At 48.5% G+C, this 140,158-nt stretch overlaps 2 protein-coding genes across 6 annotated transcripts in view; both read left to right on the forward strand.

Moving 5' to 3' along the window:
* Positions 1-4,209: 4,209 nt before the first annotated feature.
* On the forward strand, positions 4,210-116,830 carry TCF20 (transcription factor 20). 5 transcript variants are annotated; one of them, XM_082780697.1, is made up of 7 exons: positions 4,210-4,385; positions 14,886-14,996; positions 75,687-81,347; positions 102,762-102,855; positions 109,030-109,079; positions 112,042-112,169; positions 115,525-116,830. In XM_082780697.1, the coding sequence occupies exons 3-6, from the start codon at positions 75,723-75,725 to the stop codon at positions 112,123-112,125; spliced, it is 5,853 nt and encodes a 1,950-aa protein (XP_082636823.1). In that variant the 5' UTR covers positions 4,210-4,385; positions 14,886-14,996; positions 75,687-75,722; the 3' UTR covers positions 112,126-112,169; positions 115,525-116,830. The 5 variants fall into 5 exon arrangements, with proteins under 5 accessions (XP_082636823.1, XP_082636822.1, XP_082636824.1 ...); XM_082780696.1 differs by lacking the exons at positions 4,210-4,385; positions 14,886-14,996 and adding an exon at positions 61,233-61,390; XM_082780698.1 differs by lacking the exons at positions 4,210-4,385; positions 14,886-14,996 and adding an exon at positions 61,233-61,390 and having other exon boundaries at positions 112,075-112,169.
* A 15,655-nt stretch (positions 116,831-132,485) lies between these two features.
* The window catches only part of CYP2D6 (cytochrome P450 family 2 subfamily D member 6), an 8,618-nt gene continuing 945 nt past the window's right edge, over positions 132,486-140,158 (forward strand). The window contains exons 1-9 of the mRNA XM_082780744.1: positions 132,486-132,853; positions 134,324-134,495; positions 134,755-134,907; positions 135,478-135,638; positions 135,767-135,940; positions 137,294-137,435; positions 138,108-138,295; positions 139,227-139,368; positions 139,757-140,158. The exon at positions 139,757-140,158 is cut by the window's right edge and continues 945 nt beyond it. Coding sequence (XP_082636870.1) covers positions 132,653-132,853; positions 134,324-134,495; positions 134,755-134,907; positions 135,478-135,638; positions 135,767-135,940; positions 137,294-137,435; positions 138,108-138,295; positions 139,227-139,368; positions 139,757-139,935 — 1,512 coding nt within the window. The 5' untranslated portion in view covers positions 132,486-132,652 and the 3' untranslated portion in view covers positions 139,936-140,158. The remainder of the gene's footprint in view (positions 132,854-134,323; positions 134,496-134,754; positions 134,908-135,477; positions 135,639-135,766; positions 135,941-137,293; positions 137,436-138,107; positions 138,296-139,226; positions 139,369-139,756) is intronic.

A 140,158-nucleotide genomic window follows, 5' to 3' on the forward strand; every position in this document is an offset into this window, starting at 1 on the left:
CTTCACGGGGATTGTGACATTTCTATGTATAGAAAAGCTGTTTAATGTCAACAGTTACGGAAGGCTATACCATTGTGTGCTTTGTGTACGGCTGGACTGATAATTACCACTGCACATACCTCCCTAAGGGTGTTGTTAAAAAATACAGGCCCAGCAAGGGAAAACATTCAAACCCATTACAGAATATTTATAAAATTGTCTGGGCTTTTATTTTTCTTATTTTTTTTTTTTCAGCAATGTGTGCGTGGTACATTCGGGATGGATGGCATTGCGGTGTGTCAGCCCTCCTTGGGAGCGACGGACTGTGCTGTCGGGTTCCTGTGATGCCACAATGTGATATAAAGGTGGCATGGGTGCAAGGTCAAGTTGGCTTTCCTACCGTGTTAGAAAAAGGACTTGCTTTGATCTCATTACTCTAATTAAGGAATAATAAAGCCTCTGATTTTTATTTTTATTTTCTCACTTCAATTAACTGCCGTCTCTGGGTGACACAGACTTTTTGGAAGAGGTGAGTGCTGCCCAGGACAACAACTTAAAGCTCTTCGTAATCCAAGAGAAGGTCATGATGACAATATTAAAACACAGGAGTGCTGGCACTGCTGTCCTTACCAGATGATGAGCCAGTGACATCTACAGAAAATCCCAGTGCTAAAAGGGAAAAACTCCAAAGGAAAAAACACCCCCTGGACTCCTGTGAATACAGCACTCCTTCCATGGTCACCTGCTGGAATTTAGCGTGGTTATTTTGGTCTTCAATTATCTCTGGCAATGGAGTAGAAAGGGAAAGTTTCCACGATGCTCAGGGCTGGGACCTATTGCTCTGCAGATGTCCCAGTCAGCGAGCAGCTAGACGGGCAGAGATGGGACATCCCAGGGGCATACTGTCCTCATCTAATCCCTCCCTGCAGTCTCTGTTTCTTGATTGTCTTCTGTGACTCAGGTGATGGGAGCTCCTCTGAGAGGCTGCCTTGCAGATTAATGCTTCGTTTCATTTACATTGATATAAGCAGCCTTCCTCGCTCCCTGGTGCTTCTGCACCCTTGAAGTTCTTGCACACAAATCCCATGATGCTCTTCACAGTTGTTATTTGGCCAACCTACACACACTGTAATCCCTTCCAGCTTTCTTATCATTTTATGTTCCTCTTTTTTTTTTTTTTTTATTTCCCTCCAAGTTGTTGACATCTAGCTAGCACTGAGCTGTCCAGAACTAAACATGTCTTCAAACTGCGGTCTCGCCACTATATTAAAAAATGGGACTATTGCCTATATCTCTGAGAAGAGGTCTCTGCCTTTACAACCCCAAATTAAATTAACTGCATGATTTTTGCTGCCGTATCACATTGCAAAAACATATTAAATCTGCTGTCTACCGTCTCCCTGAGGTCTTCTGGTATTTCTGCTTTCAGTGCTTGAGCACAGATGATTCCTCCCTTCACCTCAGCTTCTACCTTTCAGTAGCTCGAATGTTGTACCTACTGCCTTTCAGACACGTGGGATTGCTTAGGGTTCCTCGTTGAGGAGCGGCAGCGTGACTCCTTACACAGGAGTAAACGCTCTCTCTGTTTTAGCATGAAATAATTTATTTCCACCGCCTCCCTCCCAGCAGTCCTACGGCAGCGTGTTTCAGTGCGATTAAAGGGTATGTTACCCTTTGTGGTTTCCAGATATTCCTGTTCATAGCTGTGCAGCGTGCTGGCCTGTATGTTAATAATTCGCAGCAATCTGTCGGAACCTCACATACTGAGCATCACAGGTTGAAACTCTTTCTGGAGAAGGGGAAAAGCTGTTTTTTTTTTTTTTTTTTTTTTTTTTTCTTAGGAAGTTTCTGTCCCAAGTGTCAAGAATACAGATTAGCTTTTCTCTGGTTGGGAATGACATATTATAATGTTCCTTTGTGCAGGAGACATCTTTCTACGGGTGGCTCAACACTCTGAAATTAACTTCCCTGGGAAATAAGGTCTATCACAGAAATTGCCATCAGCCTCATTTTCTCTGGTACAAATGCAGAGCAACAAGAATAGAGGAGGGAAAGAAAAGGAAGTCACAAAACCAAAACACTGCTCTGTGCATCATTTTCTTCCTGGGGAGAGAGAATGAGACAAAGAAAAACAAACCCCACACGTGACAGTTGATTAGTTAATGTAGTCCTAGAAGGTACTTGAATATTATGGTTGTGAAAACAGCATAAGAATCGATACAGAATATGTTTTATCTTATTCTATTTTATAGATAAGAGAATCTGGAAGAATCAGAGCAGGCAAGACAGTAAAAGTGTTGTTGTTGTAGCTGTGACGGTCTGAAGATCCTAGGGAAGCAAGGTTTGTGGAGAAAGGTAATATCTTTTATTAGATCAACTGATATAACTGGAAAAAGCAAACAAGCTTTTGGGCTCAGGGTCTCTTTATCAGACCTGACAGAAAGCAGCAAAATTCAAGCTAACTACAGGCTAGATGCAATTGCTCTTAGTTTAATCTAATTATATTAATCAATTTGACCACTTGAGAAAAAAAAAGGAGCACCTATGGAGTGCAAAAGGGTGTGAGCAGCAGTGACTGACAAGCTGCTAGTTCTCTGCTGGACCACTAGCAAAGAAAGGGTTGTTTGTGTGGGTTACAATGGGAGAGGTCAGCAGGGAGGCTGCAGTGGGCTAGGAAAGCAACACCTCTGTTAAACCCATGAGTTTTAGTATCCAGGGGCTGACAAGTTTAAATTATGAGATTTATCTTCTGGGAGTATTTTGCAGGTCTCCTTTGGGATAAGGATTGAGGGGCGAGGGTTGTTATTTTCCGACACAACATTCTGCTAATGATGAGCTTGTGTTTCTGTCCTTTATTGGCTGCCTGTGTGCACTCATTCTAAGCTGGCAATTACTCGTTTTCACTCACATGGTTTCTGGGGGGGGGTATCTCATCTGCTGAAGGAAGTGATGAGCTGTAGAGATTTGGGACGGCTATGCGCAGGAACAAAGAATTTCGGTGGTTTTGCTGTGGGAAGGAGGGCATTGATTATGCCGTCTGTGGAGCGGCGCTGGCGTATTTCATGTTTGATGCTCTGGCGGGATCTGGTTCTATTTCATGTTTTCATCTGCAGATTTGCTTCCTGTAATGAGCTGGGAAAGGGAGAGGCTGAAGGTTAGGAGGAGAGGCAGTGGGGAAAAAATCTTTCAAATGGAGATCGCCATTTAAAAGATTAATTTATGTGTGGATTTTAACATGTAATACTATCGCTATCAGGGAAATGTGGTCGCGGGAGGGGGGAATGTTACAGTAGACTCTAAAATTAAGAGCAGAAAAGCAAATTGGCAGCGAGCTGATGTGGTCAGAGACTTTGCCAGACCTTTTTAACACTGGTCGCATTGGACAAACACCACATAAAATTTGATTCCCTGAAAAAAAGGACTTTCTAAAAGTGCTCTGGCTGCTGTTGCGCCTTTATCGCAGTAGGCACGTAGGCGTTGTGCCAAAGCGTGACCTTGCTGGCAGAGCAACCAGCGCTCCCCTCGGAGCAGGTGGAGGAGTCTTGGCAGGGCTGGCCAAGTCTCACAGCTCCTTGGTGTGCTTTGGGGGGCCGCTGAGCCCCTCAGCTTTACTGGGGTGGTTTTAGGGCCTGAGAGCTCTGGCGGAGGCTCTGGCTCGTGGGGTGCCGTGTTGTGGTGCCTAGAAAGCTGGCCTTGGTGTAACTGCAGCCACGGGGATGGAGCTGAGGGGAAGCTGCTCGTTGTGTCTGTGGCTGTACTCGATGAAGGGTTCCCATTTTTCTGAGCTATGTCTATCTGAACACACAGCGCGTGCTCCCCGTGTGCTTGGCAGCGTGCTGTGCTTTGGGCAAGCCGGCCTTTTGGGGCGCGGGGAGCCGCAGAGGAGCCCCAAATCCCAAACCCACCGACCCCCAACCCCCCTCTCCAAAATCACACACACACAAAAAAAAGGAGCCGACACAAGGGCGAGCAACTCCCCCGGGGCTCTGCCACCCGGCCCGGCCGGGGGAGCGCCGCCAGGCCCTGAGGCACGGGGCCGGGCCCGGCCCTGCCCCGCCGCCGGAGCCCGCCCCCGAGCCCCGCTCCGCTCCGCGGCCCCGCCGCGGGACCCTCCCCGCCCGCCGCTCCTCCTCCACCGCCGGCAGCCACCTCGAAGGGCGGGCGGGGAGGGAGGGAGGGAAGGAGGGGAGAAATAAATAATAAATAAATAAAGCTAAAAAAAAAAAAAAAAGGGAAAGAAAAAAAAAAAAAAAAGCCGACACCCCCGGCGGGTCACATGACGTGAGAGGATCCGTGCCCCGCTCCCCGCCGCGCAACAAAGAGCCGGGAGCCGGGAGCCGGGAGCCCCGCGGGCCGGGCCGGGCCGGGCCGTGCCGCCATGGCACGGTGAGGGGCGGCCCCGCCAGGTGAGCGGGGGGACGGGGACGGGGGCGGCGGGGACGGGTCTGGGGCCGGGGCCGGGGGCGGGGGCGGGTCCCCCCCTTCCCCCCGCGGGAGGTGACTTTTTATTCCCTTCCCTTCCACCCCCCCCTCCCTGGGTTTGTTGTGGGTTTGGGGAGGGCAGCCGCGAAACCATCCTCCCCCCCCCCCATATCCCCCATATCCCCCATATCTATGGGGGCCCCACGCGCGCTGTGGGGTGCCTCGGTCACGGGCTCCGTGGGTGTCCCAGCCCCCTTGCTCCGCTGCTTGCTTCCTTCCCCACCCGTGGATGCTTTATGGCGAGCGCCGTGCAGCCCCGTGCCTCGCTGCCCCCTCCCCGCATGCCCCCCAGCCCACCCTGACCTTTTGGGATGAGCGTTGGGGTGATCCCACGTCCTGCTAAGGCACCGTCCCGGCACCGGCTGCCTTTTCCCTGGGACGGACGTGCCCGCCGGGACCGTGACTGGAAGTTGTGGACAGTGCCCGTGGGTGACACGCGGGTGACGCCGTCCTCCGGCGACAAAGGCTCGGGGCCGGAGACCCCGCTGGGAGCGGAGACGGTGGCGCGGCCGGAGCTGGCGTCGGAGGCCGGCTGCTTGTTGGTGTTGGTGTTGGTGGTGTTGTCGTTCTCCTTTTTCCATTTCCTCCTCGGCCCGTGACCCTCGCTGCCGTGATACTGAAATAATCCACGCCTGAGCTCGGCCAGCATCTTCCTCGTGCGCGGGGCGGCCGCGTGCCCCGGCTCCGTCCAGCTGGGAGTGCCCCTGGGACGGTGGCTTCCTTCCAGCGCTTATCTTGGCTTGTGGGGACCGGGGAGAAACCGCGGCTCCCTTCCAGGGGAAGGCGCTGGGCTGGCCGTGCTGGTGCTAACTAACGCTCTTTAAATCAGAATTCAAAACAAGCGAAGCTAAGGGGCGAGGAGGAGCAAGCCACCGCTGTCCCCTGCGTGCCCAGTGCCTCCGAGGGCAGGACCAAGCCCTGCTGATGCTGCCCTGTTCAGGGCCAGGGCATCCAGCACTCGGGGACTGAGAGCTGGCCCCTTTGTGCTGCCCATGCTCTGGGACTTGCTTGGGGTGGCTCTGGGGTCCTCAGCAGCACTCTGCAGGGTGGCCCCGATGTGCAGGGTTATGCACTTCTTCGTGCAGGCTTGGGCCTCGAGTTTATTTGTAATGGAAGCTACAAATCTTACCCAGTGTGACTTCAGTTATAGCAGTAAATGCTCCAAACTTGGGGCAAAACAGTGAGCAGGGAATACTGATTGTGAAGGCTTGTTTTTTTCCCCCAGCCCTTCTTTATCTACAGTACCTATCCTGGCTCCCTTCCCTCTGCAGGCTGTTTCTTGGTCGGGGGGGAGGGATGGACCAGGGGAGAATCTGTCAATAGCCAGCTCAGCTTCTGCTGATTAGCACTGAAAATATGACTGTTTTTAATGTAAGCAGCTGTGCCACAAGGGCCTGGACTGGGATCCTGACAGTTTGCTTCGTGTGGGTCATTAGCTGCCGTGGAAGACTAATGGCTGTGGCTGCCAGCTTGCCTCCTTACAAAATAAGGAGGAAAGGTTGGTTTTTCCCCTAGACGGGGCGAGAGGTTTGAAGTGAAGATTAGTTTGTCTGTCCCTTCCCTTTAAAAAAAAAAAAAAAAAAAAAAAAAGCACAGTACATTTTTGAAACTGAGTCATCGGGTAGAATTTATTTCAAGTATTTTTAAGCTATTGTGAATTTGATGCACTTTGGCCATATGCTCGCTGGAAACTGCAAGACAGCCTCGCTCAGGTTTGCTCTGACTGGGCTCAGAAAGGTAATGAGGGAGCCTCTGGCTGTGCGCCTTTCATATCTGGGCAGGCCAGAAGGGGCTTGAAAGGGCAGGGACGATGGCCAGGAGACAGCCTGCCTGCAGAGGTGGTAAAGGAGCGGCGCAAACTCTCCAGCCCTCTCTTCAAGCCCTTGAAGGGTGAGCTGGCAGTGGGCAGGAGCAGGGGGGATGCTGTGCTCAGCCTTCCCATCCCTCCGAGCTCCACTTCTGCAGCGGGGCATCGCGGGGTCCGGTGCGTGGTGTGCGTGGCCCCCCCGGGTTCGCTCTCTGTCGCAGAAGTCATAGCGGAGACGTGCGGCTTCGGGAGCGGTTATTAGTGTCGGATGACCTGGCTGGGATTGTGTAATGACACCGAGGAAGAGATAAAAGGTTTTATATCCTACAAACTTGGTTCTCGCTTCAGGGTGAGCTGCAAGGCTTTTGAAAATGCGCGAGTTTGACGGCTCGCTGGTAGCTGCAAATAGGTGCAAACGTTAATCGCTTGAAACAAGTCCTTAAAAATAAGAACAAACACAGTTGTAGACTATAGGCAGGAAAGTGAAAAGAAGAGCTAATTACTTTTTTTTTTTTTTGTATATTTTTCTAAATGACGTCTAATCCTGCGTGTATGGTTCTACGAGTGACCCAGCAGCTCCAGCAGTTTATTCATTTATTTAAAACAGCTTTGTAGTTCACCTTGAAAACCACTTCCTGCCATATGGTTATATTATTTCCCTATGCCACATTTTTTGCTAATTATCAAGACCATTTGCTTTAAAATAGGTGTTTTTAATTTCACAGCCTTGTCTGCCTCTCCTGCTTGATCCTGCCCTGGAGTCAAGAGGCTGTGTCTGTTCATTCTCCATGGCAACGGGCTGTGATTTACTTATTTCAATTTAATTAAAAAGCAGCTATCAAATTCTAGGCATCTTATATGTTCCTTATATTAGAAAAATATCAGCGGCTCATTCTCTGCCGCAGATCTCCCGGGCTCAGAAATGAAATTCTCAACCTGAGCCCATCCTATCTTCTCCGGTCCATCCCCTTTGGAAGAGTTTGGGAGAAGGAAGGGTGCTGGGGCCTGGCTGGAGGTTGAGGGGATGGGATGGTGGTTGTCGAGGAGGTCCAGTTGTGGAGGTCTGGACATGGGGGTCTGGTCATGGAGGTTTGTACTCCAGCAGGCCATCTCTCCTGTTCTGCAGCTGCTGGGAGGTCTTGGGGCTTGCTGGGGTAGTGTGGGCACTCCAGGCCGTGTCTGGAAGGGGCGCACGGGCTGTGAGGTCTGCGTGTGGAGTCCTTGCTGGGGCAGGTGCCTCCTGCAGCGGCTGCATCTTTGCAGCCGCTTTCCACGGTAGTGCTGGGCTGCGATGGCGTTGTGGGACCGGGTGGAATAGGCACCAACTTCTGTACTTGCTGCAGTGAAAATGCAGGAAATGGCAGCCGTGATAGAAATGGATTGACATTTACCAGCTCTCCCTGTGTGAGAGATCTTACACTTCCAAATCTCTTGTGTCGGCTTTATTTCAGTTGGTTTTTGGGCCTTCTTGACACCTATCTGTTCTTTGATGCGTGCACGATACGGCTTCTGGTTTTAAGCTAGTCAAGTAGAGAAGCCCCCAGTGCCCCATTGGTTTAAGCATGCTTGGCATTCATATGCAGGCTAGAAACGAATTTAATCCTAAATCAGTTTTCCAAGGGCTGTGGTTGTACAAAAACCAGCCCGTGTCAGTCAGGGATATGGAAACTCGTAGCTGTTGGCTGAAGAGGGGAAGGTGTCAAGACAGGACCGCTGGGGTGGATGGAAGAGGGTGGATTAACTGACCCGGCGGTGTTAGGTTTGCTAGCAAACGTGATTAAGGAGTGCCAAAATTAACACTGCTTTTGCCTCTGGCCCTGCTCTGTCACAGCGCTGAGACCCCTGAGGCCTGTGCAGGTGACTGAGGCCGCCGCTGGCTTGTGCGTGGAGCCGTGGAGGGAGGCGAGCTGGCCGTGTGTGGTTATTACACCTGAAGGAGCAGTTAGCCTCACAAGAGTGCCTCTGCTTTTTATTTTTTTTTTCCTCTCTTTGGCGGTGCTACTCCCAGTGCTTTTTCCAAGTTGCGGGTGGCGATTTTAGCAGCAGGCCCAGGTCCTGCGGAAGCCCGTGAGGCCGTGACGAAGCGCTGGGCTCTCTCCTGGCTGGCGTATTTCCGCTGGCAAAGCAATACACACGGAGTTTTCTAGCTGCAAATCCTCTGCTCCTGGCCATCGTGCATGAACCTAGTAAAAACTGAATAAAACCAAAAGGCAGCACCCCAAAGCAGGCTTTTATTTGTTGCTGCATCTCAGCAGATAGGTTAAGGAATTGACATCCCACTGGTGACATCCCTAACCCTTCATTGCTGGTTTTACTGGCGTGCAGGCATGATCTGTGTTCTTTAAGGGTCTGTCTGCTCCTCTTCCTTACCCAGCTTTGAAGCAGACCTCGCTGATATTAATTTCTGTGTAGACTGTATCCTCCTCATCTATAAAATAAAGGGAATGCTTCATACAAGCAGCTGTGAAGTTGCATTTATTGTCTGTAAATTGCTTTTAGTAATTGAGCTGAGGAGGTGGAAGGGAAGAAAGACTGAAGTAATATGAGCTTGATTTTATTTTTTTTTAAATCGAAGAGAACTGCATTATTTTGTTGATCTGATGTAGAAGGAAAGAAAAATGCTTTAGCACAAGCACCCTGAAACTAATTGTTAAATTTGTAATGGAAACAGACATTTCTGAGCATAGTGATGAAGGCAGCCATCTTGTTTGATATTAGGAGCCCAATTTAAAAAGAGGCAGAACTATTATTGGAGATCCTGCAGTACCACCCATATTTTTATCTGGTTTGGGTCTGCTCAGTTTTAATGTCAGTCTTTTACCTTCATGGCTGCCTTCGCCATCCAGTTCAGGAACGCTACTGGTAGGTAGAGCCTAGTAACAGGTAAAACTTCATGTTTTAGGGTTATTAGCAAACATATCTATTGCAGGCTTTGTGACTTGACCGCTTCTGTTGTGCTGGCCGGTGTTGCCTGGTGGCACCACAGCTTCGTGCAGGGCAGGGTGGGTTTTGTTGCTGTGGCTGAACCAGGCTGGCTGCTGGCTCTGTCCAGGAGGGGTGGTCGTGCCTTGCCTTGTGCTGCTCTGGTGCTGCACGGGTTTAGTTTGTGCAGCTTTCAGAAACCTGACTTGGCTGAAAATATTTAGGAAAAAAAAAAAAAAAAAAAGAGCTGAACCTGCTCACCAGGTTCAGGCTAGTACCAGAGCTGCTGTGAGGGAGGGGCGAGATTTGTGTTGCCAGAAGTGAAAAGTAGGGAATGAAAGAAAGGTGGAAGTGGGGCCCCCCTCTTTTGGCAGCGGTGAACTGTTAGCCTGGTTCAGCTGTAACGTGAAACCTCGCCCTCAATCTTCCTTCTGCTCCCTCCCTTCCCCTCGCTCCTCTCATTCTTTCTCTGGGATCAACTCGTGTGTGCTTCCAGATGCTGATCCCATTTCCAAGCTGTGCTTTCCAAAGGGAACAGGAAAAGGTTGAGTTTCACCACCTCCCCGGGAGAAGAGCCCGCTGCTGTTAGGGTATTTGCTAACAGACAGAGCCTAAGGATATGAAAGAGCTTAGAGAACAGTAGCTGTAGCCCTCCCCTAGGAGAGGGCAGCCGTGGGCTGTGGAAGAGCATCGCCGTGTGTGGCGATGGTGCTGCTCAGGCAGAGCTGGTGGGACCAGGCAGTCCCTGAGGTCTGGGATGAATGGCAAGGGCAGGGTGATGTCTGGAGAGCTTTCTGCACGTCTGTAGTGAGCCAGGTCCGCAGATGGGTACCACGCTGCCAGAAAAACACCCCTCCATCTTTCAAACATCAACCATGGTTGCCCCAGAGGCTCTAATCATTTTCAGGCGCCAGAAGGTACTGGGAAAGCCTCACGCGATGCTGCTGAGGCAGCTCAGAACAGTGTCGTCATGCTCTGGGGATGAAACCAGGGGTGAGCAGAAGCTCAGACATCAGCCTGCTTGGGTGACCTCGGCGGGGTTCCTTCAGCACGGGGCTTTGGTAGCAGCAGGGGATGCAGCTGGGCTGCACGTGTATGTGTAGGGCAGTAGGCAGAGCTCCTTGGGAAGGGGCCAAGGAGAACTTTGCTTCCACTGAATGATGCGAACAGTATTTCTGCCTCAGCTTTGCTTTTGTTTTTGGTGTTTCTGCCTCATCCCTCACTGATGGCAGGGAAGAGGCACGTGTGGCCCATGTGTGTACTTAGCAGGGGCACGGCGCAGGTCAGGGCGCGCGTTGGGGAGGTGAGATGGAGGCGCCTCGTGGCCTTTGGTGATTGCTTTATGACTAAAGGAGCAGATACGTGTCCGTCTACTGAATTTTATAAAGCGTGGAGGTGAAGATGATGCCACTAAAGAGTTGTTTGCCAAAAGCAGCAGCGTGCAGGGTGCCCATGTGTGCATGGACCGACTGAAGGAGGGACAGGTTGCAACTGGTGTGTTGCACATGTTGGAGATGTTTGTGCGGCCATTTCCTAACAGAAATAGGGAGGGATGGGGGAATTCGCTCCAACTTGAGAGTTGTTAGAGACTTGTTTCCTGCTGCAGTTTTCTTTTTTCTTTTTTTTTTATTTTATTTATTTTTTTTTTTTAAGCATTTAAGCCTAAAATTCTTCTCATTGGAATTTGAAGACATTATGGGAAGAGAAGGATTATTGTGGGGTTGCGTTGCTTTACATGGGAAGATTATACACTGGGTGGCTGTTACAGTGGGTTTGTTCCAGGGATGGAATGAATAAAGGAAAGAAGCAGTGTATTGATATCAAATAATGGTGCCACTGGATATGCTGAGCACAGAGTGCCTTTGTTTTCAAGGATATATTTTTATAAATCTGACACGCTCATAAGCCAGCTGCACAATTAAGAACAAACAAAAAAACCCCACCCCACATTTAGAGGAGTGGGGCAGCAGAGAAAACGCTGTAAGTAACCTCATTGCGAGGTATGTTTTTCTTCCACCCCCTTGCGTGCAGACTCGGGGAAGATGCTGGTGAAGGAGCTGGATATTTGGGGTCTTAGGAGCTGCCATTGATCTGGCTGATGCAGTGGGTATCGGGTGGGGGTTGTGTGCAGGTGTGGAGGCTGCTTGTGCCTTCATCTCTGCAGTCTGTTTTTTGTGTTTTTTTTTGTTTTTTTTTTTATACCTTCTGGATAGAGATATGTATCCTGACACTTTTGCCTTCCACCTACATCTCTTTCTCATCTCATGTAAATACTTGCTGATTTTTGTTGCTGTTCTGGCAAATCTTTCCATTGTACTTGTCATGGGTGACTCTCTGGTGCTGCTCAGCCTGGCTCGTGATCACGGGTGTTTCTGCACGCCAGCCTTCTCCTGCATCTTTCTGCTGAGTTTTCATCATATCTGTCCAGTTTTGGGCCTCTGTGGTTGCGGTGGTTGCTCTGGTGCAGGTGAAGGCACCGCAGCTGACTCCAGCAATGCTCCAGTTGCCTTGCACATGGTGGCAAAATGCAGGAGAGGAGCAGCCGTGTTTGAAGCCGCCGTGTCCTCGCTTTGGAAATGCTGAGGGTGTCTTAGAGCTCACGTGCAAGACTGCAGTAATCAAATAGTGTTGGGGGAACAGAGGGAGGAGAGCACGCGGTGGCCACTTCGGGTAGATAGCAAAGAGAGGGTGTTACGGTGCCAGCAGAAGACATCGTTCTGTGGTGGTTCCCAGCCAGGAAATGCCTAAAAAAAGCTGTCCCTGAGGGTGAGAGGAAAGCCCGCTAGGTCTGTGCTGTAATTAATTGCCCAGATACCACTGGAGGAGCAGCTTGGAGGAGGGAGCTCATGCATGAGCCGGGTGTGGTGTAGAGAGGGAAATGGGAATTTCCTGACTCTTGTTTGCGAAGAAGCTTCAAGTGTAGAAGGAATTTCAGCCATAATAGGTGGAAAGAAGGGCTAAAATTAATAGGTAGTTCCATCTTCTTTTGCACTGCACGCTCCTGGCTAGTGTTAGTTGAGCATCACTTGAAGCAGCGCAGAGCCTGCTTGGGACCTGAAGACATTAAGCAGAGAGAAGGAGTGAATCTGATTAGCCCTGCTCTTCGTGCATTAAGCAGAAAGACCGAGCGAGATGTGATTGCAAACAGATAATAGCAGCGTGCTCGCGCGGCACCACCGTGACCCAGCGTATGGGGTGATGGATCTAACCACGCGATGGAGTCATTTCGTGTAACACAAGGCGCTTGTTTTTACCTTGCAGTTTCTCTTGGACTTTCTCACTGCCCTGCTCGTTGCTGACTGCCATTTTGAGCTCGGCCCCCTGCAAAGTGTCCTGTTGAGCGCCCTGGGTGCCAACTGTGGCTCTTGTAGCCAGAGGGCAGGAGGGAAGGGGAGACGAGGCTGGAAAGCCTGAGCCATTTCCCCTCATATTTCCAGGAATAATGGGAGTCACAGCTGCTGCTGGGAGGTATGAGGGCTTCTTGGTCTGTGAGCTCTCTGAAAGCACAAGTGTTAGGGTTTGCTGGAGGAAGGTGCTATGACCTTAAAGCCCAGGCGTCTCTCAGTGCTGCTTATAAATAATAAATAAAAGCTGGCTTTGCTCTGCTGCAGGCCTTCGTGCCCGCTAAGGGCTGCTACACCAGCTGCTTTCTCGGCGCGCTAGCAGCGATCCCAGAGGTTTCTCTCCAGAAGGAGCCAGGCCACGGCACACCTGCGCCCTGCTTTGAGTCAGCGGGTGCCTCAGCAGCCCGGGAGGCTGGGGACTGGGTGTAGCCTTGCCCCGCAGGCGGGTGTTTTTGCCTCGACATGAGCTTTTCCTTAGGCTCTGGGCTCTTCCCGTTCTTCCCCGTCATCCTGTTCCCTCACAAAGCCCTTCGGGTGCTATCGCCTCGCTGGCCTTGTGAAGGGGATTCCCGCTGGAGCTCCTCCGGGCGCACAGTGCCCTGCGGGCGGGTGAGCTGCTTCCAGCCCCAGGCTGCTCCTCCTCGGGGGAGAGCTGGTGGGGGCTGCAGTCAGGGGGCTGAAGCAAAATGTAAAAGACGTGGGCAGAGCAGAGCTCGCCGTGAAATGTCTGAACAGAGCAGCGTGTGTGGGGCGCTCACGTGCATCTGTTTGTGTTTTAGGGCCTGGCAGGGCGGGACGGGCCACGGTCCTGCGACCTTCTCTCAAACTGCCTCTCCCTGCCTGTGAGGGGACTTCCATGTCCTTCCCGGTGACCTCCCCGGGGCAGCTCCCAGCGCTGAGCCCAGGCTGAGGTCCCAGCGGTGCGACCGGCCTCCTTCATGCCCAAACACACAGGAGGTGCTGCCTTTGGCACCCTATAAATCCAGCCAGAGGCATCCTCGTGAAGGCCAGGCCTTGTTGGTGGCATGGACTGGTCCCTCGCTGCCCTAGCGGTGTCACCTCAGCACACAGCTTCTGGTGGTCCCCGGCTGTCCGGGGGGTGACTGCCCGCAGCACGGGGTGCCAGGAGGAGGAGGAGGTGTCGGCAGTCAGGAAAAACGTGTCGGGTACCGGAGAGGGTAATGAACATCTCCTCTCACCGCTCTCCCCACGCATCAAAGCACACTTTTAAAAAAAAAAAAAAAAAAAAAAAAAAAAAAAGGAGAGACAGAGAGAGAGCGCGTTCATCTTTGACCCCCATTAATGGCTGGCTCGGTCTGTGTACGAGTTTTACGAGCCTGCTGCTGCTCCCACAGAGTTTAATTATTTAGCGCGTGAGGCAGAGGCTCGTGCTCTCCCCGCTGAAGTCCCAGGGTTCAGGGCCTGCTGGCAGGCCGGCGGGGCTGCTCGCAGAGGCAGTCGGGCTGGGCATGGCGCCTCGTGCTCCACAGATCCTAATGGACGTGTGAGCTGCAGCCATACAGCCCCGGTGGGGCCGGCAGGCTGTCCTGCAGTGTTGGAACAGGAAAATCCCTCCTGGGGTAGTGCCACCTCGTACCTTGGCTGGTCCTGAGGGCTTGCGGTGCTCATCAGCACTGAGGTGAAGCTGGTGCTAGGCTGTTAGTGAGGGCTTGTTTCAGAGCAGGAGTGGTTGATGTTGCTGGGTCTAGGTTTGGCTGGTAGCAAAACGAATTCACGGGCAGGCTGGGAAGCCTCATTTAACGTGGCGGACTCCCGCTGCCTTTCCCTTAGCAAGCCCACTGCTGATGGAAGTGCCAATTGCAGCAGGCACCTGGCAGGAGGATCACCTGGCGTGCCGCTGCTCCTGAGGGCTGAGCTCCTCGTGCGTGCTGGGGCTCGCTCTGCGCTGCCTGCTGCCATTCCTTGCCCCCGAGCTCAGGGACCACTCGAACCTTCGCCTCTCACATCCTGTCTCCTGCCCCCTCCTGCCTCATCTCCCCTTTTCTGCCACCGCAGGGGTCAGCACACGCTCTTGCTTGCATGCCGATGGGCTCCTGTGCCATCCCTATTTGCCATGTTTTGTCTCTTCCCACCCCTTCCTCTCTTCCTATTTTGTTCCCCTTGGTACGGGACTGATGTTTCACGCCGTGGTGGGAGCCCGGGTTGGGCGGAGGGGAGGAAGGGGCTTACACTGGTAGATGGCAATTTCTGCCACCAACTAATTCTTTAATCTGTTGGTAATTACAGACCTAGCTACATCAGCTGGATCTGCTAGACAAATGCCAGGTGCTCTGTGTCCCGTCTCCATATTCTATTCTGTTGTTTTTTTTTTTTTCCCTGAAAATTAATAGGATTCTGCCCATTGATGATTAAAACATCGCCTGGAGTTTTGGAATGGATCGGATGTGTCAGTCAGATGCTACCACATTGCGCCCGAAGAGAGGAATGCCATCCAGCTGGGGGTAGGATCCGTTTCTTCTTTCCTCCCATCATTGTTTAGAGTTACTGAAAACCTTCTTGTTATTTTTTTTTTTTTGGGTTTTGTTTTTTAAAGCAGGGATTTTTACTGGAAAATGCTAGCTTTTAAAATGGATTACTTTATTGTTGGAAAAATTGCTGCTTTCTCTTTTTTCTTGGTATGGAGTAATGTCGTGCATCTAATTTTCAAACTGCGATCAGTAAGCTTGAATCTTCCTGGGGTTTTGGCAAAGAAAAAATTTCAAATATTGTTGGAGGGAATTTTTGTGCTTTAAATGAAAAGCAAATCTATTCTGGTTACTAAGAGATAAAAATAATTTAACTTTTTGGAAAAAAAAAAGTCAAAGTTCAGTTCATTTGTCCCAGTTCTAGAAATCAATGTAAAATGGACCAATACCCCTCCATAAGCCATTCTCCTTGCAACAGGGGAGAGGAAGGAGAAAGCCATCTGTAGGAAGCCACATCTTTTTATACGCTGCTTTACAGGTTGTTGGCTGCTGTGGCAGCAGGTAGAGCGTGGAACCTGGAAGGAGATAAAAGGTCTGGGAGAACGGGAAGCCGGAGCCTCGCGCGCTTACAGCATGGGGTCCCTCCAGCCCGAGCAGCAAACCAAAGTGGCTTTTTGGCTCCCTTCCACGTGGTAGCGTGCAGTGCCCATTATCCCCGACTGGCACGGCGCTCGGCTGTCTCAGCAGAGTGGCTGCAGAGACAAAACACTCCTCCAGCTCTCAGAAGCAGGGTGGGCTGCCCTGGTCAGGAAGGAGAAGCGTGTTAGGGTTTGTGTCTGGAAATAACGTCTCTCCCGTGGCACTCGCTTGAAATGCAGCGTTCCTGGTGTTCCGTGTTGCTTTCCCATTCTCGTTGAAATTCCTTTTGCCTCAGAAAGGAAGGGTCTTAAAACAGGGTTTCGATAGAGCTCACTGCAGAATGATTCTCTCCTCCTCGGTATGTAAGCTTCCTGAATGAATGATTTTGAAGTAATGTAATATTTCCCTGCAGGGCCTGCCTCTCTTAAGTCTTTAGACTGTCACGGCAACAGTGAGACTACGAATGCAATATTAATAATTTATGTGTGTCCCTCATTTTGGACTGTTGTCAGTCATTTCAGCCTCGGCAGGCTGGGGGAGATGAGAAAAGCGTGTCTCTGCTTTGCTGCAATTCTCTCTGCATATCTTCTCAGGGTAGGCAAAGGCTTTCAGTCTCCAGAGAGCGTCTATCTGGAACCTTTTAGCAGTGCTAAATTTACAGAAATAATACCAGAAAATAGCCTGGCGGTGTCTCGTTTCAGTGATCTCTGCGTCCAGTTGTACTGCTTACATTGGACTCTGCAGCAAGGGTGGTTCAGATGCTGGTGAGCTTTGCCTGCTTGCAGACGGTGAGGGAGAGGTGACGCCTTTATGGGTCCCTCCTGGGTGATGAATCCAGCCAGGGTTTTGCTGTGCATGTGTGTGCAATCAATCCCAAATGTTTCTATGCTGCACGCACATAGCTTCCTTCAAAACTGGGCTTCGTGTCCTTGATTCTCCCCCTCGCTCTTTTTTTAAAGGGAGGGAGATGGTCAGAGGGCTTGTGTGTTTCCTGAGCGGGTCTTGCTTGAGGCGAGGAGCAGAGGACTCTGAGCACAATGCAAACAGGTCTTCAGAAATGAGGCTGATGAGAGGATGTCACCAGAGGATTTGGTCGGTTCACATACAAACTGCTAGCACGTCTGTGCTTGTGCTGCATTCTGGAGTTCAGTGTTGCAGCCTTTTGCTTTGTGTTAGCTGTTGCCTGAACGCATTTCAGCTCGATGGTCTGCCGGGCACTTCTCCTTCACATCCCGTTGGAAGGGCTGCGCTGTATTTTGGGGGGTTTTGAAGGTGTAGTGTGCGTGCACTGGTTGATTGGTGTTCCAGCAAGTATTCCTGCAGGTGCTGAGCAGTTTGGGGCAGAGCAGTTTCCTTGGAGAGGTATGTAGCAAGCAGGTGAGTAGTTTGCAAGAAGTGGGAGAATCAGCTCTGATCTGATGGTGGTCCAAGATTGTTGATTCACTGCAAGGAATCGGTGACTTGGTTTCTGCGCTGCGGATGGACTGATGGATGGACGGGACTTTCTAGCAGAGGAGAATGTTCTGCAAAGAATTGGAGGCGTATCTTAAACCTGAAACAGTTTGGCTGAAGACACACAGATTTCTAGAATAATTGTTGGGGAAAAATGAATGTTTTTAGTTTTTTATTTTTTTTTTAACCAGATTGCATTGTTTAAAATTCCGTTTTTGAACATCTTGGCTTGGAGAGAAGTTTGGCTCAAAAATTGCTGTGTGTGTGCAGCAGGATCTGCGGAAAGATTAATGGATAAGAAGAAACTTGGTCTAATTGTTTTGTGTTGGGCTCATTAAAATACCTTTTCATTTGAGATTTGAATTTTTTGCCGTAGTTTGTACCTTTGTAGTTCAAAAATACCCTCCTCCCAGATTCTCTGTATTAAGTCTTCCTGAGAGCTTGTATGTTCAGTTTGAAGAAAACAAGACGTAACTAAGTTAAGATTTCTTGAACCTAAATTAGAATACTTAAATTGCAAATCCAATTGGCTTGGCTGCTGGTGAATGGTGATAGCTCAGAAAGAAACTAAGATGTTGTCTTGGACTTCAGATGGTTTCAGCAATGAGATTTTTTTTTTTTCTTTTTTTCCAGTTGATAAGGGGGTAGAGCCTCACTCCTGGCTCTGCACTTGTGTACTTCATCTAAAATACCTGTGCATTTGTAACAAAGGACTTTTTTGCAAAGCAGCACTGATTTCTTCTGCAAAACAGAAAATGGGGAAGCTGAATGGAAGAGTGTTTTTTTTTTTTTTTCTCTTTTTCTTCCTTTTTTCTCCCTCCTCTTTACGAGAAGTTACTTTAAATAGGGAGCTGTTCAGCAGGTTGCAACCAGAATTCTATAATAAGATCTCTGTTCGCTCTCCCTACTTTTTTCACATGCAAAGTTGTGGCTGTAATTATATGACAGCTGCCCTCTTGGCTGACATGCAGCAGATTGAACTGGGGATCTCCAGAGCTGAAAGTGTGAGCTGCTACTCCATGAGCTAAAGCTCTATAGCTGGAGGCTGTAATGATCTATATCCTTCATGACTGAGTGTAGAAGGGAGCTGCAAAAAGCACTTGCTGAGTTATGGTGAGTACATGGTACTCCCTGGGTATGCTGGAGCCTTTCTTTGAGTGGTTTGTGATAATTGTACAAACTGTTGTCAACTTAGGGGTGCTTTAAAATGGCACTCCATTTTGAAGCCGTTCTGTCTCAAATAAAATATCTTTGCTATATCATGCTAGTCAGGCACGGGCATTTGTTGCTGGATGCGTACATTGTGCTGAGTGGAAGGGATCCTGATATTGCTGAGGTCCTTTAACGCTAATGCAATGTAAGTAATTGTTAACAATACTAAACACAGTGTGAAAAATTCCACAGCGCTGGTGGTGTTCAAGCAAATTTACCTCTGTGCTTCGCCGTAACAATAGGTTTTTCATAGATGGCACAGTGGAAGCGTTGTCAAAACAAAGGAAGGAGAAGCTGGAGTTGTTGGAATCTCTCCGGTTTCCCAAGGACCAGGAAAACCTGAGCAGTGCCAGAGTGTGTCAGGCTGAGGCAAAATGAAGGGAAGCAGAACCATATGGAGCTTCGTGAGTAGTGTGAGCCCGTGGGTAGCTCCTGCAACCAGTGTTGTGGGAGAGGGGGAAGTGTGTTACAAGTTGAGACATTAATTTTGAACTTTGCGATGTTCTTAACACCTCCTTCCCTGCCCCTCCCCAAATTAAAAAAAAAAAAAAAGGGAAAAAAAAAAAGAGATAGTGTTCTGCTAGGTTTAAATGTGGGCATAGTATGGATTCCTGTGAAACTGTACAGTTCAAAACCCAAGCTGATCTTTCCCCTATTTAAAAAAAAAAATATGTTGGTAGGATGGTAGCATAAAACACCTCGGTGACCTGATGTAGGGTCAAAAGACCCATCCCGTCCACTGCGTGACGTGGCCCAGGCTAACATGATGCAGTTTGTGGGGCAGCCTTGCAGGAGGCAGCGCTGGCAGAGCCTGGGGTGGGTGGGAGGATGCTTTAGGGACACGGAGGGGATTTAGGTGGGTGTTGCTCCTGAGTGGGGCATCTGGTGGTGTCTGCCTGCCGCCTCCTCCTCCTCCCGCAGGCATTGCTGCCTGTGTCGGCGGCAGGCAGCGCTCCCTGGCTGCATCCCCGCCGTCCCGAGCACCGCTTCCACAGACAGTCACAGAAGCGTGGAGCTGGGATCCCACATCAAGGGCCTGGGTCACAACGCGAGGCATGCTAGCCTCCTGGAGCAGGATTTCAAGAACGCAGGCTGCTGGCAAGGCAGCGAGTACAAGCTGATGCAGCATTCATGTGTGTGTCTACCTTGGATGGAGCCAAGTCCAAGGAATCTGCTACAACACAGCTCTCCCCTGACCTAATTGCATTGCTGTCAAACTCCAGAGCCCGGCTGAGACTCCAGCGTATCCCTGCCATTATGTTAAAGCAGGGCTCTGCGTTTCTTTTACACCACGGTGTTTGCGCTGCCTGTGTTGAAGTGGGTCAGAGCGTCACCCAGCCAAGCCGTTCTGTGGCGAGGGGTGCCAACCGTGAGGCTCGGTGGTGAAGCTCGTTGGCTTTGGGACGAGTAGGAGAAGAGTCTGCCCTGCTCTCTGTGCCAGGGGTGGAACCACCAGGTTGTGGTGGCTGGCTGGGAGAGGATGGATGGGCTTCCTGGGGAGGGCCCGCAGCGCCACAACCATGCTCTGTAGTAATAGTCTGCTTGCACTAGATTTATTTATTTTTTACATACTTTTTCTCCCCCCTCTTTAGCACACAGATGTTGTTTTGCACCTGTGAACTTCACTTGCTGTCTTCCAAAACCTCTTTCTTTGTTGCCACTTCCTGAACTTCCTCACGTGCCCTTTCCAAGGCAGGATGAGTAGAACGGGTTTCGGTGCTGCAGAGGTGGATATATCTGATTGGTATCGCATCGCTCTCAAATCGGAGCTGTTTCTGGCCTGTTCCTAGTACGGTCAGACATTTTGCTTACCCTCCTGTGTGCCTCTGTGATATCGGGAGACCTCATTATGTGATGTGTCTGTCTGCGTACAGAATGGATGTAATTACTGCAGAGCTGGGGGGTGCATGGGCTGCGCAGACGATGACCTGTTAAACCATTCACAGCTGGATCGGTTATAAACTTCAGAGATCTGAAGTAGCTTCCTCACTGCTTCCCCTGGTGCCTTCCCCTGCCGCAGGCCGGTCTCTCTGCATCCCCATCCCGTCTCTGTGTCACCCGGTTCATCTCCTGGCTCCCTCCTGCCCCTCACCGCTCTGCTGGGAGTTATTTCTGTGGTGCCCACCTGCAGTCCCCGCTCCTCAGCTTGCCGTCCTCCTGCTTGCTGCTCAGGACGAGCGCCTTTCAGCTGTGCTTTACTTATGTGGCTCTTCTGCACAGCTCTGCTTTCCCTTGTTCTGCTGCTTCCTCCAGAGAGATCGTTTTTGCCTTCCCCGTTCCCAAGGGGGAAATAAACTTGTGTCTCAGCTGGAGGTGCATAAAACATGGCCACACTGTCACCAGACTTTATTTTTATATCCTGTTCAGCTCGGGTCACCTCTTTCCAGTTAGTCACTAGCGAAGCATCCCGCCTCCCTGCCCTCTGTTCCTGTGGGGTCTGTGCACCCTGCCTTGCTCTCCCGGGGCGAGGTGGCGAGCCTGGGGGCTCTGGGGGTGCACTTTTATGCACGTTTCTCCTGGCAGCCCCTGCTCCAGCTCCTGAGCCGCTCGTTCAGCGGTGCCCGTGCAGCCAGATGAATGCGCTGCCGCGCGCTGGCCCGGAGCAGGGGGTTGGTGTGGATTAAAGCAGTTGGGGCGGCGAGGAAAGCCGCTTAGCCCAGAGAGATACTTGAGAAACAACACTTTAAGGGTAAGGACGCTTTGCCTTGAAAGCCCTCCGACAAACACCCCTCTGGCTTAGAAATCCCTGGGTTTAATGCTGAGTCGCCGCCTCCCATCCTTCAAGCCCTCGTCCCAAAACAGCACCCGGCTGCGTTGCTGCCACGTTGCTGCTGTGTCGCTGTGTTAATCTGGGAAATGCAGCGTGGCCCTGGGTGCCAGCACGAAACCCCACACGTCCCTGCCCCGCTGCCACGAGGGGCTCCGTGTCCCTCCTCGCCGGCTCCTCCGCTCTGCCCTCACGCACCCGTCCCTGCCTTCCCCGCCCGTGTGCTCCCAGCTCCGTGCTGTCCTGGCTTTAATTTTTGTTTAAGATCTTCGTTCCTTTAATGACAGCGGGAGCCCAGGGCTGTTCTCTGTGGGGGCTGTGGTGCGCGGCTGTGCTCGAGGTAATGAGACTTGATGAAAACCTCTTGTTACTGTGGCAAGATTTCTTCCTTCTCCGCGTTTAAGGAAAGGGGAGTGGGGGGGGGGGGGAGAAAAGAAAAAGTGACAGCCCCTGCTGGGTATGTTAATATATTTTTAATGGCTTGCATGTGGCTAGCTGAAGACTTATTTGTCCAGCCCGCGAGGGAAGCGGAGCAGGGCCGTGTCCTCCTGCACCCTCGGCTGCGCTCGGCCCGGAGAGGCGGCGTGAGGGGGGCTGGAGGAAAATGTCACCAAAATCCTGATGGTACGGATGGGATCTGCTGGACAGAGAGGGGGGCTGGCCGCGGGAGGGAGGAGATTGGATCCTGGGTGCCTTCTTCCACCCCCTCCCCAAATCTTCCTCGCGTTCCGGAATGTTCCACCGCCTGCCAGCGTCAGGAGAGCGACCGTCTGAGGCGGTGGTACCTCCAGCGGGGGAGAGCTTTTCCCGCCATAATTGCTGCTTTTCTGAGGAGAAACAAAAGGGTTTACGCTGGGGGCAGGGGCTGGGGAGGGAGGGGGCCTGCTGGGCCGCGGGCACCTTCCCTCCAGGCCTCTTCTCCTTCACGTGCCCGTGGTGCTGGAAAACGTCCCGCTGTCGCTTAGCTGCCCCGTCCTGGTGGCCACATCTCCGGGTGTTCCTGAGGCAGGACCCCAGCAGCTGCATTTGTCTTTATATTTGGGGGGGGAAATTAAAAATTTGGCTGTCTGTCTAATTTTGGTGCCAGGGGATGGTGCTAGACTGGCAACTCGAGGGACGTCCTTTGTAGCCCGCCCCTGCCAACGTACCAGATTGCTGACTCCGAGCCAGAGCGTCCCCTCGGATTGTGAGTAGCACAAAAACAGTTTGTGGGAGATCTCTGAGGAGCCCGGCAGCTCCCGTGCGTCGCAGAAGGCTGGAAGCACATATGGCGAGCCACCAGCATCCGACGGAGAGGACGGCAGCTTGGTAGCCTGCGCTGACCGCAGTGCTTTGCCGCTCTGACCGTACCCGCACTTAGATTTTAATTAACTTTCAGCTGATTTCGGGAAAACCTAGTAGTTGTAGCAGGGATGCATTCGCATTCTGTGTGAATCTGTCCACTCAGGGTTTTAATGCCATCTGACCCACCTGCTTAAAGAACTTCAGCGTGACTTCCCTGCGGGTCCCCGTGCAGGCAAGCCCTAGTTTTCTGCGGGCGTCCACTGCTTTCTTAACCCAGTTTTCCAGCTGGGCTGAAGTTGCTGACGGCATCGTGACTTATCCGAGAGCATGAGTGAATGTGAATTGGCACAAAATCAAACCCAGAGACCCACCAGGCTCCCAGCCCTGTAAATTCTGGATTGTTGGAGCCCTACTTTCCTTGAGTAGCCAACAATAACAGGCAACTAATATGGTCACAGAGTATTATTTTTACTCAAGCCTCTTGGACTGATAATATGATTATAAAACAGTTGGGAGGTTTTTGTTTGTCTCCTTAAGTGTGCTTTCTAGTGCAGTGTCCAGATTAGTTTTAAAGATGACCCAAAAAGAGTTTGTTTCACGTGGGGCTTGTACCAATTTATTTCCCCCCAACCCGGCCATGATGGATTTAAAAAATGGTACTGTCATCAAGCCTGATGTATCTAAGTCTCCAATAAAGAGTAATGTGTGCTCTGTGTTTTGTTTTTTTCTTTTAGTTAGAGAAGTGCTGCTGAGGTATAACGGATGTTTCTGTGAGCTCTAATGCTTTAATTGTAGGTAAGAGAGTTTTCCGTCTACTGGCTGTCTTCAGATTAAAACAAGTGAATAAATAAAAGTCTTTATATAGGTACTAGTAAAAGTACGTGAAGACCAACCAGAATTTGTCAGGGGCTGAATAAAATCCCATTTTCTTTCAACATCATGGCTTTCAGTTTCTTGCCGTTAAGGACATCATCATTTCTTGGTCCTCTGATTGTGATAGCTGTTCAGCCTAGAAAAACCTCATATCTCTAGATGGGAAAGACAGGGCAGGTAAAGGAAATGGCCATCCTTTTGTTGTTGTTTTTGTAGTTCTTTATGTAGTGCTTTTAAAAATAAAATCCCCAAACCAACCAACCAAAAAACAAACCATAAAATCACAGGTAGTCTTCACCTGTTCTTAATTTTTAGGATTATTTTAAGGTCAGTTCTGGCAATCTCATGAGTTGCGTCCCCCAGCTCGTGGGGGCTGAGCAGCGGCTGGCTCCCCGCTCACGGAGCTGCTGCTGGAGTGACATTGTCAAAAGCAAGAGCAGATTTTAAGCAGGCCCTTCCTCGCGTTCCTGAATAATGTACCGGGCTATTAAACTAAATGAAATTTAAGCAATCACCTTGGTCTCCCGTTTGTAGCCAGAGGGGCTGGCCTCGAGCATCAGGTATGAATTACCTATGCGCCCTGCAACCACAACTTCGAATCCCGGCAGGCCTGACTTAGCCCCGTGTGCTGTGGTCGATAAATTGACTTCCATGCAGCTTATTATGTGGGGCTCTTTCAGATGTGACCTTATTAAAACCTCGAGTCCTCTCTGGACATTAACAATCCCATAGCTGTTTCCCTAAGTAGAGGGGAGGGCGTTGCTGCAGTGTCCTTGACAAAATCTCTTTCTTCCCCAAAATCTCTGTTGAGAAGGGCACGTGCTGGTTGTCTGCTGAGCCTCGGCTGTGGCTGCGGCACTGCTGAGCGAGCCGAGGGGCATCAGGAGCGTGTGTCAGCCTCGTGCTCATGTAAGGGCTAAGGCTGCCGGCCAGCGAGCTCTTTCCCGGACAGGTAGTTGTGTGCTATCCTCGATTGCATTGCACTGACACCTCTGTGCTCAGATGGGAGTTTAGGATGGCTGTGAGATCTTTAATGTGTTGAGGACAAAACTGACTTGCCACAGACGTGTGGGAGCGACCCGGCATCCCAGGATGAGGCTGAAGTTGGAGCCTGCTCTTTCCTCCCCTGCTTCTCAGCCTCCTGATAAAGCTGGAGGTTTCTGCCAGTGTCAGGTCTCTGCTCCTGTTTGCCTACCAGTCTTCTTTTTTTTTTTTTTCCCTGGTCCTTTTAATCCACACTCAGAGCATCCTGGGTGGCGTGCAAGTGGAGAAAAGGTCTTTGTACCTGAATTTGGCTCTTTTGTCAGGGGAGAAGAGCAGAGGAGTGCTCAGGGCAGCAGCCTGCTGGCTTTGCTGCTCCTGTTTGGATGCTTTGCCAGCTGTAAAACAGGGCTGTGGTGACCTGTGGGGCTGGAAGATGTGTTCCTAGGGGCTGCAAAGCGCTCTCCACCAGGAGAAGGAAAGGCTGGGGACTGCCGGCTGCGGAGCTGCCCCTGCCCTGTAGTAGCAAAGTGGAATTGGCACCTTGGGCTTTGCTGGGAAGCAGAGGGCGAGAGCTAATAAAAGCTCAGTTTCTAATCTGTTTTGGGGGAAACTCAGAGCAGCAGCAGAAGTGCTGGAGCTGCTGATCTACAGATTGCTGTGGCTTGGCTTGGTCTCGTTTCCCATTATAATGATTTTCTGTGAGCGTGCGTGTGTGTGTGCGTGTTAATGAAAGCTTTGGTTCGGTGCAAGCTGTTATTACTGGACCGTGATTCCTTGGTCTCTTTCACAAGCAAGTGGGTTTTCCCAGTGTCCTGCCTCTCCGTACGCACACGCATGCACATGTGTGCGCACTTTGGGATCCTTCAGGACGGAAAGTGCAGTGGAAATGTAAAATGCTGTAATTATGTGCAGCGAGCATTTCTATTTTCGCTCTGCAGTCAGCTTGGCAAGTGGAGCTCGGTGTCTGGGCAGTCTCTGATCTGATCTGATCTATTTGTCTGTGCTTTTTTGCATTGCGGTTTACAGCTCAGCAATTGAAACCTTCAAGATCGCTTAAAGACGGGACGGGAGCGTGCTCGCACCGAGCTTGGCCAAGGCCGTTTCTCCGCGTGCGAGATCACGGGCCCGGCGTGACTTGACAGTGCCCCCTTTTAAATCTGCCGCTGGGCTCCTGCGGGGCGGGGGCGAGGAGGTAATGTATGGGCCTGCCAGGAACAGAGGCAGCGCTGTGTGCTCCCCCGCGGCTCGGCGGCAGTAGCTCACTGCCTGACCCCGTTAGCAGAGCCGCTCTGTCATCGCCGGCGAGGCAGGTGCGCGGCCGGGCAGGGACCTGCACGAGGAGCGCCGAGCGGGGGGACGCGGCGGCTGCCACGCGGGGAAAGATCAGACGGCGCCGGGGAGGAAGAGGTGGTGGTAAAGTAATGATAACGGTAGTAAAAAATCCGAGTCTTCCCTTCCCTCTAGGTCCCCTGGAGGCGGCAGCTTCGGACTTGCGGGTCCGAGGGACTCCGCTCGGCGCTGCAGAGGGAGGTGCAGGCTCCCAGGTGCGTGCGTCTCTCCGGGTGACCCCGTGGCTGGTGGTGCTCTGGGAAGCCGCGCTGCCACCAGAGCCTCTCCCGGATGGGATGCAAAGCCGAGGCCTCGATCCATCGCTTGTTAAAGATCCCCCTGCACTTTTCACCAGATTAGGGGAAAATAACCTCAGCGTCCTGGCCCGATTCCAGTTCATTACTTTCTGCCCATCTAAAATTTCCCCTTCCCCTCCCCCTGCCGCTTATCCTGGAGAAGTTATCATTTGCTTCCTCTCCTAATGACTCACGGGTAATGCTGCTGGCACACAACCCATGCTTTATTTCATCCCAGCGACGAGGGAGTGATCCCTGCGATTCGGGGTCTTCGGGCTGAAAGGGGTGCTATGGAAACACGGAGGTGTTGGGAGCACACGCGCAGACACAAAGGCACGGTTGGTTACCGTTCCCTTCGGTCGCTGTTTCGGAACAGGTAAACAGGCTTCCCAGCCACATCTTCCAGCTCCATCCAGATCATAAATGCGCGTGTGTCTTCTCTGTGTGTGTGTGTGTGTGTGTGTGTGCACGCAAGCCGGTCTCTCCCCCCCTTCCGTCTTGGAACAAGAAGAATGTGTCAAGCCCTCTGGCTGCAATCCAGGACTCTCCGTGGAACTATAAATCGACCCGTCAGGGAGGGGGAAAGAGATTAACGTTGGCCGTCTTCATTAGTGAGTCCCCAGAGGAAACTGGGGCTGCCATGAGCCGTGAATGAGACCAGCTGAGAGAGAGAGGGGGAGCTTGCGGTTTTTATCACTGCCTCCAGAGACCCTGGAGGAGTGGAGGAAAGGAGCGTGATAGGGATGGGAGGATGTACAATGAGGGGAGCCGGAGCTTTCCAGCGCGGCGCTCGCTCCCTCATTGGAGGGCAGGGAGCTGCCTGCCGCTCCGCCGCGCCAATCCCTGACCCGCGAGCCCATGTGTGCGGCTGGAGCACTTGGCATGCTAATTGGGAGCAGAGAGGAGCGAGCCCGGTGGCGGTGCCGTGCCCTGCCATGCTAAACAAGTGCCAGTAATTGCAGGCGAGGTACTAATGTTATGTCACATTTCTCACGGAACCGGGGAAGTGCATTTCGCGCGAGCAGCGTTAATTCTTCCTGGGTGTGTGTGTGCTTAATTCCCTGCCCCCCTCTCCCTTCCAGAAAGTGATTCTTTCCTCTGCTCCAGCCTCACTTGCGCGATGATTTTTGGCAATTAGCTGCCGCTCTGAGCTTCAAACACCGGTCTTGCTTCCTCGCTCCGTTTATGGTACCTGTTTGCACTGCAGCCTCGTGCAAACACACACGCGCGTGCTAACTGCCGTGCTCCCGAGCCGAACGAGGGTACGGCGGCGGCGAGCGCAGCTCGTAACATTTCAGGTTCCCTTGTGAAGTCCCCGCGAGCCCGGATTGTGGTGGTGCTCCTACCAGCGAAATCTGGTTTAAGCTGGTAGCCGTCTTCCCCCCCCGCTCCTTGCAGTGAGTGACGCAGGCTCGACAGCTCCAGATAGCGATGCTCTTTATTTGCGGAGCCAGCACCGTGGCACCGCCAGCTCCCGCCGGGGCTCCTCGCCGTGACCTGAGGGGACCGGGGAAGGGGGAGGCCTCTCGGCTCCTCGTCACCTCCGCGGCACGGCAGCGAGACAGCCAATTAGTGTCAGCGGCAGCGGTGGCTCTTGCTGATGGGGACGCCGACCTGGCTAAGATGCGAGCTGAGATGTTGTCTGCCTTCTGCTCTGCCTCCCCGCGGCTCCCTGGGGTCGGGGAGCTGCACTCAGAGCAGGGTGGCCCCGGGGAATTGCGGCCCCGTGCACGGGTGCCCACAGCCGCTCCGGTTGCTGGAGGTGTGAGGGGCTTTCGGTGAAGGTCCCCTTTCACCGCTCTGCCCGTGCTGTCCTCCTCTCCCTCCTCTCCTCTCCACGGTGGTTTTGTTCTGCTGCTGCTTTTCCCCTCTGTTCCCCAGCTCGCTGCGAGCCAGGCTTCCCATGTCCCACCTACCTTGCCATCCGCAGTCCTTTGCAAGCCCCCGGGCAAGGCTTTGCCTTTGCCTTCCCGTGCCGCACCGGCGTGCAGGCGCCTCTGCTGTGCAATTTGGCAGCTTCTTGATATTGTTTCCTAACTGGCACTTGCAGCACAGTTGTGCCTCCTGGTTCTAGGCATTTAGCATTTACTCAGTTAATTGGTGCCCCTTGGTAGCAAGTAAAAGCAGCAATCCATTTTTCTGACATGATAGAAGATGTTTTTTTAACATTTTCTGTCGGAAAGACCATCCCGTAGCTGTTAGGTCCCTAGCATCAGGAGCTGACAGGCAGAAATGGGTGAACAATTAAATATACTTGGAGTGGAAACGTGGGCAGGAGGGAGAACGGAAGGCTGGGGGAAAGGAGGGCGTTACTGGTGCTGGAGAGTGGCATTTCGGGTAAGCCAGGGCCCTAAAGCAACGGGATCCCCAAAGGCAAGGGCTTCTGCTTCCTAGGACCCTTCTACACCTGTTAGTGCTGTAGCTGAGGAGCACGCACCGATGGTTCTCATCACCTCGGAAGGAGAAGAAATAAGTGACCATGAGGAGAAGTGTGAGTGCCTTACGGTGTCACAACACAACACCAGCTCTGGTGGCACTAATGACCGGGCTGATGGCTGAGATATTTCCTCCCCAGCCTGGAGGGAAGAGGCCACCTTCGCTGACACCCACCTCTGCGCCGAGGGCCGTGCTGGCACCTGCAAGAGGCTAAGCCACCCTTTTCCTCTGGCAGCTGGGAAGCCTCCAGTTGAATCCCCGTCCTGCTTGGCTTGTGATGTGGCTGAGGCTCACGAGGTGAGCTGCTGCTGGCCGGGGTGGAGGTCTCTGCGCCCGGGGGATCGCCGTCCCGCTGGAAGCACGAGGAGGGACGAGGGGAAGGCAGCCTGCTGCGGGGGAGAAGTGCTGCGGTAGATTAAAGCAGCTGCTGAGGGACTACTCCAGTGAAGCTTGAAATCAGATTGTTTGACAAACATCATGTTAGAAGCACCTGGCTGCTTCTGTTTGCCCCACAGCTCCCTACCTCAGAGAGAAAACAAGGATTTTCACGGCTCCAGACTCGCCTCGCTCTTCCTTCTTGCCTTCCCTCGCTATGCCCCGGAGGGCAGCGCGGGTGCCTGCTGGGGCCGGCGGGTGGCAGAAGGCACCGGGAGCCCCTGGCCCCAGTGTCCCCCCCCCCCCCGTCTGAGGGAGGCAGGGAGCTCGCGGAGAGGTGGGTTTGTTTGGTGTGATTTGATTTTTCCCCAGCTCTGATTTTTGTTCTGCCTCATTTGCATATTGTGTTTTTTTTTTTTTTCCCCCAAGCCTCTGCATCTCCTTTCTTCCTCCTCTTTTTTTTTTTTTTTTTTTTTTTAATTCTCTTCTCTCCGCTGAAGATTGCTCCTAACTCTCAAATGTCCCTCCCCCGCCTCACTCCCCCCCACTGCATTTTTCTTTCATCCTTTGTTCTTGATTGCTTGTGCCCGGGAGCAAAGAAAGGAGAAGGAAAGGATACCATCTCGCTGTGAAATACAGGAGAGAGAGAAATGCAGGCAGGCAAAGTTGTCAGAGCCTGGCAGAGCGAGGCTGAATCCATCTCGGGAGCGCGCGGCGCGTCTCCTTGAGCACAGGGGATTTGTGCCCGGCCGTGCCACACCGTGGGACGCGATGCGACGCCGGCCCTCGAGGGGACTGCCCTGCAGAATGTGGCTGGTGGCATCTGCTGCCCCCAGGGAGTGAAACGGGGCTCGGGGACGGACCGAAACCGCCCGCCGTGCCAGCCCTGCGTGCTCACTGAGCCCTGTGCACGCTCCCTTCCCCGTCCTGGTCCCGCTGTGGATCCGCCGTGTCTTGCTCGCCCGGGAGTGTAGGTAATCACCTGAAATGTGTGCGCACGCTGGCTGATGCATCGCATCGTCTCTTCCCTTCCATCTCCTCTTCCCCTGCATCAACAGCGCTGCCATAATCTCTCAAAATCAACAGGCCATTACAGCCTGATGTAACTCAATGAGTACTCTGAGACAGAAATCCTGCAGTGTGCTTAAAAACCCTAATGTAGAAACACAGCGCTGTCCTGCGCTCTCCCGCCACCTCATTTACTGGTTTCGAGTGAAAAATCAGCCTCGTTCCGGGTCTGTACGTACCGTTTCGAGCAGAGCAGGTTGCTAGCCTTAGCCTAGCCTTGTATCCTCGTTCAGCTCCCAGAATCTTAAATACAGACACTGATCTCTTCCCTCTGCCCCAGCCTTCTCCCTTTTTACCATCAGCTTTTGCGAGTGCTGGCTTTCAGCTCTTGCCTTGGGAGAGCAGAGGTCACAGACAGCTCGAAGAAGTCCCCGGTGTCACCTGCCTGTACCCACCCGGCCGGTCCCTTGCTGGTGGAGCACGTAATTTGTGGCTCAGACCCCGTGGGTGGGCAGTTCAGGTGGAGATGGGCCGTGCTGGTTGTTGCACAGCAGAAATGTCTTGGTCTCTGTCTCTTTGATGTAGCCTTACCTTTCAATCCTTCTTTGGAGTCCCCTCCCGCAGGTTTTTATGTTTCTGCCTGAAAGGACTGTGATCTTTAAGCCTGATTGGGAAGGAGCATCGGCTCCCCCGGTTCCTGCAGGTTATCCTTATTTCTTACAGGATTCGGCTGTGTCTGAGACCTGGGTTGCAGGCAGGTGCAGTGGGTTCGCCCAGCCGTCAGCGTCATATCCCACGGAACTGGCTTTTCCCTGATTATCTTGGTTGCTCAGGATAAACACGACTGATGGGCAAAATTGAGTGAGATGCTTGCTGTATGAGTCACGTCTGCTGTCAGCACTGCTCCCGAGCCTCTTACCCTGGCATCTTGCTGGCAGGACTGGGAACCACGGCTTGTGTGGTGGCTCTTTCAGCAGTGAGGTGCTGCTGCTTCTCCCGTCTGACCTGGCCTGAATAACTGGGTTGCCTGAGGTGGAGCTACAGAACTGGATGGCAGAAGATACCGTTCCTCTCCAGCCTGCCTGGGGTCTGAAGACAAGCACTGAACTGCTTATCAAAACCTAAAGCTATGTCCTGGGATGTGGGGACGATACTTGGAGCTGTCACTTAGGATCCCGTGCATGATGATGGAGACTTGGTGCCCCTCAAGAGCAGTCTCTCTTTTGTTGCTGTGGTCCACTGATGTTGACTGATTGCAGGCAGATGACCAATACAGAAGAGCTGGCAGAGACGCATGACTTTCATTAGCTGTCAAAAACAGAAGAGCAATTAGCAGAGTCTCCTACCTTTTCTGCCTCCAGGCCTAATCTAATGCTCTCCTCTAAGTTTAGAGTGAAAAAGGCAGGTTAGTGATGAACTCTCTTGTTCAAAGGATGTTAAAAAAATGATTGGGGTTCTGGCCAGTGGCAAAACATCTGTTTTAGCGGGGCAGTTCATCACCCAAAACTTCCCTATGCTGTGATCTTTGGTTATGGCCACGGACCCGAAGAAGCATGGCCTCTGCTTCACGCGGGAGGCAGCAGGAGGTGCCAGAGCAGCCCCGCCACGCTGCTCGGACCGCTGCTCCCATCAGTCTGCTGCGCTGTCTGACGCAGGGGCTGGCTGCGCTGCTGGAGCTGAGACCAAGCGTTCACTGGAAAGCGAAGAACAACTCCGCCGTGGATAGTCTGGAGCAGCAGACCTGAGAGAGAAGCTGCTGCGTTGTGTCTGTCAGCTGGCGTGCCTGTGCTCTGACACGTGAGGCTCTGTACGAGCCCAGAACTGATTTCCTGCCCGACACCACGGTGGGTGTTTTCATTGTCCTCAGAAAAGCCCGCTCGAATTAAGATACTGCCAGGTTTTTTTTGGTTTGTTTTCTGGACTGGGGAACTGCATCACTCCGTGCGCATCTGTCCTGAGGGCGCAGAGGCTGTGATTTTGCCAGGCCTCCTCTCGGGCGGTCTGATCAGTGCCTGCATTTAATAAACTGCCCGTGGCCTCCGCCGCCAAGTATCCAGGCAGCCTCCTGCCAGAACTGCAGGCACTGGAGATGAAAATGAGGGACCCCTCTGTTCACGCCTCTCCTTACATGCAGCCAACGTGTTTTATAGCTCACTGTCCACTGGCTCCAGTCACGGCATCACAGCTGCTCGAGCTGTTTGAGCTTCTCTTTCCCTTTGCTTCCCTTTCTCTTTATTCCCCTACCTTGCACTCCTTTGGAGCAGCTCTTCTCTTCTCTGGCTTGATGCAAAATTCGTCCTCAGCTACAAAAAGCTGCTGTACAGCTGTGGGTCCTGACCGGCTCCCTGTTTTCTTGGTTCTCTCTCATGTGTCTCATTTCATCTGAAAACACTCTCTTTTCCCTCTCTTGTTCCTCTTAGCATTTCTCTTCTCCTTCCATTGTAGATACGAGCACTTGAGCCAGTTGGGAATACTGATTAAATGTGTTTTTTTTTTTTCCTTTCCTTTGGAAAGTGTTAAACAGCACTAAGTGCCTGTCTGAAAGGCAGCATTCGCTGGGGTTTCACGGGGGAGGAATGCTGTGCTGTCCGGCTGCCCAGAGCCAACTTCAAGGCCCCCTCTGGTCTGCAAGCAAGGCTTTGAACCCGAGGTGGTGGCTGGAGGCTTTCTCTGGTGGCTGCCCTTACAGAAACCCATCCTGCTGGGGACAGGGCACGGGGAAGGTTTGAGCAGCAGCGGGGACCTGCTTTGTCACCAGCAGCCAGCTAATCCAGCGGTGCCTCAGGGCCCTTCTGCAGGGAGAAAGGGGGAGGAAGGACTTGTGCTGTTTTGTTTTGGCTTTTGTTTAAAGCTTTGAAAATACCTGTGATCTACCGCAGCATAATTAAGACATCCTTACATCTGCTGAACTCGGGAAGTCTGCACGCGTGAAGTTTTTCCTTGAAAATGCCCTCAGAAGGCACTGGGGGGTGGAAGGATGGGCTGAGTGGCACGCCGTGGTATAAGCCCTCGCTGGTAGGATGCACAAAGTAATCACAAAGCTGCAGGTGAGCATTAACTTGTACCTGCGGAGCCGTGGCCACGATATCATTCACAGCACAGGCAGCTGGAGGGAGGAAGAGAAGGTGTAGAGTGCCGGGTGGGGGGTGATCAGCATCCCGGCATCTCCAGGCCATGCCCCAGAGGGCTTTCCTCTGGAAGCTCTGTGTCTGAGCCTCTGACGAAGAAGGCCAGGAATTAGGTGTGAGCCCCCTTTGAAGGGAGGAGACCACCACCACCGGAGTCTGTGCCGCCCAAATGAGTAGAAATGCTCAGGCCGGTGGGTGCCAAATGCAGTCCCCTGGATTTGTCCTCGGGCTGAGGACAGACCCAGCTGCTGCATGCTGAGAAAGGGCACCAGGGCCTTGCCTGCCTCCAGCAGCTGTTGGAGAGGGAATTTGGGCATAGCTGGGCCTCTGCTTGGCCCAGGTTGGCTCAAGGCAGGCTCACGGAGGCCCATTTGACTAAACTTGGATTGTCTCAATGTGTTACCAGACAATGTGTTCTCAGTGGTGGCCTCCCAGCCTGCTGCCCTCGTGTGAGGCAGCCCCGCGCTCCCCTCTGTGGCGTTTCCCAGCCCGGAGAACGCCGCAGCACTGGGCCGCTGCCGCCCATCAATCCTGAACCTAAAGGGGATGGCAGCGGTGGGCAGAAACCTATCGATTGTGCTGTAAATCAGGACGCTGAGGAAAAAAAGCCTGATTCTCAGGAAAGTTGAAGTCTGTCTCTCACCTGCTGCAGGCAGAAGCCTTGCTGCCACCTCCTGCGGGTGCTCAGGACATCAGTACTTACATGTTCTCTGTCTGGGGACAATTGGCAGCATAGGTGCTAAGCTCAGTGCTAATTCTTCCCACTTTCTGTATGGGCAGGTGATGGGGTTTCACCAGGGCTGAATTTGGTCTGCTAACGATGCCAGAAGTTTCAGCCCTGCTTGAAAAGTAACCCTGAAGGGATATGGGACAAGTGGGCCCAAGAGCAAGTCTGAGGTGGTGTAGAAAGGCACAACTTGCTGCCTCTGCTTTTGGAAATGATGCCTGCTTTTTACACCAGGAGACAAAGAGGTGTAATGTAGGATTGCTCTGCCAGCAGCGTGCTCTGCCCCTTTGTGCCCCAGGAACATCTGCCTTTGGGAACAGAAATCCAGAGAATTTCCCCAGTGCAAGTCTGAGAAGGGAGGCAAAGGGCTGCAGCGGGAGGGAAGGTGTTGCTGGGGTGGGGGTCATGACAGAAGAAAGGTGGCACCCAGACGAGAGCCACTGGTGGCGGGGCTGCAGAACACGGTGGAGCTGGAGATTTGGGGGACAGAACGAATCGTTGGGCAGGAGGTGGGCAGATGGAGCGAGATCTTGGAGGAGGTCCCAAAATTGCCCTATTTAGTACATTTGGGAGAGTCATCACTCCTCTCATCACGCATATGTTTTGGGAAGGGGCCAGGGGAGGTCTCAGCAGAATCAGAATCACAATCTCAACTTGAAAAAATAAAAACCCAAACAAAACCAGACTCATTATTTTGGGGTCATTTTCATATGCATTGAAAAGTTGTTTTTTGTTGTTGTTGTTGTTTGTTTCTGTTTGTAAATCTGTTAACGGTTAAATAACCCAGTTTTCTTACCCTTCCAGTCTGAGATTTCTTACCCTTCCATTCTTGCTAGGGAGGGAATTCTTGCTAGGCTCTGGATCACGTAGCAGCAGGAGACTCACGCAGGTTCAGGACAGATATAGAGGCAACCTGGGAAAAGTGGAATGGCAGGAAATTATGTTGGTCAAAACCAAATGCTCAGCACAGCCAAAGCTCTTGAGTGAGGGAACCTTTTTTACAGCATGTGTTGCCCCTGTGCCATAGATTGTTAAATTTTTTTTGCAGAGAGCAGATGGAGAAAATCTCTGGGGATATCTGGCGATATTTCTCCTGTGGCTGGAGAAGAGCCTGTGTGTGCCCTGGAGGAAGGAGAGCAGCACCTTTTGCTTTGCATATGTCTGGGTTAGCAGGAAGGCTCCAGGAGGACTGTGGCTATACTGGATCCATGTTTGCTTAAGGTGCTGTGGGATGCTGAGGTCAGAAGAGCTTCCTCTGGTGCAGCGGGGAACTGTTATAATAACTGCTGTTTCTGCTGTTATGGGCCACACAACGATGAGATATTTATTAGGCTAATGAGCAAATTATAATTCAAAGCTTCAGGATGAACAAAAAAAGAAATGTATGTTAGCTCCCAACTGGTAATGGTTGGAGTATCGGAGTCACAGAATTCTTGAATTTCAAAGTTTTCCCAAGTGAGCAGCACTTGGATGAGCTGCAGATCTATATGTGTGCGCAGCTATATTCTTAAATTTATAAATGTGTGTGTGTGTTGTGGTCACAATATAGAGAATGAGGGAAAAAGCAACCTTACCTCATTTCCTGCCTTTTTGTATGTGAATTCTCATTCATAAAGCACAGAGAAGGGATATTTTTGTACAGAGTTTCCTAGGGGGATTTTTTTTTTTTAACTAAAAGAAAATGCAGAAAACTTTGGCTGTGCATTCAAATGCAGCTGTGTTTGGTTTGTGGTGTAGAGGTCTAGCTGTGTATTAGGACATGACCTGCCTAGTGTACCTGTTTTGCATCACCTCCAAACACAGAAGGCTTTTTTTTTGTGTAAACTATACTGACCTGCTATCCAAAGGCAGTTTTGGATTACAGCTTATCTGGGCTAGATTCAAATGGTGGCCTCAAGGAGAAACACTCTTTAATCATTAGAGCCGAATGCCTGAGTTTTGGAATCCTGCAAATATGTTGGCATTTATTTCATAAATACAATCTTCAAGAGTGTTTTTTTTTTTTTTTTTTTTTTTTTCTTTCAGTGAGGAACCTTTGACTTCATAAGCTTTTATTGTGAGCTGGTTGTTAAGGCTGAGAATTTGCCACTGACTCCCTCTCCCCACCCCAAAACAAACAAATAAATAGAACCATATGTAGTTGACTTCATCCTCCAAACAGCCTCCTAGGCTACTTCCTTATGAAATCAGCAGCTTTTTTTTTTTTTTTTTCCTTTTTTTTTTTTTTTCTTTCAAGTTTTGAGACATGCCAGACCACTGTAGGCTGCATGGAGAAGGAAGATGTTAGCCCCAGTGATGACTCTTGAGTCAGCTGTCAGCTCTATCCAAAGCATCAGTCATTTCCCCATAGCTAAACTCACTACAACATGTTTTTCTAGCCTCACTCCCCGTGTGAGATAAGTTGCTGTAGCAAAGGGGTTTAAAAAAGACTCTTTTTTTTTTTTTTTTTTCTTCCCTAAAATAGAAACATTTAATCAGCTTTTTAATCATGCTTCACAACCTGCAGCCAACATTATTTTTTCAGTGGCTGTTTCTCGTTTGGACTTGGCATAAATCTGTTTTGGTTTGTCGATTGCGCGATCTGTTTCTTGACCATGCAATGACCCGGGGATAGATCCGAGTGATTCTGGACACTGCCTTCAATTCCGGCACTGCTTCTGACTTCCCATGTGGTGTCTTTGCCAAATTGCTTAAAATTTATCTTTTATTTCCGTTAGCTTTGAAATCAGGGGGGCTCCTGATAAACTCTCAAGGGTTTTGTGGCTGTTTGATTTGATTGATACTGGTTGAGCGTGCACCAGATGCTAACATGAGAGAAGCACACCGTGACCCAACAGAATTAGGGTGAGGGCATGAAGGGACAGAAGGGGACGAGCTCCAGAAAAGGATGAAGAGGAAGCTCGGATGGGGTGGTGCAGGGGAATGCTGGGGTTGAGCTGTGGGGAATGTAGAGGATTTCGCAGGAGGGTGGGAGGGAAGGAGACTCTGCAGGTCAAAGAAGAAAAGGAAATGGAGCACAAACGAAAGCAGTGGTTTTGAGAAAGGTAGTCAAGGAGTTGGAAGGAAGAAAGCTGGAAGGAAGAAAAAGGAAGAAAATAAGGACAAAGGTTCATTCAGGTCAATTAGATTTATAGATTACATGTATTTGATTTTTACTTTTGAGCCATTGCCCTATGTTACTATATAGGGGAAGATGGAGGTTTCTTTTGGTTTTGTTTGAAGCATCTGACCACTCCAAATACCCTTGTTAATGATTTTGCAGAGGAAGACCTCTAAAATTTGCCCCCAAAGTCATACTGGCCCAGGTGCCTGATGGCACCCTCCTCTCTCCAGCAAATAACCCCTCAAATTCTTCAAATAGTTAAAGGCTTGGCACAGTCCCCTGCTAACTCACCCAGGTGGCTTTCAAATTGTTGTCCAGCATTGTTCTGTTTTGCAGGTGAAAACATCTTAGGCCGTAAAATGTTGAAGATGAACAAAAGGCAACTACAGAAGAATATTTGTGCATGTTTGTTTAATTTTACTCTTCAGTAAGCAATGTGCCCAGCTTAAAGCTTTGCCTGGGATGTGTCTCTGGGTTCTCATCGGTGGTTGGTGCCCAGCTGTACATGGGAGGAGTAAGCGGCCAGGAAAAGGAGTACAAGTGTAGATGGTTTGCGATGGCTTGTTTTGGTGGGGAAGCGAGAGGGGGCGGCCGGCGTTGGTTGGAAGCTCTGGGGGGTTGCTCCAGCTATTGTTCTGCCAGACCGCACAGCTTAGTTACAAAGCTCTTGTTTTTCAAAATTAATGTTTAAAACTTCCCGTTTTGAAAATAAGGAGAAACAATGTGTAACTTCAAGGCCGATACTTTACCTGACCATGGAGCAATCCCTTGAAAATTTCCTCCATAAAAATATTTGTATTGTCTCTTGCTGGATCAGTACTTTGAAGCATAACCTTTGGGTTTGGTACCAGCTTCGGTAGTGACTGGTTAGGCGGTGGAAAACCAGAGAAATCACCTCACCTTGGACCAAAACATTAGTTTAAAAAGTTATGGAAAGTATAGGGAACCGCTGGAGTTGTGTCTTGCAGCAGGTGGCGGCGATGGAGCAGGGTGGCCTTCCCAAAGGCTCTGGTTAGCAGTACAATGGCTAGGAGCGTGAGTCGCTGCCTCCTCTGAGATTAATGAGGAGGAGGGAGAGAGTTTTAGGTTAACATGTGACGGTCATCTGTACAAGCCAAGGAAGGCCTTTTTGGGGTCAGGCTGCCATTCGTCTGCAGGGGTTTACAGCTGTGCGTGGTGAGGCAGGTGTTACGTTAGCTTTTGCCTCCCTTGAAACTTGGAAGGGCAGGGGACAGAGGAGGAAAGGATTGTTTTTTTCCTTCGTTTTGGCTTTTATTTGTCTCTCCTTTCCCTGGGGAAAAGCGCAGTGTGGTATTTCTGGCTGTTTTTTTTGTCTTCAAGAAATCCCTGTGAAACGATCAGAAGATTTTATATATGTGAGATGCTTCTGTATTTTGAGTCCTAATCACTTAGGTGAAAAAGAATAAGTAAATTATATATTGAACTGCTAACTGGTGCTGAGGCCTGGTTGTTTCCATGGCAACCGGGCTGGAAATAGCAGCCGGTGACATCAGCACGGCACAGGTATAGTCAGATCCAGCCGTTTTCCCCTAAATAAGCGAAGGAGCTGGGGCCAAACATCGCTCCGGTGATCAGCACAGGCAAATACCCTGACATTGCAATTAACATATGCAAATGCCCTAGCAACCTGGGGTACCGGGGCCGCCGGAGCGCACCGGGTGCGTGGCACGCAGGGGAGAGAGCCGTGGGCCCCGGTGCAGGTGCAGAGGAAGATGGCTGCCCCATGTGCCCCGCGCTGAGCCCGGCTCCACAGCCCCAGGCCTGGCCCAGGGGGGCTCAGGGCTCCTCCTGGCGTGCCCCGTGGCGCCCCGCTTGCCCACGAGGCTCCTTGGTTCATGTCACCGCTCGTGCTGCACACGAGAGGGGACAGGTGCCCGCGCGGTTCATCTTGGACACCATTTCTTCTCGCTGGTGATGGATAAAAGACCTGGTAGGTTTGGGGTGTTTTAATTTGTTTGGAGTGTTTTCTAATTTTTATTTTTATTTTTTATCGTGTTTTGTTTTGTGGATGATTTGGTTTTGTTTCTCTTTTATCTTTGAGATGCCAGGAACGTAAACTCTGGTCTTTCCTGGCATTGCTGAAGGACAAGTGGGAGGTGTAAATGAATCTATGAATGTGAACATTTGAAACCTTAATTGAAGGGGTGAATGTGGTGAATCTTTAACAAAGGCCTTCTCTTCTCAAAATATTAATTACTTGTTGAAGTAAATTCATTTTAAGCAAAACAAACAGCCCGTCTGATTCAGCACGATTACTTGATTATCCTCATGGAGTCAAGAATGGTGGCATTGCCTGATGCCTTTCTGTTCCGACCTGTATGTACACATTTGTCACATTCCTGTGTGACAGTGACTGTCCCACACTGGAACCTGGGTAGACATTGGCAAATTGGACATATAAAATAAACCTGCTTTCAGCTGAGGAATTAAATATCCTTTTGCCAGCACCAAGCAAAAACAAAAACTCTACAAGAATCACTGATATCATTACCTTGTTCCATGCATGATCAAAATGCAGTAGATGTGATACTTTCTTCCGCGTGTTTTCTTGTGTTTGTGTCCAATTTAGTTGTAACTGTCCCGAATGATTGCGTTTCCATCGTTTCCCTGAGAAGATCAGACCATATGCCTCCTTGTTAAAGTGATTTGTCCTCTTTCGCTTATTGTACCGTGCAGTAACAAGCCAATGGTCTTCCTTTCTTGGTTCTACTTCTGTGACCTTCTATTTTATCATGAGCTTTTTGAGCAGGTTTTGCACAAAATTAAATACTGGCTTTCAGATATGGTTGCAACTAAGACAATTTGAGGCTTGTCAGCTCTAGAAACTGCCAATAGTGCAAGGGCATGCAGCAAGTGCAGCTATTTGCTTGTGACAGTGCCCACATGCACACAGAAGTAGCTCTGTTGCAACAGTCTTCTCCAATAGATGCCCTGGCAACATGTCCTACATCTCCTATGCCTGTATCACTGCAATGACTGTGAGTAGAACATGCTGAACGTTGCAGGTGCAATGACATAGCTGGCGTGCTCAGGAAGGGTCTTACACCGCTGCTTCCCCTTGGTCAAAATAAACGCACTCTGGCCGATATTTTACATTTAGGTGTAAGTGCTTATCTGGCATATAGGCATAAAAACATACGGTGTTTATAATGAGAAAAATGACACCGGGCAATGGATGGGGAGTTGTACGAGGTGCGGTGGTTGCAGATAGCGTGCTGCACGGACCGCCTATCACGCTTCACACACCAGCAGCGACCTGTGGACTGCAGTTCAGGTGATGCTGTTCCAGGGCCTTATCTATGCTACGAAAAGGAAGACAAATGATGCATAGTTTATCGTTGCATTGTGAAGCTAAGTGACATTGTGTTGGTTTATTTATTTATTTATTTATTTTATCAGGAGTTGAATCTGACTGTGCTGCAGCTGTGTTTCTGCTGCTAGAGGTGAAATAACCGTCCTGATTTCATCAGCGTAGATGCAGATAAATGTAAATGGAACTACACAAGACTCCTACCTTTATTGTGTACCTTCTTTTGGCAGCATCTTCAAGCATTAGTATCTCCTTTTTCCTCCTTTGGATGGACTCTTTTATATCATTCATATCTTTGTGGCTTCCAAGGACTTTTCCCCCAAATGCTGGTCTGCAGGCAATGCCACCAAGAAGTGAAAAGATATGGGTATGAACAATATGAAGGATCCCTGAAGCCTTATCTGACAAAAGGGGAAAGCTTGCAGTACGTCTCACTGCTGCTAACCCTAGTTGGCTGTGCTACCACTAGTAGCGGAGTAGTTTGAGATTGTCTGTGGCTCATTAGATGCAGTGTCAGAATTTTTAGGAACTGAACACCTACTGCTTGTGGTTGCTGAGCAGTCATGAAAACCTGGTCTTTGTTTAGATACCTTAGTGCTAGCTGAGCTTTGAGAATATGCTTTCCCTATTTAGACCTGCTGTGCTCAGATAGGGTATGATGCATGAGGGACTAAAATCAGCCCTTCTATCTTAATGCACCCACTGCTATTAACACTTGCACAGCTCCTCGGGGTTTTCTAACGCCTCCTGTCTTTTATACACCTGTCTTGCAGAACATGAAATCTTTGGGCCAAAAATGGACGCTGTTTTGTCATATAAGCATATTGATAGGATGAGAAAGAATGGCACAGCTAATTGCTCCCATCAGAATCACTGGCAAATGCATCTGTTGGGAAGGATTCGGTGATGAGTATTCAGGTAACAGGCGACGGGGAGGTAGGCTATGACTAATGGAAAGCAAGCTGAGATCACTTTTTACTCCATGCCCTCTCCACTTTTTTCCCAATCCACGTGGTCTTCACAATAAGGAGAAGCTGTTACTACTGCTAGCTTCATGGTGTTAGCTCTTGGTCCCTGCGGATGCCGTGCATAACAGCGTTGCAGGGCATTGTCTGCTACTGCCTGAGCAAGCTGAGAGCTGAGAAGGTAGGGTTTTGTTGTCTGGTGAAATCTCAGAGGCTGCAGCCTCTGGAGTTTTGGAGTTGGGATGTTGATGGAGCCTACTGGGGCAGACAGCTGTTTGTGCACCCTAAAATTGCCACGTGGCCTTTGCTTTGCCACGGGATGGCTAGCGTGGTGAGCCAGGCCCAGGGAGTGAGAGGGACAGACGGTGGACGGGGGACAAGCTTCGGGGAACGAGTTGGGCAGCTGGAAGGAGTCGGGCCCTGTTTAAAATGGCTGCTGCCGCATTCAAGGGGCCATTTTAAGTGTCTGTTATCCTACTCTCGCTTAAGGATGTAATTTGAATGAATGTGAAGCCAACAAAAATGTTAGATTCCAGTGCAAATCTGTGCTGATTTGGGGATTCATCTGAGTCCTAACAATGCGGAAAGTACTGCAGGATGAGAGGTGATATATTGTGGAAATGTAAGATATGAATTTTATATTTATTACTGACTTGGCAGGGTGCTTTTCACATCACCATTCTGGTACAATTTTGATTAGATTTTTATGCTGAGCATCAGAGAAACACTGCTTGTGTGAACGCATTTCTCCCTCCCTTTTGTGCTTTCCTTCTCTGATAAGGAGAACTCTGTGCTGATGAAAGATAGAGGGTTGACAGTCCTTGCACCGTGACAATACAGGTTAGGCGATGCCAGTGCAAACTTCCTCTGCCAGTGTGGAGGATGCGTGTTGACATGGACCAGAGGGCCGCTCGCAGTGGGAGGAGAGGTGAGTTTCTGTGTCTTTCTCTCTGCAAGGCTTCAGACGGGCAGTGGAAGTTTCTGTGATGTTGACATGCACGGGGACTTGTTCGATGGTCCTTAGTCCACGTGCTGCTCTCATTTGTCACATACTGTTGTCTCCTCACAAATTTTGTTTACTCCCAGCATGTGCTGGCTCCGAACTAGCATTGCAAGCAGATAAAATTCATCTGCAGATGGAGTGCTGTCTGTTCTCTCACAGGTACTTGTTTTCCTTAAATCGGTGAGCGTCAGGAAAATACCCTTTGCTGGAGGCTGCCTCACAAAGTCAGGGTTCTGGGGCAGTGGTAAATCTGTTGTGTGTATTTATATTTAGTTATTTATACAGCCCTTGTCTTTTGTACAGAGTTTTTTAGGAGTGTTGATGCATGTATGCCTCCTTGCTTTGTGTCAGAGTTAAGCCTGTCCCCATTTTATAGCTTCATGAAAAGCTGTGTTGTGGTTCAAGATGGTGCAGAAGGTCTGCATTGTAACAGGGGACTGAACCCAGACTTCTGGGACTCGCAGTCAGTGTCCAATACCCAAGAAGGATGAGGGAGAAGGGAGCATGATTTTTGTGCTTATTTAAAGACCTATATATATGTTTGGGCCACATCTGCTTCTGTTGATTGACATCTTCAAATGTGGCACTTTTCATTAGAATAAGTGTCTTGAGGAGAGGCTTAAAAGGATAAAAATGGGGTGGTAGCTTTCAGCGTCTTCACCACAACCAGCATTACAGCTGTGCTGCAGAAACGCAGGCAGCTTGTGGCATTCGGTGCAACCAAAAGATTTGACTGAATCTGATCCTGGCAGAGCAAAACGTACGAACAGATGATTGCCAGCGAGTTGATTTACCGTGATCAGATTATAAGTCGTCATCTGGGCTGTAGTAATTGACTCTGTTTGCAGTCCTTCCCCATTGCAGTGAGAAGTAAAACGTTGGCTTGAGCCACCGGGAGGCCGGTCGGTGTAGCGGTGCTGTGACTCAGCCGGCAAATGGCAACTCGTTAGTCACAGCAACTCCACGGCCTGCTCCCCTGTTTGCCTGGCTGGGGCTGCGTTGGAAGAAGAGTGAAAGAAAAAGCCTGGGAGGTACCGGTTAGAGCTCTGCTCACCGGGAGCGTGGATACGAGCAACCCCTGAAAGATTTGTTCAGGTCCAAGTTGCTGTCCTGCTACAGGAATCGTGTCACCCCCACCGGAGCTGCGAATTTGTGTATTTAAAGTCTTGGCAGCGCACGGACAAGGCTTAAGGTGGTGTTATGTGGGTTAGTAGCTCAGTCCCTAACCTCTGGCAGCTGGGAGGTTGACTCTGTGAAGAAAAGGAGGAGAACATTTCCCTTGCTGGGCGCCAGGCTCGGCTTCCCAGCTGCCGCACGTTACCCCATGCCTTCGCGTTATCTGGCAGCAGCGCGTGAAACCACGTGGCTCCAGCCTCCCCCGAAGGAAACGGTGCACTCAGCCCTTGGGCAGCGCATGTCCCACCTGAGCTCTGAACCCTTCAGCAGCCCCAGTTCGGGACTCAGCCCTCCAGGAGGAAACCCTTTGAGCCGTGCAGAACCGCCACGCACGTGCGTTATTTATGCAGGGGAGCGGGTGTGCGGGAGGCCAGGGGACGAGCTCACGGCTCCCCAGCTGTCCTGCGCCGCTTTGCGTGGCCATTTGTCCTTCGTGGTCCCTCGTCCCCTGCCCAGGGACAGGACGGGGGGCCTGGAGCACCCAACTTGGCGCCCCCGAGCTGCCGCCGCCCCCCGCGCCCCACGTGGAGCGCGTGCTTGGGCTTGCGCGCGTCTTCTGGACACCTTCCCGGTGAGTCTTCCAGAGAACGACTGCAGATGAAACGCAATTAGACACAGATGGACGGGGGCTGGGGGAGGGGGGAGGCGAGGCCGGCTTGAACATGGGGGAAGGGTAGAGATTAATTGCGAGGCGGGCGAGGGGCAGTCGTGCGGAGGATCGGAGGTCTCCGCCGGGAGACGCCGGCAAGGCCGGGGCCGGGCACCCGGGGAGGTTTCTCTGCTCTCGCCGCTGCTGTGGCTGTTTGAGGGCCGGGGGGGTGGCAGGCGTGTCCCGGGGGTGATTAATCATGTATGGCAGCACCGGGGAAAACGAGCGTGGGGCGCACGCTGAAGCCAGCGCCGCTCCTGATCCCATGCGGCTCTGGCAGCAGGAGGACAGGCCGTGGTTCGGCTGGGCTGGGGCAGCCCGCGAGGCTCCCGAAACTTGAATCTCTCGGGCGTGGGGAAGAATGAAAAAAATGCACGAGCGGGGAGCTGAGCTGGGCCAGGTGGGAGGAGAGGCGGAACGGGCTGGAGGCTTAATTAGCGAGGAGCGTGGAGGAAATTAAAGGGGGTTTGGCAGCAGCGGGCGGCGAGCGCTTGGTGGTTGGAGAGGTGGGGACAGGGCGCAGAGCAGGCCAGGTCAGGGCAGGGCAGGTGGCCCTGGGCTTCAGGACTTGTCAGCCTCCTCTCCCTCCACGCCCTGGCACTACCTGAAAAACCTGAGATTTAACCACAGATTGGTTTCTGTTCCGGGCAGGGAGTTGGTTTGGTTTTAAGCCTCCGGGATTCAACTTCTTCTTGCCTGGAAGAAATGCTTAAGAAATAGAAACCTGCTTATTTCGCCTGCACCATTTTTTGGAGAGGTCAGAGTCCTGCACGAAGAGAGAACCAGAAGATGGGAACATCGCAAACCTCCAGAGTAGCAGACAGGTGATTAAACCAGCAGTGCTGGCAGGCCTGCAACTTCCAGCCAGGTTTCCCAGTGGCCATCACCTGCAGCGGTCTGCACACACATCTCCCCTCTCAGCTTCCCCCCTCAGTTTCTCCTGCAAGTAGCTGAAAGCTTCCCCTTTTTTCTGCATCCCCCTCCAGAAGTAAGGCAATATTCCTCCCACCGCCACTATTGTTTCCAGTGGCTGATGACAAAGTGTTTGTACTGTTTTCCCTTCATCTCAGAGACATCCCTTTTATGGGCTGTAGCAGTTCTTTCTGGGAGCGTTGTACTGGAGTGTTTGATTACATTTTCCTGCCCCTTATTTACCTCTGCTCTAGATTTGTTCAGAAACCCTTAACTACAATGCTGACCGCTGTCACGGAGGTGGGATCTCTCAGATAATTTTTGTAGGGTTGCTAGGACATGTTGCCTTTATGTTTGCTCCTGCAAGATTGCTAGTGAGTTGTTTAATGCCTATAAACAGCTCCTCATCTTCCATGTGCCACTTCCTTGTGCAATTCAGAATCTGAATCTGAATAGCGGCCAGAATCTGGAAGATCCTAATTTATTTCTTCCCCTCTTTTTCTTCCTTAATTGTGATATTTAATGTGCAGCTAAGTAGTATTTGACAAGGCTAAATATTACCACAAAGGAGAGAGGAGTAGGGTGTACGAATTGTGCAGGCTCTAGACTGGAGCAGGTTTCTGAGGGCAGCGTTGGCTGCTGTTGGGAAACGCGTGCTGCAGAGCTGCGTGAAGCCTGGGTGCTGTGGTTGAGGTTAGAGGTACTGCTGCAGTGTTGTTTTGGGATCCCTGGATTAAAAAAGACATGTTGTTTTCCGAGCAGAGTCGAAGCATGTTAGTGGCATCAGAATCTGACAAAACCAAGAGCTGGAATAAATACTTAATGCTCGTCCCTGTGAGACCTCTACTCGCAGTCAGTAGTCATGGAAAACAGGACAAAACAGATTTGGATTCCCGAGTTTGGTGAATAGCGCTCCTTTATTTGTTGCTGTTGTGGAGCGAGGTGTTTTCCTCTCCTCACCAGTTTGGCAGGCCTCCTCTGGGTGTTTGTAGCCCGTGTGCTGACATTAAGAAGGCGCTGGAAGCGGTCTGCGTGCTGCAGGGCTGTGCTGCAGGATATGCGCTGAAGGTAGCACACAGCCCCGCAAGTTTCGCCCTTTGTTGCTGGTTATATTTTCCATGGAAATACATTTTTCTGTACAGAGCCATTGGAGTAAGCAGGGCTTGTTCTTATATATCTAATTTTGGGTGCGTATGAGGACTCGGGCAAGGCGTTGGGTTCCTTCGGTGGGAAGGGGAGCCGTGCTGAGGGACTGCTCTGACCTGCCTGGGAGCACCATCGGCCCACTCTGAACACAGCACTGAGAGCAAGTGGAGGGACGAGAGTGTGTCTGTGCACTTGAGGCCTGGATGAAATTGCCAGTTTTCATTCAGTTCTTCCTGAGAATGTGTTTTTTTTTCTAAGGGAGAGCAGAGAAGGAAGGGGCAGCTCATCCTGTCTTCTCTCCTGTCATTCATCAAGGAGGCGACGGAAGCAGGGAGCTCGTGCTAAGGCATACATCACAGCGAGCATGATTTAAGAAAAAGGAAGAAAACCGGGGACAAGAGGACATAATTTGCTACCTCACCTCACTGAGGGGAGCGTGCTGGTGACTAATGGGAACTGTGGTTGTGTTTGGACAGGGATGATGCTGTGATGGGGAGTAACTTCCACCGTGGGACTGTTGGAGCTTTCGGGGCAGCACGTAGTCCTTCTCCATCCCTAGGGATCCCGAGTGGAGTGAGGATTTTGGGGGTGCTGGGTCCCCCCTGAGGTGGAGAGGTGGCTGCCCAGGGGCTGCCAGGCCAGCATGGGCAGGGTGGTGCCAGGCTCTGAGCCCTCAGAGCAAAATGTACCTTCCCGGTGTGTGTTAGGTCCCTGCCCCTCTGGGTTTTGGGTTCCTTCCCTCACACCTGTCCCCTTCCCAGCACACCCCCTGGAGAAGCCTCCTCTGCCCCACTATCTGCTACGGCGATTACCTGAACTTCTCCTCTTGGTTTAAGCAAATGAAGACTCAAAGCATCAATGTCTTCATAGGAAAGGTGACCTACAAAGGGGGGGAGGGAGGGAATTAAAAGAGGCCTTGCATTTATGCCCCTTTCCAGTGTCTCTTTATGTCTTAAAAAGGACCGAGCGTGGGGCTTGGGCTTTTTTATCCCTCTTTGCCTCTTTTCTTCCCAGCGTGTTATTTGGAGTACAAAAGGAACTGTGGGCTTGTTTAACCTCGGGGGGAGGGGGCTCCACGGACAACCCCAGCACTAATAGGCTTAGGGCTATTCAGATAAAACTTCAGTGACTGATTATTTAAAAAAAAAAAAAAGACTTATTGAGACCTGTTAAAAATTAAGGGAGCTGCAATGGGTGCGAACAAACAAATATTAGGTGGAGAGCTTAAGTTTGGTGAGCCACGTCCATTTCATTCGGGGCTAAAAGATGCCTCCCAGACCACAAACCCATGAATCTTAAGGAAAAAAAAAAAAAAGGGGGTGGGGGGCTTAATAAGACTGTTATCTTGCAAGGAAGCAACGATAACGTGAACCAGGCCTTTCTGTATGTTGAGATATCTCTATTTCGTGAGGAGGGAGCAATGCACCTGATTTTTTCGCCCCCTCTGTCTCTGGTCCCCGTGCTCGATGCTGCCCCGGGCTGGGCTTCTTGGAGGTGCTCCAGGACCTCCCCTGGTCGCCTGCTCCCCACCTGCCCGTGCCAGGGCTGCCATGTGGAGGGGAAGGAGCCGTGCCCCCATGTGAAGCCCGCGGCCATCCCAAGCCTCCCTACCCCCTGTTGCTAGCCCCGCTCTCCGTCCCGTGCCTCGCAGTCCAGAGCGGCCGCTAATTAAAACCCTTGGAGGGGATTATGATTGAGCTAACGGTGGTTATTTGCGAGGCTGCTGCTGGGGGGGGGAGAGTGATCCATCCCCAGGGAAAGCAGCACTGGCGAGGGGTGGGGGGAGCGGGAGGGAGGAGGAAGTGGGGGCGAGATTGGCAGGTGACTGCCAGCTCCGCCGAGATGACAGCGGCAGCAGCTCCGCCAGGCCCACGGCACCCACTGCACTGCAGGTACTGGGCGAGCCCGGCCGGGGGGAGCAGCGGGGTGGGTGGCTGCAGGGGAGGCTGCTGGCGGGGGGGGAGCCGGCTGCCGCGGCGAGCGCCGCGCTGGAGATGACACTGGCTGTGTACGTGCAATCCTGAGACTTTGCGTTCCCGAGAAGCTTTTTTTTTTTTTTTTTTTTTTTTTTTTTTTTTTTGCCTTCGTGTAATTTTGAAAAAAAAAAAAAAAAAATGCAGGGAGAGCTTCCCCCGAACCTGACGGTATGCTACCTACAATCACTTCCCCCCCTTGCCAGCGTTACCATGCTCTGCAAAAAACGGTCTGAAATGCTGTACTATTTTTGTCCGTTTCTTTAGGAGATTAGTAGTGAAATTTTTAATTTTTAAGGTGCTAGGAATAGGATCCTCAGTCCCACATCTTCTCCGTGTAACGGGGCCTTTTTTACTGAACGTGAGGCTGCATTACAATCCAAACCTCACAATTTTCTTGTTTGATGATACTGACTATCCAACTAGAAAATTCATGTATCCTCCTCCTGCAGGACTGGCAGGTAAGACCGAGACTGAAGTCCTGATTGACATCTGCAGACAACATTCCTGCTCCTGCTTGCTCTCTCTCTCGCTTCCTCTTTTCCCTTTCGGAGGGCAAAACATCTGTTTGCAAAGGGCTGAGGACATGAGCTGCACAGGGAGATAAAAGCAAAGAGCCCTCATCCCATAAGAGTTCATAGATCTGTAACTCAGGGGGCTGGCGACAGGGCTTGGCAGGGGTTGAAATCCTTCTGTCTTTCTCCCTTCTCATATGTTTGAGCTTGAAAAACAAAAACAACCGGGGTTATCTCAGATGTCCAATAGCGAGGATTTAGATGTCAGCCTCGCTATCTGCTTCATTCTTTGTGTACAAAGACAGAAAGAGGATCACAGATTTGCACCTAAGCTACACAGAGGGATGCCTCGCTTTATCACCAGGAGGGAAGCCAGCGCCTCTCCCCTTGCACTACAGCAGAGTTCAGCCCCAAGGGCCTTATGCAGCCGTTGCTGGGGTTGAAGCCCCGTTTTCCCCCTTCCCTGCAGCAGGAATCAAGTTTAAGGAATTGGGGCTAAGAGTTCAGGCCACATGTGTGATTGTAGACCTGTGGGATCTACGGGAAGCAGAGGAAGCTCAGAAAAATGTCTCTGCTCTGCTGCATCTCCCTGCAACCACCACCAGATCACTGCGAAGTACTCAGCTGTAAAAATGCTGCCTTTTCTCTTTGATCTGTCATGACTGTCAGAAGACCACCATCTATGCCTGTGCAGCTGTGGCCTTACAGGTTGTAGCCCAGAGACCAGCGGAGGTGCTGTGAGCTGTGCTCACGGCTGGCAGGCTGCTCCACACAGCACAATCTACCTACGGCTCAGGTGCTGTGCCGCTGTCCCTATTGGAAATGCCTGCGACAAAAGGGGCAAAGTCCCTTTTATTTCCCAGCGCTGACACAGGCGTGCTGATGCATATTACACGGCAATATGTATTTTGACTGCTTGACAAAGAAAAACGAGATCCATGACAGCTTCTTGTCAGGCAAGCAGTCCTCCTGAATGGCAGCATGGCCACAGCCGTCTGTTTGGAGGTGTCTTCTGGGCGGTGTTTTCCAGAGCCCCGGCGTGGCTGGTTGCAGAGACCTGAGACCTGGGCTTTACGCTGGCAGCTGCTTGCAGTCTTCCCTGAACAGCACTAGGAGCTGTGAGCATTCAGCAGCTTTGAAAATTACATCATAGGCATCTTAAATGGTACTTTTCAAGTGTGCATTCGTTTTAAAGCTTAGCAGCTGGCCTTTTGGCCGTATATATAGATCACACACACACTGAACTGCTTACTAGGAACAGCAGCTATTCCAACCCACAGAAAAAATACACATTTCCCTTCTGCCTCCTTCCTCCCCTCTTCTGTGTGGGATGAGGATGCCAGGGTGTACCTTCTGTTCCCCGACGGGCAGAGAGACCCTGAGCTGGACTCCCTAAGCTATTTTCCTGTCCGTTTTCCTAGAGCCTGCTGGCTCTAGCAAATGCTCCCCAATGGGGCCAACCATTGTGGAGCGTAGTTCCTGCTCTTTGGGTGACTACACTACAACCCGCTGTATTTTCAGTGTTGCTGCTGCATGGCAGCGGAGTTCAGATGCTTGTAGCCTTACTTGGGGGTGAAAGGGACTGGGGGTGACCCCAGCAGAGGGCACAAACGAAACCCGTAACGCAGAGCGCACAATTAATAAGATCACAATTTTGGGCAAGTCTCAGGGTAGCAGGAGCGGGTAAGACAAAGCCGGCGTCGGGAACTCATTTTAATTTCAACCATCTTGTGCCTGTGTAGTTGGCTGTCTTTGTTTAAAGAACTTGGCCTTCAGGTAGAATTTATTTGGACTGCTTGCTTATCCAAAGAACATTAATGACTTTCCTCGAGGAGCTCTAGCCAGCACCTTTGCACCCCGGCTCTCCTCCAGCCCCATTTTCTCTCCTCCATAATCTCCCGGTGCCCGGCAGCAAGCCTGTAGGGTACATGCGCGAGTGAAAGAAGCTGGAGTTGGGGAATTAATATTCCTGGAACATAACACCAGCAGCATGCACACGCTGAGGAGAATATTAGAGCTATTAGCGGTGGGAGTTTGGAGTGCATGCAATATCTAGATGGAGAATTCAGTGTGATTAATCTGCCTCTAAGCAGCAGCCTCCGGGCTCTGGGAATTCTGTGGCACGTTTGAAATCAGAACTTTTTTTAATTACCTTTCCGCATCAACAAAACAATCGCGCTTGTGTGAAAATAAACCCCGCGCAGCCCCTGCCCTGGCTCCAGTTTGGCGTTTTGGGGTGAGACGCGCCGCCGAAGCGCGGGCTGCTGGCGGTGCCGGCAGCGCTGCTGGCGCTTCGCACGAGCGCGGAGGGACTCGGCCCGGGCGTCCTGGCCGCCTTCCAAGGCAGGTAATCGCGCCGTGGGCCGAGCCGGAGCAGGCCCGTTCTCGTTTGGGTGCACGCGTTGGGTTTCTCTCTCTTCTCCCCGCTCCTTCGCTGCGCTCCCCCAGCAGCGTGTGCCATGCTCCTGCCGTCTGTGGGCACCCTGGCGCCACAGCGGCCATGTTGTGTGCCCGGCCGCGGGCAGGCCAGGGCGATCCCCAAGGAGAAGGGGTGGGATAAACACGGTCTCTCCCATATAATCCAGGGGGATTCAGGCTGTATTAAACCTGTGCCAAAGCCGTGGCCAAACGAGGAGCAAGGCCTCCTGAGGAGCGCGGTGGGTACAAGGTTGGGTGCCCGTGGCACACCTTCTCCCCTCCCTCTCAGAAGGAGAGCATCTCCCTTCCACTGCAGCCAGTTTTATTGCCGCGCTGGCACTGGGAGCCATAAAATGCCACAGGCAGCCAGGAAAAATCTTCCCAGGTGCTGAGACGGTGCCAGGGCTGGGAGGAAAACCCTCACGGTGCCCAAGGCGTTGCCGTTCAGAGCCTGTCCAGGACGGAGCGCACTGGCTTGGAGGAGCCTCTCAGAGCCTCCCTGCGAGCCCGGCAGCGCGCTCCTCCCAGCCCTACCTGCCAGCCGGCTCGTGGCGGGGATCTGGATCGCTTCCCTCGTGCTTCTCGCTCGCTCCATGCACAGCTTTCCCTCCTGCGGCATGGCAAGCTGCGGGAAGGGGCAGGCTGCCGCCGCCCGGCGCGCTCCTGCCCCCAGGCTGGCCTTGGTGAGGCTGGAGAAGAGGGGTGGACGCGGGGCTGCCTCCCCTTTGGCTCCGCAATCCGGTTAACTTGGTAAATATTACATCGTCTGCAATTAGCGTGCTTTAATTTTCCTTTTTTTTTTTTTTTTTACTCCTTTCACTTGGCTGTAGCTGTGCCCTTGGCTTATCCCTCTGAATTCCTGGCCTTCAGGCATTATTAGCACAGTGCAAGTGTTTGAGCTGCCTTTCTTCAAAGGGAGGAGGAAAATGCCATTTTGAACACAACTAAGAGGGTCTTTTTTTGCCTGTGTCCCAAAATATTTGAGGTTGTGTTAAATCTCGGTAAATTGCTATTAAAAACCCTCCAACTGAATAAATGAAGAGGACGCCAAATCCTGCAACTATCCAGGCCAAATTAAGCCCATACCTACTTAATATCCCCGTTTGGAGGAGGTGTTATTTCAGAAATGACCCGAGAAGTTTAGATCACGTGCGTTTGCTCCCAAAGCAACACGCAAGCATTGCTGTGCACGGGGAGCACACTGGATCTTTCTTTTACCTGTCCCAGTCTCCCTGCCCCTCCCCAGGGCACCTAAAAAAACGAAAATACGACGGGGAACCGAAAACCTCACCGCTGAACTCCGTCGCCTTGCTTAGGCCTCTAGTACAACTTCATTACCTGGAGCCTGAGCTTTAATACCTCTTTTATTCCAATTACAGTTTAAAAGTGCTTTCAGATCCTCAGGTGGAAAAAAAAAATAAAAAATGAATGCATGCTAATTAGCGTTACCTCAGCCCAACCCGCCACTACCAGACCTCTGCTGCCGAGCGTCACTGCCAGCGCGCTGCCACTTATCCCAGCTGGCTTTCTCGGTGCATCCCGGGTGTGACCTGCAGCCTCCGCTCATCCCGGCCCTTTTCCCCCTCCCCTGCCGTCCCCGAAAGCCTCTCTGTCCCCTGCCGTGCTCCTGGGTCTCAGCCCCGGCACCTTTTCTGCCTCCGGCGCGGGTCACTGGGGCAGCTCCGTCCCCAAAGGGCTGCGGGAGCGTGGGCAGCGCTGGAGGACGGTGGCCAGGCTGCCACTTGCTGCTGCCCGTGCTGCTCAAAGCACTTGTAAAAGGTATTTCCACGGTGGTCGCAAACTTTACCGGGAGGGGGGGGAGAAGAAGAAAAGAGGATACGTGTGTTTTTTTACGGAAAAACAAGCCATTTTCTTGGCCAGCCATTTCCTGAGTTCCCTTTGTTACTACTGCAGATATGTGTTTGAATAAGAGCCGTTTCCCCTCCCCTCTCCTCGTCCTCCCCGTTCTACCCTGCAGTGAAGTCACAATCCTGTGTTTGTGGGCTCGGCGTGATGTCAGAGCCCCAGCCTTGTGACTTCACTCGCGGGCTCAGGCAGAAGGTGCAGACGGGGCTGAGAGAGGAGAAAAAAAAAAAAGCCCCCTCCTCTTCCCTCCCCCCCCCCACCCCCCCTCCACCCTCTCGGTTTATAAAACCAGTAGCTGAGATAAATCGGAAGGGGGTGGGGAGAAGCAGCAGGGAAAGCTGAGAAAAGATGCCAGAAAGGTACAGTAAATGGGCTTTATGTCTCTCTTCCTTCTCCAAAGTTTCCAGTGGAAAATGGCCCGGCGGAGGCCGCGGCCGGCAGGCCCCGCGCGTGCGGCCCTGGCACCCCGACACGCCGCGGCCGCCCGGGGAGCGCGAGCGGGGCGAGCGGGGGGCCGCGGGGCAGGGGCTCGGCGCGGCCTCTGGCGGGGCCGCAGCTGCAGCCCCCCGCGCTCGGCCGCTGCCAAGGCCCCAGCTGGTGGCTGCTCCCCGCAGGCTGGCTCCAGCTCTGGGAGAGCGCCAGAAATGGGTTATTGGGTTTGTGCATGTGCCTGCCTGGGGTATTTTTATTTATTTATTTTATCCTCCCCCCCCCCCCCTCCTCCCCTCATCCTTCCTTCTTCCCCCCCCCCCTCCCGGCTGTATCCTGTTGACGGTGGTTTGGTTTTGTTTTGTGTTTTTTTTTTTTTTTTTTTTTCTTTTGGTTCCTGAGGTGTTTGGGTTTTTTCCCCCCTCCCTGTTCTGCAGGTTCAGAGTGGCGAGGGGGTGCTGGGGTGGGGGCCCTGACGGCGATGGGTGTGCGCGGGGAGGGAGGAGGGCAGGGCCTCGGGGTCACATTCTCAAGGGCTGGGAGATGGGATTGCTTTTTTTTTAATATCTCCATCTTTTTTTTTTTCCCCTTTTAAACTGACGACAGCACAATAGCAGTGTGGGTGCACCAGCAAAGAGCAACCTCAAAAAAAAAAAAAAGAAGAAGGGGGAAGGAAAAAAAAGGGGGTGGAGGAAAAGGGGGGGGGTAGCTTGCCCCTCCCTTCTTCTTCAGCATTTTTTTTTTTTTCCCTCTGTCCAATTTACCGTTCATTTGAGATTTCGGACAAAGACAGGGACAGTGGGTGGGCTGCTTTGAGTTTTGTGATATAATATGACTGGAGCGAGAGAGTAAAAGGCAGACAATTAGGGATCGGCGCGAGGGCTCTGCTCATTCAGGCTGTTGAGGAAGCCGTCATTTTGTGTTAGTGCATGCGTCTGGAGGAGGACGGCTGGCAGAGACTGGCAGGGGAAGGATGCCTGACACCGTGTTGCGTTTGGACTTGCTAAATGCCCGCTCCGGGAAACGGGGGCTTCAAAGGACAGGGCTCGGGGACCGGGGGTCCTGCTAAATTTGCCCCTGCGGCGAAGCCAGCCCTGGACCCCGGCCGCTGCGAGCGTGATGTTGGGTTCAGCCCGCGAAGGGGAGGGCTGAGGAGCGGGGGCAGCGTGCAGGTGTCACTGCTCCCGGTGCCCCCAGCTCTGCCCAGCACCTCGCCCCGGTGGCCAGCTGGGCTAATCCTGGTGGCCAAGCCGTGGCCGAGCCGTGGGGCCCAGCGGCTGCGGCACCGGCCTCCTCTGCGCCTGGGTCGCCCGGGTCCCGCCGCGCGTCCGCCCCCGCGACCCGCAGCGCGTCCCGCTTTTGTATTTATTTATTTCTTTATGTCAACTGCTGGACCCTGGCTGTCCTCTGCCAGCACGTTTCCAGGCTGATGAATAGCACCCCCTGCAGTTATAGAGCCGATCTTTTGTAGCGCAGATGGATAATTAATCGTGCGGCACTTTTGCAGGCTGGGGGAAGGCCCCCATCTGCGGCTCCCTCTGCGACCGGACCCGTGGCCTGCGCCCCTCGGCCCTGCCCTGCCGCCCGCAGGGACCCTCGGTGGGGAAAAAAAACACAAAACCCAACCCAAAATGCTGGGCAGCCGGACCCCTGCACCGACACGGGGTTGTTTGCACCTCGGCTCCATCACGGTGGTGATGTTGAGGGATGTTCTGCCTCCCCCTCGGCTCCCCCAGGCCCAGGAGGGCAGCCCCGCGGGTCACCTCATGGGACCAGGCGCTGCGAGGACAACGAGGGACACGCTCCCTGTGGCATCCAGGGTGGCAGGGGACGTCCAGGGTGTGATTTAGCCATGATTAGATGCGGAAGAGATTTTAAGCCTCATCATCTTGTCTAGGTACGGCAGGATTGTTCCCCACAGGGTTTTCCTCGGTTCTTTATCTACACCTGCTTTTAAATTACTCCTGAAAGAGCAAAAAAAAAAAAAAAAAAAAAAAAAACAGTGGAGAAAATCCTTTGCTTTGATTTCTCTTCAGCTGGGGACATCCGTCGCCCAGGACTGTAACCAGAGGTGTTCAGGGAGGGGGAGGAGTGCATCGCTTCAACCCCATGCCAGGATGTGAAAGGATTAAATCTCTTTCCTAAGCAAAGTGAAAGGTCCCCAGGTGTCTTCTCTCAGGCTCGGAGATTGCAGTGGGAGAAGTGAGGCAGGATCCAGCTGGGTAAGAGACCTCATCAAGAGGATAAAAGCATTTAGGGTAAAGGACAGTCTGTCTCCCTGAGTAGGGGAAGTAATCAGCGAGGATGTGCAAGGGTCTCTCAAAAAAGCCCTGGGCTGGAGATGCTTGTGTCAGAGCAGACTTTCCAGGCACTGGGGAAGGGGAACAAGCTGCAAGTGTTAATTGGTTCCCCCTTTCTGTTAAGATATTCCCTTTCCTGTAACCACCACTTTTTTTTTTTTTTTTTTTTTTTTACTTTTTTTTTCCTCCAAAAAAACAACTTCTCAATCTCAATGAAGAGAACTGCTAAGGAAACCCCCTACTTACCACCTAAGGCTAGCTGCTGACTTACTGTTTCTGGAGCCGAGATAATGCTGGCTGATTACAAACAGGGTGACTACCCTTTCTCATCAGCGCTAGGAGTAAGCTGGCACCTTGATCTGCAGCCTGGGGAATGAATCATGCTGCAGGAGTGGGAAGCGCCGCTGCTTTCGGAGAAGGGAAGTCGTCCCTTCGCTCACCCTGCGTGGCTGCGACGGGGGGACTCCTGAAGTTTAGGCTGCTACCCCAGAGGAGGTGAAATTTCACCAGTTTTGCTCCTCTAATCGAAACAGCATCTCTTGGTTAGACCTGGGTTCAGCCAGGGTTACTGCGGGCCCCACCGCAGCCCTCTGGAGCGCTCGTTGTGTGAAAGTGTTTGTGTTGGGGTATCTTTAATCTAGTTTGTGGGTTTGGGCTATTTCTGAAATTAGGTAAACACAACGGAGGCTCTTAGAGTTGATAGAGAGACATGCATCGTGCTTGCTGAGTCTTCTCTCCCTGCTCCTGTACTCGTTGGTGGTGCCCTAAGAAGAGGTGCCAGTAGGGTTACGAGCCGCAAGAGGTGGTCTCTTCAAGAGGGATGATGACAGCCCCGACACATAAGCGGAGGTTTTGTTAGTATCAACCTAAACCTGACCTTTAGGAGGCAACTGGAAGGGTCCCCAGCATCCTGAAATAGAAACTGCATGAGATTCTACGAGGTGTTCCCATCGCTTGGACCCTCTAAGATAGATCCCTACAGACTTTACAAAATTAAAAGCTAATTCTCTTAACCTGGGTCTGTTTCTTCTGTTACCTGGTAGCTTTTAAAGCATCATCATCGCTTGGGGTATGAGCATGAATACATGCTTCTTTCCCGTACCCCAAAAGTGCAGGCAGTGCTCCTAAATATTTGAAGATGCTGTGTTGCAAGCCATAAGTTCTGTACGTTCGCAAGTGCCCTACCCTTCTTTGGATTGAGCATGTTGTTAACATAATACAGAGCACTAAAATAAGAAATTAATGTCTTCTGAAATTTAGAATTAGGGCTTTTGAGCATTGTATGTACTTTTATGGGTCTCAAGATACAAAGTAATTAAAGCGGTTGTGTTTGAAGTGTTTTTTTCCCCATGTTTTGTTAGCAATACGAGATATATAAGTAAACAGTGGTGAAACCGCTAAAATATTTTTAATAAACCAATGTCTCTGATGAATCGGGACCAGAAAACATCACCACACGTGACAGAAAAAAAGATATAATTTGGTTTCTGCGCCAAGAAGATAATGAGATTTCACGTAATGTATATCTTAAGTGGACCCTAAGACTACCGCTATGGAAAATAAATGCAGCCTTCTCAGCAGATGGGCGTAGAAGACCTTGGTGCTGGTCTAGCCTGATGTGCTCTGCTTTTGCCTCTCTCTGCTGCTGTGCTGAGTGATGCGCCTGGTGTCTGTAGTACGATAGCAGCAAGGTGCCTGCAAGACTAACGCTGCTCCTTCAGGGACCTTTCTTTTTTTTTTTTCCGGCTGGAACAGCTGAGATTCAAAACAGCCACTGCGTGCATCAGGGAGGAAACCAACAGGGAGTGAAGTAAGAATCAAAATCTTAGCTGCCTCTAAAATTTGGGACTGCATGTCATGGGGATTTAAGCTTGTCAAGCCTGGAAATTCCCACTTCCCTGTAGGCGGAAAGAAAACCAACAAATGAAACCTCTGTGAAAGGCCAGCAGAATTAAAAGGAACGAAAAAAAATCCTTTTCTGTAAAACATGTTCTGGCAAGGCAGAGTTGTTTTTTTGCAAGGCCATTGTAAAAGATGAGTCCTTCTAATATTTAAATTTCTCCTTTTATTTAGATATGTTTAGCAATTCAGATAATGAAGATTTATTGATGGCCTTTTCTGCCTTGTTGGAGACAGTCTTGCCGGAGAATCATATTTGTGTGGCTTTCTATTTTAATTTCCACCTTTATTGCTTTGGACATCAGCATGGAAATGCGATCCTTTTTTCCTCAAAAGTTCAGCTTCTGTTGTTCCTAGCCTTTTTACCGGACTCGGATTCTTTTGTCTGCAACATCACAATCACTTTCACAGCAACTAATTCTGATTCTGCCAGGAGCAGCTTTTTGGCAGGAGGTAAAAGGAATAAGCAGAAGAAGCTGAGCAGGTCTTAAGGTACAAAGATCCTATTTTCATGAATCAGCTCCTTGTAACGGGAAGATGAGAGGCCAGAAGTGTTGCGGCATTAAAAGATAGAGCAGAATTGTCTCCTCTATGGGCGATTTAATTTTTTTCCTGCTATGATTCACGCTGCCTGCCTTCAGCTGCTTTCTCGTTTTTCTTCCTTTGAGAAGCTCCAAAGTCCTTCCATCCAGTTGTTGTTCTGCTGCAGGAATTTGGCTCTGGGACGTAGCACCGGGGCTTGTGGAGGTGCTTCTGGTGCCTGGAGGAGAGCCACGTCCAAGCGATGCACCCAAGGTGGGCTGAGAAGCCACGTCCTTCCAAAATGCTTTCCAGCAAGTGCTCAGCTCCTGTGGCTGTCTTAGGGGGAAAGTTCAGTGCTGGTGAATTAATGAGGAGAGCCCTCTCTGTCTTTGCAGCAGTTCCTCTGGAGACATCTGATGCTGCTTCTCCCTTGCCCAGGGTCAGGCGTGACGCTTTTTATCTGAAGTAAGCGTAAAAGAAATAGGAGGAAGGTGTGGGGAATCCTGGGGCTAGATGGGAAGAGAGGCAGGGAACGGTAATGAATGCAGCCATGCTGATGTCTTTCTTGGAGGAAGAGAAACAGGCTCGCTGCCCTTGCTTTACACTTGCTTCGAGACTTAGCTGTCCCACCGTGAGCATCAGTTTCAGTCCCTGGCTGCGTGACCTGTAGGTGCCTGATCTCGCTGTCATCTTTTGTATCATCTGTCTTCCAGCTAGTCTCTAATGCCCATTCCCCGAGCATCTAAGTGCCTGGAGATGAAAGCTGTGAAAGTGCAGCGGCGAGCCTGTGCGTGACACGGAGCTGTGCAGCGGGGGAAGGATTAGGATGAGGGCAGGGCTTGGAGGGGACGGTTTTCATGCCTGTGAGAAATCTGCCTGCCTGGCTCTGGAGCCTTCAGCCTTCTGGTGCCGCTGGCTCAGTGCTTTTCATCGGCAATGAAACCTTTTATAAAGGAGAGGAAATCTCTCGGAGGACCCCACCAGCTGCGTTCAGACATCCTCTTTGGGCTAACAAACGCTGGGGCGCCCCGAGCCTTCCCAGCATCTGCTACCCACAGACTTGTTCTCGGTCCCGCAGGCTGCATCCCCGGCAGTCCTCCTCCCGCTCAGGCAGAGGGAGCTCAGGGGTGTGGAGATGAGGTGTGGTGGAGGTCAGGAACCGGACACTCCTTCCTTTCCCCCCCCCCAGGCTGCTGATGTATGCTCCTGCAGAGCCATAGCAACTGAGCAATCACTGAATTATGGCTAGATCAGAAGTGGTGACCTCAAAGACAGAAGGAGACTCTCCATCTCCATTTGTCAGTCCTCTCAGGGTCAGAGGGAGATTTTTCTCAGGGATCTGTGGGAGAGGGGAAAGGGATGTTCAAGGTAAGCCTTACATTGAGGCACGAAAGGAAAAAAAGGTTTGCTTTTGCCACTGGCAGAGCTTGTGTCTGCTGAGCGTCAGTGCTGTTTCCATATGCGCGACGACAGCAGCACGTGTAGGAACAGTGACTCTAACCCCAAGGGCTGTTTATGGGGCTCAGTTTCACCCAGAACCTCCCATCCTTCCTAAGAGAGGGTTTCAAGTCTCAAGGCTATTTTCTTTCCCGTCTCTGTCTTGTTCTTGTGCAAGCACTTTGGTTAGGTGGGAGGAAAAGGTGTCTAAGGGGACACAAGTAGGGCTTGGGAGGGTTTTGTGCTGGTGGGCTGAGCTGGTTTCCTTCCACAAAAAGCAGGCACTTCAGTCTTTCTTATGAGGGTCGAGCGGTGCATCTGAACAATTTATAGGACTTACTTGCAGGTTACAGAACGTATTTGCTGGAAATTTACCTGCAAACCTGTTTAGTTTGTTCCATTGATATTAAAATTGGTCATTTAAGGGTTTATTTTGGTAAGTGACCAATTTTGGCCTTAAATCCTTTAAGCTTTAGGCGCGTGTGGCTACTACTGATGGCTTTATGGTGAACTAGAACTGCTTGTGTGGATGCTGGGTATCAGCCCTGGTCACCCATCTGCGGGATCAGAGCCCAACGGGAGCATAACGGGATTACTTTCTCTGTTAGTCCTAACGATGTTTTATTTATAACAATATTTTCTGTAACTGATCATCGTCGAGTAGTTGTCACTGAATGGGTAAGTCAGAAGGCTGAGTTTCTTTCTTCTGGAAAGAAAGCGAAGCATTCAGTGGCAAGGAAAAAACTGGCGATGTGAACAAGGTATACTAATGACGGTGGTTTTTCTTCCGGAGTCTGCAGACAGCCAAAAATTAGGTTCTGAGAGAATTAAATTCTCCATTAAGCTCAGTGGGGTTGTATCTTAAGGCCCAATACATCACTTCAAAAGCAACAAAGTAGATGGCATCTGCGCTCACGTGGTACTTAATTAATATATTTGGGTTCTTTTGTTTTCATTTGAGACTTCAGGTGATGCTGTAGGTTACCAGGGATGCCTGCTGTAGTGTAGCAGCTGACGATGGTGTGGAATTTGCCTGTATATATATATATATATATATATATATATATATATATTTTTTTTTTTTTTTTTTTTTCTTAAACAACTTCAGCTTATCCTTCTAATATGTTGAGGTTTTGAGTATTTTAAAGCCTGACTCCTCTTGTGCTTCCTTTACACCACCTGTTAGTCAGTAGCAGAGATGGGAAGTGCTGTGGTGAAGCAGACAGAGATTCAGGTATTTAAGGATGCAAATTCACTTACTTTTATGCCTTGGAGAAATTTTTGACTTGATGGCCAGCTCTCTTACGGTTCTGTAGCATTTTTTTGAGCAGAACTTTTTTCTGTTCATGCTGCAACTTCATTTTGTGTGTGAGGTGAGAAATACCTGGATACACCAGGCACGTATAAATAAGCCGTGTTTTCGTGTATTTCCGTATAGTAAAGGGTTTTACCTTGAGGTGCATTTAACTAAAGGGTTTTACCTTGAGGTACGTTTAACTAAAGGGTTTTACCTCGAGGTACATTTGAGTTTAACTTCAGGTATCGCCCTCGGAGCGCTCCTGCCTTACAAACCCACAGAAAGGCCTGACCTCAGTTGACATTTCCCTTCGGGATCAGACAACAGCTCACGGGGAATCACCTCACAAACCCCTTATCGGGCTCCCCCGCCCCATTACGGCTCTTATCGCGGCCCCCCAGCCCCAGAGGGACGGCTGCGTGTGGCGAGCCCCGGGCTGCCCGTGAGGGGCGTGAGGTAGCCCACACGCTGCCGGTCCCCGGACGCCCCCAGCCCCACATTCAGAGCCCGGAGCAGCGGGGGGTTGCTGGGGCCGTTGTTCCGAGCCGTTACCGCGCTGCTGAGGCGGCTCCGCAGCGGGAGCGGCCCCGCGCGCCGCCCGCCCGCGGCCTCCATCTTGGGGAGGTCCCTGGGGGGCGGGGGGAGGGGAGGGTCCCTCCCGCTGCCGCGTGCGCGCGCACGCGCCGCCCCCCCCCTCCCCTTTTCCCCCCTCCCTCCGCCCGGCCGGGACCCGCCGCCTCGCGCGCCGTTCCCGCTGGCGCCGAGCGGCCGCCGCCATTGGCTGGGCGGGGGTCAGGTGACCCCGTGTTATTTCCTGCGTGCGCGTGCGTGCGCGCGCGCGCGGCCAGGATGCATCCCGCCAGCCCCCCGCTGCCGCCGCCGCCGCCGCCGGGCCCCCCCCGGCCCCCAGCCGGGCCCCGCCGCTGAGCGCCCCCGCCCCGCGCCCGCCTCCCGCGGCACGGGGTGGGGGGGGCCGCAGGTAAGGGCCGGGCCCCGGCAGCCGCCCCCCGGAGCCGGGAGGTGCCCCCGCAGCGCTTCACCCCCCCCCCCCCCTTTTCCCCCCCTTGATTCCCGTAGGGAGCCGGCGGCCCTGGGCCTGCCCCCGGCCCCCCCCCGAGCCCGGCCGCTCGGCCGGGTTGACCTGGCGGCCGCAGGCGGAGCGCGGCCGGGCCGCTGGCGGTGCTGCCGGGAGCTGCTTGCCCCCAGCCCCGGGGGGATGAGGGAAGTTATGTAAGGCGGCACCGGGCTCCGGTGCTTAGCTGGAAGTTGGGGAAACCGGGCTGACGGTGCTGTGCGGGTCAGCAAGCGCCTGCCTGCACGGGGGGGCTCGGCTCTGCCAGGATCCTTCGGTTCTGGGTGCGCTGCCACGGTGCTATGGCTCTTAGCACAGCTACACCTCTGTTAGAGGGGCAGGCAGCCTGCTTCGATCCCAGCTTTGCTTCCCATACCCTTCCCTTTCTCTTCTCCGCCTTTGAAACAGGAGGGGAAAAGACAACGAAATGCCTGCGAGGGGATCGGGGATCAGTTTCTGAGCTTTCTATGTTTAGGTTAGTGTTTTGAAAGCTATTCATGTCTGCAGTAGCTGTTGCCATCTGTTGATTCCACGGATAATTCGGAGGAGTCCTCGCTTTCCAGCGTGCTTCCCGATCAGTAGCTGTGCGTGCAGCAGTTGGCGCACCTTTAGCCTGGCTTTGCTCAACCTGTCTGCTTCCCCGGAGCAGATGGATGATGGACGTGCAGCAGCCTTCGTGTTACAGATGCAGCATATTCACTGAATTCAGTTCAGGAAGAGGTGTCCACTTGGTGAAGTGTATGTGTTACACACAACAATATTAAGTGTTTTGAGTTTCCAGTTGACTGAAAGCTTTTTTTCTTCTGTGTGCCACCCTACAAAACGTGCATTTGTTTCCTCTGCCTCGAGTTGTATGAAGCTGTATTGTTTTTAAGTCTGTCTCTGCATTAGGTTCAGCTCACATATAAAAAGCCAGCTGCATTAAAACACTGCAGAAAGTGTAACTACCAAAAAGAGAGGGGAAAAGCAGATTTATCAGTCCTCTTTCTCTTCATAAACTTCGTTAATAGTACAGGGAGAGGAGAATGCTATTTGTCCACACCTGTAAATTGCTGGCATGTGGAATGCATATTTTTGTATTTTCTTAACTTTCTCCTGGTTAAATTAGCAAGTAAGGTACTACTCTTTCTGAGTGGGAGGATGACAACACCTTTTATGTCAAAAATATGACTTGCCACTGTACATTTTTATTGCTTACGGTTTTGGGAATAACCTCAGACAGACTGATAGCTCTGGGGCTTTGTATTAATGCGCTTAAATCTCTAGGGGAGGTTTTTGGGCCTTCTTGCAAGTTTGGTATTCTCTAGACTACTTAGCTTTAAATTTGTTAGCATCCTTTTGAGTGGAATAGTATGTGTTTTGACATAGTTTGGGCTTTGATCTCTAAATCAGATTTCAGAGGCTTTGGGAATTATGAAACCTGTTTTTTTTTTTTTTCCTTTTTTCTCCTGAGATGTGTACTTTAATGTACCTTTCCAGCCTGGGGCAGGTTAAAGATGGTTTTCGGTATGAAAGCGCTTGGTTGAGTGTCTTTAACAGGAGGTCAGACTGGGGGGGGAGGGAAGAGGGAGAGGGGCGCTTTTCTTAGTTATTAATGCTTTGTAAAGAAGGCCTGAGGTGAATTCTTATGAAAGCAGTAAATCTGTTTCTGTAATGCATAAGTAAGAACTGAAGGTTACTCAAATCAAACAGAAAACTCGCTCGCGTGTTACTTGAGAGGGGAGCTCTTTATTGTCAGAAGTTTCTTTAACCTTTGGCTGAAGAAGTGGAGAGAGATTAAGCGTTCTTACGTTGTAAAGGATACTTGGATTAAACTTAAAAGCTTAAACAGTGTAAGTGAAAACATTCTTAATGCTGCTCTGTATGTGATTGTTAGAGGTATAAAGTCTATAGGAAAATGACTGGAATGTGCAGGCTTTGGGGTTACTTTCTCCCTCTTTCCATCGTGGAAACGTGTGCCACAAAGTCCATTTGGGTTCTTAGTACAATATTAAAAAGCAAATCACTGCATAAACCCTCTTCTGCCTTCCTTTTTAGGTCATGTTTAACTAAACCACCCGTGAAGCACAGCAAAATGACAATAGTTGCCCTTCTTAGAAGGGTCGCTTCGTAGGAATTGTGCTGCACAATTCCTGCTGCTACTCCACCAGCTTGGCACGTTGCGATCTGGAATGAGGGCATAAGTTGTAATAAAGCTGAATAATTTCCATGCTGTTTGCTTGGCTCCCCTGTAATTTGAGGTAAGGGTGTATTTAGGAGTTTATAGCTGGCTTAGGCATATCTTGCTTTTTGCACAGGGTATGCCAGATCCCCGTTTGGGTGGGGTAGCTTTTTAATTAAAGCATACATTTCATTTTTTTTCATAACCTGTTCAGTTATATTTTATACTTGCAGAGGGTATTAAGACCAATGTTTTTGGAACCGGAGTTCTTACAAATTCCAAAGATTCAGGAATGTTTTTGGCAGTGCTAACTTCTCAGGCTTCAGTGCGTACCTTACCTGGCTGGGTGAGGATTGGTGTTAATTAACGTTGTGATGAGCCTCTGAGACAGGAAGGATTGTGTTCAGCAACGTAAGTTTCTGAAGAGCCAGCTATCAGTATCAGTTGGTGGAGTGTCCTGTGGCTTATCTGCTGATAGTGACGGGGCTGAGACCAGCCACCTCTTCCCTTTTCCAGTAACTAAAATCAGGGAGCAAAAATGGCTTTTATGACCCTTTCTGGTGATCTTTCTCAAAATAAATAAGCAAATTATTTGCTTGTTTAGCTTTTGGGCTTCTAAAATGAAAACCGAAGATAGTGTCTAGTAGTTTTACTTCTAATAATGTTGATGTGCTGTGTAGAAAACCTTGAATAGAAAAAATAGTACTGCTGAGGACACAAATACAACGTAAACAGAGTTGTAAGTTCTCAAATAATGCAGGAGAGACCGTTGTGTTTCACTCCTGGGAATAGGATCCTAATATATGGTTCTGTTCTTATCAATTTCTCTTTTTTAATACTGGTACTGTTACTCTTCTGACCTGGCTCCCCTCCTTTACGGTTCTCATCTCAGTATCAGTCTTGGCTGATGGGAAAATACCAATGCCTGTCCTCCAGTTACGTGCTGGTGCATCTGTGTCGCGTTGCAGTGTCCTGCTGCGCCACTCCTTGATCTCTTCAGCTGAGCCTTTCTGCTGTTGCTTACCACAAAGTTGTGCGTTGGTTGGTTTGAGGAAACATGGAAATGCGTGCGATTGTCTTCTCTGTGCCTTTACATGGGTTTCCTTTTGGTTTAAAAAGAAAAAAAAAACAGAAGCCAAAACCAAAGACTCAAAAGTTGAAGCTGACCTGTAATCATAAGCCGATTCTGTTGAGCCCCGTTGGAGGGTAAGGTCAGTTCAGGATGTTCTGCAGTCTGTAATGTGCTGCCTATTTGCCTTTGGAGGAAAAAAAATGACCAACTCTTGAACTAGTTTGTGCTGAGTTTATGGACAACGCAGCACAAGCAGTCAGACTTTGATTTTTAACTGGCTGCAGCAAGGCGTTTACGTTGCAGTACGGTTCACGTCCTCGTGCTGGACTGACCTGGTGACGGTGAATATGCGCAGGCTTTCCCAATGCTCTTTCTGCTTCTTATTTTTACCCTGGTGCTTGTAGCTGGTGATAGTACTGGAAGAAACAGGGTTCCTGTCTGAAAGCCCCGGTTTGAAGTCCCTTTGGGACTTGGGTCTGTTCTCAATTTGAGAAACCCAGTATTTCTTGCCCGTGTTGTGATGCAACAAGTACAAAAACGCAAGGAAAATGACTTTTCCTCCTCTTTGTAAGCACACAGAATGTGTTTGTTCACCCTAATAACTGCATATGGAACGGCTGGATTTCATGCTAGAATATGATGATTTATTTTGGAGGATTTTACTGGTCTGAACTCAGTCATCTAATTGCTAGTAAATTTCAAGTCGTAAACAGAGCCCTCAGATGGGCTCCGATAAGAGCTCCGTGCTTAGCTGGGAAGTGCTCAGGGACCTGCTTGGTTAGAAGCTTTCGTAGGCATTACTGGGAGCGTTGTTCACATCGCTTTTCCTGTAAAGCACACGTGCTCTGAACTCTGCCTTGGTAGGAGCTTGTAACTGAGCTGCAGACCAGGTACTGCTCCCTGCTAGGGGCTGGGGGAGCTGGCGGTACAGGTGGCAACAAACTTGAACGTCCGAGAGATTTGTCCAACAAAGCTTCCTAGGAGTAAAAGTTCTGGGATAGCGGGAGCAGTGTCTGTGGCTCCTGTCAGTACTGAGCACGCAGCGACTGCTGGGTGATCAGTGTTAGGTTAACTTCTGTTTCTCATCTAGACTTTTTTATTTTTTCCTTGTCCACAACAGCATTATGTCACGTGCAATGCATTTTGGTGTGTCCCTGCAAGGTTTCCTTCTGCCCCTCCTGATGTGAGGAAGCTTCCCATCTCCCTGCTCTCCAACCTCCTTACAAAACATGGCGTTTATCAGATGTGTTCTTCATCCTGCCCATGTGTTGTGCATAAAAATGTGCTTTTAGGTAGGTCTTAAAGTTTGATAGATGCTTAACAGGCAGTGAAATAAATGAGCCCAGCCCTGATACAGAGGGTGGCAGTGGGGTTGTGTCCCAGGGGAGTGGCACTGCGTGCTTTGTGTGTAAGGAAAACTCACCTGTGCCATCCTTACACCTTCCCTCAACACCATTGCATGTGAATGGAGGAATGTCCCTTGCTTTCCCGCACAGGGAACTCTCCTGTGCTGCAGTGTGGCTTTCTGGATTTCTGTCTCTGCCTTGCTGACTTGAGTCAGCATCGTGTTTGTGCAGTTTGGGGAATGGGCTGGGGAGTCCTGCTGTCTGCTCTTTTCCCCTCTACCCATTCAGCATCTTGCACCTGCCCCTGCTTCTTGTATCCCAGTCATCAGAGGCAAAACTCCTCTCTTGGGAGCTGCTCAGTTGACTGCAAGTGGTTTGAGTGATGGTGTCGTGCAGTTAAGATGGACAAGCTTGACTTGTCGGGTGTTCATTTTGTTTGTTTCACTGCTGCTTTTTTTTTTTTTTGTCTTGGGGGAATTAAAATTTTCTGTATGTTTGAAAGATGGCATTTGTGGAAAGCCAAACTTGTGTGCACATGTAATGGAGTTTTGGAAGGGTTGGTTGCTCGTACCCACTGCTGAAAGAGGCAAGGGGAAGTGAAGAGGTTAACTACGTGCATCTCCTACAGCCTAATCAAAAACTTGTTGAAGTTGGTGGAAAAAGCTGCATTGACTTCAGTGAATTTGGATCAGGCTCGCGGGGAAAGCGCATCTCCCAGCTCAGTAAGAAACAAGGTCAGGAAGTTCCTCAAGGCAGACAGGAGAGGAGTTAAGAAATAAACTTCCTTGCTTATAAACCACGGTTCTTTGGATAAAGACTTCATTAGGCTGTGTTTACTCGCAAGATTTCCCTGACTAGATCCATGTGTATGTTGCCAGCCTGAAACCAGCAAGGAGCAAGATCCTTCTGCCCAGTTAGGTTACAAGACGTAAAGAATTAAATCAGAGCAACTCTGAAGGCAAAAGCTAATGGCTAGTTTTCATCCTCATCTTTCTCGCTTAAACAAGGTAGCAGCCTCTGTTTTTTTCACTGAATGTCTGGATGTTTTAAAGCAGGGGAGGAAACGCCATCTCATCTCTCTGTTCTTTTAGCAGACCTCTACAGCGACGTGAGCATTGTGGAGTGATTATATATAACCCATCATGCGTGATTTATGGAAATTGTCTGGCTTTATTTAGCCTCTTGAGGGGAGGCAGGATGGAGAAAGAAATAGTAGCGTTCTGTGGTGGTGGTGGTTCAGGTTTTTTCCACCATGTTGTCCCCGAGGTACAGGATGAATGACTGCAGGGGCCCAGACAGAACAGAGTGATGGGGCTGATTCGCAGAGTAGTGGGCCAGCTCCGGCTCCCTCTGTCTTACTTTGAAGCCTGAACTCTAGCATTTACAAAAATTACGCTCGGAGTGCAGCATCTTTGTTATCCTCTGCTAATTCGTATTCATAGAAGTATTCGTTCTTCTCCCGTGCTGAATTCATCTCACTTCTTTGCCTTCAACTGTTAACTTCTTTATAATTCATTCGCTTTCTTCAGGATATATGCTGTAGGCTAGGAGACTGACGAAGCTTCCACTGTGTGTACACCATCAGCTTTGCGAGATGTTTCCATCCCCAGTTCCAGGTGCTGCTCAGCAGTTTCACTGCGGTGATCCTGAAATCAGCTGGGGAGGAGAAAGCTTTGCACCCCGCCTGTGGGGAGATCTGCAGCTGTAGCTTCCTTGCTGCTGTGAAGTGCTTATGCTCGTAGGAATTAATTTTGGTGTGGTGTGCTCTGACTGCTGTTGGCATTCACCCCCGTTGGCTAGGGCAGCAGAGCTTAGGAGCAGGGGTTGAGCGTCCACAGGTGGAAGTAGCGGGATGCAACATCTTGTTTCTTGATTACCATGGCCTGTTCATACTGTATAATTTCAGACATTTGACTGAGGGGCATTAGGAGTTCAATCACCTAATACTTATGAAATAGACATGGAAAGAGACCTTCTGGAAGACTTGCATTGACTCCACGGGGAAGGTGGTGAGAGTGAGCCACCTGAGGTGCTTTAGGCTAAGGCTTAGCGATACCGGAGTGTAAAAAACCTGCACCTAAGGAATTCTTCCCTGTTTGCTCCAGCACTACAGCGTGCTGCCTCCTCTTGGTCCTCTGCCTGGTGGGCGTGCCAGCAAACCACAGTGAGGATAAACTACAGCGAGGATGGCTCAAGAAGATGGGTAATCTGGGAAAAAATAAAATAAATAAATAAAAAAAATTCCCTCCTCATGTTCTGTCAGTAAGCATCAGATGTATTTAAATGTAGGGTCAGGTCTTCATAGCAGGAACGTTTGCAGGCTTTCCACGCCCAAATTACTCCTAAATTTTTGTCCCTTCAGGGGACGAAAGTACCAGCTTGAGAGGAGGACTGATAGCCCTGGCTAGTGAAACTTGCAAGCGGTACAGTGCATAACTACATCTCTTGTATTACCTTGAAGGAATAAAGGTTATTGGCAAGAAGTTTGGAGGAGATAAATCTGAGTACAGCCTTTCTGCAGCGGGATGGGAAATGTTTAAGTAGATTGAGGTTATGTCTCTATCTGATTTTGTCACTTTTGCATGTGATGAGACTGGGTTGTGTGATCCTCAACCACGGATTTATCCTAATCAGTGGATTTAATTCTTGTATACAGCGTGTAACCTGTATTGTAATGAAGTTGCACGTAACTGATAGAGATTTCGTGTTAATTTACTTCATTTGCCTTGAGGAGTTCCCAGGAGTCCTAGTTACAGGCTCATTGCACCGGGCATTGTAGAACAGAATGAAAAGGCTTGATTGTGTGGACTGCTTGGAATAGAAAAAACACGTATCGCTGCTTAAATATTTAATGTGTGACCTCTGCATTCATCTTAGCAACTTGTCATAATTTGAAGAGAAAATGCATTTAAGACTTTAAAGGCAGGGCTGCTACTTAGTATGAACAATTTATTAAAAGTTAATTAAAAATAACGTGCTAGATTTTTTTTTTTTATAACTGCTGTATAGTTCTGAATACTTGCTGAATGCTGCTGTACAGTTCTGAATATTTTCAATCCTGGATTCATTTCTGCGATGCAGGTGGGAGGTGGGACAGGCAGCCCTGCTCACTCCTGTCTGCTCCCCTCTTGCAGTTAATTGACTTCTCCTTCCCTCTGCCTTAATTTCTGAACCTGCGAGGTGAGGTGAGAATTGTTGTGCTGTTGCTGAATGTCCTGCCTCGCACGTTGAGGTGGCGAAGAGCAGATGAGGAGCTGCCCGTGAACTGGTGGCTCAGTAACGAAGGGCCAAAACTTCGGGGAGCACTACCGAATTGCCTTAGGAATGTACAACCAGTTGGGAGGAACGAGGGGAGCTGGGGGCTCAGTATTCTTCACCCACCATCAAAATGACAATTTGCGTGACTGTCAAGATGAAGAGCCTTTTAAACACCAACTTCTGATTTCAAGTGCACTCAGTAGCCACGGCACTTGAGCCGTCCCTGCTGTGTCCGTTTTGCTGGCACAGATCTTTGTGGGCCGATACAGTGAGCGGGTCACTGTCAGCTCACAAATGGCTTTTTTTCCCTTGCACAAATATTTCTTGACCGTTTCAGTTCCCTGGTCTGCCGGGTGACCTGAGCACCGTGAAGTGAAGATGAGGCATCCTCATCGGGTGCATGGAGAACGGACCCTGAGTGCAAGACTGGGATCATCGTTGGATCTGTGGCATAAAATGCAACCTGACTGACTTGCATAGCTTCTTGCCATTAAACAAAATAGCTGGATAACTTTGAGCAGTCAGGTGGTGGGGTTTCAGAAGCTGTTTAAGTGCATCTGTGCTCTTAATTTAGACCGGGAACCAATAACGTAGTAATAAGTTCAGATGCATGAAATCAGGTAAAATTCTGCTAAACCTTGATCATCAGTTCCATTCCTCGAAATGCATGTTTTCACAGCGTCCCGATTTAAATACTAGCTTACAACAAAATGTTCTTCTTGTCAAGTTGTTCCTTTCATCATGTTTAGGAATATAAATGTAACAGCACGCTTCCATCAAAGCGCGGGGCTGAACTGGAGCTAGTCTTGCAGTTCTGGTCACGTAGGCAGTGAGTAAGGAAGACTTGCAAAACGCAAAAAAAAATCTGTTCAGATATTTTAATCTGGTGCTATCGGTATGTTTAAAAAAAAAATGGGGAAAAATGTTTTTTTTTGGGAAAAAAAATCCCCAGTCAAATAACAGCCACTGCAAGGTTCTGGTTCGCGTTGTTTGTTGATGTGGTGCCTTTTAGTGCAGCGGCTGAACGCTCCAGGTTCTTGTATGTCTGCTCACGTCTCCCCTGTGAGATAGGAAGATGCAGTGACTCAGGCTTAGCTTTCCTTTTTTTGGTGGCCACTTAGGGAAATAGATGAAATAAGAAGTGACTCTAGATCTCATCTAGCGCAATAATCCCCAGAGCATTCCCCTCTCTCGACTGACAGAGCTCGCCGCGTTCCTTCTGCCACGCTCAGCTGTTCTGCACCCGTTCTGTGTGAAACATTTGCTGAATTGTTTGGATTTAAACTTACATATACTGACTTTTCTTTTCAAAAATATCCGCAGACTTTTTTTTTTTTTAAAGAAGGCGTAGTGACTCTGAGCTGATGGAAACTAGAATCCAGTTGTCCAAACTTTAACTTATTTGGGGAATCTTTAGATTAAATTTGCATTGGGCAGAACAAAATGCAGTTTTTATTTTACCAGTGTCGGCACTGATTGGCAAGACACTGCTAACTTGGGTTTTTATTAGCAGCGTAAGCATTTCTAATAGCTACATTTGTGTGTATTTAAGACATGATCGTGATTCTTCTTAGAACATAAAATTCAGCTTTCAGTAACCTAATTAAATATTCTGGTTTAAACTTCCATTTTTACATGCTTGTGAAGATGGCTTGAAGTAAATACTTCAGCTGCCTCTCTACTTTCTGCTACTCTCTGAAACTGAAATGTGTCCTGCTTAAACTTGGGGTGGTGCAGTAAAGCTGCTCTGCTAGAATGAGTTGTGATGCCTTGGTTAGAGCCAGGTCTGACTGCAGTTTTCTCCCGAAGTAGTGCAGTGGTGAACGAGACAATGGGAGTTTCTCTGTGTTAGACTGTTCTGTTTATTTGTTGTATACAAAAATAGCTTGTTAATGGAGCAGGATCTGAAACAGATTCGTAGAAAGGTATGAAGAAAATCTGCCTTGCAGCTCAGGCTGACCACAACTTCTTGAAAGATGCGAGCTATGAATGCTACTGCTCGGACAAGCTGCTGACCTCTTGGGGTGCTGGCCACCCCGCTTTACTTTCACGTCACACCGTATGCTGAAAGCTCAAACTACCTTTTTTCTTTTAAAAAGGCACCAAATGTAGGAGAAACAAGTTGAGTCTGTTAATTAGCTAAATGTAGCCTTAGGTTCGATCCTTCAGTTCACTCGGTTGTGTCGGAGCTGGGTTGCCTTATCTTGAAAGCAGTGCACGAGGGAATGTTTTTCCTAGCCATTGCTCGGGGTGCAGCTTATAGCTGAGTACCTGCAGAAACGAGGCTTAGCAATTTGGCTTTGACCGTGGAAGTGATACTGAGTACATGGACATCTATTTTCATTCTATTTTATGCTTAATTCAGATGCTGGAGGTTTGGGGTTACAAATGGTGCTGCTGAGGTGCTTGTGCTGCAGTTCTGGAACGGTTGGGACTTTTGGTTGAGGGCAGGGTCTGCAACTTTAAGAAGATGGAGTGAGGCAGGAAGGACAAAAACTGTCTTGGTTCGTACAGGTGGTGACTAGAAATGGTTGTGGAGATGCATCTATGCTCTCTTACTTGCACAGCATTTAGAGAATAAGTCTTATTTTAATTAGAAACCTGGATGTGTCCCATTTAAAAACAACACACAGTTGTTTGCGTATACTTTAGGACTAGGAAAATGCATCTTAATGCTTGTCACTTGTCTGTAACTATGCTTTCTTTTCTGATCAGCACGCTAGGATGAGAGGTCTTTGACAGATCAACGAAAATACATTGCATTTGGCTGCTTCCTGAGACTTCTCTGCACAGATGGGTCGCAGGAGTCAACCCAAAGCTAAAGGAAATTTAACGAAGCAGAAAGACCTCGCTCACCTCCTACGGAATGAGGCGATGCTCGTTTGGTTTGCTCTTTTATAGATAGGCTCATCGGTAAGAATTAAGCATAGCCCCACAGCATTTTGCCATTTAGCTCAGTCATTTTAGAGCTGTCTGTCTGTAGTGCTGCCATCGGTGTGACTTGGGAAAATCTGGGCAGCTGTCCAGTATCCATACAGCCTTCAGTAATCGGGACAAAAAAGTTTGAAGATCTACGTGGATTTTAAAATGTTTTTGGGAACTTCCACATTAACAAATTTGTTCTGCAAAGGTGTTTCAGATGATTAAACCAGAACCAAAATCTGCGTTGTAGATGTGCTTAGAAATCAGTTCACATAACTCAGGTTTCCTAACGGAGGCTATTTCTTTATCAACCACAAGAGCTTGTGATACGGTTCCTTCGTTCCCACCACGTTGAAGACAAAACATTTTGGTTACCGGGATATTTGGGAAGAAACAAAACCATCGGAGCAGAGTGAAACAGCTTAGCCTAGCGAATGTAGCCTGTAGTTTCTGGATGGATCTGCTTGGATGGCTGTGAAGCTACAGGCTATAAATACTGGAGGAGAATTACGAGGCTTTGTTGGTGAGCTGCACGCACCTGCCGTGAGAGGGTAGGTGTGATGCTGGAGTAGCGAAAGCTGTGCCAGAACCTTCTCTTCCCCGTGAGTAAAGGCAGGCAGCTTTGGATGTTTTTGTTGTGTGTTGGTCGATGCTGTAAATGGGTGCAATTTGTGGCTGTCAGTGGAGAGCTTTTTTGAAGGTGGGGCTTCACCCCTTCTGCTGGGGATGAAATTACGGAGGTGTGCCACCGTGCCAGACTCTGACTGTGGTACAGCCTTCAGTCAGCAGCTGGTGCATCGTTCTGTGAAGTTCTGCGTGTGGAGGAGTCTCTACCAGCTGAAAATGGTCTCTGTTACTGCTGCTGGCAAAGTTTTAATCAAATAAATGTGTATATATATATATATTTTCCTGTGGATCTAGGTAGGCTTTGAAGGCCTCTTCATCTGTCTGAATGGCTCTTACTTAGCTTGACGGAGCTTGCCTATGGACTTATCCTTGGTGGTTTTGCTACGAAGACAGCGCTTAGATCCGAGCACTTTGCCGTGCTGTTGTTATTAAGAAAGATTATTACAATAGTAATTGTAATAGTCCTGTATTTATAGCACGGTAATGACAGGAAATGTGCTATAGGTCTTAAGTTACCAGTGATGTAAGGGAGTGAAGCACCTCCTATCTTTTTTTATTCCTGTTATTAATGAAATGCCTTTTTTCTGGCTGCTATTCTGCTGGTTGTGTTACTTAAGTTCCTTGTGAGATATGCAACAGAAGCGTTGTGCTGAAGAAGAAGAATGGAAAACAGAGCATTTGCTTAGGGCACCAGCACTGTAAGCTCACCTGACCAAAAATTTGTATTTATTTGTCAGGATAAGAAGCCAAGATTAAAGATACATAAATATATTGTCACTGTTCTGAGTTTTGCATCTTCTGAACTAAATAAATACCCCATGCTATGATAGTGTGAGATTATGGAGGGTGCACATCTGTGCCTCAGGTTGATCCTTGCTGGATCGCTGTTGTTAAATTAGTGTAAGGGATCCTGTGCTGATGCCTTTCCGTAAAGTAATTAAAATTGTACTTCTTGAGTAGAGAGGAAGTTTTCAGGAGGCTTCCTAGCGCCGTTAACATTGGTATGCTGGTGGTTTCCCAGCCCTTGTTAGCATTATTGTAGAAGAATGAATTTAATCAAAGATGAAAGCTTTTGCATGATGCAATGCAAAAGAAGCTGCCCGAGACCTTGTTTGGGCTATGCAAAGGAAGCGTTGCTGAAGTCGCATTAAAAAACTAGCGTGAGATTCTGTGGGAGCCTGTGCTGGGGGTGGCAATGTTGCTGCTACGAGAAGAGGATGCAGAGCACGTGAGCGCTGGGGGCTGCGCTCAGGCTCCGTACTCCGGGAGTGCTGCTGATGGCAGAGCCCCAAGCTGCTTATCTGGAGGAGCTGTTTTCTAACATCTGCCGCTTACAGTAGCCGTTCTCTAACCTTCGGTTTGATAACTTCCTTCTATTTCTGTGGAGGTTTTCTTCCCTGCTTTTATTTTGGCTGATTGCTCGCCGTAAGAGCTGGTTATACAAAAGGGGAGAAAGAAGCCTGAATTAGCTCTCACAGCTTTGGGGGCAGGAGCTTCAAACTGACCCCCTCCGCCCCCAAGAAAAAAAAAAAAAAAGGGAAATAATTCAGAGCAGTGAGCTTTCCCAGAAAAAAACCCAAACTCTGTTTTGAGGAGGTCTGGGTGTTTGCATGTTCCACAGCCTGTGCACACGAGTAAGTAGAAACCCAAATATAACCAGGTTGCCCTTCGCAAACTCCCCAGCGGTGGAGCTGGATGCTTCCATATAAGATGCATCTTAACAGTGAAATCCTGGGAGGCGTATGGGAAAAGGGCACGGTGCCACACACAACCTGCATCTTCTTCGTGTGCCTGTTTTCCTGGAGCTCTTCAGCAATATTCTGCTTGAACAAAACTTCAGATGCAGAACCAGGCTTTACTTCTGAGTGTGTTGGGTTGGCAGTGACAAGCACAAAACACGACTGAAAGAGAAGGTAAAACGGAGGCAAGCATCCTAGCAAGCTTCCCATCTGAGGAGCTAGGGTTGGGTCTCCTGGAAAAGTGTGTGTTGTCTTAGCATTTACTTAAAGAAGATATTCTCTCCAGGTGGATTTATCCAGGTTGTTCTCAGGAAGGGAAAGCTGGGAGGTCGCTCAGGAACAACGTGCTTTTATCACTTGTTAGGTCGTGGTTTTTATTTATTGTACTGAAGTCCTGAGGATGAAGTTGGGGACACCTTTGATCAAGCAGAGTGGGCTGGTTCTGACTTCCCATCTTTTAAAACAAAGCGGGTGTTGGGGGAGGGGGAGGATATTTGTTGTCTTGCTTTGGTTTTCACCTGAAAGCCTCACCAGAGGAGTCTTTGAGTGTGCTGGTGCCAGTTTTTCCACAGCTTCCCATAGACCCTTTTCCCTGGAATATCTTGGTTGGAGCTCTATCAGCTCTATCTCGAGCGTAACCGAGCTCTGTGAGCGAAGGGTAGGCCTTTGGAAATGGTTCCAAGGGTGGTTTGAGGCTGTTGCCTGATTCTTAGTGTTAAATCTTTCCACATGGGAGCAAAGCAGTTGATTACTCCCAGCATTAGTCATAGAGCGTGGCTGGGGGATGAGCACCGCTCTCCTCCTTGGCTGAGCAGAGTGCTGCTGGAAGTTTGTCTCCGCGTGTAAACAGCCCCCGTTAGTGACCGACTGCAGGGAAATACTCATGCTGAAAGCGTGCTCCAGCTGGCGGCAGGCTACAAACGTGCGTTTTCGTGGGAAGTGGTGCCTCCTTTTGCTCCCCAGAATGACCGAAAGGCGCGAGCGGAGGGGATGGAACTGAAATTGAGCAGCGCTGTTGACGTGACTGGGAGATGCGGATGCTATACCTTTTTTTTCTTTCTTTTTCTCCCCCCTTTAGGAGGGCTTTCGAGCTGTCGCTCTGCTGCTGAACAGCATGCAGTCCTTTCGGGAGCAAAGTAGTTACCACGGAAACCAGCAGAGCTACCCGCAGGACGTGCACGGTTCCTCCCGCCTGGAAGAGTTCAGCCCCCGCCAGCAGGCCCAGATGTTCCAGAGCTTCGGAGGAGGCGCCGGCAGTGGACGTCGTGGAGCAGCAGGAGCCTCGACAGCGATGCCTGGTGAGAGCTCCGGCCACCAGAGCTACCAAGGTTTCAGAAAAGAAGCAGGAGAGTTTTACTACATGGCTGCCAACAAAGATCCGGTGGCGTCAGGAGGGCAGCAGCCGCCCCAGCGCCGGCCTTCTGGGCCGGTGCAGAGCTACGGGCCCCCCCAGGGGAGCAGCTTCGGGAGTCAGTACGGGGGCGAGGGACACGTGGGCCAGTTCCAGACACAGCATTCGAGCCTGGGGGGCGTATCCCACTATCAGCAGGACTACACGGGTCCTTTCTCTCCGGGCAGCGCCCAGTATCAGCAGCAGGCTTCCAGTCAGCAGCAGCAGGTGCAGCAGCTGAGGCAGCAGATCTACCAGTCTCATCAGCCCTTGCCCCAGGCCTCCAGCCAGTCTGCCTCTAGCACCTCGCACCTGCAGCCGATGCAGCGTCCGTCTACCCTGCCTTCCTCTGCTTCTGGCTACCAGTTACGGGTGGGTCAGTTCGGCCAACACTACCAGCCGCCTTCGTCCTCCTCCTCCTCCTCTTTCCCCTCCCCGCAGCGTTTCGGCCAGTCGGGACAGAATTACGATGGGAGCTACAGCGTGAACTCCGGGTCGCAGTACGAGGGCCACGCCGTGGGCTCCAACGCGCAGGCGTACGGGAGCCAGTCCAACTACAGCTTTCAGACTCAACCCATGAAAGGCTTCGAGCAGTCTAAGCTGCCCCAGGGCGGGCAGCAGGGGCAGCAGCAGCAGCACCCGCCTCAGCACGTGATGCAGTACTCAAACGCTGCCTCCAAGCTCTCTCTCCAAAGCCAGGTGGGGCAGTACAGCCAAACCGAAGTTCCTGTAAGGTCACCCATGCAGTTCCACCAGAACTTCAGTCCGATCTCGAACCCGTCTCCTGCTGCGTCGGTGGTTCAGTCCCCGAGCTGCAGCTCCACCCCTTCTCCTCTCATGCCGGGTGGAGAAAATCTCCAGTGCGGGCAAGGCAACATGTCCATGGGCTCCAGAAACCGAATCCTGCAGATGATGCCTCAGCTGAGTCCTACGCCATCCATGATGCCGAGCCCCAACGCTCACGCAGGGGGGTTCAAGGGGTTTGGGCTGGAAGGACTGCAGGAAAAAAGGCTCACAGATCCCGGGCTGAGCAGCCTGAGCGCTCTGAGTTCTCAAGTGGCCAACCTGCCCAACACAGTCCAGCACATGTTGCTTTCGGATGCCTTGGCGCCTCAGAAAAAAAGTTCCAAAAGGTCATCCTCTTCAAAGAAGGCCGATAGCTGCACAAACTCGGAGGGCTCCTCCCAGGCAGAGGAGCAGCTCAAGTCTCCCCTGGCAGAGTCCCTCGATGGGGGCTGTTCCAGCAGTTCTGAGGACCACGGGGAAAGGGTGAGACAGCTGAGTGGGCAGAGCACGAGCTCAGACACCACCTACAAAGGGGGGAACTTAGAGAGATCCAACTCCTCACCAGCACAAGGCTCTCAGAACGAGCCGTCAAAACTCAGCAGCAGCCCTGCAGCTAGGGAAGACGTGGCCTCCCCTGATGGGAAGGAAGCCGTAGTGGCAGTGGAAAACGCCCCCAAAGTGAATGAAAAGGCAGTTGGAGTGATTGTCTCCCGGGAAGCCATGGCAGGGAGAGTAGAAAAGTCAGGTGGGCAAGAGAAACCTGCGCAAGATGATGCTTCTGCAGCCACGCAGGCTCCAGCTAGTGCTAGCGGTGGTACAAAAGAGTCTGGGCACGCAGGGCCACAGCCAGAAGCTCAAGGAGGAAGCAAAGGGAGCAAAAGTGGAGATAACACTAACCACAATGGAGAGGGGAACAGCCAGCCTGGCCACGCAGTTGTCGGGTCAAACTTTCCTGCCAGAACAGAACCTTCCAAATCTCCTGGCAGTTTGAGGTACAGTTACAAGGATAACATAGCGGCAGGCATACAGAGGAATATCGGCGGCTTTCCGCAGTATCCTTCTGGCCAAGAAAAGGGGGATTTTCCCGGGCACAGTGAGCGCAAGGGCCGGAATGAGAAGTTTCCCAGCCTCCTGCAGGAGGTCCTACAGGGTTACCACCATCATCCGGACAGGAGGTATTCTAGGAACGCACAAGAACATTCGGGGATGGCCGGGAGTTTGGAGGGAGCCATGAGGCCCAATATCTTAATTAGTCAAACCAATGAATTGGCCAACAGAGGCCTCTTAAACAAGAGCATGGGGTCTCTCCTGGAAGGCCCTCACTGGGGTCCCTGGGATAGGAAGTCCAGCAGCGCAGCTCCTGACATGAAACAGATAAATCTAGCCGATTACCCTCTTGCTAGGAAGTTTGAGGTGGAGTCTCAGTCCTCTGCCCACGAAGGGGGAGCGCTCTCGGAGCGGAGATCAGTGATCTGTGACATATCTCCATTAAGGCAGCTTGTCAGGGATCCCGGTCCTCACCCCATGGGGCACATGGGTCCCGAGGCCAGAAGTGGAAGGAGCGAACGTCTTGCCCCCGGCCTAAGCCAGTCAGTAATACTCCCCGGTGGCTTAGTATCCATGGAAACAAAAATGAAAGCTCACAGTGGGCAAATAAAAGAAGAAGATTTTGAACAGTCAAAGAGCTCAGCTAGTCTTAATAATAAAAAGACAGGAGACCATTGTCATCCTGCTGGCATCAAGCACGAGGCTTTCCGAGGCAATGCTAGCCCTGGAGCTGCGGTGTCCGACTCCGCTGCAGACTACATTCCTCAGCAGGAGGGCAGGGCGACGCAGATGAGGCGGGCACCCGGCAGGACTGGGAGCAGCAGGGGGAAGTCACCTTCTCAATATCACGATCTTGCCGATAAGCTGAAAATGTCACCGGGCAGAAGCAGGGGCCCGGGAGCGGATCTGCACCACATGAACCCCCACATGACGCTGTCTGAAAGAGTGAACAGGGCTTCCTTGCACTCTGCTTACCCTCAGAATTCAGAAGGCTCGTCTCTGGCCGCAGCGTATCACGCAAATGCCAGGCCTCACGCTTTCGGTGACCCGAACCAGGGCTTAAATTCCCAGTATCATTACAAGAGACAGATATACCAGCAACAGCAAGAAGAATACAAAGATTGGGCGAGCAGCGCTGCTCAGGGTGTGATTGCTGCGGCTCAGCACAGGCAGGAGGGAGCGAGGAAGAGCCCCAGACAACAGCAGTTTCTGGACAGGGTGAGGAGTCCCTTGAAAAACGACAAGGACGGAATGATGTACCTTCAGGGCAGCTCTTACCACGATGCTGGAAGCCAGGAGCCCGGGCGCTGCGTTATGGGGAGTGACAGTACTCAGAGCAAGTGCGCTGACCTGAAGCACGGTAACCAGAAGCTGCAACATGAGTCTGGGTGGGACCTCTCTCGGCAAACTTCTCCTGCCAAAAGCAGCGGCCCCCTCGGAGCAGCCAACCAAAAAAGGTTTTGCCCTCAAGACAGCGATGGGCATAGGCGAGAGGAATCTTCAGATTTGCCCAAGCCTAGTAATGCCATGCTCAGGCTCCCCGGCCAGGAAGACCAGTCTCCTCAAAATCCCTTAATTATGAGGAGGAGAGTCCGTTCCTTCATTTCGCCTATCCCTACCAAACGACAGCCACAGGATCTGAAGAACAGTGGCAGTGAAGACAGAGGGCGGATGATGACTTCGTCCAAAGAAGGAGCTGATAAAACCTACAATTCCTATGCCCACTCATCTCAAAGCCAAGATGTTGGCAAGCCAGTTGGAAAAGGAGAGTCCTTCAAGGACCTGCCGAGCCCCGATAGCAGGAATTGCCCTGCTGTTTCCCTCACAAGCCCGGCGAAGACCAAAATACTGCCCCCAAGAAAGGGGCGAGGATTAAAACTGGAAGCTATCGTTCAGAAAATCACGTCTCCCAACATTAGGAGAAGCGTTTCCACCAACAGCGCTGAGAGCGGGGCAGACGCCGTCACTCTGGACGACATCCTGTCCCTGAAGAGCGGGCCCGAAGGAGGGAGCGTGGCAGGACACGGGCCAGAGGCCGAGAAGAGAAAAGGAGAGATGCTCTCGGATCAAGTGGGCTCAGCGAGCCAGGATACCGCGAGCGAAATAGCTCTCCCACGGTCCTCAGAAGAGTGGCAAGGCAACGAGGATGATAAAACCAAGAAGGAGACCCCCGAAACTGCCAGTGGTAGTAAAGAGGGAGCAGGGTCCGGCGCGGCAGCGCCACCGTCTCAGAAGTCAGGCGGTCAGGGAAGGTCGGATGGATCTGTGAGCGGAGCTGGGGCTCTGGCCTTCCCGGACTCAAAAACAATCCCCCCTTCCGGCGCGTTCGCTTCTGAACCAAACCCAAAGGCTGAGGAAAAAGACGGAGACGTGACAAACATTTCGCCCAAGCCAGACGGCTTCCCTCCAAAGGGATATTTCCCCTCCGGAAAGAAAAAGGGGAGGCCGATCGGGAGCGTGAACAAGCAGAAGAAGCAGCAGCAACAGCAGCAGCAGCAACAACAGCAGCAGCAGCAGCAACAACTGCCGCCGCCCCCGCCGCCCCCCCCTGCGCCCCCGCAGCCCGCAGAAGGGGCCGGTGGTGGCGAGCCAAAACCCAAGAGGCAGAGGAGGGAGAGGCGAAAACCCGCAGCGCAGCCGCGCAAGCGGAAGCCCAGGCGGGCTGCTCCCATCGTGGAGCCTCAAGAACCGGAGATCAAGCTTAAATACGCCACGCAGTCTGTAGATAAAACCGACTCCAAGAATAAGTCCTTTTTCCCTTACATCCACGTGGTGAACAAGTGTGAGTTAGGCGCTGTGTGCACAATCATTAACGCGGAGGAAGAGGAGCAGAACAAACTGGTGAGAGGCCGGAAAGGACAGAGGTCTTCGACGCCCCCTCCCAGCAACGTGGAGAGCAAAGTGCTGCCCACCTCCACGTTCATGCTGCAGGGCCCTGTAGTGACAGAGTCTTCTGTCCTGGGGCACCTGGTGTGCTGCCTGTGTGGCAAATGGGCCAGCTACCGTAACATGGGCGACCTCTTTGGTCCTTTCTACCCCCAGGATTACGCGGCCACCTTGCCCAAGAACCCGCCTCCAAAGAGGGCCACAGAAATGCAGAGCAAGGTCAAGGTACGGCACAAAAGCGCTTCTAATGGTTCCAAGACGGACACGGAGGAGGAGGAGGAACAGCAACAACAGAAGGAACAAAGAAGCCTCGCTGCTCATCCCCGCTTTAAGAGGCGGCACCGCTCTGAGGACTGTGGCGGAGCCTCTCGGTCACTTTCAAGGGGAGCTTCTTGTAAAAAAGCAACCACTGAGGGTGGCAGTGGTGGTGAAAAGACTCCTTTGGACTCAAAACCCTCTATGCCCACTTCAGAAGGTGGCACTGAGCTGGAGTTACAAATTCCTGAACTACCTCTTGACAGCAATGAATTTTGGGTCCATGAGGGTTGTATTCTCTGGGCCAATGGGATCTACCTGGTCTGTGGCAGGCTCTATGGGCTGCAGGAAGCTGTGGAGATTGCGAGAGAGATGGTGAGTACCAAAACTTACTATGCCCTTTTTTGTTTGTTTGCAATAAATATGCCATGTGAAATGCTGTTTTTCCTTGTTCCCTCACGTTTTAAAATACCATCTTTCACCTGGAAACAAATCTCCAGCGATGCCTGTCTGGATCACACGGATTTTTCAGGCATCAAAAATCTGTGTGTGTATTACCTACGATGAGTTCTGGATGTTCAAAAGCTTTCTCATGACTACAGTGCTCTTTATTGTGTCCTGTTAGATACTAATACTCACCAGGGCTGCTCTTGGAGCTGTACAGTGAAAAGGCAAGTGGCAGAGGACACAAGTTGCAGCACGTGAGATTCCGATTCGATATTGGGCAGAAGAAATCGCAGCGAGGGTGGCTCAACATTGGCCTGAGGCAGGGGGACTGACAAGTTGTGGAGTACCTGATCTTGGAGGTGGACAGAAAGGACTGGACAAGGCCCCAAGCAACCCTCTGTGCCTCTGAAGTTGGATCCAGCTTCAAAGGTGGCTTTGCTTTGGGCAGAGGTTTAGACCAGACATCTACAGAGGCCCCTTCCAAGCTAAATTATTCTGACTGACACGTATTATACAACTTCAGGAGGACTCGCAGTCCCTACAAAATAAGGTTGATAAAGTGGGAAGGCGTAGAGGGCTGCAAGCTGAGTGTGACTTGGGTTACCCCAGGACTGACTGATAAGGGACTTTCTCCAAAGTGCGAGTACACAACGAGCGAGGAGAGATGTCAAATCGAGCGGGGACAGAGGGAGAGCCTTATTCACCATCCCGTGGCTGTGGATGGAGACGATCGTTATTGATTATCCGAGACAGAAGCTGACACGTTGAACCCGCAGCTGTTTGGCTTTCCGTGCCATTATCAGCACGCTACAACCCTTTATCGCTACCTTTTGCATTATGCTTTCCATCCTGGGCCAGGCCAGGGAAGAGATGTGAGGTGACTTTTCCTGTTACCTTCAGATTCTCCTCTTTCTGAGCAGCGCCAGGATCCAATTTTTCTTCTCTCCCTGCATTGTTATATGCAGCTCATTTCCTCCCCGTGAGCTTTCCTCTTCAACTTTGATTCCCAGCTTGTTCTGCGTTTTCGCTCACTGTTCTCTGACAGTAATTACATGCTTCTTTGCCCTAACTTGATTTGGCCTGCATTCTTGTTTCTAGCTTCTCATTAAACAAAGTCAGTTAATTTCATTTGGTTTTCACCAAGTAGTGCCTGTGTGCTGAGTTTCTCGTCTCTGATAATTGCAAGGTTTCTTTCAGGTTCTCCACCGCCAGTTGGATTTTACTTACGATGTGACGAGGCATTTGTGTGTCCTGTAGCTCACCAGTACTTTCAGTTTGGATCTCGCCAGCCTGTTTTTTTCCCTTTTCCCTGTTCTCAGGGTGCGCCCTTCATTTATGATTCTTGTCTTCCCAATAGCAAACACCTTCTTCACAAGTTCTTGAACCGCTCGAGCTGTCCTTCAGGAATCCTCCTCGTGTTCTGTACCTACAAAAGGTGTTTGCCCATCAGAACATCGTGGCCGTGTCCATGGGCTCTAATCAAACTTGTCAGATAGTAGCCCGTTACCACAACATTGTTACATGGTTCTTACCTGTTCTCCGTTTCACCTCTAGTTCTTTCTTTGTATGGGATCTTGGCAACTTTCTTTTTCTGACTGAATACACTTTGGCCTACTCTTTATCGCTTTCTTCCAACCATTATGATCATCTCCTTGTCACAAATCGAATTTCTTGCTTCTCTTCTTAACCCTTTCATCTGCCCTTATGGCACCGTGCAGCAATATCCCCTTATCTCTCTTGAACCTGCTGTCCTTTCTCTCTGCCTTTTTCCTTTAATCACTCACTCAACTCGCAGCTTTTTTTCACTCGTAGTAACCTGTAGACACGAGTGTTTCACATTTTTAAAAGAGGTGTACAAAATGCCCGTGGCCTCTCTTGCCTTTGCAACTACCTCTTCATTTCCTTTCCTTTTTTTTTTTTTTCATCTCAAAATTCTTTGAGAGCATTGTCTGGTGCTCTTGTCCTCCACCGTGCCTTCAATTGTGCTCTACTACAATTGTAATCAGTGTTTACTGTGATCTCTCCCTAGCTAAAGTTCAGATCCAGTTCTTCATTTTCCTTCCTCTGTCAGCTACATTTGTCACTATCAGCTGTGCGGCTCTTGAAGCACTGTTCCACCTCGTTTCCTGGCTGTGGCCTCTTTTGATTACCTCTTTGCTCTCCACTGGTTTTGCAGAGGCTGTTGTTCATTACTCCCAGCTTTTTGTGTGGCTCGCTGAGATCCTGCTTGTGCTTTCCTCACCCTTATCCTGGATTGCCAAGTCTTTGGGTAACTTTTGGTAGCCTGCTTGCTTTGTTCTAGGCTTGTAGAGCCTTCTTTTTGCTCCAGATCCCTGCTTTTCTATCACAAGCTTATAAACTCTTCTGGAATTCACGGTGAGGTCTCACTTCAAATTTGTCTTTTAATCTACATCATCCTTAATCCATCCTCTGCCATCTTGTTCTGACTTGGAATCTGAGCAACAAGCATCTTCTTTGATTTTATTTTTTTTTTCTAATTCTTTCCATTTAACGCTGTAAGAAATAACTGCCTTCTCTTTGTGTGTGAGCTGCAGCACGTATCCTGTTAGTGCTCACCCCTGTTCTGGCTGGGGCTGTGAACTTTTAGACAGGGGCCATTTGTGTGCACGTCTTGTTATGCTGTGTCTCACACAAACACGGTCACAGATGCCCTAGCTGAATGCTGGGCTCCTCTTCATTACGTTGCGAAAAGTAATCCGTCTTTTCCTTCACCTCTGTCACAAATAATGGAATAGGGTGGTTATTTTTTTTCCCCCTTCCTAGCAGTATCTCTTTTTCTCAACCTTTTTATGCTACTGCAGCAAATAGTGCTGTGTTCCTCCCTGGGAGCTGCGTGTCTTCCCCTCCTGATTTCGGAGAGGGCTTCGCGCGGCATGGAGCTGGCAGGCAGAGTATCAAGAGGTGTGCCTGCCACAGGCCGTCCTCAGGCAGTGGAAAGGCTGCGTTGAACTAGACTCTCTTTTGCCCTGCTGCCTGAGGACAGCCTTCTGGCTCCGACAGCTGATTGCCTATGCTTGCTGCGTATGTTCTTCTGTGCTTCCTCCTTGCTTTTTTTTTTTTCAGCTGACACGCAGTTCAGCAGTGGTAGAGCGTCCTGGGAAGGCAGACGTGCAAACCACACAGCTGCTCGCTGGCAGGAGCGAGGAGATAAGTGTGTGCACCAGCATTTGGTAATCTGGGTCTTAGATTTGGTCCAGGGAAAGGGGAGATGTTAATTTATGGCATATGAAGGGATTGTGAGCCTGGAAATGAGCGACTCATGTATGTAATGCATTCTGTGCACATAAAATACTGCTGCAGTTCCAAATTCACATAAACTGTTTGGAGTAGCCACAAAGGGTGGATGCATACTAAATTTAAACTGAATCTGTACCATTACATGAGCTGAAATAATTTCTTTAACGATCTACCTCTCTTGCTGTTCCTTGTGCAGCATCCTCCTGTAGAAATAAGAAATGTAAACTGCTGGTCTCATGCCATGAACCATGGTAGTGGTGTAAATAGCCCACCCAGTGTTTCTTCTCACACCGACTCACCTATGTTGTTTTCTTTTCCCCTCTCTTACATGGAAGCTTATTACAGTGGTTTTTTTTCCCCAAAGTCTGATTCTTCCTTGCTTTCCAGAATCAGCAAAGAATCTGAAGTGTTTCTCCTGCTACGTTAAACTTTCTGCTCCTTACACAAGTAAATGTCTGGGCCTTATGGCTCCTCTTTGAGAATGGCCCCGTAGTTGATCGCATTGAAGGCTTAAAATGTACGTGTGGTTGCTCGAGGTCCTAGTTATACCAAGCACTGCAGGAGAATTTGAGATGAGAAAGTATTTTCTTTCAAAAAATAAAAGAAGTTTTTGTTAAACTGCAGTGACTTTCTTGAGCTTTGAGCTTTCCATAAAGCCTGATTTCACCCTGGACTGAAAATGATGTGAATGCATTATCTTCCAATCCAGCTGGATTTCAAAGCGGCAGAACCGTTCTTGAAGCCCGGAGCAGGCACTTCATTTGCTCTGCTCGCCCCAGAGGGCTCCTTGCTTCTGAGAACGTGAAGAGCTGGTCGGATAAACGGGGCTGCTTTAGATGCAGAATGCCTTAAGCCTTCGTATTTTGAGTTACAAATTGGATTCCCCAGCAGATGGGACCGTGTTTCCCTCATCGTGCTGGTTGTTACACCACAGTGAGGTGCTCGCTGGCCTTCTTGCACTTAGACATTTGGGGTTCCAAGGCTGATGAAATCTGGAACAGAGAAACTGCCACCTCCCTGGTGCTGGGGGGACGTGTTGCCTAGAGAATGCCCCCTCTCAGATGTTGGAGGTGGTCGGGCACCGTGGTTTGGGCCAGGTAAAACTGATCATTAGAGAACTGGGGTGAGATCTTTGCCTTATGATATAGGGAACCTTATGACTGGTATTCCTATAGGAGATTTGAGAATATTTAAGGATTCCTGGCCCTACCTGGTAGGATACAGTATATCCATATTCTTCCTATGGGGATTTTTTTGAGGTGTCTCTTCTTACAGTCATGTCAAGCCATCTCTTTGCACATATAAATACGGAAATCTAACAGTGGCATGCACCTTGCTGTACATAAAATAAAAAAAACAGTTTCTTGCCTTGTTCATTTCTTTGTTTTCCTACTCATGAGAAACTGTTGCAAGAGGAAATTTTGGTTACCTTTGAAACTGGCAAAATCACCAAGCCACTTTGTAGCCCTCAGCTGACTTATTGTTCATAAGAATGGATTGGTTTTGTTCTCAGCATTAAGTTCAAGGAGCTGTAGGTGAAGAGAAGAATAGGAGAAGAGAAGAAGAAGAGAAGGCTCTTTGGGTTACACATGGAGTTGCAGAGCCCAAGGACAGTGAGGTTTTGCTGTTGCTTTCTAGAAGGCTGTTCACCAGGAGGTGCTACGCTGTTGCTTGGATTCCTTCTTGTAAAACCCCTCTTCCTCCTGAAGGCAAAGGCTCTGACCCAGCACAGACACCGGTTCTGGGTGTTTTCCCCCTGCCATCGCTGTCTGAATTGACCTTGATGAATGTAAATCTTGCTCTTGGTTCTGCCACCAGCGCTCTGTGAAAGGAAAACTTGTTTATCCCCGTTGTAAGAAGTCTGAAGAATCTAATGCTTTCCTTATCAATCTCTGCTTCGTTCCCAGCTTGAGGAATCTTCTAATCCTCGTACGTGGAAGGAAGTCCTTGAACCTTCTGGCTCGTGTTCAGCGTGCCTTTGGTAGTCCGTGGGGCTGGAGATAGGTTTATCTCTGCTTCCCAGATTTCCCGGAGAACAGCTGCTGGTTTTGCACAGAAAGTTGTTCTTGATCACTTCAGACTCGTGCTAGCTGATCTCCCAGAGCATCTGTCTGAAAATCTGTGCCGTAAAGGAATAAGGACGGCCTATGTATAACAACTTCGTTTGCTCTGTTGCTTTCATAGAACCACTTTATTGCTTTTATTTTTATGTTTTAGCTAGCTAAGCCATCAGAAGACCAATCCCACACCCCCTCTGTCCTGCCAGGTCAGCCAGCTCCCTCCACTTGCTCTCTGGACCACGTTTGCTGGCCCTGCCTGGTGAGGGCCTTTTCCCTGGTGGCTGTAACCTCGAGATCTCCGTTTAGCCATAACACAAAACTGGCACCACAACTAAGAAGTGATTTAGTCCCACAGTGCTGCTGTTTCTGTGTTCACCTTTCATTCATTATCCTTCTTTTTAAAGAAGGAAAATGTGCAGCACCTGACGTGTTTTTTTTTCTTCTTAATTTTTCCTTGCCAAAAGCCTATCAAGTGAAGTTCGGCATCGGGTCAGGGTTCAGCTGAAATAATCTGCTGCTTCAAAGGCCACGTGCCTGACAGCCACAGGAAGGGAAACCCGTGTTTCTTACACCCAGACTTGTAACACTGAGGAGAAATTTCCAGAGGAGGAAGAGTGACACTGGAGCTTGTTAATTTTCCTTTGTGAAAGAAGGGAAACCAGTAACAAATTTAACAGCTACCTGTTAGCAGTGGTTGAAAAAGGGGTGGACTGAGAACATCGCGTGTTCCTCTCTGTCAACAGCTTTTAGTGTGCTTTAATCCCACCGATGGGGAGTGCCACAGAATCCTGAGGCACCTTCTACAATTACCCTTGAAGTGATCAACTTCTTGGTTTTCTTTGACGGACAGTGTCTGAACACCTAGTTGGCTCAACTAAAAACGTGCTCTTTTTTTTCTTGAAGGCAGCCCCTAGTACAATTAGCCCAACGTTTCTTCTCATCCCTCAAGACATGGCAGCGTCCTTAGTATTCTTCTGCAGCGCTGCGAAAATCCGGAAGCACGAAATTTCTGGTGGAGCAGAAATTCTGAAAGACAGGCTGAATAATGCATTTCTGATCCGCTCTTCTCGGGAAAGCATTGCCATCTGCTGCGCTACTGAAACTGTCTGTGCTGTCGTGACTCCTGGTCTGTGAGTGTGCCACCACCGAGATGAGAGCCTGGTAGGAGCCCCTGTTGTATCTCAGCTCGCTGCCTGCCTCTGGTGGGGACCCGGAGGTGTGAACGAGCAGTGCTGCGGAGCCTTGGAGCTCCCAGCAGCTCCGTGTATTGCTATCACAATCCTCCGCTGCCAAGGAGGTGAGCAGCCAGAATCTGCATTTACATTTCTAATACATATATTTCAATATCTCAAGTGATTGGAAGGCATTAATTATGCTGGGGAGATAAAGCTTGCTTTCCTTGGCTTTATCGCAAGCAGAAAGTGGGTAAAATTGATGCAGCGTATTGGTGGCCACAGCTTGTAGGTGGCAGGAAGCGTCTTTTACTTGAGGCCTCATGTAAAGATGATACTGGGAAGAGAGGAAAGACTTCTCCTTTGTCAGCCTTTCGTATGGGGGCAGAGAAGGTAAAGGGTAAGTACAGGGAAGTCATTTCTGCATGTGTTTGGCTGCCTCCTTGCTATCAGTGTGGGCATCACGGCTGCTGACGCGTGTCCTTATATTCCACTGTTTGTCTAGTGTGTGGGGTGAGGAAAGCAGGGAAGAGATTTACTGACAACAGAGCACTGGGAAAGAATGGGATGTCGAACTGCTTGCCTTAGCTGTAGCCAGGAGCACTGGAAACTTTTGTATGTAAAACGCAGCTTGTTTATGCCACAGTTGTGGCCTTTCTATAAAGCATCAGGGATCCTCGAACTCTATGTACAGTTTGCACCTAAAAATACATTTAAGTAACTTTAACTCCTAAGAAGCTCTTCCAAATGTGTATGGGGCATTCTCTGTGCAGAAGATTTCTAAACAAAGCTTCAGAGCTCTTTGTCTGGCTCACGCAATCCCTTTTGTCCGATTCAAGTTGCCAAACTCTTGTTAAATTCTCAATAATGAGTGAATACAACCCCTTTATGCATCTTCTTAGCTTGAATCTTTTTAAGCCGTGCTGGCAAAAGGTTGCAAGATTTCCAAAAATTGGGGAGGAGGGTTGTTGTGCTGCTGGTGTTTTTGTTTTAACTTAATGAACTAACTTTTCTTTAACTTGAACGATTCCAGATGGTAGTCTCTCGAGCCTCCGTCGTTAAAAGAATGCTACTAAGATATAGGTGTTGAAGGACATGGCAAGAACTTCAGAAGGTTTTTCTGTTCTACTCCTCCATGTTTCTAGTAGCCTCTATCTAATTATTGCTAGGCAAAAATGAAGATTTCTCAAAACATTTTTCCTGATTTTGGAAAGAAATATTATTTCTTTTTAATCAAACTGACCCGAGAGATTAAAAAGTTAATTTTTGAAGGTAAAAATTCGTGTTTCCATTATAGAATATTGTATGGGTTATTAGAAATACATCCTGTCTTTAGCAAGCTCATATTTAAATAAAATTTTAGGCTCAGTTTTATTTTTAAAATGTTATTGTGAATTCTCTGACCACTGAGTAAGCAAAAACCAATGCTTCAACTAGACAAATGTTTTCCTCTTCAGAGTAAAAGGAAGTTCTTCAAACACTACAAAGCAACCCAAATTCTTAAAAAGCTGCCTGCAGAACCATGATGCTTCGTGCAGTAGCCAGGCTGGGATGGGAAGGGTTTAGGACAAAACTGAGCAACTTTTGGAACGTGGTGTGAGATATTTTTTTTTTTAATATAATATGGAAAGCAATTTTTAAACTTTTATCTTTGTAAAGAATAATTTCAATCTCTTCCCATTATTTTTAACACCAGTATTTAATTAGAGAGTTGTTTTCTGGAAGAGGTTAAATTAATTTCTCTTAATGTAGAAAGAGGAGTAAAAGCAAAACAGAACTATGATGAGGATTCATGTAATAATTGTGGAAACTGTAGCAAAGTTAAAGCTCAGAAGACATTTTTGCCTTGAAGAACAAATATTCTGAAGAGACAAGAATCAGAAGAGCTTTTGTCTGTACCGCAAATCTCGCCTGGGGTTATTAATGAGGAAGCCAGGGATGGAGTCAGGGTTCCCTGCATCTTAAAACCGTGCTTTTCACTTAAACTGTGCTCTTCTGAAGCTGTGATCTGGGTGGTTTATTTTGGTGTTGGCTTTTTTTTTTTTTTTTTTTTTTAGTAACAGAAGAAATATTTTTCCATCAGAATTTCCTACACACGCATGGACTCGGTGAGGTTCAGGATGCCAAGTGCAGGGTAGTCTTCATGGGTAGAGCTCTCTGAAAAAGTTATTAATGAACCTTCATTGTTATGGATTGGATCTCAGCCAGCTGCTTAGTGATTAAAGTTTAATTGCATGATGATTAGTTTTCATTAGTAAGCAATTAGCATTTAACAGCAGTCTTGTATTGCTAAGGCTATGGTTGAGCACAAGTGGATTGAGCCATGGTGAGAAGGCATGTAGCTGGAGCTGGGGGCTCCCAGTTGCTTGGGGAATATGGGGATGTGAGTTGTGACGCTGGTTCCCCTCAACAGCTCGTTCCTGCTGCAGTGCTGAGCCGAGACAGGAGCAGGAAGAGGAGCAGATTGCCCAAATGGTGCAGCAGGGACCTGGGAAGTGACGACTGGCTGTGGGTTTGCCCTCAGCTAGGGAGCTCTTCAAACAATCCTCCTCATCAGAAAGCCTCTTGGAGTTCCAAGTTGTGCTCTCAGTCCTGCTGGCTTCTCCTCCTACAGGCTCAGAGATGGCAATGCCTGGGCTATGCCTACAACTAAAAACTTTTTCAAAATCCCTTGCTTAAACTTGATGTGATTCCTATGTTCACTGCAGCAGCAGTCCTCGATGCTTGTGCCACAGTGCAGTAAGTTAGGGAAAGGTGAGTGCAGGGTGGGGAATAAAGTAAGGGAGTAAAAATGGAGCTGGAGGGATGGTGGAAATATAATAACAGGTCAAGACTGCATGGTTTTTAGAGGTACAAAAGAGAGAAGAGCATCCTTGATAAAGCCCTTCACCTTGATAAAGCCCTTCAGACACCTCCCTGGAGCAGCTGTGAAGATGAAGCCCGGTGATAACTTAACCCTGATCGATGTTACAGGTGTTAGGAGCCATTCTTCACCCCACTGCCTTCCCCTGCAGCAGCACGACTGCTCTCAGCCTGAACTAGTGCAGGTAGCTGGTCCGGCCAGCAAACTCCACGCACATGCACTTCTGTCAAGCGATTTTTTGTTGGCTGAACCAGCTTTTGGCTCTGACTGTCAGTGTGGATACAGGGAAAAGCCTGCTTTGCCAGCCAGGCTATAGTTAAAAACACAGTTGAAGTCATCACTTGTGATTTTTTTTTTCCATTTCTTGCTCCTTGCATGTTTTCTTCTGATTTGCACTTCAGTAGGTATAACTGAGGTGTGTATTTGTCCTCTTCTGGCTTATCTCTTGGCAAAATCTGGCTCTGTTGTTGCGTTCTGCTTACTGAGGACTCAAGCTCGCTAAGTTTAAGAAAGTTACTGCTGCTGAAAGGTGAGTGTGCAGCTTCAGGGAAGACTTACGAAGGGAGAGAAAAAGGAGGAGGAGGGTGTCATGGCATGAAGCTCTGAAACGGGGACTTCCACCTGTCGTGGTTTAACCCGGCTGGCAGCTAAACAGCACGCAGCCGTTCGCTCAGCCTCCCCCTTCGCTGGCAGGACAGAGCGAAGAGCTGGAAAGTCCTTGGCTTGGTGTAAGCACTGCTCTGCAGCAATTAAAACATCAGCGTGGTATCAGCACTCTTCTCATCCTAAGCCAAAACACAGCACCCTACCAGCTGCTAGGAGGAAAATCAACTCTGTCCTAACTGAGACCAGGAGGCCACCAAAGGATTCTGCTGCTCAATGTGAAACTTAAAAAATGGGAGGAAGGCAACGTCATGTGCTTGAGTTCAGTTCTGAGAGCTGTGGTCCTTTCAAACCCCGTGCCTGTGCTGTCAGAAATTCCCACTGTGGCCTTTGACAAGTCAGTTAATTACTGTGTAAAACAGGACTGAAGAACAGTCATTTTGTGAGCATCGAGACAGACTTGTAGGGTGCTTGGAAAGTTTAAAGTATGATATGTTCCTAAATTGGCAGGTACTCATAATTAAATCGCAAGATGAGGGAGCTGATACGGGCTTGCATGTTTCAGTTGCGTAGATGCAATGAGAGGAAGTTAGTCACTTGAAAATCTGTTCGTGTATCGTTTAGATTCAGGATAAAAATGTTTTGCTAGTTTTCTCTTTACTAGTAGGAAGTTAAAATGCTGAACATCCTAGCTTGAATGTACTGGCACCATCCATCTATTCGTTATTAAATGTCAATGTTAAATGCTTTCTGGAGGAAGGGCTCCAAGTGAAATTCATTGCTAAAATTTCAAGCTTGACACAAAGCGTAACCAATGCTTTCCAGAACACCAACATTTTTCATGTTAATTTAAGGAAATTGTTTACATTATATTCAAATAATTCCAGTGCCTATATTACAGTTTTATAAAGCTGTTCTGTGAGCTTTTTCTGCTGTCTTTACTCCCATACTTAACTTTAACTACTCTACCTTTGAAGTGTCACATGTTGGGACTGGGGAGAAGAAGGGCTCCGTAGTGATGCCACGTGGTAGCCTTCCTCAGCAGCAATCTGCAGAGGTGGTTTCTGGGGAACAGGAATTTTAACCAAGTTACCAGCAAATTCAGCTTTCTGGACAAATAACTCGAAGGGGAATGCCCAAAGACGAATTTTCCATTCTGAGTCTCTGAAGCTGTTGAACAAAGAAGACTTCGCTGCTGCCTTGTGCTTCTGCTTTTGGGCTGGAGCCCTCAGAAGATGGAGGAATAAGAAGTGAGAGGAGGGTGTGCCTGGGTAAAATAAACTAAAAACAAAACAAGAATGCCTTTATCTTTCTGTTTCTGCCTCAGATGAAAATGAAATCTCTTCTTGATCTCACACAGTGACTTATTTCTAGTACTCTATAGTTCATACCAGTCCTTCTTATCTTAGCACAGATTCATCTAAATTTATAAAACCTGAAGGTGTAGCTAGCAAATAGGTCACACAGATAGCCTTTATCATGACTCAGCAGTGGCCTGAGCCCAAAAGATCTTCATTCATTTTTTTAATCTGTTCTCTCAAGCCTGGGAAGAAGAGCAGAGCTCCCGAATCCTTAGACAGAGGCAGTTCCTCCCCTGGTAGGGCGACGTTCAGCCTGTCCTTCAAGGAGCGCGCGGACTGAGACCTCCTCAGCTGCCCTGTCGCACCAGCTGGAATGCCAGCCGGCCTTGGGCTTCGGCTGCTATTTATATTTGCTGCCGCTTCTGAGCTGCTACTACTTCGTACGAAGCTTTGCTGCCTTGGCAAGCCAGCTGCTCCTCGATATTTTAAAATAAACACACTTCAGAATCCATGAGAAGTAGTTGTTGTTGTAAGGGGCAGTTTGAGCTATCAGTGTGGCTTGTCATTTGGTTGCTGTTGATTATTGGATAGTGAAATAATCTTTAAACCCATTCATGGTTTTGGCCAGCAGTCTTTTTTTTGTCTTTTTTTTTTTTTGATAGACTCAGAGGTGTTCTAAGATCCTTTCATCGATGTGTCTCACTGACCTGCTTAGTTTTCCAAACTGACTGAATATCTATTGCTCAAGTCCACGAGCTATTTTAAACTTCTTTTCCCCTTTCTTTAACACTGATGTTACCTGACAGCACACCACTAATGGGTGATGTCCGGCCCCCCGAGCATTTGCCCTTCCATTGTTTCACTTCCCTTGGGCTCACCTCCCCTGCTATTGCTGCTCACCCTCAGCCGCTTTTCCAGCAGACCCCAGTGTGCGCCTTGCATTTTGCTCACCTCCTCCTCGGGGCAGCACTGCCCACAGCTGCTGCTTCAGCAGCCTTCTGGAGGAGCCGCCAGCTTCTCGTGCTCTCTTTACCCACAGACTCACAGTTTTATTTGCTGCAGGCTTTCCTCTTGTGCCTCGAGCAAGTTACTTGTCTTGGCCTTAGCTGCCTGCATCCTGCTCGTTTGTCTTCTTTTGGTTTCAAGGATCTACTTCCAATGCATCCTATTTATGTTTTTAATTTCCTAAATGAAGTTCCTCTCTTTCAGAAACCTGCGTGCTTACCTTGGTTTTAGTTCATACATCGCTTCAAAGCCCTCCTTGGCAGAGATCTCTGCAGAAGTGGCTGCCCCTTGCCTGCTGCTGTGACAGACTGCCCAGCGCCGCTGGCTCAGTCTCACCGCTCCCGTTTCATCCCGTTGCATCCGCCAGCATTTCACTCTGTATCGCAGAAACGTCTCGCACAGCAGGGCTTTGTTTCTGATGAGGGCTTGCAGAGATTATTACCAATAACTGCTTTATTTCTGTGTGATGTTGCAAGCCTTTGAATCGTGGGAGGGGTGGACTTGTTCTGCACTCTTTCTGCTGCCAGGTTGCCCAGGTATTTGCTATCTTGTCAAAATCTTGCCCATTTACGGTTTGCCTTGCTCAAAAGCAATTTATTACCTGTTAAACCTTTACTTTTGTTAGTAGCGAGTCCACTGCCACTAACAACTTAATGAATTAGACCTTTTTCCTTCGAGCCTTTGTTTTAAGGGTGGTCAGACACTGGAACAGGCTCCTAGCAAGGTGCTTGATGCCCCATGCCTGTTGGGGTTCACGAGGCATTTGGCCCATGCCCTCAATAACATGCTTTAACTTGTGGTTAGCCCTCAAGTGCTCAGCAGTTGGACCTGATGATCCGTGTAGGTCCCTTCCAACTAAACTATTCAGGTCTTCGTAAACAGTAAGCAGCCATTTTCCGTTCGGCTGGAGAAAAACTGGTTCTGTCATGCAGGTTGCCTCCTGAAAGCAAATTCCTCAAATATATAAACATAGAGTTGAGTTTGTTGGGTTTCCTTGATTGTCATTAAAAAAAAAAAAAAAAAAAAAGAAAATCTTTTATGTCATTCCAGCTATTTTATAGAAGGGTATTGCTTTATGGGGGAAGGGTTTTGGTTTACGATTTATCCACAGACTCCTTTATGGTGGTGACATGGCTTTGTTTTAAGGCAACGGTGTGCTGCTGGTTTAGATTGTATTCATCAGATCTTGTGCTAAGGAGGGACTGACCACGCATTTAGATACTTCCCATAATCAGTACCCAGGGTGGCTGGGAAAGAAATCCAGTAGTGGCAGAAAACCCAAATGGAGCGAGCGCTCTCTGTTGCTGACCGCGCTGTTCCTGTGCCCGTGTCGCCTTATCGCAGAATCACCGCTTGAACAGTTGCATTTTTTTCCTCTTTTAAGTCTCCTTTTCTATCTTTCAGACCTTTTCTAAGCTAAATTGCACTTATTGTTGCACATTTAAATCCCCAAATGAATAGCCAAGATAACATAAACTGTATAATTTTTTTAGACAGACTTGCGTGCTTTAGCAAATTCAAATCCCTGTGCTTGTAAGTGGTTGTCTGAAATGTTTCTCTTGTTCAGGGTGGCTCTTTGTCGTCAAAGGAAACAAGACTTAGGCATTTCTGGTCGTCTTGGACCTGCTGGTCTGCCTATTAATATTCCTTTTAAAATCTGAAATGTCTTGGCTACAAAGGGGTGTGCTCAGCCTGCTTAATTTAAAATTAAACGTGCTTTCCCATTACCATCTTCAGTTACTGGATTTTGTTAATTTTCCTGAATCTGTTCAAGTTAACCTTCAGTTTATTCTTGAAATATCTGAACTTGGTTCTAGTTCAGTTCGCCCGGTCCTTATTTTGTTGTTTTTTCCTCTTTTCATTGTTGGAGGGGCGGAGAGGGTTCATCATCTTCCATGATTTCGCAACCTTTCACCAGTCTCGTCTCCTGGAGTGTGTTCATGCACATGTAAGCCTTTGATCACTGCACCAAGTGAATGAAACACTTAGGCTTGCTTGGAGTGCTGAACATGAACTCAGTGCTTAGATCAAATTTCAGCCCTTTCACACAGTGTTATGGTTCAGCTTGGCCTTCCTGCTCTGGAGGTAAGACTGAAGTCTTAAAAGCTTGTAACCTCACAGTCTGCTGTTGGGTGCCTGCACTCCTTCTAATAAGCACATTTTTGCTGCTGTTTTTGTGGAATTTCACAATCAAATCTCAGTCTGCAAAAGAAATGCCGTTCTGGGCAGGTACAAAAATACGTGCTGTGGTATCCCATCTGCAGCAGCGGCCAGGAGCAGTCATCTTCAGAGGAGTGTAGTAAACCAGGTGTGTTCAGAGTGGTATGTAGGTATTTTCCCCTGCCTTCAGCAGCCACAGCTTTAGCCTGTTCTCCTTCAGATCACCGTGTTTAGCAGACAGTGGCGTACCTATCCCTGAGGAATTTGTCTGAAATGTTTTTGAACTTGCTTATCTTTTGGCCAGTGCAGCAGCCTTTGGCAGGGAGCTTTGTGGTCTAATTAGTTGTTCTGTAGAGAAGTGGATTTATTTTACAGTTTAAACCTGCCGCCTGATGGTCTCCTTCTTTGCTTTTCCTCTTTGGAAATAGCTAAAATCATTCCCTTGTGCACACCAGATTTGATACATAAAATTTTTTTTCCTGATCTGTCGTATTGCTTTGTTGATAGGGTGACCAGAACCACACACAATATTCAGGATGTCAGGATGCTACAAGTGTAATACATAAACATAAGGAAGATTTTGCCTTCATTATCAATTTCTGTCCCTAATAACGGTATATTCTGACTGCCTTTCCTGTGGAAGCAAGGACTGCATGATGTCTCCTTATAGGATGGCTCCTAATGCCTTCTCACAAGTAGTAACAGCTAATTTCAAGCCTACCATCATGTATATGTATAGGTGAAAATATTTTTCCCCATCTGTATCACTTCGCACTCATCAGCATTTAAGTTTCATCTCCATTTTATCATTTCACCCAGCACTGTCAGAGCTTTTTGCAGCTCTTTACCAGCAGTGAGATTTGACTACCTTGCATAATTTTACAAAGTTTGTGAGTTTCATCACCTTCTTGTTCACCCCCCTTTTGACATCTGTTAGGAATGCAGTTGAATGGCCTAGGTGTCTGCATAGACCCTTAGAAATTTTTGCTGACAAACCCCATTCCTTGTCAAAACTAACAATTTATTTCTGTTCTTGCTACTTTCTCTTTTTTCCTTCAAGTTGAGGGAAATAAAGCTCTGTTCTATGTTTATTTGAAGTGCTTCTGCTGTACTTGAATCACTTTAATCGGTTTTGTGTGTTTTGAATAGGATTTCCCCTTTTTAAGACATTTTTAGTTCTTGTATTTCTTTTTCCATGCCATCCATTTTGAGCTGCAGCTTCCCTTTGTGCTTCAGCAGCCCATGCAGCACTGCAGCTCTGACTCTTCTCTGTGTTTCCTGCTGCAGCTTTATAGCACAGCGATGGCATCTTCCAGATCGCTGATTTGTCCCTTTGCTGAAATCTTGAAATCTAAATTAGCCCTTAGTTTCTTCAATCCGAGATAGCTGCCCAGCCCTACTTGAGTGATTATTTCTTTGTTGTTACTTGATTTGCTTGCCACACGAGCGTATCACCATTGGCAGGAGATATCTTTTAATAGTGCAAGCGTGAAGGATTTTTTTCTTCTTCTTTTTAATTGCAGGATTCATTTTTTTCTGATATTTTGTGCCTGTTCTTTGGAGAACTTAAATTGCCTTACAGGAAATGGAAGCTAATAATTCAGTATCCTTTAGTAGTGGTTGTTATCTCTAGCCCCAATCCCAAAAGCAATTTTTTTCATTAACCAGTGTCTGGATATCAGAGTGAAAATGCTGTTCTCCTCTCCTACTTCCTAAAAACGTCAGCCCCCTGCCTTTTTCCATCCCAGTCCCTTTTAACAGCAGTCTTCCAAAATCCCTTTTCCCTTTCTCTTTTAGCAAACAGGACTTCTCACCACCGTGTGCGGTAGCAGAGATCTTTCAGCTTTTCCTCGTGGCTCGTTGCAGCAAGTCGTCTCTCCGTGTCCTGCTTTCCAGGAACGGGAAGGTGGCTGCCTGCTGCCTCTGCTGCCCTTTCGCCTGGATGTTGCAGCCGAGTCCTCTGCTGGCCTGCCAGCTGCTGCGTGCCAAGGAGCTGGTGGCTCTCCTCCTCCTGACATGGCCGGCTCTGAAAGCCGCCCTGCCTTCTAGCTGAGTTTGTGCCGTGCTCTTCTACAGGAGCAGTTGTTTTCCTGAAAGCATAGGATTTAAACAGATCAAGGAGAGAGTATGGAAAATTTGTGTAAAGTGGGGATTTACACCTGTATAATTAAAGCCATGTGTTTCTTTCTTTCTTTTTTTTTAAATTATTTTATATTGCTGGCTTTTCTTTTTAAGTGACCTTTAGTTGTTGCTTTCCATTTCATTTCACATATTTATTCCTGACACTGGTATGCAGGAAGGGGAAAAATAAGGAGATACCTAGAAAGCAAATCAAAGGAAAAGGGAAGAAAAGAGAGAGCAAAGGAAGAAGAGGCATTCTGGAGGGAGGTATTCAGGCGGCCTGCGTGCTGGTAAGAAACAGAAAGAAGCAACCAGTGGGTGAGAAAAACCTTCTAGGGTTATAGACAGTCGAAAACATGACACGGTCACATCTGCTGTGGATGTCCATGAGCGTTGGGTAGGCACTGGTCAGTGCCTCTGGGACACAGCCGCGTGGTGCTCAGAGCTCGTCCCAGTGCTCAGCCCAGGAGCAGGGAGGTTGGCTGGCTCGGGACCAGCATGGAGCTGGGAACGACTTCTGCTGCAGCCCTGAGGGAGGCAACGAACGGTACCCAACATGCATACCCCTCTGTATTTTATTGAGAACAGTGTGCTGCCAGAAGAGCTTACTTGTGTAGTAATGAAGGAGCATGTGTGGCCAAAAAAAAACCAACAACCAACGAAACAAAAAGCAAAACAAGAAACAAAGCAAAAGCCCTTGGAACAAAAGGAGTGCAGCCAGAGGAGGTTTTAGTGTTCTGGGTGAATCAGAGCAGGCTGCTAGGGCTGTGGCAGCGTCCCCCTGCTGCTCCCACTTCCAGGTTGGGTGCTGCTTCATTTCGGTGGACAGAGAAGGATGAGCTGTAACGAGGAAGAAATGGGCTGCTAATAGCATGGAGGAGTAGAGACAATGTATCTGGCGTTAATACTATTGATAATTTAGTTCAAGGGATGGAGTGTCTCTTCTAAATGGCACTTTTCAGTCTCTCCAGCCTATTCTAAGTGAGATGTATGTGCCTTGTGGCCAGAGATGAATTGTGGAGATAGGACCTCAGAATCAATCTTCGCTGTGTGGTCTTTTCTTCTTTCTTTCTCTCTTTTTTTTTTGAAATCGAAGCCAGGAGTTGATTAGATGCCTGGCAATGATTGCTACCCATTGGCACCTCCCAATGGGAGCGCGCTCCAAGTACCAGCCTTCAGCTCTGTCAAGCAGGGGAGGTTAAGCAGGCTGCTTACTGAGCAAAAGGAATTTCTCTTCCCATGAGAGCCTGAGTGCTGTTTCCCTGGCTAAGAATGCTATAATTCCTGTACAAGTGACAAGCAGCCTGCTACCATCTGCTGGTGAATGGCTGCAGGATGGTGGGGTTTGGGTGGAAATGTGCTCATGGACCAAGGAGAGCGATTAGCGGTCGTTAAGCCCAATTTACTTATTTCACGTATGAAACTCCAGGATTTTATTTCGGTTTTAGATTGGTTTCTAATTGTAGCGTCCCTCTTTTATTTATTTGTTCTTGAAATATAAATAGGTAAGGGTAAGCTTCTGGCCAAAGCCTCAAAAGGTACTGACGGGAGCTATGCATCTTTTTCAAGACGCAGCAATAACGTCTTGCAAAAGAAGGCTGAAACCAGCTGGAAAGTTTGTCATCACTATATTCTGTCTTGTTTCTGGAGATATTTGGAAACCATGTGGCATTACGTTATTATCATCTCTTTCAAAGGTTAAGTGATAGGCTCGTAAGGTGTTTTAGCACCGTACAACTTTGTAGGGTATCTGCTTTGTTCAGTCTGTGGCGTGTCAAGAAGGAAGAACTCGGAAGAAAAGAGTAGTTATTGTGTATGTGGTTCCCCCAGCTTCCCCTGAAAGAAGCAGATGGTCGGGGGTCCCAGGAGGTAGAAGAAATGGGGCCATTAGACTGTCAGTGGCTTGTGAAAAGCAGAAGCATCTGCCAGAATGGAGACTTGTTCAGCAGCAGGGGAGCCAGCAGCAGCAGATGATCTCTGCCTTGAGCAGTCGATGGTATTGCAGTCCACTGGGGAATTGCTGTCGTGGGCGTAGCTGCAGGTAACCTTGGTAATAATCTAGTTGGTCAGGCAGGTTGAAAAAAAAAAAGGAAATAAAGGCTCGATGCTCGTCCTCAGGCATCTTAACTCCCCGCTTTTCCTGCCTAGCCAGTCCTAACTGCAGCCAGAGTGAAAATATTCTGTGCCTCTGCTCAGCTGAGCGCTACAGGCGCTCTTAAAAGTCCCCAATCTGCCGGTCGCGTTTCGGCTGCAGGTTTCAGAACGGCAAGGCAAACCACGCTAGGTGCAATAAAGAATTAGTTCAAAGACTAAATTAACATTTGGAAAAGCGTCAAAAATGTTGCTGGGGGTCTTTTTGTTTTCGGCTGTATCACACAGCGCGCTCTTGTGACATGCCTTTTTAGTTATAAGAAATATTTGACACAGCTGCAGTTTAATCTCCGCTGCTGTAGCTCTTCTGCTCTTACTGACTGTTCCATACAGGACACGGTGTTCCAGGGAACAATGACCTCTGCTGCTGCAGCAGCGTGGTGGTACTTCAAAGGCTGGATGAAGTGGGGAGGACGGAATGCCTCTGAGGAACAAAACTAGAAATTCATATCTGTGTTCAAAAAGAATAGTCAATTTGGGCTGCTAGAATAATTAATCTTCGGCAGCCACATCTGAAAGAGAGAATAGCGCGTCCAGGTAAAGAGCTCCGATTCAGAGCTCCTCAAGCTGCACTTTGTGAGTACTTGGCATAGGTGAATCTGGGACTATTGCCAGTACATAATATTCTTCTAGGGTTGATTTCATAGCCAGGAAAAGACATTTTCTATACATGAAACTTGGTTTTACTCCCACGAGAGAATGAATTACAGAGCAGTTTGGCTAGAGGTCCATGCGTTTTGGTGTATATTTAACTATTGGTTTAGCCTTTTTTTTGTTTTAACGTTTAGAAACCAGCGTTCGTGTTCTGACAGGCAAAAATAAGCTGCCTGGGTGTCTCTTTCTAAGCCTCAGGGGCACTTTCCTTACATTAAAATACTGCAGTAGTTTGTCATGATACGCGTTTGTTGCTTAGAAGATAGACGCGATGGGGAATGTTGAAGATCAGGCTCAAAGTGCTTTGGCGTAACTGAGAAGAGAAGGCAGTATTCAAGACTGGAGTTGTACGTGTCATGAGAAGTGATGCCTCACAAGCTTGCCTGCTAGTTGCATCTGCTTTGATTTGAAGAGGGCCACCTGGTTTATGGCTGGAGCTAATTTTGCTTTCATCCTCGTTCAGTCACTGAAATACAAACTCCAGTCATCGCTGTCTGCGGAGCACAGAAGAGTGGGAAGAGCAGCGACTGTCAGATATTCTTAGTACTTTTTTGCAATGCTGTAACGAAAGCCCTGTTCATTCAGACTGGGGGATTTCTCTGGGGCTATAATCATCGACCATGTCTGTTGTGCAGACCTCTGCTGCCACGTGCACGTACGTCAAGGATGCGTAGAAGTGTGGTCGAGCCCCTGTGGCCACCTTGGCATCTGAGGCTGCTGGAATGGTAGAGCAACTACACTTCTGTGCAGTGCCAGGCATGCTGCTAGCTTGAGCACGTCTGTTCTGCCTGCTGTACTTCTCATAGTGTCGATGGGGTACATGTAGTTTGACGCTAGCTTTTCCAGCAGAAAGAGAGATTTTAGGTCATGTCGTCATCTGTCTGTGTGCAGTCAGTGACCAAAGGCAACTTTTCATAGCCTGAGCTGAAGGTGAATTGTACCGGTAATAATATGTTGTGGTGGTCACATTTATCGGCAAAGCCCAGTTCCTGTGTCTCTTAGGTATAACCAAGAAGTTGCTGCAGGTGATGTTTTTCTGCCAGTAGTCCTTTTGCATTTTGCTTTATAGATCAGAGTGGGCTCTCAGCCTTCTGCCAGATGTGACTTTGTTTTCTTGAAAAATGTCAAGCTGTCAGAAATCAGCTTCCATCAGAATCTGAGGTGAGCTGATGAAAATCACTCACCATATACATCCAATAGAAAAAGTTGCTGTCTGAATGAGATATACGGTGGGCCTATCCCGTAAAGTCATTCGGGATGAAGTAAATGGGTGAGTGGCTTTCGTTCTGCCGCATTCACATCTGTCTGATAATACGATCAAATCCATCATTGACCAGTTGAGATGCTGGGATTTAAGTAATGGAAATTGAACACGTTCATCAGATGAGCTTTACTACTTTGAAAATAAATGTATGAGCGTCTCTGGCACTGCGAGCATTTGTTGGGAGATGTGCCATTTGGTGAGGTATTTTACCTTGATGGCATCTTCCTGTGCTCCATGTAAACCTTTTTTGATCACATATGAAAAAAGGCTCAACTGGACCGCTGATGATAATGAAACCGATGTGACCAAATTACTGTTATGCTAATGGTGTCTTCTAAATCATTCACTGTCGTGCTAATTTTCATTTTAAAGCTACTGTAGATTCATAAATGCTCTTTGCCACTTTTAACACTGATGTCATTGTCAGGTACTGAGACATGGCTCAGTGAGATGGATTTGAGAGAAGTGTTTTCAAGTTCTTTCTGAACGGTTGGTTTGAACAGTTGGTGTATCTTGCCTGGTTAAAGCACAGCTGAAAAGTTTCGTTTGAAACAGCTTATGTTGCCTTTATTCAATAGGCCTTTCTTTCTGTGGTGTGTAAAGACACAGTCTGACATTGTGTTACTCAAGAAATTTGTGCTGGAATGTGGTTGATAACATTCCCAGGAAAACAGGGATTTTTGGAAAGCTCGTTACAGTCTTCATTGCCGTTTCTTGGTTTCCCTTTCAGAAATGTTCCCATTGCCAGGAACCAGGAGCCACCTTAGGCTGCTACAACAAAGGCTGCTCCTTCCGATACCATTACCCATGTGCCATCGATGCAGGTAAGAAGGAATGACACGCTAACTACATTTCTATCTATGAAAACACAGTAATAGAAATGATGAAGAATGGCATCAGATAAACAGTGTACAGTAGCATGCTGGGACAAGATGGAACTCGTAATGAAAAGGAATCTACCTGAAAGTGCAGAAAAAGCCTGCTTCTGCAGAATGCAGCTACGGCAACTGAAAAGCGGCTGCAATGTGAGAACTGGCTGAAAAAAACTGTAAGAGGATGCAAGCAACCAGAAAGATATTTCCCCTCTTTCAGAGTTAGACTCGTATAGATAGGCATTATAGTGACTTCAAGTGCAAAATGTTTGTAGAAACTTCAGTACCACTTGCAGCACAGCCTTCCTTCTCCCCCTTCCTTACAAGCATTTCAGCCAGTCTGTTCAGTAGGTCCAATTTTTACTTACTGTGTAAGCTAACAGCTTGGATGGTTTGCACTTGCTGAATTTGCTACTTTTATTCAGTGTTTAGAGGAGGAGTTTTAGAATTTTAGAATGAATAATGTCCCAGTATTCCAGTACTGTGCATCTCACTAGTATCAAGGAAGTAAGGATTCAAGATTGCATCTCTTGTCTGGCATATAATTGCAAGCTTCCTGTTTGTTATCCCACTTCCACAGTAGCTCTATCTATTTTTTTTATGCTGTTTTTCAAATGTTAGTAGATACGAAACGAAGTAGGTATGATCACTGCTGAATGACTACATTGCACTTCTGGCTGTGAAATCCCACCCTAATGGAGCACATTTTATTCCAATAGAAGTGTATTTAATGCAATTAATATAGCAGTGGAATACTACTATTCCCACAATAGAGATGGAGAAGTCTTGATTTTACATGAAATACAACGTTAAAGAAACATTATTGAGGTTGCAAAAAATCACACTCAAAAATGCCAGAAATAAGGCTGTCCTTGCAAGTTTAATGTTGTTATCTTAGGAATGTATCTTATAAGATAGTGATCACCTCATTAAAGATTTATTTTTCCATAGGGCTCTACCTTAGCTCATAGGTTGAAGGGGAACTCAATTAATGAACATTACGTTATCCTCGCTGTTTGTGTAACTCTGTATTTAATTTACCACATAAGATTCTTTCTCAGTTCTGAAAGTAGAGCTGGGGAATTCTCTAATGTTCATGTCCATCATGCCAAAGAGTTCTGTGAACGTTAACAGGCTTGTACATCTGAGATAGAGAATCATCATATTTGCATTCATACTGCATTTAGTAGTTTACTTCTGGTTTCTGACATGGCCTTTTCAATGCCATGAAAACGCAAAATGAATTATAGAGAATGTGCCCAATAGTTCAAGGTGCTTAATTTGAATTTTTATGTATAGTATGTAGCATTTTCTTTGTTCTAAATACAGGTATCAAACTTAAGATATTGTCCTTTTTCTTCAGATAATACCTTCCTCATTAAATCTACTCCACTTCAGCAAATGCAGTAGGATCCTCCAGATGACAAATTTACTGAACAATCATGACTGATTCCCAAGAGCAGTTCTGTGTCATGCACAGAAGAGGCAGTGTTCCATGGAAAAAATAGTGTACAGTCATACTCTTAAATCCCTACTATTAAATCTGTATTAAATCCATGTTAAACGTAGTATAATATGTCTACCATTTGATACATTGAAGTGGGCTACATTAAATTTGTCATTTCCTAACATTTGTCTCGACATTGCAACCTCTGAGGTAGTTGGTTTTTTTTTTTTGGAGTAGCTTTTTGAATTCAGGTTCCAAGGCTATGCTTGCTTCGTTTTCTTGTACTTGAAATTTTGTCATGAGACATCGCATTGTCATGTGGCCATCTGTCAGAGGGCACCATTCCAAGCTAATTTCCCTGCTTTGAGTAATATGGCAGGAATAAATCGCAAGCCACTTGGTGGGCTGGAGCTGCATGGAGACAGGATACTTTGGCTGTGAGTTTCACCAGCATACTTAAAGAATAGCAGAGGAATGGTAAAACTTGTGGAACTCTGGTTTCGGTCCAGGAACAGTATGATTTACTGAGAACAAGGACTTCTGGCTTTCTCCTCTCCCCTCTCTTCCCCTCCTCGATCGCGTACTTCTGTTTCCACTCATCCCTGCTCCTAACTTCTCCTAGACGAGTGCTCCACTCTTTCTCCTGCCCCAGATTTCCCTTACCGCTAGCCTTTTTGCCTGCTGGACTAGTGCCTCACAGTTTTGAAATGGTTGCCTCCTTCCTTCAGGCTGCACAGACTTCAGGAGGCCCTGACAACCTCACAGCTTTGGGTTCTGGTGCCTGCATCTGAGGCCACAGGTTCATTTACAGAAAAGACCGGTCTGTCCCCAATCAAAAGCACATCGGGTGGAATTTTCAGGGATTTAACTACTAAAATCTACAAAACCTCTCCTGAGGGCATGCAGATCAAAATCCCTTTACCTCCTTGCAGAGGGTTGTGTTTGCTGACTTTGTGTTAAGTTGGCAAGAGAATGCCGTAGCTAAACTTCAGATCCTGTTGCAGATTAGAGTTTGTTAGAGACTGTCAGACAAAGTTTGCTGGGATGTTTGACATGGGCAGAATAACATTTTCCAAGAGAGTTTGAAGGAAATGGTTAGACTGCTTTAGCCGGAGGTTTCAACCAAAACAAACAAGAGAGCCCAGCTTGAAGCAGATTCTTAGCATTGAAAGTCTCAGTCTGCTGGTATGACAGTAAAGACCTTGCTTGCAGTTGTTTTTATCTATGGAAATAATCAAGCTGTCCTAATCTATAGCTGCTCTTCCAGTAAATCTGTATAAAAGAAATAAGAAAGCTGTATGGGAAAGGACATGATTTTCATTTATGCCCAAGCAGCAAAATGCAGGCCTCCTGGAGAAGCAGATCAGCAGTCTTCTCTCTTGCCTCAGTCTGCTGCCTGCCTATAAACCCTTTTTACTGGTTATGCAGTGCTGCTGTCTTTCTTGTAGTGAATCAAATACAGATAATTCTCAAGTTCCTTCAGCTCTGTGGTAGTTTTCTTTGAAGTCCCCTGTCCTGCTAGGAAGGCTGGAGTCCCCCTTGCTTTACTGAGGATCTGGTTCTGAGGCCTCAAAACTTTGTGCGGCCATTTACAGGGGCTCTCAGGCCTTTAGAATACGTATGACTTCTTTTGTACCTTAGGAAGAAAAATCAGAAAACACTTCCTGGAGTGCTTTTTAGGGTATGTCAGGTCACAAGCACTTAGCATTTGACAGAGTTACTCTGTCAGCCCTGGCAGTGTGACGGTGCCGTAGCTGGGCCTAAAGATGTGTGGTGGATTCCTAGGCAGTTACACTGAGCCGAAATGTGTCTTCACCTTTGCATTCCTGTGGATTAGAAGCTAGCGCCCTGACAGCTACTGTTCCCCCAGCTGAAAGGCACTATATTTTTGGTGAAATACCTCCAAATGCTTCAGCTCCTTGCAGTGCTGGAGGCAGGCCCTGTGGCGTGACCTGGGCTTGGTGCTGGCCCTGGTGAGGAGCCAGGTTTTGTGCTGCTGCTGCTAACTGGCTGCTATGCGAGGCATGCGGCTCCGTAACCCTCCCGTTTGTACATATGGATGCTTGTATATATCCCGAGTCAGCCTTCATTTTAATCTCCTTTCATAGAAAATAATCTTTGGCAATACTGGGCGTGCTTCTGTGCAAGAGGACTCCTGCTAGCCATTTGCATAAAAATCAAGATGAGTAGTGCCACTTTAATAATTTTTATATGGAAATGGCTGCGGTTAACGTTGTCTGTGTTTGGCTTCCGTCTGTCCAAATTTATGAAGAGCCTGTGATATCTCAAGATAACTTAGTCCTAGGGATGTCTCCATGGAAACAGGATCTTTGTTTTCTGAAATTTTGTATCTGCTCCCTCTGCTTCTTCCTCCCCACCTGGAGTCAGATCCGGACTATTGGGGCACGCTTACCCCCACAGCATCTATGGTAGGGAGTATCAGGAACACAATTTTTTTTTTTTTTTATAGTAAATTAGGACAAGACTAGCAGCAAAATAAAACGAATTTTCAGAGAGCAGAAATCCTGTGTCTTCACAAGTATCGTTAAAGATGAGTAACAAGGAGAACACAGAGGGTGAGACAAAGTGTGAAGCTTGCAGAAGAAAAACTGCTTCTATTAAAAATGTCTTAGGTTTTCCCTGACTACTTTATGGAAGAAAATCTGTGCAAACAAGGACAAGCCTCTCTTCTTTTTCCCTTTCTGCCACGATGAGCTGATCATAGCGATGTGTCTGATGACTTCGTGGTGAATTGTAATCTGTGATATGAAATACTTGCTAACTGAAATCCAGGCCAACTTGGTAATGATGAGCAAGTTCTGCTGCCTCAGTTATTCAGCTGGTTTTGTAGTGAGCTATTTTTCACAGTTGTCCCTTAAGAGAAACAAAAAATCGTCATTAATTGGGTCTTTTATTAGTTGTTGCAACAAAAATGCCAGACTTACAAAGAAATAGAGCTCCATAATCAGATCAGACGTGAGGTACAAGGTATCTGACTCTCATTCCTGATCCTTTTATGATCCTTGTTCCTTTCTGATGCATGAGATAGAGAACTGCATTCGCTACCCATGGTGAATTTCCAAGAAAGAAAAAGAAAATGCTATTCTAACATATTGTTTATATTTTTGATCACTGCTCTGTATATTTTTTATTATATTGCTGTATTATGCAGTGGTGATTCAGGATGTATAGTCTAAATGTATGATTCCTGCCCTTATAAAGAGACACATTTTCTTTACTTCTTTTCTGTTATTTGCTAATACCACATTTGAAATCGTTATCCATGGCAGGATTAAGGGTTTCACTCTTCCTTGCTAAAATCTCTCAAGTAACTTAGCCCAGTGCATGCTGTTTCCCTTTGATTCAGGCCAGAGGCACTCATGTTGAAACATAAGCATTTCATAGCGGCGAGATGCTCTGCCAAAGCTTGGGTGTCTAGAAAGCTTTTCCCTCAAGCTTTAGTTGCAGTCTCCTGCTGTCTGCTAAACTCTTCCAGCAGATTGAAGCAGCAGGTAGCGCTGGTTATGCTACATACTTAAGAGCATTTTAAATTAGCACGTTTTATTTACCAGCGTGCTTCTTTCCTTGCTCACTCTTTGGGTAGGTTGGAGAAGACGGGCGGCTGTAAGCACCTTGCTGAATTCTCACTCTGTTGGGTCAGCCTGCCTTTGGTTCCTGAAGCAACCAGAAAAAATGATGTGAGAAGTCTGGGCGAGTTAAGAGGTGCCTCTGCAGCTCAGGGTGCCCAGGGAAGGCAGCTGAATTTCCTTGGCAGGGTGCTGCTGCTCCTGGACCTGGCTGTGAGGGTGAAGTACAGGCAACCTGGAAGCTGCAGGGTGAGAGGCAGTCGGACAGCACTGCTGCTGTCCCTGCAGCTCTTGGAGATACCTGAGCACGAGGGTGAGAGGGGAGGCAACACCTGAACTGTCTCTGCCCGTGAAGAAATGCTCTGTGGGATACTGTACTGCATAATTCCTTCCTAAACAAGCGCTTCTGCATAGGTGCCCCATTTCCGTAATAAGTTTAAATCATTAATTAAGCTATTTCTTAGATCATAGAGGCTTCACATACACGAATCGTGGAAGCAGATCCAAGAGCAGCGTGAGTGACCTGACTACCAGGGATAGTGTCAAAGTGTAAACTGATCACCGGGATTCGGGATTGCAAATAAACTGTCATATACACGCGTAGCTAGAGACACACTCCCCTTCTGCCCCCATGTTGGCAGGGCCTTGGGGTAAGCATGAAAGGCAAAGATTTTCCTACCAAGTATGAAGCAGGGATCGTCTGTTCAGATCGGATCAAGGTGCCTGTCTTCCTTGTGCTGTAGCAAGGAAGGCTGGAGTAGGTGAAGGGGGTTGGGGTACAGGATTTGTAGAGTTGCTGTTGTGATTCCTCTCGGCGATGCAGAGGAGTGGGGAGACTGGGAATGCTTGGACTTGGCTTGGTCATCCAGGTGACGTTGTCACTTGGGAGGTTTAGGAATTTTATTTGCTAAAACTGGGGGTGTCGGACAAACCTGCTAGTAAGACAGTATTCCTTAAAAAAATGTTTAAAATAAAATGTATAAATGTATAAAATAAAAATGTATACCTGAGAAGCAAGACTAACATGCGATGTATTATTCAAGTTGTTTTTTTATTGAAAATGTAATAAATTGCTGTCTTCTCCTCTCCTAGATTGTTTACTAAACGAAGAGAATTTCTCAGTGAGGTGCCCCAAGCACAAGGTAAGAATCTTCTCCTGTATTAGACCTGCTTTTTTGCTGCCCTCTTCTGGTATCTAAATTTGCTTCAGTAATTTCAGACCCGGATAACATCTCTAGTCAGAGATGCTTTTAGATGAATTCTTCTGTGATGTGTGCTTGTGGTATGTTCTGGGGGCAAACACCGACTTGAGAAGAATGCGGAGAGTTTAAGAAGATAAATGAAGTTTTTTGCTGTATCTGCTCAGTTGTTCTTTAGATCCTTGATGACTCTTTAGAAAACCCAGCTTCATTTCCTGTCTTCTGTGATAGAATCAGTACGCTGCTCACTGCCTCTGTTCAAGTGCTGCGTTGCAAGCTGTGGTGTGGGTTTTTTCATGGATTTACTGAGGATGCAAAAAGAAGAGTAGCTCATGGAAACGTGAACTGCTGTAGTCACAAACCTGAAACACATTGTCCTAGTAAATTGGTAGTAACTCAACTGAGTCCTACCATTCAGCCTACAATATATGTTCAGCTCTTCTGTAGATCCTTGGCTCTCCAAAAGACCCACTGTTTCCTGGCTTTGGTGATGGATTCGGCATGCTGCTTCTGCCTAGGGTTTGGGCATGCTTCACTGAATGTCCCTGGAGCCTGCAAATGCAGTGGTGCTAGGAGCTGGAGTTCATTGCTCTGGGTGGAAAGCGGAGGCAAGACAGACAGAACAGACTCTCTTGTGCCTATAAGCAGTGTGATACAGGGCTGGGAACATCCATCCACCTTCATGCCTCCCACTCCCACTCCCCCAGTCCACAGCCCATAAGGGAGGTTGCATCTCTAGTATCCAGGAAAACGGTGTTCTTGTGGCCAGTTGGGTACGACGAAAATTGTGTGAGAGTGTGGATGACACATGCTGGAAGAATAAATGATAATAGGGAGTAATTCTGTTGCTCTCTAGCAGGGATTAGTTTCCATTTAGTTCTTGTCTGCAGATCTCTTCTCTGCCTAGAATTAGACTGACATCTGGTGGTCTTTTGTCTTCACAGATTATCTTTAATCTGTCTTTTGTAAACACACAAGAATTAGTCTCATGTTCCTTTCTAGATGTTTCACCACAATATGATGCATTTATGTAGATGTATTTAAAATGCACTGGAAGATTCTGGGGGCATTGAGTCAGTGACCTCCAGTCAGTAGACCTGGCCTACTTTCCGTCATACAAAAGAAAATCACTTACTCTGTAAAACTGTGGAGAGGATGTTGAAAATTCACAGCGAGCTTAAACTGATGCATTAATGTTGCATGAGCCTGCACTTCTTGCCTAACAAAAAGGGAAGGGGTGAGCTCCCCTTACTGTGGAATGCAACTCCAGAAGTGCCACCCTCTTCCCAGCTTTGGATACTTGCCTAAAGAGAGTAAGAAGGTTGCATCTATGAAGGCTGTTTTATTTTTGCTGCCCGCTGCCTGAAGTATTACAGTGAAAGATGGTTCTAAAGCTTTTCATGGCTGGCTTGGGTCAGCACTGCTGTATATTAGTATTCGCTCGGATGGTACCCAAACCATGAAAGGAAACGACTGTTTTATGGAACCCAACCTCTTGGAAAAGATGCTGAAGAGGCACAATGATTTCTGAAGTAATCTTGGAGGGGGCGAGAGGGGGAACACTGCCAAATAGGTTGATTAAGGTACTTCACGAGGCAATAAAAGTTGTGAATTTTATGTGAAACTACCCCGCTGCACACTTGCTGTGTCGCTTCAAAAATAGAAGTTCAACATCAGCAGCCTTTGACACTGAACTTTGGTGGCTTTTGCTTAGTAAATACACGAATCATTTGTTTGCAGTCAAGCAGGGCTTTTTGTTGCCTGCTTGTGACTCTGCCCTTGCTCTGTGGTTCACTACTCATTGCTGGTTTGCTGCAAATTCTTCTGCAGGGCAGGATATAGCATCGCCGTGCTCCTTCCATTGCAGTCACTGGAGTGGGGAGTTCCAGCCGGCTGGGAGGCTGGAACAGCAAGGCTGAAAACCATTGCTCTAGGATGACTGGGAAACAAATTACACCCATTTTTTTTTGCAAGCTACGAGCATGAGCAACTGAAAGGAGAAGAGATTTTAGATTAGACCGTTTAAAACCAGGCTGTTAGGGAGCAACAGCTTAACATCAGTAGCTAATTAGTAGCTGTCTAATGTCTCACTCCTCTGTTCTGTAGTTAATGGGTGGAGGAGCTAACTTCATAAATCCACTGACACTCACTAAGTCCCCCAGTATAGCGCTTCTTACCCTTTTTTTAGTCCGTGCCTCACGTCAGTAAATACACCTCATCATAATAAGTGGCTCCTGGAGAGCAAAGGTGCTCCGTGCCTCATTAACTGCGCTTAACACTCGAGGCAGAGGCAGGCGAAGTCCGGAGGGACTGCTCCTGCCTTCCCCTGCGCTCCCCAGCGAGCTTCCCCATTTCCTTCTGTCAGCATTGATGCTTCAACCATCCATGTCCTGAATGTGCTACTTTTGCAAAACAGCAGCTTTTATCACGGGGAGAATGCTGTCTGAAAACTAATCATCTTCAGAAGGGTTCGGCTTCCGCTGGCAGCCCCAGCCAGCTGGGTGTCTGCAGCGCAGCGAGTGCTGCTGCGGGAGGACTGCTGAGGATGCAGAGGCACAGAGGGGGGCAGAGAGGGGACGGGACACCTCTCCTTTCGGGGGCACCGCACTCTTAGGTTTCCTTAAGCCATCTGCGGGGTAGTTACAAGTGATGTTGCTAAGTTTGTTCTACTTTTTTGTGTTAAATTCTGTGTTTCTTAACCAGGCTTTCGTATCCCAACCTCTTTACTTTTGCAAAATTGCCTGCTTTTGTCACAGGGAAAACTCTGTCTGAAAATCTGTGTCTGGTTTCAATACTGACTTCTCTTTCTCTCTCTCACTTTCTGTATGTTCACTTTCCCTACCCCTGTCTTCCTTTTCTCCCTTGTTTTCTTTTTCCTCCTCTTTTTGGCTTGCTGGTTCGTCAGCCCCTCCTTCCTTGCTCTCTTCCCTCCTTGCAGAACAAGATGGTGAAAGGCAGCCTCAGCACAGAGCAGTCGGAGCGGGGGTGAGGGGGGAAGTGTACTCCTGGGAATGGAAATAAAAGCAAGCACAGGTGAGTTGGGGAGAGTTTCCAGTTTCCACCTGCCTTCTCCTGTGGCTCCTTACCTGCAGTGCTCTTCCCCACTGCTATGAGATAACAAGGTGATCTTGTGTACATGCAGAAAATCTGTAATTACTAATTTGTGTTTCCTTTTTGTCCTGCTACCAGACTGTTCAGGCTAGTGGCTTGAATTTGGTTGTATTTCTGCAGCAGTTCCTTCTGTTTAGTGGTGAGAGACAAAGCTTGTGAGCTGTTGCAACTGCTTGATTACTCCCCCAGCTAAACCAGTGGCAGAAATCTCCTTTCGTAGTCCCCTGATCATGCCCATAAGGATTTGAAGGGTTTTTCCTTAAGTCACAGGCAACTGCAGCGCTGCAGAAGGCAGCACTTCTGCTCTCAAGCCCCAGCTCCCTCCTTCCTCCTGCCTCTCCCTTTGCCGAGCCCAAACGTTCATACAGCCACGTGTGAACCTGGTCAGAAACTCGATTTGTCTGAAATTAAGTTTCGCCATGATTAGGCCCTCGTCCTAACCTGGTTTGCTGTGTGGCTGGGTGAATTCCCTGGCACAAGGAGGGAGCAGCGCAGAGGTGGGAATCAGCACTGGGGAATATGATGAGGAAGGGATTTCTTACTTCATTTCCGTCGAGTTCATTGCCATTTGGTGGCGACAGGGAGGTCTAAACGAATTAAGTGGTTTCAAATTAGGTCCTGTTGCCACGTTTACCCATTAACTCTAGCCCAATAAAGTCTCCAGACTTCATTTCAGTGCTCAGGTGCATTTCTTACTCCAGGCAGTCGTTTCTCTTTTTCTTGCAACACTGCAGCTGAAGTTGCTCTTTCATGCCTGCTGTCCGAGCTGATTACTGTGGTCCCTTTCCCTCAGCACCATTTCCTCGCTTCCCAGCCACCTCCGTTGCCTTATAATCTTGCTTGTTTCCCAACTAAGTACCTGTGAAGGGCTTTTAATGGTGTTTTCTATGAAAGATGAGGGATGAACTGAAGAATTCTGGTTTTTAGTATAGTGCAGAAGACAGCTAGTGTTTCCTATAAACACTTTGTAGAGTGACTGCTGCATTGGCCTAGGTCTGTTTTCTGTGATTTTATTTTTAATGATATTTGTTCTTGGTTTTGGAGTGTTGTTAAAACAGTTACCATGCAAACAGCATTAAACGTCAAAGTTTATTATTCGAGTAACTTTTTCCTTCTATGGAAGGGACGTTGGGATTCTTTTAAGCTTTTCTCTTTAAGTGTAAAAGCCAGTGTGGTTTATAATGCTTGAACAGGATGGCAGCCTTACAGACAGTGCATCAGGTGCAGCTCTTTAACACTAGGGAAGATGAGGAATTGTCTTCTCAGGGATGATTTCTGTAGGCTTTTTAATAAGGAGTTTGTGACTATTAGTATGTCCCAGAGACCTTTGTGCAGCTCTGTTTACTGCATCACTTTCCAGCACTAAATTTTTATATATACAACAGCAATGTATTGGCTTAAGACCTTGCAGGCTGTGGAATCTCAGCACCATGTTAGCTGTGTGCTCTAGGCATCTCTCGAAGGCATCATTGCTTCCCAATTCTGCTTTTGCCTCGGGTGGTTCTCACCTGAAGGTCCTGTTTAGCCGCCTCCTTTGGGGCTGAGAATATTTTAGAGATGAAGTTGTCCAGCCTGACCTCGTATCGCAAAACAAAAACCACGCAAATCCGAAAGGCCCTGTTCTTAAAAAAAAAAAAGGATTGCTGCATTTTGGGGGTAATTAACTAAGTTTAGAGGACTTCTGCTGTTGTCCTGGTGGAACAGCAGCTGCTGCTGCGCAGGCCTTAGTGCAAAGCTGGAAGGGGCAGTCAGCTGTTGGGCTGTTTCGTCTTGCTTCACTCCTCGGCCCGGCAAGTTAGGAAAAATCCTGCGTGTTGGATCACTTCCAGGCAAGTCAGTGTATGCTGTCTCTGTTTGTTGCTTCTTTCTCCCTGAGCCAGTTGCCTCCAGAACATTTGGATCAACTCCAGATCTGGAGAGTGACTGTGAGAGTGAGTCTGGTGCTCTGGATCCCGTCCAGGAACGGGGAAGGACTCTGTGTGGTGAGCCTGCTTTCTCCCGGAGCCAGTGCCTAATGCTCTGGATGGATTCCAGGCATGGGCAAGCGGCACTTGTACAGGAGCCAGAGACAGCAACACGGCCTTGACACTCCTTCAGTGCGGGCTCGCAGTTGCACGGTAATGAGCACCACACAGGTCAGCTGCCTGAACTGCCTAGGAGCCTCCCCCCGTTCCCCTTGAGCTGTAACTCCACGGCTCACCCGTCTGTTTTCCTACCTCCTTGCCCGACTCTTCGCTCGGAGCCTGGCACCCCCGTAGGAGGGGATGTTTGCAGCCAAGAGGTAGCTTGCTGCGATGTGATCTAACTGGTGTGCTGCTAATCAGAGGGGCACTGCCTTCTGTATCACACCGAGGACTCCTGGAGTTTAATTGCCTGCTCTGAGTGATCAGGGGTGTTACCTTGCTCACAGGCACACCCCGAATGCTATCAACGGCTTTCCAGATGTGCCTCTTGCGTCGGGAGCTTTTCTTTACCCAATCCCACTGGCTGGTGGGGAGGGATTTATCCAAGTTGCATCAAAGGGTTAACTTACTAAATAAATGCATTGCTTCTGGGCCTTGCTTGTGTTGCGGGAGAAGGGAAGAAAGGAATATATTATTTCAAGCTTTGCTTTCTTGGCTGTGCAGATTAAGAATGAGAACTGTGGCTTAGAGAAATGAAATTTTAACTTTGTCTGCAGTTTCTCTTTTGAACTACACCTCCACCAGCGTAGTGAACTCCTGGAGTTCATTTTGTCTCCTCAGAGCGTCTGGACAGGAGAATGAACATGCCAAGCACTGGGACGTTCCCACATGTGTCTGGAAAGACATCACGAGTGTAGTCCTTCCATGAACTTTTGCCACCACAGCCTGGCCATTAGGCAACACAAATGGGTATTACTTGATCAGCAATTAGTATAGCCATAGCTCTACCTTTAGCTTGTGAAATCCAGCCATTTCAGGAGCTCGGTTCCTGTGCCCGGACTCGTCTGGTGCTGAGACCAGTGTCATTATCTGCTTGGTCAGGGTGCAGGCAGCTCTGCCCTCTGGGCTCCTCCGTAGCCAGGCTTAATTCATTTTCTGCTGGCTGTTAAGCTCCTACTTGTCGTTACATGGATTTGCTTTTATGAACTCCTCACTGTTGTGCTTGCGTCTGTTTTTAGCCCCCAAACTTCGAGACCTGGGTGTTGCTGCAGCAGCAGGCTGCCCGGTGCGTTTCCCCAAAGCGCGGGGGGAGCACTGGAGGACCGAGGAAGCGAAGCCTCCCAACACATCACCGGTGTCGCTTTGTTTTTCAGGTTAGGCTGTTGAGATAAAAAAAAGCGGTGGACATTCGTGAGTGAATGGAATCTCTCCCACTGTGCAGCCATGCCCCCTCTCGACGTGCCTGCCAACGCCAGCACTTCCTTCATCAATTCTTACATCACACTCAAGACCGATGGCATCACCGAATCCGACCAAGGAGTCCGAACCAGCTGTTTCCATGGACACAATCTCCATAGTGACAGTGGGAAGGGGAGGGGGAAAAAGGAAACAGGTGGGGGGAACTAAAGAGGGAGGGATAAATATATATATATATAAAGATCTATTTTTTAGTCTCGAAAGACTTTGTTTTAAATGAAAGGTGCGCTATCCCTTTTGATGCTTTTTGATTAAAATTAACAAAAACCCAGATAAATTAAAAAAACAAATCCGTAGCTGAAGTTAAATATTAAATCCGGAATCAATGCAAGGCTCGCGGAGCCTTACATTTTGCAGGAAAGAACAGTGGAACTGGGAGTACTCCGGACTGGATTTGTCTCCCTTCCTCTCGCTTTCTTTCTCACAACATCCAAGGAAATTCAATTTTAAAAGGTAAACAAATCACAGGATAAATTGTAGGGTGTGGGAGGAAGGCTTGGATGGATGCAGGTGATGGGGTGTTTGTACTTTGTGTATGTGGGGTAGGGAGGTTAGAGTTTTAAGAAACACTATACGTTAACAGTGGAAGCTTGAAAAACATCCGAAGACTCCTAGGTCGTGGCTCACGAAGGAAGAGGTAGCTGCTGCTTGCTTAGATCATGCGAACAAACTTAACCTTGTACATGTGGAAACATTGGTGCCATGTTGGGGAAAGGAGCAGCTGTCCTCTGTGGCAACAGCATGCACCCCCAGATCATTCCCAGAGGCTGCCTTCAGTTCTGAAGGCAGGCGGAAGACGTGGTTTACCTGCCAGCTTGGGGAAATGGAAGGGAAGTCTGAACGTTGGTGGAGTCAGCGTGCTTTCAAACTGTTCAGAATATCCACTTAGCCCTTTTTTATTTTACGTTTTGCTTTTCCAAAAGAGAAGAGGGAATGTCAGTGTAACAGGCTACACTATGTGGTTTTGTTTTGTTTTTTTTTTGTTTGTTCTTGTAAATTATGTGAATTGTAAAACTTTTGGGTTTAAGGAACAAGAACAAAAAAATTCTGAATTTTTTCTTATTAAGGCCTTAAGAAAGGGGTTAGTGCATCTTTCAGGGGTCACTCTGCCATGGGAATAAAATAGCTGTTTCACAAACAGTTTTATATAAAAAAAGCTTAAAAAAAAAACCAAAAAAACTAATAAACTTCATTTTAACCTTGTCTCCTTTTGTTTTGTGCGAACTTGATTTGTTTAAAAGGACAGAGAGACACTACTATCTGCTGCTTTTTGGTTTATTTGCCTTCATCAGTTCTGTCTTCAGCGATGACCTTCTGAACTGGCCCAGCAAGAGGAAGACCACAAAAGCTTTTAAAAATAAAAGCTTAGGATTTGTTTGATGCTCCAAGAGAACGAGCCAATGACTGGATGAATTTTCTGTTCGTGTGAGGCGGTGGCTTTTCACCGGCTCACTGACTTCTTTCACTCATAGGATGGTAGCATATCCTAGTGATATCAAACAGCGTGGTGTTTACTGGGAAGTCACTATAGATAGGGATCTAACCAGCATGACTTGGATAAAAAAACAAAAAAAAAACAAAAACAAAAACGGGGGGGTTGATATTGTGGGGAGGGAAGAACTATTTTAAAAAGTTATGTACTGGATGCTTGCTCAACTACTCGCATTTTGGAGTATTCAGCACATAAAAAATAAAATCTATGATAGCTCATATTAAGATATCTATTTTAACTCTATTTTTAAAAGATCGATTTAAAGATTTGGGAGATAATTTGGCAGTTATTTATTTCTAGAAGTTGCTACTTTTGCTGATAAGAATTTGGAAAGAAAGGGCAGTCTTCTGCTTACTCCTTTCCCAGTAGCAGCTACTGAAGTTAGTATGTCCTTCTACATTAAGAAATAGACCTGTTGTGATAAATGTCACTAATGTGTCCTGAACTGGTGCTGAAAATATTTAACTGCTGGTGTAGTCAGAAAAAATCATTTTTAGCATAGTTAATGTGATTGAGTAAATGACTTCTTTTCAACTGAATAAAAAATGTTTTTTTTTTTTTCGTAGTGTCTGTTCTATTCAACCTGTTGGGAGGGGAGGGGGAAGTCATTGCCTTGATTGATGTTGGAGAGGAATCAGCTCTGTGGTACTACAGCAGCAGAAAACTGGTAAAACTGCTGATCTGATGCTTTTGGCTCTTTTTGGTGGTGTCACAGCAGAGAGAGAAGGTTCTGGGATGGCTGGGAGGGAGTCTCAGGTTTTCCTTGTGTGTGCTCATGGCCATTGTGCCAATTCTAGAGCTTGCACACCTTGTTTGGAAGGCAGAGGGAGTCACAAACAATAAATCAACAAATTGTACCATGCTCAACTCCATGACAAATACTGCTCGTTGGGAAGTATTTTGAGCCCTTCAAGTCAGCTTCCACTTGGCCCCTCATCACGGTGGTTTTCGGCGGTGCAGAGCATGTTCTCCCGTAGAGGGGCCCTGCAGGTTGGCCATCTGCATGGCAGTCATGTACAGAAACCTGAGCTGCAGCAACTCTGAAGCCAAGCTAAGAGGATCTAAAAGAATGTTTAATGGATTCTTGGGAGAACTTGGATATGGTCCAGAGCAGTCATAAAATCCACTTGGAAATAAAAATCTATTTTGGATCAGAAGCTGAAAGTGCCGAAGCGGATTCTGAAAGCTGTGTGCAAAATGTTTTCCAGTTCCTTCCTGCAAAAGCAATAGCAGCTTGATACGACGGATACCCCAGCTCTGAAAGAAGGAAAAAAGTTTGGTAATATTGGCTAATTTAGAGTTTGTAGAGCAGCAATGACCCTCAGCTGAATCGGATCAAGAAGCGTATCAGTGGCCTTCCAACAATTTGTGAGTTACCATTTGATGAGAAAACGAACTGAGAGTTTGGATAAAGCAGCTCATTTTCAAAGTGGTTCTCCATGCTGTCGGACTCTGATCAGGATCTGTAACAGCAGAGACTAACACCAGCTTCCTGGGAAATACAGGTGGTGGTCTAACAGCACTTCCCAAGTGAGTGGTTGCCATTTAAAAAGGAAGCCGAACAGCTCACCTGAGTGAATCAACACTGCTCAACATGGTCAAAGATAGTGGTGTGGTGGTGGTTTTTGTTTTTCCTCCTTTTTTTTTCTTCCCTTTAAAGGATGTGCAACAGGTGAAATACACAAAGGATGTCTATAAATATGAGCTGATCAAAGTTCAGCTGGAGGCCAGAAGGATAAAGGATATCCCTGCAGGAATTGATGGACAATCTGGGATATGTAGAGCAAGCATATCCTGTTACTGGGAGCTGTTGATTGATTTACATTCATGGATTTTTATTGCGTGTGAAATCTACACTTGGAAAGCCAAGGCATAGACTTCTGTGGAATTTATAGATTGCTTCAGAGGAAAAAGCTCCCAGTGCAGAAGGTGGTGGCCACCCTTGCTAATCTGTGCACGACACAGGTGTGATTGGGGATTTGACCTGGGTTTGTGATGTTCTTGAACCTTTTGAATCAGAACAAGACAGACTGGTGACGTGCAATGGTTTTGAGACAAAAACACTCAAAGGCTCCAGGGCAGAACAGCTCCTGGAGAATATCGTACATCCAGTTCATGGAGTCCAGCTAGCACCAAGCTAAAGAACAACATTTTTGGTGGGACATGCATTTAAAAAATAAAAATAATTTTAAAAAAGGAGGTGGGTAGTGCTGTCAAGGTATGGGTAACTAAATGGTGTAACATGCAGTACAAACTACAATGTAAAAGCAATGTACAAGCTACAGCTGTAAAGAGGCAGCATATGTGAGGAAAGACAATGCATTTAAGCTGGTACAATTAGGGGGAGAATATTTTGGGGCTGAGGTACAAACTTTCTAAATTATGGCTAATAACTGTTATGATATCAGGAATTGTATGTGCCATCTGGGGCGCAATGGTTGTGCTGGGTGTAATAGAGATCCTCGGTTAGAAGGGTACTGAATTGGTTTGTCTGACCTAGTTCCTGGCTTATCAGAATAGCCAGGACAAACAGGCCTCTATCTAAAGCCATAGAAAACTGAATTTAGGTGTCGGGCCTTTGGAAGCTGAACAGGGTATCTGGATGGTTGAGGATAAATAAATCAATCATCATTGGTTTGGAATTTACTATTTATATTTTTAGTGATTAAAATTGGCGTGAAAATGTAGAGGTAATGCAGGTTTAGTTATAGATCTAGAAAATACAAAGATGGGGCTCATGTTTTGTGGCACTGACTGTCCTATGAGAAGTCAAAAGTGTAGCTACAATTGAAGGTTTCGATCAGAGTTCTCTTTATCGTGAAGCAGGGTGAGATTCTCCTTTGGCGATGGTGCACTTGTAACAACCATCCTGTGGGTTGGTGTGCTTTGGTTGTGTTTGTTTTGAGCTCCTGCAGTGTGTTGTGAACCAGATCATTTATTCAATTAAGATAGAGAGCAAAAGTAACTACTAGAGTATCGTGGCACACCATTAACTCACACACTGTTTTTTGCCTGTTTTTGTTTCTGCATGCCACAGACAGTTTGGCTAATGCACATCACTGAAAAATCACTTCCATACTGATAAGGTTTTACTTACAGCCTACAGATTAGTGAAACAGTTGTTGTCATTGTACATGAGTGTTTAATTTTTTTCTCTGCCTGTGCTTTTGATCAGATCCAAAAAGTTCACCCTGTTGTCCAGACAAAAAGTGAACAGGGTGTTCCTTAGAGGGTCTTTTTGTAAGAGTTCATTTCTTAAGTGGGACCCACGTGCTAGTTTGCCCTTCTACTGAAGGGAGTCTGAATTGGAAGAAAAGCACGGCTTGTATGCTCACTTTTTTCATGAGGCTGTGTTCAAAGGCTAGATTGCTTCTCCTTCCTCCTTGTCCTATAGAGGTTTCTTGTAATTCATTGCTCAACTCAGTTTTAATGCTGTCATTTCAGGATTTTGACCTTGCCTAGCTTTAGAAATGCTGATACTTCTCGGCAGCATGAAGTTATCTCCCATCCTAATAATTAGGAAAAACAACAAACAAACAAACAAACAAACTTTTTAGCCCATAGCAAGCCTCCTGTGATGGAAGTATTCCTCTCTGGCTGGGGGATTGGGATCCAAACTGACTGCATACTCTTCTGCATGGTAAAACCCACTGCACGTGAACATAACCAGATTACCTGCCAATACCGCACACAGCACATCGCTAACGTCAGGGCTGTAACCAGATTTGCTAATAACCAAACCTGGAGGTCACAGTGGGCTTGAGGGTCAGCGCTCCCTGGCTTTGAGACATTCTGACAGTGACTTTCCTGAGTTTTATTGAAATTGCATCTTTTCAGTCTCACATCTTTCAGCAGGGATAAGCAAAAAAAGGCTGAGATGTCTGGGAGGGAGCTGGGAGCTGTACAGACACGTCTGCGTTGTGTAGCAACCAGATTCCTGCGGGCTGAAGCTAATTCATCAAAGCACCACCACAGCTAATGGGGCGGTTAAAAAGGGAAAGGTCTGTACAGTTTATAGCATTTGTAGTAGGAAAACATAATTGGACTTCCAGCCAAAGACTTGAAAAAGATGCTGTTACAGCAGATGTACGAGCATACCTTACGACAATATATGGAAGAAGGATTTTTAAATGTCAAGTTTGTGGTTTGTTGCTTCAGGAGAAGGTGTGCCTTTTGGACTCTGCGGACTTGCTGCAGTCTAGATGATGCACAAATCAGAACTGGGAATGGCTAAAAAAATAATCCCAATCCCTAATGATCAGCCCCAGTGTCTGCAGCCTGCCCGTTACTGGAATGGATTCTGCTGTGCAAGGGGCCTTTGGAAGCGCGGCCCAACTGCCTCAAGCACTGCCCAACACCCCTGTCAGGCTGTTTACACCTGTTGTGAGCTCTCAGGTACTTTTTGGTTCTTGGTGTCACCAGGCTCCCCAAAATCCTTAGGGGTAACCCTTTCAGCCATTACAACGTGAGCCACGACAGCTGCAGTAGAACTGAAGCTGAAACAACCGCTGGACAACTGCTGTGGTCCGAGGGCCTCTCACCACCACGGGGAGGTGAGACCACCTCCTCCAAGGGGCCCAACGGTGTGGAAGAGATAACGGGGTCAGTAGGAGAAGTCCAGGGAGGTTTGTCCTTGGGCTCCGTTTTGGGAACGCTAAGATACAAGAGGAGGAGACCTGAGACCACCAAAAAGACAGGCAAAGGCCTCGCTGGGGGGTGGCTGTATCTGGTGACCACCTCTGAAGTTTGAGGTTGCATGTGTGTTGGTTTTGGAAGAACAGCCTAGGTAGGTACCATGCCAACTTCACTCTGTGCCACTGGTCATATGACAAGTCCCCAAATCAGTTCTTTAACGTGGACCAACGATTTTTCATCCAAATGGCAGTTCAAGATAGACTCTGCTCTTCTTAAAAATGGACTGTTGGCCAGGTCACCTGGGTTTGTTTGTCCCTCTTCAAAGCACACATGCTTTATCATGCTTTTCTAATGCCAGTTGATAGCAGCCTGCAATGAATGTGGAAAAGGAAGGCTGCTTCCATGCCTGCTCACCGTTGTCTGCAGAGCTGAAGCCAAGGGCTACACAAAGCCCAGGAACAGGGCTGGTCCCTTGGGCACCGAGATGGGATGTGCATCCATTTGTCCTGTCGCAGGGAGGGCTGTTAGTCTTCCAGGGTTTCATGTGGGCTGATTAAAAGGGCTGGTTGCACCAGGGAGACATCAGAAGTCTGTGCAAGCTCTAAAAACCCATTCTGCAGAGAGATTTGCCCCTTCTTTTTAGCACTTGTTGGAGTTACTTGGAATTTGAGAGTAGCTAATCAAAACCAAAAGCAAATAAACAAAAGTGCTTCCTAGGCTGTAGTCAAGTGCTTAATGAAGTGTCTGGTAGAGCTTTCTTTTATTGTCCTTTAGGATGCAAAAGAAAGGGTCTGTCTGGGGCTTGTTTGAACAGCCTTTTCAGCTGGCTGTTTTGCAACAGTCCTCTAACCTTCCTCTTTCTTCGCTTGGCACATCAAGGAAATACAGCTTTGCTTTTTTTCTTTTTAGGAATACACATCCTTTTCTTTCTGATCCGTGAGCATATATCTGTAAATACATGAGTATAGATATTCAACAGCAGAGAAAAATGAGTAATGTTTGTGTTCACTGACCAGCTTGCACGGCTTTCTGTGGAAGTGCTGGTAAGAATCCAATCATATGGGCTTGGTTCCATGGTGAGTGCAGGGCACACTCGGACAACTCAAATGTCTCAATTCAAGGTTTCCCAGGAGATGCTGTGCCTCTTTTTTCCAATACAGGAAAAAAAAATCCTCCTTGCAGTAAGCAGTCTTTGTACTTTCAAGCCACAACTTCCTAAGTATCAGTCCTTGAAATAAACTTTGAACAGACACACACAGCACAAACCATCTTAGAGAAGAGAGAGGCAACTGACTCGTGTATTTCCATTTGTTTTTACTTCTGCACCAGCAGCAGCAGTTTGAATTTGATTTCTACTGTAGCTGTTGTGGCTCACACTGCTGTAATTGTCAGAAAAAAGTTACCCCTAGGGATTTGGAGAAGCCTGGTGACACCAAGATTCAAAAAGCACCTGAGAGCTCACAACAGGTGTGAACAGGCTGAGCCATTTTCATCCTTCTTTCTGCTGATTACAGGAAGACTGCAGTGCTGCATTTCTCCATCTTCTGTTACTTTCAGGTAATCTGTGCATTGCATGCCGGTCGTATTTGCAGCTACTACCTCACCCTTACTTTTCATAATTCATCTTTGAAGCTTGTAAGGGTTGTGCTGTGGAGCTGTAGCCCAAAGGATTTGGGATGCAGGAGTTCCCATTTCCCAGCCCTCTCTCCCACCCTTGATGCAACCACGGGTGTCAGTGGTCAGTGTCACTGCCTCACCAGGCACAGAAATCCCGGCACCTCCAGGCTCCTCCTTCAGGAGGTCACCATCCCTGGTGACCGGTGGCTATTTCAGCAACTCCTCAGACTGGATTTTTGGCCTATCTGCTGTCCTCATCAGCTAGGTGAGTCAGGAGTTCTGAAATTCTTCCTTTTTCTCTCCTTCTCTGTCCTTTTTTTTTCTTTCCCCAAATTGAGGAAATCTTCCCCATTGTTTCGCAAAGGTATACCTACCCTTGACCAAGAGGTAAAGAAGAGTTCAGATTGTGTCTGTGACAGGGAATCCCAGGCAGCAGTCACGACTGTTACAAACAGGGCACACACGAAGCTTTTCCCTGTCATCCATGTTTACCACTTCTTGAAGCTACCTGGAAATCCTGCTGCTGGAGAATCGCAGACCAGGCTGGAAGGGAGCTCTTGAGGTCTCTGCTCAGGCCTCATTCACAGCGAAGGCAACCTCAAGACCAAACCAGCTTGCTCAGGGCCCTGGGCGGCCACGTCTTGAAAATCTGAAGGGTGGAGAATCCACATCCCCTCTGGACCCTGTTCACATGGGTAAGGGCTTTCTCCTGACATCCGATTGCAGTTTGGTTGCTGCCATTCGTGACTGTTGCCTCTTGTCCTGTCGCTGCGCAGTTCAGAGAAGAGCCTGGCTCTGTCCCACTTAAAAATGCACCCATTCGTGGTGGTAAGGCAAGTCAGGGCAGTCAGACAACACAGATCCCTGAAAACATTCAGCATTGCCTTTACTCCTGAGCTCCAGCCCATCTCGAGGGCTTTAGCACAGCCACCCAGAGCAGGCGGCAGTGGTTCAAACAGCAGCGGGAGCTTACCCTGAACCCCAACCTGCACCTTCTGCAGCCAGCAGGGAGAGGCAGCACAGCACACGGCCTGCGTGTAAGCCTTCAGAGAAATGTTAGCGGATCCTGTGTCCTCACAGCATCACGGAGTGGCTGAGGTGGGCAGGCACGTATGGAGGCCCCGAGCCCTGCTCCGAGAGCAGGCTGCCCAGGGCCTGAGTAACCCCAAGGAGGGAAGCGGCTTCAAAGCCTTACTTCTTCAGGGGGATGCAGTTTCTAACTGAAACTCCACACGTTTTATTTATTTATTTATATTTTCTCCATGACAGGATGAGCCCCATTCAATCAGATTGATAAGACTTGCACAGGAAAACAAGTTATGTCAGAAGCAGCTGTTGGATTTTTAATCCCTAGTGCAAAGGCTATCGTAGGTGTTAGGCCTGAGTTCAAAACACGGTGAAGACAAATCAAGAAGCCTTGGACTTCGGGATAGGCAACAAGGAGTATAAAGCAATTAAACATTGATCTGAGGGCTTTTCCTCTGTGTGGGTAGCAAGCAGTGTGCCTTGTCTCGGAGCAAGGCAGCCCAGTGGGGAGCTGCAGGAAGGCGTCAGCTCACACAGCTGCACCGGTACTCAGCAGACATGGGGACTAAGGTTTGTCATCTCTGTGTGGAGTATGGCTCTTGAAAGCTCCAAATTTTAGCATTTTGAACAAGCCAATGCTTTTCAAAGCATGGTTACCACCCAAATATCCATTTTTACCGCCTGCCTTCAGAACAGCTTAAAAATAACCGAGAAAAATACTTTGCTTTCCAGCGCTCATTGCACCCATCGCTTCAGGTCCTCCCTTCCCCTCTAGGAAAGACGACTCCTTCCCGATACCCCATATGTAAAAGTATGCTGGTGTTTTTGTTGAGGGAATGCCTTTAACACAAAACCACAATTACGTAGCTGGAGGAAAAAAATAATGCAGAAAAATCAGCTTGTTATGTCCAGTTGCTGTGAGCATGTAGCAGCTCCCACTGGCAAAAGCAGCTGACAGTTCATTTAGGACGGAGCTCCAAAATGCACCCAAGTAGCAGAACTGTTCATATTAAGACCTTGCATGCATTTTCACCATTTCTAATTTCTATTTCACGCCACATGCTCTCACGGTTATTAATCCAACTGTGAGCATGGCTGAGCCAATGTTTCAAACCCAAACAGTTATTCATGGTTTTCCTGTTCATAAATAAATACACATTCCGATTTCCAATGCACATTTGGGTTTGCGAGGCATAAACTCTCATTGGGAGCATCATACAGAACTCAAGCACAAACAGCCCCTTCCACTGCCACAGTAACACGCAACGATCTTCTGTGTTCCCAATACATTGATAAAAACTCCTAAATGCTAACTTGTGTTCAAGCCATTGTTTATGCTGACATGAAAAGTGCAGAAAAACACATGAAAAAAAATGAGAGCCTGACACTGCTTTATTCATGAAAATAACAAAATAATAAACTCTGTACTCTAACACGAAGCACTCGGTGCTCCTGGAAATGATTAACGCAGGTTATAGATAATCTAAATTGTACGTTCGAGCATTTTAATTTTAGGTGTATTAATAATCATTTGAGCAAAAAGAGCTCCAACAAACACGTTTTATTTTCACTGCTGAAGTGCTGCGTTATTTATAGCACGCTCGTAGAATCAATGCCAGTTCTTCAAATCATCTTCTGCTCATTTAATGGACTGCTTAACAAAGGGCAGAATTCAGGGGCTCGTGAATCGCTTGGCAGAACAATCACCAGATTGAATCCAGCAAACAGCAGGCACATTTTCTTCATCGGTTAAGCCTGGCCTGCAGATACACGTGCCTTTGCAGGCAGCAGTCTGCTCTCCACGTCTTCTCTGTTCCTTCCTTCTCCCCGTGCTCTCCCCCACCCGTCACTGTTTTCCTGTACCTTGTCACCAGTCCCCACCCCCTGAAGCTCCTCATGCACCTGGGGGAGCACAGACATCGCCGAGGCTTGTGCCGCCCTGTTAGTGGGCAAAGCCAGAGGGGCACCTGGGCTTTTGAAGGAGCAGGCAGGGGCAAAACCCTCCTGGTGGTGGCCCGGCCGGCCTCACGCTGCTTCCCACTGCGGCACTGGGAGCTGCCGGCCTGGCCCTGCCCGCCACGAGCCCGCATCACCCAGGGACAGGTACCCAGCTGCACAGCAGGAGGACGTGGTGCAAAGTTAAGCAGCTGCAGGGAGCATCCAACCCCTTGCCCATTGGCTGAGTCTGCATCCACCGTCCCCTAAACCCAGGGAAAATCGCAGTGCTGCTTCTGCCCAGGGCTTCTTTGCCCCTGCCTCAGAAGTTGGGTCTGCTCTGAACATCCCTCTGAACATCCGCTGAGACAAAGCAGGCTGTGCGAAGCTTTGCCAGAAGATTTTTCTCTTTCTCTCTCCACCACAGCCACCAAGCCTGCAGGAAGGTGATGTGGCCAGGGCCCGTCAGCTGTCCCTTTGATAAGTCTCAGAGAATTGTAGCAGGACGTATGTCCCAGGAGGAATGCCTCCTGCAGCTCATCCTTCTGGGCTGAGCCTCCGTGCAGCTCCAGTGCTTTCCTGGGAAGCTGGGGATGCTCAGAAGCCACAAGCAGCAGGGTGATGGGCTTGGAGTGGAAGGAGGGAGGAGTACCACTCATTTATCCATTCCAGCTCCTGGAAACTGACTTAATTGCCAGGAGAATATAGCAATCAGGGTTATCGCCTCTGCTCCTGAGGGCCATAAGCAGAGGAGAAAAATGTGATTCTCTTTTAGCCAGATTAGCTCCCCTTGTTGTTTTGATGCAGCAGTCCCTGAACTGGGGGCCTAATTGTGAAGAAGCATGGCATCCCCAGCAGCTGGAAGCAGCAGCAGGGCACTCCCTATGAAATATTCCCCATGCCAAAACAAAAAGATCAGCGTTGGACGTTTCCTGTCGCAATGGAGTCTTCGAATTAACTTTTGTTTTATCTTTTCTAACCTCTATTCCGAGCCCTCTGCCAACCCTCCTCTTTGCTGTGTAATAATTACTGTGGCAGGCCTCACAGATGTACTTTGCACCTCGATTTGCAGATGCTTTATCACAGCTGGGCAAATGGCACCATTAAACGCATTTTTCAAGAGCAGCAACAGAGATGCCAGCTAGCTGCTTGCTTGCCTCTAAGTCACAGCTCAAATCGATGGCTGAAACTAAACCATGGTTCTTCTGTCTCTTTGGCTGCCAAACTTGTAGTTAATCACCTCATTATTTTCAAAAGCGTCCCACTGATCTCACTCTTTAGGAAAGCAGGATGAGTTTCCCCATATGGATTTAAATGCTTCTTTTACAAGAAAATTAATAACAGGATTTTAGCCAGTACCTCCGTCCAAAATTCCCCTGGATGCTCTTGTTACAGCAAAGAAAAAACCCCACGGTATCAGCACTAATCCAAAAATGAAAAGAAACACAATACATCCACGGCTCCTGAGAAGCTTAAAGAACAAGAAACCAAACCCAGCAGCTGAGGCAGACCAGCAGCCGTGGTGCCGGGGGCGTAAGCTGTATTTTCCTGACAGTTTCCCAGCGGAGCATGAGCCAGGCCAAGCACTGCTGGACCCTTGCAGAGGGCAGGAGCCTCCCCGGAGCCCAGCGGCACTGGTGCTCTCACGGGACCTGGGCAGCAGCGTTTGGTTCATCAGCTCCGTGCCGAGCTGGGGTGAAGGTGCTGGCAGGAGCCGCCTGGCCTGAGAAATCGAAGCCTGCAGGGGAATCTGGAGCTGAATCTCTCTGTTAACCTGGTGGAAACCAAGCCAGGCTGGGGATGGGTGGCAGAAGCAAAGCCTGACCAAGACCTGCTTTGGTAACAGGTGATGTGCTGAGACGGGTGTAGGAAAAAGGGTAGGGAGCCAGGGGAATTTAAAGAAGAAAAGCCTGAAGAACAGATTTCTTTGCAATGTGGGAAGGCTGGCAGTAAGTCATAGTAACAGTAACTATGAAAGACTTGGCTATTTCAGTTCTGCTGACTGCTTTATTATGAACAAGCTGTTTGCACAGCCCGTCTTAAAGCTGTACAAATAATTCCAATTTACGAAGCCTTATCTGAAGTCCAAGACAGTCACAATGAACCGACTGAGACTAAAATTTCCCAAGCTGGGGTTGTGCCTCCGGCTAAATTTGTTTGGGAGCATTCAGCCAAAAATTTTTAATCCATTTCTAATGGCTGACATCGTTCTTAGAAACCCATTGTTTGCCTGACCTCCTTCTAACCCGCTAGAAAAATTTCTGGCGACATTTTTCCTCTCTCAGTTTAATGCTTTGAAGCGCTGCACTTGAAACTTGGCAGGAGGCGGCTTTCTGTTAGGAAGACACATCGCGCCCGCTCCCTAAAACTGTGCTCAAACTTGGCCACTTGACAAGCACTTGAAAAACCGGCCTGCCTGTGCTCGATAGAGATCTCGGGTTTTTTCAGCCCAAATCCCCTGGAGCCGTCTGAAGGGAGCAGGTGGTGGTTATCGCCGGCTGCTGGGGGCTGGCGAGGGAGGGTGAGGAACACGAGGCCGGTCTCCTCCGCTCCCCCCTTGTCCCCTTCCAGCATTAAAGATCTGGGAGGAGAAGCAGTCAGAGCACGGGCAAAATGGGCAAAAGAGACTGGAAAAAGGATACAGAGAAGGACCAAAAATACCAGGACTGGAGGGAAGGAAGGACCCTGGGACTGGGCAGAAGGCCAGCGAAGAGGCCGCTGAAGAGGAAAGGTTTCGGGGGTCTCACCCAGCACTACATGGCTGGGGAATGGCAGCAGCAGCAGGCATCACACCCAGCAGCTGTGCTCCTGCGAGGGGCTTTGCTTCTCCAGAAGGAAATGTTGCTGAGGTTTGGATCCACCTAACGGTGCGAGGGGAAAAGCAGCCAGCCTGCTAGGATGTGGGTGAGAAATTTCTGAAAGCTCAAGGAAATAGTCATGTCGTGCGACCGCTGCTTCCTGGCTCCGGCACTGAAGCAAAGGAGGAGAGAAAGAAGAGCATTTCCCTGCTGCTGGCAGCTGCCCAGGAACCGGGGCTTTCACCAGGCGGGGTGCGACCAGCAGGTAGCAAAACAGGCTTTGAATCCAAACGCTGTAATTAAAATAGGGTTACTAAATGCTCGCCATCTATCCCGTAAACAGAGGGAGGGTCCTTCAGGAAGGTAAAATAGTAAAAGATTGCAATTAGTTATGGTCTTATGGTGAATATGGACAAGAAATCTCAATTAACATTGTGCAGGCAACACTAATCCCGGCGTTATGTTACCTCTGGGTGCTTCTTTTTGCAAGATCAACAGGCTGCTTTTCGAACCTTGCTTTCTGTTCATGCTGGGGGTTCTCCAGTCTAGGAACAGCAATGTCCACACACAACTTCTGTATCTTCACTCAGCTTCTCTCTTAACTGGTATTGCATAAAGACAAGCACACAGTGGGGCTGAAGCTAGATAAAATTAATATGTACAGATTTTGATTTTTTTTTCCCCACAGAATTTGAAAATCTCTCAAAATACTACTTTATTGAAAACAAATTCCAATGATCATCTTTTGTTCTTCAAAAGCATCATTATCCTTTTCTCTTCCTTTCTCTCAGTCAGAGATGTGTTACCTATGGTTTCTTTGCTTGTTTTGAAAATCGTTCTTTCGAAATGACCTCAGCTGTGCCACTCGTTCCAGGCCTTTCCAGCCAAGGCAGTCCAAGCTACTAACCAAGAGTGGAGGAGCCGTCTAGTTTGCCACCTGAAGAGGGGAGAGGAAAGGATTGTTTGCCCAAAGACCATTTAGAGTGGTGTATATGGCAGGGGGGGAAGGAGCATCTTTTCTTAAACTACTGCATTTGCACATCCCTGTTGCATCTTTGGAGCCCAAACATCAAGGCCAAGCCCGTAGAAGAAGAGCAGCTGGAGAGTTGCTCTTTAGGTGACTTCTCAAAGCAATATCCCTTAAAAGTAAATCCACTGCCTTCATTCCCATCATCCAGCCATCCTTCTGGCAGCCTGGAGGTGAGTGATGGGAGTCTGACAGATTTTAGCTGTAGCCAAGACAAGCAAAAAGGAAAGAACACAGGTGGATATGTTTCAGCTGAAATTTGTAAAGTTAGAGCTCAAAATAAATCGAAACCCGAAGAGTAACATCCTTTTACCAGGTGGGTGATCTGGCACTGTCTGTCATGTTCCTGAGACCACATTTTCCCATCTCTCCACTTGTCATCTGTGTGCGTGGGTCACAAAAATGAGTCTGAGAGAAATCCCTTGATCACATTTAAGCATCCAGACCCCTCTTCCTCAGGTCGCTGAGTACAGCCCTGTCACAGCTCTATCTCCTAAGACCTTGCAGCAGGGCTGTTCAAAATGTGGTGGGTGCTTCGAAGCCAACAAACTCACAAGCACACTTCAGCTCTCGATAGCTTTCTCAGTCTGCTTGCTAGGAGCGCTCTCTGTCCCGTCACCCCAGTCATTAATAAATTCGTTAAACTTTAACAGCCCTGGGACAGCTAATGATGTGTCGCTAGTGCTCAGCCACCAGCTGGACTCTGTACCACCAACTCCAACCCTCTGAGCCCCAAGGAGCAAACAACCTTCCACCCACCTTATCATCTGCCTTGCCAGTCTGTACCACACCAATTTAGCTGCAAGAGTACTGCAGAAGACATGTCAAAGGCTTTGCCAAAGTCAAGGTAATAAGTGATATCCACTGCTCTCATGCTTTGAGGAGGCTGTCCTTGAAGAACAAGCAGCTCTCCTGGGGCCCTCTGCTCTCCAAGGCAGATCCCTCTGGGGTCTTGGCAAGCAGATCCCTGAACAAGGTGAAATATGCTCTCCTGAAGGCAAGGGCTGTGATGCTGTTTGACCTGCTGACTTCTTGCAGGACTTTAAATTTCACAGTGTTATGACTGCTGCAGGAAAACTTACTCTTGGCCTTAATATCCTGAACCAGTTCTTCCTTGTTTGTGAGCATCCCCCTAGCTGGCTCGCCAGTCACTTGTGTCAAGAAATTGCCTTCTCCAGCACACTCCTAGGTTGCACCTGACCATACAGTCCTTCACGTCACAGTACACCTGTGAGTCCTCGGGCCTGTGATTACATGAGGTGGCTCCATTGATTTGCTCTCCTTGACCTCCCGTGCTGAATGTTTGTTTACAGGTGCCTGAGATAAGCCCTGAGTCACAGTGCTTTCACAAGGGACGTGCCAGGGTTTCCCTGAGCGTGCTGTACAGACCCCGCAGAGGGGACCTCTGCACACAAATAACGAGCATTTAGGTGCCTCTCCAGGTAGGGGGCGTTTCGAGGCCTTGGCTATGCACCAGAGATCACTGCAGAGTGTTTGTGGGTTCATCGCTTTGCAGCTTGAGCTCTCTATCACCGGCGCAGCAATTGCTCCATTAGGAGTTTTTCTGTGATCACACCCAGATCACAGATCAAGCGGTGATGGGTTTATTGCTTCTCTTCAGCTCGAGCTAACTGTCATAATGGAGAGCTTTATTGATCTCCGATGGCAGCAACGCCAGGAGCACAGAGCGGTGCTGTTTTAGGAAACACTTTGACTATCTCCATAATTGCGTTTGGATTACTTCTGCCCCAAGGGCTGGAAATGCAAGGCTGCTTGTATGTGCTTCCCCCTCGTAGCTGAGGTGTATCCCACCAAAATCAAGGTTGCTGCACTGACTGACATTTGGGGTTGGATAAAGGTTGTTATTCCCGTAAATGGTTTTAGTCTCAGGTCACTGTTTTAGGCTAATTTCTGTCACTTACGTGCTTTCTGTATAGGAAAGCTTGACATAACCTGGGCTTACTCAAGCTCCAATGGAACAAATTCTTGGCCCTGCATACAGACAGCCGAACAGCCTGTGTTTAGGATCTGTGTCTGCCTGGGCTTGTCTGCATCAGCAAGAAGGTGACGGGCTTAAACCCTTACAAAACTGCCCCATGAGAATGCAGCAGGACTGGGTTGCTGCTGTGCTCGTTGTTCTGAGGGCACCCCAGCACCTCTTTGTCGCAAGGACAAAGCAGCCTCTGAGCTTTGTCAAAGGGGGGGAAAGAGGAGGAGGAGGAGGAGGAGAAGGAATGACCCTCATCACCACTCCCCCGGGGCTGAGTGGAACAGAGGAGGAGCTTCGAGACTGAGCCAAGTTCCACATTCACAAGCCAGAAGCTGCAGGGAGAGGGGAGCAGGGAGACAGAAAAGGAGAGTGAGGGGACAGGAGGAAGCAAGGAAAAGGGGACAGCTGCCTGGGGAGGGAAGCAGAACGGAGAAGGAGGCAGAAGGGAGAGGCAGAAACAGTCTTGGGTCAAAAGAGGAAGACCGAGGAGCAGGCAGGCTGCAAAATGACATTGCTCCTGTGGCTGTCATCTGACTGGAGCAACATTGCTGTGCTGGGAGTTTTCCTTACTGTCTTCACCTTGGTTCTTGATTTCATGAAGCGCAGAAAGAAGTGGAGCCGTTACCCGCCAGGCCCCATGTCGCTGCCGTTCGTCGGGACCATGCCGTACATCGACTTCCACAACCCGCACCTCTCCTTCAACAAGGTGAGTGCCAGCCCTGTGGGCTGGGACGTGGCGGCGGGGATGGCAGGCTTCTCCGTGAGTTACTCCAGCCTGCCTACAGGCGTGGGGCTGCTCCAGTTAAGGAGATCAGCTCACGGGATTTGCCCCAGCAGCAGCGCCCAAAATGTCTGTAGCGTTCCCAATCAAAGTCAGGGCTTATCCTTTCTCGAGGGAAAGGCACAGCACAGCTTGCAGCAGATTACTTTGCAAACTCTAAAGGCCTTTTTTTTCTTTAGGACAACACTGCTCAGCTGTCTGTCCAAAATCCACCAAATGGAGAAACTAAATACAGCATTTGTATTGTTTGCCTTCATATAGTCCAAAAGATTACCATTTTCAAATCGCATCAGGGTCATGCTGACTGCAGTCTTGACCGGTAATCACTTTTAATGATGTATTTCTAGTGCCAGTGAAGTACTAATTCCCTTTCCAATCCCACTGCAAATACACTCAGAGTATTTCAGTTCCTTGATTTGCTCAGAGTATGGAAATGAAGAGTTAAAGAGGGAAGGAAGGAAGGAAGGAAGGAAGGAAGGAAGGAAGGAAGGAAGGAAGGAAGGAAGGAAGGAAGGAAGGAAGGAAGGAAGGAAGGAAGGAAGGAAGGAAGGAAGGAAGGAAGGAAGGAAGAAGAAGAAAACAGAGATAAATAATGTGTTTTTTGTGAGCATCACTACTACGACACCACCTTCCAACAGCACGCTCCTGAGCACTGTGTTCAGTGTTACTGCCCAGCCGTGCAGCTTCAGCCTGGCTTCCTGGAAGCTGTCAGCTTCGTGTCTTTTATAGATCACAGCAGATGTAGGGGATGTGCCAATTACCAGCCTTACTAGGTGTGTTTATTCCTCTGGGGCAGAAAGTTGACCTGAAACTCCAGCGTGGAGCTGCCTCTTCCAAGCGTGCTCCTGGGAACTGGGCTTTGGGTCAATCTTTAGGAACAAAAGCATGTAAAGAAACTACATATCACTTTATCATCGATATTTCCTTCTAGCAGAAAGAACTCAAAACTAGTTCAAAACTAACTCAAAAATTGCCTAGGCTTTCAGAGACAGATAAACAACACACGGTATTCAAAATCCAAGTATTAGGAAATAGCGGGTTGTTGAGCATGCACTATTTGAAAATCCCAAAAGAGATCCTTGACCTCGTGTTGTCAAACAAAATCCAAAATGCTTGCACAATGTTCTTGGCAGCAGTTTGAGCTGGATAGCTGTATATTAAGTCTTGCCAGATGCAGTGCATTGCTCCCTGCTTCAGCTGGTGTTTCACACTGCTTTGAGACGTTTCACTGCAAAGACAACAGTCAAAGGTCAGCTGAAGGTCTCCTAATAAAAGCAGCTCAAACCCCTAAATAGTAAAGGCCCTAAAGAAGGCTCCAGGGGTATTTTGGACATTACATGCCGGCACTATTGGGTGTGAGGTCACTTTCAGGGCCAATTTTTTTTATCTTGCCAGTTTCACAAGAAGTTCGGAAACATCTTCAGCCTCCAGAACTGCTGGACCAACCTGGTGGTGCTGAATGGGTACAAAACCGTGAAGGAAGCCCTGGTCCACAAAGCGGAGGACTTTGCTGACCGGCCGTACTTCCCAGCGTATGAACATATAGGCTACGGAGATAAATCTGAAGGTACGTCCCTTGGAAATGGGCATTTCCTGCAGGCACGGGCACAAGTTCTCACTGCACTCCCCCTCCACTTTTACTAGGCATGTAGAAGGCGCAGTCGTAAGTTTTTAGAATGGCTGTGTGAATAAGCTGTACAAGATCAGAGCCTTTCATCTATCCCTGCAGACCTGCACCTCCAAACTCACATTTGCTCTTCTCTAGTGAACTTTGCATGATGTACTTGTCAGAGCTCCTGACATTTCTTGCTCATCCATAATTCCAGGGATTGTTGTAGCAAGATACGGGCATGTCTGGAAGGAGATAAGGAAATTCACACTCTCTACCTTGAGGGACTTTGGAATGGGAAAGAAATCCTTGGAGGAGCGAGTGACTGAGGAAGCAGGATTCCTGTGCTCTGCAATCAAAGCAGAAGAAGGTACGTCACATCCAGAAGGATGGGCAAACTGCTCTTCAGAACAAAACAAAACAAACAAAAACAGGAAAAGGCAATAGAACAATGCAGAGAGAGAAGTACTAATGCAGCCACTCCCATATGTATGCAGTGTTTCAAGTCCATCATCATAATAATTACTGATCCTGCTCTGCCTTGAAGCCACTTCTACCTGATGCATTGGGGCTACTAAGCAATCTGAAATAGGACATGAATAGAAATAAACAGAGGTAAAATATAATTATTCCCACGGCTTGGTAACTGCTACCTTTATGATGTGTGGTGAAAGAGAAGTGTTATTTGACATGTGGCAGAACAACCCTACAAATCAGCTTTTCTTTGGGAGCTTTCTCCCTTAAATAACGACCAACCGAACCACAGTAGGAGATGAGAAGATCTTTTCTTCCTACTATGATGTATTTGTACTTTGAGTGTGTTTCGTTTTTTCCCTTGGGAACATCTAAGAGGTATTTGTGTGTTCTTGTAGCCGAACTCTGAGGTTCAACAGTTTGATGTTGCTTAGCCTCTTTGCTTGGTCTCCCTTTCTGTTTTTAGGTCGCCCTTTCGACTTACGTTTTCTTGTAAACAATGCAGTCTGCAACATGATCTGCAGCATCATCTATGGAGGGCGTTTTGACTATGGTGATGAGGTGTTCAGGAAAATGGTAGCTTTGTTTGAAAACTCCCTGAGTGAAGAAGCTGGATTCCTGACTCAGGTAACGCAGAAGTGTGGTATGTTCTGTAAGAGGCTGCCCTCTGTCGCTGGAGAGCACTGTGTTTTCATTTTTTTTCTTTTTGCATCTCGTAATGTCTTGTCTCTTGCTCTGTGGTTCTGGCCTACCAGTTTCTTAACGTGATGCCCATTTTGTTGCGCATCCCTGGACTGCCACAGAAAGTCTTTCGAGGGCAAAAGGCATACATGGACTTCATAGACGTTCTCATACAGAAGCACATGGAGACCTGGAACCCTGAATACACCCGAGACTTCACTGATGCGTTTTTAAAGGAGATGTCGAAGGTAGGGAGAGACCAGCAGAACCTTAGAGCCCAGGAGCAATTCCTCTACTTCTTTGAGCTTGTTGATGAAAGCTGACTTTTGTCATAAAGCTCTCTAAAGAACGTTGCTAACTAATTTTCTACTTCCTCATTCTACTTCATATCTTGAGCATTAATTTCTTCATGCTGTGCCCTCCTTGATTGTCCTCAGAAATCATATAATCTGCTGATGTTCCTGCCCTCACCTTCCACTTCCATTTTTCCCTCCGTGTCTGGCAGCTCCCTTCTTTTTAACCTACACCGTTTTGAAGACATTTAAAAGTCAATAACTGAGAATTCATTAATATGTCTACGTTTGCAGTGGCGGAGAAGTCAGACATGCAAGATCCCGTGTTTGTCAGTGCCTTAACGACTGATTTTAGAGCAGAGCAACGTGACCTAACATGCTCTGCACTGAGCATTTCTACTGGGAGGGACTGAGCCTGGCCTCCTTCCCTCTTGTCACATCCCTCTCCTGCTTACTGAGGTCCCCTGAGAAGCCGGTCTGATAAATCCCTCCACTGGGCTAACTTCGGTCAGGCCAGTCCCACAGCTCCCTCGCCAGAGTCCTTTTATTTGAATAACAGTTGAGACTTAAATGCCTCATTAATTGCTATCCATGTTAAAACAGCATCAAAACATACAGAATAACTCAGCAGAAGCTAGTCCCTAGGAAAGAAAAGTATAAAAAGGATTAGAAAAGACAAGCAGATGAACTCATGCAGAGAGCTTGTCATATCTCATATGCTAGCAAATTTGAGCTCAATTAGTATTTGGATGAGAGACCTGTTTTGCTGAAATTGGTGTTGCAGACTTAATAGGCAGCGATGATACCCTGATTTTTTCCCCCCTGATCATCAGAAAACACCAGGGCAGAAGCAGTGAGAATCCGTAATGCGTAGCTACAGATAGCCCCCTCAAAATGCTGTTAATTTGCATTTGCTGCATCAAGGCAGCCTCCTCGCTGCTGCGTGGGCTTTATGATCTGATCAAGCCTGACTAACAGTGTTCCACCTCCTCTGGGGGAGGACGCCGTAGTAAGTGGCAGTGTCCTGCTGAGCTGGGAGCGCAAGGTGTTTACTTCTGTCCTGAAGGCAGGAGTAATGTTCATCTCGCAGGCTGTGGGAGGTTACTGATGACCTTCAAATACTCTGGTAACAGTGGTATTGGAGCACATCAGTCATACACAGCCCACTGCCTGTGGTGTGCTTTTCTCTGCCAATGCAATTCTTGGTCAGCAAAAGTGGATCTAGCGCTCCTCAGCACTGCTCTGAAAGAAGGCCTCCTCACCAGCAAGTGTCTTTGCTCCTGTCACACACTTGTTTGCTCTCCGCAGGGTAAGGAGGCTGAAGAAAATGGCTTCAATTACAACAACCTTCGTCTGGTGACCGCAGACTTGTTTGCAGCTGGTTCTGATACCACCTCCACCACCCTCCGGTGGGCATTTCTCTACATGCTTTTGCACCCAGAAACACAGAGTAAGTGAGAGGACAGGCAGAGGTGCGGTATGTTCCCTTCAGCCCTCATTTCTCTGTAAGGACACTCAACATCTCCTATTCTTGGTTTGGGGCTTTTGCAAGGAGAAGCAGCTTTGGTGATTGTTGGTCTAGAAGAAACCAGGAGAAAACATTTCCCCTAACACAGCTGCTCTGGCAGGCCCAGTGGTGGCAGTGGGGAAGCCCTGGTGAAAAGACTGGAGTTGGAAGCGCAGTTCACTCTCCTTCACACTGAAGGCTACCTGGGGACTTCCAGTGGTTGTGGAACCCTCCCTCCTAGACTTGGAATAAACACTGATCTGTTTTAACTCTCAAATGCTGCCTGCACAAGTACACTTCCAGCTACATTGAGGAGGGGTAAGGTAGCATGTCAAGTGCCAAGACCTTTATTAAAGACACTGTGCAAAAATAACAGAGTTTTTTGGTTTGGTTTGGTTTGGTTTGTTGTTTGTTTGTTTGTTTTGTTTTGTTTTGTTTTGTTTTCTGAGCAACTGAAAAAAGGCATTCCCCTGTAGTTTCTGTTCCTTTCTGTAATTGCTTGTCCTACTCTCGCACAGTGCCTACTGAGCTCATGCTGCCAGCTTTCCTCCAGCTTGTACCAGCCCCTTCTGTTTAGCTAAGGGAGCTCTAAGTCCCTGGCTGTGCTGCTTTCAGGTAAAATCCACAAAGAGATTGATATGGTGATTGGAAGAGAGAGGTCACCCACCATGATGGACCAAGTGAACATGCCCTACACCAATGCCGTGATCCATGAGGCACAGCGCTGTGGGGACATCGCTCCTGTTGGGCTACCTCACATGACATACCGGGACACCGAGCTTCAGGGTTACTTCATTCCCAAGGTGAGCACGGCCAGACGGGCAATGCAGCATCCCTGTCTTGTGCAGATGCCAGGTCTAGGGTGTGGGTGACCCCACACAGCTTTGCAGATTTGTGTTTCCAGCCCCAAATCACGCTCACTGCCAAGCTCTGAAGCACTGAATATTGAAATGCTAAGACCAGACAGATGGGCACGTTTGTGCTCTAGATTTACACTAGTTATGTGGGAACCCAACTGTAGTGGCAGCTCAGTGCAAAGGTTCGCTTTCCTCTCGATGAGCTGTGACATTCACTGCCTGAGTTGGAAAAAGAAACTAGGACAGCTTGACAGGCTCTTTGGAGGCACATGAGACCAGCTTGCTGCCTTTCCTGAGACGGCAGTAGTTAAATCTCTGAAGTTATTGAATTGCCACTGGCATTCGGTCCATTGACACTGTGACAGGAATCAAGAGCACTCTGTCCTGGCAGTGCTGGTAGCAATACAAGCCTGGGATGTTTTTTTCAGCGTTGCAGTAACTCCACTAAGCTTAAAACATTGACACAGGAAACAAGAAAGCTTTGCCATTTTCCATGTGTGAAAGTTGGGCTTTGAAGTCTGTCAGTTAGCTTTTTCTCCCCAGCTACAAAGTAAGTCCAGAAGGATCTGTAAAGTGGAAGCTGTTTCCACTATCTTACCATGAAATTAGCATTTGCATGCAATGGCCTTTGTAAGGGTGTAAGTTGCAAAAGTTCAAACGCTTCAGGCGCATAGAGCAGGCAGCATGTCATTGGAAAAGTGCACTGCTTTACCTCCGCTATATCTAAGATAGAGAAGAGGAGCTCAGTGCCATACTTTGAAGCATCTAGTGATAGTTGCTATTAGATGGGAGAGACCGACTAAAGAGCACCGATCCACCTCTCCAGGATAATTCTGCCGTTCTCACGTAAGTTGTTTCGTCTTGTGGAGGAGTGCAGGGGACGACAGTCATCACCAACTTGTCTTCCGTGCTGAAGGATGAGTCAGTCTGGAAGAAACCAAATGAGTTTTACCCTGAACACTTCCTGGACGTGAACGGGCAGTTTGTGAAACCGGAGGCCTTCATGCCTTTCTCAGCAGGTAAATCTAAGGGGAGGATCTAGCTGCAAGCCATGTGCACAGCAGGAGCGGTGATCTGCCTCCTGGGAAGTCCAGGGGTTGTCTCTCTTCCTCTTTGCAGTTGAGCAGGGGGTAAAAAAGTGACCTGCAGGGGGCTCTTCCAACCTAAAATATTCTATGAAGCTGTGCACAACAAACAGGGTGTCCCCGTCTAACTAGCTGTGAGTGCCTGGGCCCTTTTGACATGGTTAACCAGGCACTCTCGCCTTCTTCCTTCTGTCCATCCTGAACAAAGCAGCTTCTGATCCTCTGTTTTGCTCCATCTTGTGTCTGCACACAGAGGTTGCTCATCCCACAGTGATTCCAGCGTGGTTTAATGTCCTCTCTCATGGATGCTTCCTTCCTGCAGGTCGACGTGTCTGCCTGGGGGCACAGCTGGCCAGGATGGAGCTCTTCATCTTCTTCACCACTCTCCTGCAGCAATTCACCTTCATGCTCCCCGAGGATCAGCCCAGGCCACGGACGGATGGCTACTTTGCCCTCATAAAATGCCCACACCCATTCAAGCTGAGAGCTATCCCAAGATAAGTGCACACCACTCCCCTTTCACTCAGAGACCACCACAAATGCTGTCAGAAATGCAGCAGGTCTAGGCAGGACGATGCCAAGTCCCACTTAAGACTACCTAAACCTGTGCAGATGTCCCTAGTAGTGTAAAGAACGCTGTAGCCCAGTATATAGCTCAGCTTAATTCCCATCCTGGATCTTGAATCACACAGCCATAGCACATTACAGGTGACGGTCACATTTG

The sequence above is a fragment of the Aythya marila genome (genome assembly GCF_965140915.1).
Source record: "Aythya marila genome assembly, chromosome: 1".
Classification (NCBI taxonomy): Eukaryota; Metazoa; Chordata; class Aves; order Anseriformes; family Anatidae; genus Aythya; species Aythya marila.

What these genes read in the sequence shown, in the direction of transcription:
- TCF20 (XM_082780697.1), top strand. Translation starts at nt 75,723, where the DNA reads ATGCAGTCCTTTCGGGAGCAAAGTAGTTACCACGGAAACCAGCAGAGC. An exon ending in TGGAGATTGCGAGAGAGATG is followed by an intron (nt 81,348 to 102,761) that starts GTGAGTACCAAA and finishes TTTCCCTTTCAG; the next exon opens with AAATGTTCCCATTGCCAGGA. An exon ending in CCCATGTGCCATCGATGCAG is followed by an intron (nt 102,856 to 109,029) that starts GTAAGAAGGAAT and finishes CTCCTCTCCTAG; the next exon opens with ATTGTTTACTAAACGAAGAG.